Source organism: Ictidomys tridecemlineatus, chromosome 6 (assembly GCF_052094955.1).
Source record: "Ictidomys tridecemlineatus isolate mIctTri1 chromosome 6, mIctTri1.hap1, whole genome shotgun sequence".
Classification (NCBI taxonomy): domain Eukaryota; kingdom Metazoa; phylum Chordata; class Mammalia; order Rodentia; family Sciuridae; genus Ictidomys; species Ictidomys tridecemlineatus.
This window is the reverse complement of record NC_135482.1, coordinates 52,683,576-52,827,754: the sequence shown is the minus strand read 5'-3', so window position 1 is coordinate 52,827,754 and position 144,179 is coordinate 52,683,576. Positions and strand designations below refer to the sequence as shown.

At 34.0% G+C, this 144,179-nt stretch overlaps 1 pseudogene; it reads right to left on the bottom strand.

Annotated features, from left to right (window-relative positions):
* Positions 1-47,994: 47,994 nt before the first annotated feature.
* Positions 47,995-133,611, bottom strand: LOC101965250 (dolichol-phosphate mannosyltransferase subunit 1-like; annotated as a pseudogene).
* Positions 133,612-144,179: the final 10,568 nt, after the last annotated feature.

Here is a 144,179-nt window from a genome sequence, read left to right as displayed (position 1 = left end):
CTGTGTGAAAGTCTGTCTTCCAAGTGATCTAATATGTTAGTGATGCTTTCTATTGAATTTTCAATTTGCCTTATTGATTCCTTTATTTCAAGGATTTCTGATTTTTTTGTTTTTTAGAATCTCTCTTTATTGAAGTGATCTTTCACTTTCTGTATTTTCTCTCTGATTTCACTCTTTATACCATCCTTTTCTTCACAGATATGTTTAAATATATACATTCTAAATTCCTTCTCTGACACTTCTTCCAATGTTGTGTTGATGATGGATTCTGTTATTGGAGTATCTTGGTTTGTTTGGTGCATTTGTTCCCTTTGCTTTTTCATGCTGTTTGTGTGTCTACCCACTTAAATGTATGGATCTCAGGCAGTAGATCTCAGGCAGTATAGTGATCTTCTATAGTGTCCCTGAAGGTATTCACTACCTACCTTGCTGAGAAGCTTTCTGTCTGTGTTCTTGGTATCACACCATAAAGCAGACAGCAGAGCAACCTGTTTTATCCTGCCATTTTGAAAACCCTCTGATTTTTTTAACTTATACTTTAAATATTAAATTTTAATTAGAGTGTGTTCTATATAAATACTTTATTTCTCTCAAGGTCATTTGATACCAGTGTGTTTGAAAGAAAGTGAATCAGACCCCCTTGAGTAGCACATGATTCATCAGAGCAAGCTTGATGCAAAATCAAGACTTTACTTATATCATAAGTAGGCAAAATATACAAGTTCAAAAGGGTTCTTTTAAAGTGAAGGAAAATAATAGAAGAGTAAATTAATTTATAAATTTATAAATGATTATTAGGATATTTTAAATTAATTTTCTTAAAGTTCAAATAGAAACTAGACATTTTTTGAAATGCCTATAGAATTATTTGAAGAATGTTTCACCAATTAATTTTATTGTCCAATTCTAAATTTAATAAAACGTTTTAGAGTAAGGACATGTTTCTGTTATTAAGAAAAATCAAATAAATTTTGAAACATTCATATAAATGGTTTCTGTTAAAAAATAGTCATATACATATTTGACCACTAAAGAGTTTGACATAGGAAAGAAAAGATTGAAAAAAAAGAAAAAAAATAGCACAAGAAGGGAATGAAGTTTGCTTAAAAAAAATCCTATGAGAAATGTTAAAAATATAATTTGCAAATAATTCCACTTACAAGATGCTAACTGAAAATACAGTCTGTGAGTCAAAAAGTTTCTTCAGAGAGTAAGCATCAAACAAAAATAAAAATTCTAAAAATAGGAAAAATGTAAAGTCAAGTGTGAAATAAAACAGCATTCTCCAGGAAGCACTTAAGGGCAAAACCAAAAGATGACAGCCATAGTTTATGAATTAGAAATTATGCATCAGTACACAACTTCACTGTAGAGGAAAACATCATTCTGTCATGGTAGAGGTTACTAATGGTCATTTGATACCAACATATTTGGAAGAAAGTGAATCTGACCCCCTTGTAAAGCACATTATTCTTTATTAGAGCAAGCTTGATGCAAAATCAAGACATTATTTATATCATAATTAGGCAAAATATACAAGTTTAAAAGGGTTCTTTTCAGAGAGAAGGAAAATAATGGAAGAGTAAATTAATTATAAGACAATTGAAATACTAATATTTGAAGATATCCATAGAATTGTGTTCTAAAACCACAGTGTTGCTATTGTTGAATATCTGTCTTCTGTGAAAAATAAATCAAAGCTTGAAATATAGAAAATACATAAACATACACAGAAAATTCCTTGCCCTCAGAGAGATCTCAAGATTCATAATATTTTAGAACATTTCTACATTTACAAGGAAAAAATTCCCTTTCCAAATGATTACTTTACTTTATGGAAGACTGGCATATTCAAAGTCAAAGTTATTCTTGGTTTGCAATAAACCGTTTGTTGAAGTAAAAATAAAAAATGCATATGTGTGTGAGTACATATTAAAATGCAAAATAATATTTCCACATCTTTAAATTTATGTAAGTTGCCAAAAGTTAATTCTTAATAGATAGAAACGAAAAAAAGCTGAATAAAACAGTTGCAATTTCGTTATTTTTCTCACAAACCAGGCCATACTTACCAAATTCATTTTTCTCTTCTATTCCTCTTTTGCTTTTATCAACCTTTTTTAAGTTGATGATTCTTTCCCACAAAGTCATATTCTTTCTATCTACAAGCCAATCTACATGCATGCTTCCATAGAAGACTCATCAACATCAACACCTTTAAAATTTGCCCTGATCCCTTTTACTTTCCTGGCTACTTTCCCAATTATCTTCAATCTTACAGTTGAGAAGCTGGTGAAGCTAAAATTCTCATATGCTTTCTTGAATCAAAACATGTGCTCTTTCTTATACAACATAAGACAGAAATACCTCTATCATATTATTTTGAAATTTTTCATTGTTGTTCATTTGCAATCATCTTCCCAAAATTTTATATTTCTATGTGTATGTGTTTCCTATCAACATCTGGGAAATATTTCATGTACTTTGGAGAACAATGTAAAAGTAAAGAGGAGTCCTATATAAATGATTTGATATATTAAAAGTTTTTATTATACATTATGGTTTAACCCTCTGATTTATAAGTCATAAAATATATGGATATAACAATATAAATTATGGTAGAAACACATTTAGTAATCATCCCTGGCAGATAATGCTCAAAATATATGTTCATAGTCCATCTTCTCCATTATATTACTAATGCCATTGTTACATAGACTACATTTCAGAAAGCTATATTCTGTATTGAAATAAAGGAAGGTTATCTTCATCCACTCGGGCCAGTTCTTTTTGTGTACATTAAAATCAACATTCTAAACAATCTCAATCACTCTTCCCCATGACAGTTCTTCAAGCATTTGAGACAGCTATCAAAAAAGGACTTTATTATTTCTTTGTCAAACAAAACATTTGTTTATACTCAAACTTTTTTGTGTGTGACATAATTTTCAGACATGCAAAACAGGAAAAAATATTATTAGAATGATTTTGATGTTTTTCACTGTAACTTCAATATAAATTTCTCCAAAATCAGCTTTATATGTACAATATGATTGGGGAATACTTTTGCTATTTGTAGATTAGACACATAAAAAATCATCATATATAAATGTCAGATTATGTCTAACTTTCTAGTTCAGTAATTATTGGCCTTTTGAAAAATATAAATGAAGTTAAAATTTCTTAAGGTAAAGAAAAGAAATAAACAGGTGATACCACTCATGAACTCATAATCAAATGCAGAAGCAAGATTATGACACATGCTTAAGTGTAAAATAGACATAGCTCAGGTTAATTTATAGACAAAAATGAAGGAAATGCAAATCAATCAGGGAAGAACAATGAAAAGTGGTGTATCAGCAGATGCTTATATCAGTAATATGAGATTTCTAGGTGAATAAAGAATGAATGGTCTGGGTGCAGTGGCACATGCCTATAATCCTAGCTGCTTGAGGCAGGAGGATCTTGAGTTCAAATCCAGCCTCAGCAAAAGCGAGGCACTAAGCAACTCAGCGAGACCCTATCTCTAAACACACGTGCATGCGTGCACGCGCGCGCGTGTGCACATACACACACACACACACACACACACACACACATATAAAATAGGGCTGGGAATGTGGTTCGGTGGTCAACTGCCTCTGAGTCCAATTGCAGGTAACCCCCCAAAATAAAAAAGAATGAATGAGAATTAAGCATTGTTTAAGGAGAAAATAGGTACCATATGCAAAAAAAAAAGAAAGAAAGAAAGAAAGAAAAGTGTATGACAGATAAAAAAATGTCTACATAAATAATAATGTATAAATAAATGAATGAATGAATAAATAAATAAATAAATGATGTCTCCAGGCAATTTATATGAAAACAGTGTTTCAGTAGGGAGATCAATAAAATAGAGAAAGAGGATTGAGAGGGTGCAGAGGACAGGGCAGAAGGAGGGTGTGGGGAATCATTGAGGTATGTAACCTGTCAAATTATGCTGTGTCCACATATGCACATAGTACAGTGAGTCTCACATATATAATTGTAATATACTAAAATGAATAACAATGATAATAATAATGAGGGAAGATCAGTAGAGTACAGCAAGCAGATCAGGAGGGACAGGGAAGGTACTAGCAAATGAGATTGATCAAATTATGTTATATTAGTATATACATGGGGCATAATGAATCCCAATACTATGTCTAATAGTATGCATCACTAAAAACATGATGTAAAACCAACAATTTTTATAAACATCAAAAAACAGTGCCTAAACAAAGGCAAAGTAATGAAGTGTGGATGAGACATAATAAAAATCTTGGAATTTTACTAGTAAACTATGGGGAGATAGAGATAGGTAAATAAAGAGTTATCATTTTCTGTTTTTTTTAAATTACTCTCACAGGATAAATAGGTTGGCTGGAGGTAACCCACCTGGAGGCAGAGGGAAAAAAATCAAAAGCTTTTGGAAATAAGTCAGGACAATAAGAATAATATCCAGGACAAAAGGAATGGAAATAGGGAAGAAAGCTACTCAAGGATATTCAATATTTAAAATGACAAAATTTTATAAGTAATTGGACTAGAAAAGAGATGGAGAATATGATTGCACATTTTCTCATTTTGTTTTTGTGCCTTTCTTTGAAATGGGATCTACTATAAGATGATGACTAAGTTTACAGGGAAATTATTAATTGGAATTTAGATGTTTCTGATATTCTATACTGATGATAAGACCAGGTATAATGAAACTCTGATTATATGGAGCCAAGCTCAACACACAGGTATAGAATTAAAATATAAATTCAGGAATAGGAACCAGAAGGTTTTGAGAAGGACTTGAAGACATGAGAAAACAAACTCTTTCTCATCAATGAGCTTTCAGATGAAGAGAATGCAGTTTGGGCAGGAATACTGGAAAACACATTTTCAGATAAGCAGAACAAAAGAAGCCTAGAGCAGAGAAGTGGTCAGAGAGCTTTTTTATTATTAATCTAGAAAAGAATAGATGTCATTAAATCCAAAAAAGTGTGTGTTTTGCATGGAAGTTAGAGGCAATAATACTAGAGTCAAATAAAGAAGATAAATAAAATTAAATAATCTCTACTGACCAGGGCAAATACTGAAAGATTAGTAATGAACTGGACAAAAGCAATTTTGGTGGAATAATGTGTCTCCAGATTTTAGGCAGTATTGAGAATTAAAGTAGTAAAATAAGCTCATAATCTTCTTTCAAGAATTGTGCTTTCAACGTTTAAGAAAAACAAGTGATAAGTCAGAGTTGCTCCCAGAGAAAGTTTTAGGACTTCACATCAGGTTGCATCAGCTGAGTAAAGGTGTCTTAGCAGATGGGTTGATCATCAGGTTTTTTTGTTTGTTTGTTTTGTATTGAGAAATAGAATATAGATTGAGTCTCTATTCCAGCTCTAAAGAGATTGGCATACATGTGTATGTATGTTTACATACATGACAATAAATTGACAATAAACCACACCATGAATATGTTATTCTCTCCTCATCCTTCCCCTATTCTGAGTAAAATACCTTCTGTTTGACACCTTGCTTCCACTGAACTCTGTGCTCCTGTCACTTACATGTGCTTAGTGTAGCTATCATTTTTTCAAGATTTTATTTTTTTTTGTAGAATACATCAGACAATAAGCAAAACACAGATAATGATATACTGTACACTTGTGAACATGTCATGGTGTTTTTAAATATTTATTTTTAAGCCATTTTCTTTAGGACACTGTCACATCAAGGCTATTTAGCCAGACCTTTTATTTTTTGATAGAGAAATTTATAAAGTGTGAAATGTGTCTATTTTACTCTTACCCTTTTCTATTTTTTTTAACTATCGAGTCACCCTATTTAATAAACTCACTGTGAAGACAGGTGATAGGTTAATCCTTCCCTATTTTTAAGAAGTCATCAAAATAAGATGGCTTTATATATTTGGGCTATCATTGGTTGAATTCTGTTCTCCAAAACATGTTGAGGCCTTACTTGCCAGTACATTGAATGTGACCTTATTTGGAAAAAAGAATCAGGTTAATATAATTAGTTAATTTAAGACAAGGTCATAAGGGAATAGTGCAGGCCCTTCATTCTATAGTACCAGTGTCCTTATAAGAAATCATATAAATAAAGGGAAGACAGCCTGTAAAGAAAGAAGCAGAGATTGGTGTGATGCATTTATAAGTCAGGAAACATCAAGTATTGTCCACAACTATCAAAAGCTATGGAGAGTGAAGAGAAGATTCTTTCCCACGGATTTGAAGGGAGCACAACCCTGTGGACATTTTAATTTTAGACTCCCAGACTTGAGAACTGTGAGACAATGAATTTCTGTTGTTTTAAGGTACAGCTTTTTGTTCTTCATACTGTAGCCCTAAAAAACTAAAACATCTATTCATTTGAAAGCATTTGCTTCTTGCTATCCACCTTTCAGACAAAGAGCTAAGAGCTAGAAGGGAAATATGCTTAGTTTCTGTCAGCATGAAATTTAGAAGAAACAAGACAAGAAGCCAAATGCATATTATTACAAGTTGTGATAACTACTTTCAAGTTAAAAACTAAGGTATAATGTGTTATAATACAGAAGACCTTGTTTAGATTGAATGATCAAAAAAATATTTTCCTAAAAATATAGAGAGAAAATTGAAAGAGTTATCACCTGAAAAGTGAGGAAGGTAAATTCTGACTGAAGTATTACCAAGTGAGGAAATCTAGAAGGAAGAATATAATAACCTTATCACAAACTTAAGAATGATCAACACGTGTGAATGTTGGCAATGGCCGAATGAGGTGGATTTGTAGAGCTTCCTTCGGGGCTTGTAGATTAAGTAACGTGGGTTCTATTTGCACTCAATGTCAAGACTTACAGTTTGAAGGAGAGACCTATCCATTGCAGATTTTTATGTCATTTTCACGCCTGAATGATAATCAATTGGGAAAGAAGTAAGAAAGAGAGGAAACAAGTCACCTAGTAGGCCACTGTAGCTGTCTAAGAGAGACATTATGGGGATTCTAAAATGGGAATATAGAAAAATGGATTACTTCAAATATGATGTAGAGGTACACTCAAGAGAATAAAACTATATTAATTATATTAGAATTTCACAGTGTATATTATAGTTTGTGATCATGTGGAATCTACCCCTATTTTCTATCAGCACCCATATCTCTTTTGTTTGTTTTATTTCACCCTAACAGTATATGAAACCCGTAGAACATGTTCCATCTTCACCCAAGGCTTGCAATATCCATGTAACCTCCTTTTCTGAGGTCATTTATCCTAACCTATCATTTCTAGGAATAGGATACATGGAGCCCAGCCTCCTGGATTCAATTTCCCTGACGTTTTCATCTCAACAAAGAGGTAAAGCGTGGAAGGACTAGTTGAGATCATTGTTTTGAAGCTGTCTGACCACACAGCTCCTGCCATGTGACCATTGCTAGAGTTCTTCTTTCCTAGGTCTTTCCTGGAATAGCATTGTCTGCTGGATAGATACTTGGTTTCTCATTATTTGCGTGATTTGGGGAGACTAATTTTAATGCATATTTGCTTATGTTAGCCAGTATCAGGTATTGTGGTTTGCACACAAAGAATGTAAGACTCTCATGGTTTTCATTTAAGCATCTCAGTTCTTCCTGAGTTAGGGAAGAACAGGGCAGAAATAGGTTCATGAACAAAAGTGAAGAATGAAATTTTGAATATGTCATTTTGAGGTAACTGTGGGACATTTGAGGGGACATGGAAATTATGTGCCTAGTAGTTAAAAATAGAGCTTTGACTAAAGTTTAAGGAGTGTTATTACATCTAAATCCATGGGAATTGATGATAGCCATTAGAAACAATGAAGAAAAAAGGTGTGAAGAATTAGGACAAATCATGAGTATTCCAACATTCAGAGGAGGGTTAGAATAGAATAAGGAGACAAAATATTAATATGGAAAAGCAGGCACCAGCATAACAGTCTCAAAAAAAACCAGTCATACACTATATCTCACAATATGGAACACAGTTGAAATATTAAGTGAGAGGAGGACAGGAAAGTATGCTCTTCTTGGCAACAGGATTTGATGAATAGAGAAAAGAGTATTTAGAAGCTAAATTGGATATTGTTTAGACACATATTACTTTGGATCAAAACAGTATTCTCTTGTAAAAAGAATATGCCAAGAACAAAAAGACAAGTCTCTCATTCCCACTAAATTTTCCATATGGGCATATGGCATATTTGTTTTCTCTGCACCCTGGCAATGAAGAAATAGAAATTAGATTTAGTCTCAACCAAAATGATGTTTTCACATGAGACTTCAGCCATGAGATTCTAACTAAAACAGCCAGAAATTATTCACCAGGCTATGATGGCATTAAAAGGGCAACCTGGAACAGTTAGTGAGCCAGAGTTAGCAAGAAAATATTAGCTTAGAAAATATTTCCTGTAATGAAATCGTAGCTCTATGAGGCCTCCTGGGTCCCCCTAGTTTACTATTAACATTTTAACGGTTTAGTGGCTTAAGATAACAACACAAATTATATCATATTACAATATGGAGGTCCCAAATCCCAAGTGAAGGTGTCAGGGACTGTGATACTTCTGGAACTGGCGGCAAGAATCTACTCACTTGCCTTTTCCAGCTTCGTGAGGCACCTGCTTTCTGGTTCATGGATGCTTCCTCCATCTTCAAAGTCATCCCACACAGCCTGCCAAATCAGTCTTTCTTTCTCCCAGTTCCCTCCTCCATCTCTCTCATTTCCTCTCTTCTATCTCTCTCTTTCTCTCTTTCTCACCCCTGCTCCCATCATCACATCTCATTATCTGATTTTGATCTTCTCGTTTCTGTCTTTTAAGGACATTGTGATGACATTGGGCCATCTCAGATCATCCAGCATAATCTGTCCATTGTGAGACTCTTAGTGAATCGTACCTGCCAAGTTTTTTTTTTCAATTTAAGATAGCATTCACTGGTTCTTAGGATAACAATGAGGACATATTCATGGATGGAGGAGTACAGTAGCAAGCATGTCTTCCACGGTTTCTGGTTTTCAAATATGCATATCTAGGTTTGTGGAGGTATACTATCACAGAACTCTATTTTCTCTCTTTGAGCTTATATTGAGAAGTGCATATTTCTCTTGCTTAAGAGAAAGATCACTGGTAACACAGAATAGAAGCCAAAGATAAGCAGTCAATGCCGAGAGAGAGAGAGAGAGAGAGAGAGAGAGAGAGAGAGAGAGAGAGAGAGAGAGAGATAACCAAATAATATGGAGTGTTCATTTAAAAATTTCAGGTTGAAGATAATGGATATAAAATGACACCAAACTGACTAGGTTGTTTAATTTTCCTGAAAACATTTAACTGCCTTGGTATAGATGTGGAATAAAACAAAAACTGTGTTCAATCAAGCTATGCTTTAAATAGTCCGGTGAAATATACAGTTCAATTCTGAAGACAATTCTATTTCCAGGTGTAACAAGTTTTTAAGTGAAATTTTTACTGATTCTCCAGAATTTTGAACTCAAGTACGTAGCTAGGGACCACAAGATGCTCATTGTTCCATATTTTCATGACAATTAAGAACACCAGCATTTTCAGCAGTCTGATAAACTAGGTTCTCTGAGGTGCTCTCACTCCCAAGTGAAAGAATCCTGAATATGGTCTCAGTGCCTGGCTAGATATTTATAAATGATTATATTAACAAATGTATGGAAAATTAGAATTAGTTTTTAAATTGTTTTTAAAAACTAGGAAATTAAATTGAAAGATGTTAATGATAAAACTATAATAATACAAAATAACCAGGGATAGGAAAGAAGAGTGAGATAAAACAAACAGAACTTTAACTGGAGCTGGTTGTATATCAGGTTTTGTTTCTGTGTCCTTGAAATAGCAGACTGCCCTCTTGGATGGATACTGGGAAGACAGTCCACTTAACTAAAGGAAAACTCGGGCCCTGTAGCTACACCAGTGTTTTACACTAATGTAAGTTTGCCACTTGCAAGCTTTTTGATCTACAATAGATCACAGTCTCAGTAGTATTCAGCTTAGCAGAAAGATGATGAACAGGTCCAGAAACACTAGCCATCTCCACAGGCCAATGCAACTCCTTTGCCTCATTCTTTCAGCAGTCAATGAGATTCAATTAGTTTGGCAGGTAGGAAAGGAACAGCCATAGTCATAATGGCTTTCTATTTTATACTTGATTTTAATATAACATTTGATAAACCAAAAAGCATATGGAAATCCACTTCTGGGTAGGATGTAGTGGTAAATGGAAAGTTAATATTTTTACTGTGGAAGTTCAAGATAAATACACATCAAATGTCATATTTTATACACACATTAGTAACCTATGAAATTAAATTAATAATGGCACAAAATCAGAAATGGAAGAGACTTACTTTGTTTTTCTAATCTGAGTAGACAAATGCAAGGGTGTCTATTAAATGAAGCCAGGCAATATCATTCCCGAGTCCTCAATCATATGTCATTTCTTAGTTGGTAAAACATGAGAAGGAATAGAATATTGTGGTTGAAAATGAACAAGAACTTGAGATGGTTCTTCAAGAGGAAAAAGCTGGGCAAATATCACACGTACAATGAACATTCATGAGAAAGTACAATAAACTCCAAATGGAGTCACTTTTAAAAATCAAATGCAAATAAAACACGAATGACTCTTTACAAAACATTATCTCAAAATAACCTTCCTAAATAAGTGCAAGACCTTGAAAAAGTCACTTAATTTTTATGAGCTTCTAACCTAACCACAACTCAAATTCTGATTTCTTGGGATTGTAAATTATTTATAAAAGAGCTGTAATTGTACCCTTCCTGTGTTATTCAGATGTTTTTGAAGATTAGAATAAGATTATATATGTAGAAGTGTCTGCTTAATTTGTAAAGCATAATTGACATGTAAGATATATATTTATATATAAGGAAAAATTGGATGGAATAAAGTATATATAAAATATTACAGAAAAAAATTCCAATGAAATTTATTTACCCAGCCTCTGTAGGGCTGGGGATTGAACCCAAGGTCTCATGTATTTCAGGCAAGTGCTCCTTCACTAAGCCACATCCCCAGCCAAAGTGTTACTTTTAATAATACATAATTAAAACAGTAAAAATCATCCTTTATACTGCAATTACTAGTGGCACTATTCTAAGTGTTTTAAAGGACTCATTTTATACAGTAAATCTATGAAGCGGTTCTACTATGATTACTATATCATGTATAAACTTTAGAGGGTAATAAAAGGACTTGATAAGGTTAAATGAATAGCAAGTTGCTAGTCTGAAATTTAGACCCATGTATTCTAACACTAGAATTCTATCATTTCAGTCTACAAAAATGAATAACAAGTGGCTACAAATGTAGAAGGTAATTTTTAATTGTGAAAATATACTATTTTTCTTTCTAAAAACACCACTACAGTATATATCTTAACATATAGAAAATTACATTTACAAAACAACATAAACACTTTGAAATTAAACCATTACATTAAATAAAAGTTGCATAAAATTCATAAAGTTTATGATGATATGCAAATGTTTGACAGAGGCATCATATTAAAACCACAAACTAAAGTTATGAATTGAGAAATTTGGCCAGGCACAGTGGCGCATGACTGTGATCCCAGTGACTCAGGAGGCTGAGGCAGGAGGAAGTTGAGTTCAAAGCCCGCCTCAGCAAAAGTGAGGCACTAAGCAACTCAGTGAGACCCTGTCTCAAATAAAATACAAAATAGATCTGGGGATGTGGCTCAGTGGTTGTGTGCCCCTGAGTTTAATCCCCAATCCCCAGAATCACTTTCCCAAAAGAAATTTGCTGGAAAATTCTGACAAAAAGTTCATAACTAAAATATTTCCACCAAATCCTTCTGTTTCATCATTCTAGACGATTATCAAAATATACTTTTATACAACTTCAAAGTTATTTTTTGCAAATTTGTATCAACTTTTAAATAATCATGCAAATTTCTTATCAAAATTAGCTTAAACACAGTTATATCAGCATGAACGCTACATTTAACTAATAAGTATAGTCATTAGACATTTTCTCTGAGAGCTGTATAATAAATTAACACTTTGAACTTTTTAGTGCAGATATCATGACTTGCCATTCTATAACTGATCTGTTATCAGGAGTTTTCCTGCGTGCTCTGTAGGAATTAGCTGAGACATAAGCCTTCATAGGCTTTATTTTGTTTTTTAACTGACTTGACAGTTGAGGGAGTGATTGATTGTTTACAGTAATAAAGATATTTTCTGGCCAATAGACTTCCTAGGAGAATTAAAATGATCCGATGGCCAAAAGCCATCTCAACACTTAACCAGATCAGATTAACCACTCAACAAATTCATCCATTGTTCTCTTTTTAAACTTCTGAACTGTGTTATAAAAAACCAAATTGCCTTCTATTGAGGTCAATTTGGTATTCACTGTTTGAAAAGATAAGTTGAACAATTTTTAAATGAAATTCAAATTCCAGTCAAAAAATAATATTGTACTTGAGTAAATAGCTAATTGATTTCATAGTGATTTCGTCGGGGCTTAAATTATTACATAATTTTCTCTATCCTATGTAGAAAGAAACTTAAATATCAGAAGATACCAGGCAATTGGAGGCTGGAGTATCAACAACCAATTTTTTTTTTTTTAAGAGAGAGAGATCGAATTTTTAATATTTATTTTCTAGTTTTCGGCGGACACAACATCTTTGTTGGTATGTGGTGCTAAGGATCGAACCCGTACCGCACTCATGCCAGGCGAGCGCACTACTGCTTGAGCCACATCCCCAGTTCCAACAACCAAAATTTTTTATGTCTTTGCTCGGGGCCCATTTTTTTCTTTGGGAACATGAGTTGCCACTGTGGTTATCATTCAGCATTCTGTGTTGATACCTCTGTCACAGAGGCAAGGAGTAGTCCTTTTCCTCTACAGTGTTTGTAGGAAGATGATTTTTTTAAAAAAAAAAGTTACATAAGTTACATAGCTCATTGGCAAATGTAATTCCTTTTTCTTTCATCCAGACACTGGCTCATTTACATTTTGCATTCAGGATTCAAGGAATAAATTGTGAAATATTACAAGAATAAGTCAACAAGAAAGTTATACATACTCTTAGGCACTCTTATCACTCATATGATGTATACACAGATTCAATAAAAAGAGGATGTATAATCCAATTAAATTTGACAGTATATACTCAAATTAATGTGCAACTATACTAGCCTTAAAATGTGTCAATCTTATGTATTTTATTCTTATTAATAAATAACAAAGATAAATTGAGGCTTGTTTTTACATTTTTTCTATAGAATCGATGTAGTATATTTTAAATATTAAAGTGACATTTGTTGAAAACCTGTAATGTAAAAGCTGAATCAATATATGTAAAGTCAAGAGGCAAATCAGATTTTTAGATAGATATTATATATTGTTAGAATAACAAAATATATCCATCTCTGCTTTTCAGTTTATTCTCAACAATTTGTGGGAACATTAAGCAATAGTGATTTGTGGACAATCAATGTAAAGAAATTGATTTTAGTTTGTTTAATGTTTAAAAGTAAGATGTTTTGAAGTAGGGTTAAATTTAAAAGTCATTATTAGAACTTTATATGCAACCACATTTTACTCAAAATTATTTTTTAAGTCTTTTTAAGTGCATTTTACTAACTGTGAATAGGCAAGTGCAATTAAGTGAATTTGGAGCATAGAGGAATTGAATTGTCAAACACAGAATTTGTTTACATGTAAAATACAATTTTATTAGTTTTTACTGAGAATTACAAAATCTTTCACTATGAGTAAATTATTCAAGTCAGATACCCAATTGCCTTTTCGTAGGGTTATGGGTAACATAATATCTTGAACACCCTGATGACAATAATATTTTTTTTCTTGGTAAATGGTGAATGCTTTGAGGTTAGATCTTGTATCAGTTATTTAATTATCGTCCATCAAGTCCAGAGGGTTTTTTTTTTTTTTATGTTAAAGATGCTGCAGCTGGTGCCCTGAAAATTTTATGCCTCCTTTCTGGGTAACCTTCTAGATAGAGTATAGCAGTAGGTAACACTGGAGGAGGACTGGAAGGTGGAAAGAGGTGAGAAGGAAAGGCTCACTTTCTGTTTGGGTGGCTTGACTCTGAAGAAATGACCCCTTACTCTTGGCCCCAGGCTGTAGCTTATTTACTCACAAGAGCTAGCCTCACTGCTCTGCTCAGAGGTCTTCTCAGCTGCCAGGGAGCTTCTCAGCAAGCTCCAGCTGGGTATGGCAGTTGTTAAGGTAGAGCAGAAAGGGGCGTGCCTCTCAGAAGTCTGGGCTCCCTCTCAACAGGGCCTCTTTTTCGGATGACTTGGCCTTTCCCTTGGTTTCTTCAATTCCAGGCCTGGTAGCTACTCTTAGCTGTTATCACTTCCGTGTTACCTCAGGTTTCCCCGTTGTTTTCTCAGGCTTCCAACACTGACTTTCCAGCTCTACATAAACTCTCCAATCTGATTTCTAGTTTGCTACTAAACTGATAGAAAGCACACATTTATTCTTACTTATATTTCTAGAATTTAGAAGCTTGTTTGGTTCATGGAAGGCACTTCAGAGTTGTTGAATAAATGTTTCTTTTTGGTCTTCATAAAATAGACAACATGCTTTTAAAAATAGCTGCAATCTTTTCCTTTCTTCTTTCTTTCTCTCTTTCCCCCTTCTTTCCTTCATTTCCCTTTCTTATTTAAATCCCTAGAGCATTCTGGAAAATAAGTATGTCATCCCATATTTTACAGGGTAATAAACTATATAGTAGAAAATTAAAATAATGTGCCCAAGTATTAATTCATTAAATGTATGAAGGGTCTGCACTGTCTGTACCTAAAGTTCATGTACATGTTAATACATCATACTGTATGTACTAAGCAAATAATAACCAAAATATACAGCAAAATAGCAACTTAAATTCTTCTATCTTCATTACTTTCCAGAATATATATGTCATTTTGTTTTTAAAACTTCCTCAAGTCTTTTTTTTTTTTTTTAGTATTGATTCCTGGACTTGTTGATCAATTTTTGGTGACATTAGTGTTTTTAATATCCACTTGTTATTTAAATATTAAAAACCTGAGTATTCAAACAAACTTGAAATGAGTATGTGCTTCTGTTCATTTGGCTACTAAGGTCACATTACTATTTATTTTAAGACTTAAAACTAAATAAATATTACTTTATTTTACTGCTATTAGCTTATGCATAGTTAAAAGTAGAGACTAGGAAAGAGCTATATTGAGCTTTCTTACTCTCTTATCTACAAATACTGAGCTAAATTCCAATTCTCAAACTATGTCCTACTATATGATTAGTTCCATGGTAAGATGTTTTTTCAATAATTTTTATTTTTAGCCAGGCATGGTGGCACATGCCTGTGATCCCAGCAACTCAGGAAGCTGAGACAGGACAATCATGAGGTCTAAGCCAGCCTCAGCAATGACAACCCACTGAGAAACTCAGTGAGACCCTGTCTCTAAATAAAATATAAAATATGGCTGGTGATATGGCTCAGTGGCTGAGTGTCTCTGAGTTCAATCCCTGGTAACCTCCAAAAATTATTTAAATATGCTTGTTAAGCTCTATAGTAATCAAACCATCTACATATGATCTCAATACTTAATTATATGTTGATAATGTGCTTAATCCTTGATTGCATATAACATTGTACAATTAAGCCCACAGAAGTTTTAAAAAGTAATTATTGTGTACTTACTGTATTTCTGGAACTGGAATCTAGGTACATATTAAAGGAAAACATTGCCTTTATGGAGCTTACAATCTTTTGATCATATTAAACAGTACTGATTTTTAAAATGTAAACAAATATAGGGAGAAATATACAGAGTCTTTTTAAGAAAGAAAGAATATAAGTATTATGAACCAGAACCTCTTTCATGGACAGTTCTTCATTTAGAAAAAAACAGGACCTCTAAAACATTTTCAATAGTCAGCAAAATCAGTCTTATATGGGGCAAATTATAATTTCTACTTGAGAATAAGTAGGTAGCACAACCAGGATATGAACCTTTTATTGGATGGATAGAATAAGAGCCATTAGGTAGATAGAAGAGATACCTAAGCATAATGGTGCTTCCTTAATGCTCATGGGGTTGGAGTCTTAAACATTAAATGTCCAGAAAAATTTTGAAGAGGAATGCCTTAGAATAAACTACGTTTCATCTGATAAGTATTCACATAGGAAGTTATTTATAATTCTGAATTTTCTCTTTTTAAATCTCCCTCTATTCTAAAACACTAGGATCCTCTAATCCTGCTTCTTCCCCTTCTAACTGTGAGTACAGCTGATATGAGCTGCTTGCTCCATTCTGACTTCAGAATATTTCATATCTGCAAAGTGTATTTTAGCCTCCTTTATGCAACATATAAAAATTTTGAGAACATAAACCTAGTAAATTCTGGACATTGTAAAGTGAAGAATTAGTTTAAAATGCATACTTTTTAAAATTCCCTAAAGTCATTCTTTTTCTGAGACTCGGGATTTTTTTCTACAACATTTTGATTTTTTTCTTCTGTCTGCACATCTTTAAAAAGAGACGTATTAGCTCATCCTATATCTATATATTGATTCAAGTTGTACTGGAGCTACAATCTGTACAGCTTTGTTGTAGATTTCTTCCTCTCTGAATTTTTAAAAGTAGAACCTTTGAGTTATAAGAATTCTTTACTTATTTATAGAATTGTTTTGTTTGTGTTTAATGCAACAACCTGGTAGGGCAAATGGGTAGAGATTAGGAAAGAATGATGAACAATATTCATCCAAGATAAGGGATTTCATATCTGTGTCAAATACAAAGAACACACATTAATGGGAAAATACTCCCCTTCCATTTCTAGATTATAACATTGGGCATTTTTGACAGCTGGAGGAAAACGTACATTATTGGAAAATATTATGGCTCCTAAGATTGATGACATTATTGGATTGTACATGACACTTCAATGTTCATGGTGTTGTTTGTTTTGCTTTAGACTTTAACTTGAGAATGAAGTTCTCCTACCACCGTATTCTCATGTTCCAATTTCTTTGTGGTTGGAGTAAGGATGTGGAAGTTAATGCCAGAAAGAGTATATATAAAACTCAGTATGACCAAGAATAATCCTGTAGGAGACTAAAAAATTAAAGCAATCTAATGGTGGATACTGAAAATTAAAATAAAGAAAAAAGTCAAATTCATTCTAAGGCTGCCAATAGCTAAAACTTTGGAGGATTTGCCAAAACTGAAAGTGGCAAAATGAATTCCACTTAAATTTGCGAGCTAGCAAGTAAGAAGTAGGCTTATGAGAATGTGTGTGAAGAAATGATACAATTGTACAGAGAGGGTTGGGAAAGACTCAAGTGACCCCACTGTCTGTGTGTATGTGTGTGTGTATGTATATATATTTGTGTGTGTGTGTGTGTGTGTGTGTGCGCGCGCGCGTAAATCAGCTAGAATAGGGGACAGAGTAAGTTTAAGTGCAAAAAAGAGGAATAAATGTAGAGTTTGGGGCACAGTAAAAGTTTTAAGTTCATAGATGGAAGCACATATTTGTTTCTAGAAAAGAAAGAGACTGATTTGACTGGAGAATATTCAGTCCTAAAATACTATTAGTGAAAATGGTAGCTAATTGACTATAGGTTATTGTTTTATATCAGTTCCCATTATTTTCCTGATAAATCCAGTGTTAGTTAGACCTTTGTTCTCACACAGGAAATCAAAACTAAAATCCAATTTTATTTGACCATTCAATAGTTATGTCTTTTCCTTGAACATTAGGTTGGGCTTTGATAGCAAGTGTGATAAAATATGTCTTTATAAAGTAAGTTTTCCCACAGAATTTAGGAAAGGTGGGTTAAAGATGTAATTCAGTGGTACAGTACTAGTCAAGAAGCACAAAGTCCTGAGTTTAATCACCAATCCCCCCCAACCCTGCCTAAAAAGTAAAAGGTGAAAATAAGAAAGGAAATTTAGATGTTTTGTGGTATGACATTATTTGTATCTTCCCATCAGGAATGAGACATTAATAAACCCCATCATTAGTATTCATAGGACTTTATTCCAAAGTGACTCTGAAACCTCACTGAAAATTCCTATACAAAATAGATTAAAGCATAGAATTTGTTCACTTAATTCCATTCTGCAGAGTTTATTTCTCCAACAGCAGAGTAGAATTAATGTCAAGGACAGAATTTCATAAGACATTGGCACATAAAAATGATTTTAAAAACTGAACACTGCTGCGTCTGTTTATTTAAGCTACAGTGTAGTCTTCAGATACTCAAGATTACTTGATTCTATGAGCATGATCTATCAATTTTGGAATAATGAAGTGTACCAAAGGGCAAATTTATAAAAGACAGCCTACAAAAAGTGAAGATATTATAATAATCCTATTATCTTCTCTCATGTTTAATTTCATTTCACTGAGTTTAACAAGGTGATGGTGAAAGGGTAACTATATTCTTTTGGACAACACCCAGTAGCCGCAATCCCTAGAGTAGGATGTTAGATGTAAAAGTATAGTAATTGCATTGATACAGAGAGTATATTGCCCAAGGCTTCATCACCTTCTCTTATATATTATGGACATCAGTGAAATTAGTAAGAAACTAACCCTTTAACTCTTTCTTTGTATATTATTTTGGGGGACTGTACCTTCCTAACTTATTATACTAAAATTTTCATTCTTTCTTAATATTTCATCTGCCTGTGTTTGGGCTGCTATAACAAAATAACAAACTGGGTGGCTTATCAACAATAGAGATTTATTTCTCAGTTCTTAAGGCTGGTAAGTCCAAGATTCATTGTCTGGTGGGGTCTGCTTTCCAGTTCATAATCACTGTCTTATGGTTTTATCCTCACAGAATGGTAGAAGTGAGGAAGTTCTCCAAAGTGTCTTTAAAAGGGCACTAATTCAGTTCATGAGAGCGCCATCCTCATGATCTAACCAATTTAAAATGGGAGTAGAGTTTCTACAGCAAATTTTAGAGGATATAAATATTCAATATATAGAAATCATGTTTTTAAAATATATTTGGAGTTGTTTATTAGATCCATATCATTACAAGATAGAATGTGAAAATCAGATGAAAGAGTAAATGGAGAGAAAATGTAAGGCAAAGCTAGGATTAAATTTAGTAATCAAAATCCATGCCATATCAATTTTCCACAGATTGAAATTCTAAATATTTTAAAAATCAAGTCAGTCAGAGGAACATAATAGTTTCATCACTGTCTCATATCATTCTCTACTGCAGAGAAATTTTAACTGAATTGCAGATCAATTTCAATGATCAAGAAGCAAAATCAAGAAAAGGATTATTTCATGACTCATGTTTATTTCAAATGTTCCTAGGAATCATGTTTTCTCCTTCATAATGTAGGTAGCTTCATGTTATTAAATCATGTTTCAAATTATTACCTATAAGAAAGACAAAACATCTGATTACATCATCTGTGATTTTGCCTATTTCTTATTTAACACATACAGTACTTGAATAGAAAAAATATCCAACTTAAAATTTTCATATAATAAAACCCTAGTGCATAGAAGGAACTATTTCTCCAGTCAAGAGACCTAACATAATTTTTATCACAAGTTTTAATTTTACAAAAGTATGTGAAATAATACTCTTCAAATATACCTGTGCTAAAAGTTCAAGATCATATAATAATGGTCTGCATCAACATCAATTTCTTAGCACCATTAGTTTGTATAATCCTTACACAGCATGGCATAATACTCATTCTTACCCATGAAATTAGGCCAAGGACAGCTCAAAAAGTTTTGTAAATTATTTATATGGTCCCATTTATACATATACATATACACAAATAGATAAACACATGTAGTAATATATAATATTATATATAGCATACAAACCAATAGACTGATAGTGGAAAAGCTGGGTTAAAGTCTATCTGATCCTAATAGAAAATATTGTATTGCAAAATAACAGAAGGGACCTTACATAACAATGAAAATATACCCGTCCTTCCTGGCATGATTATGAGTAGTAGATTCCCTCACTTTAGAGACCTGCTTCATATGTAATTGCCAAAGGCAAATACTCTATATTTTAGCCAGATTGTTTTTCCATTAAATGCTTGCATTATCAAGGCAACTAGATGATGGGATATGCATCTCTCAATAGAAGCACATCGATGCATGAAAAAAAGTACTCTTGGCATATAAGAATGATTACACTCATAATAAAAAAGACAGCCCTGTGATTGTATTGTCAATAATAATAAGAAGAAATCATTAACACATTCCTTCCCTATGCCAAATAGTGTACATTATGCTACTTAGATAGAGACTCACATTTAGAAAGGAAGAATACTATCTTTTTTTTTAATTAAAGAGCCTTACACCCTCAATTAGTGATAACCAAAAAAAAGAATAAATTATAAATTGAAGATTTTATACATAGTACTGATAGGATATTACCAAGATGAATCATTTTCTGTATATCTTTGACTATTGTTTTAGAGAAAAATTATGAATACATTTGTGATGTCTATTTCAGTGAGTGATACAAAACTACTTGAATTTAGCCAGATATAGTGGCACACGCCTATAATCCCAAAGACTAAGGAGGTTGAGGTAGGAGGATTGGGAGTTCAAAGCCAGCTTCAGCAGCAAACAGGAAAGCACTAAGCAACTCAGTGAGACCCTGTCTCTAAATAAAATATAAAATAGGGCTGAGGATGAGGCTTAGTAGTTGAGTGTCCCTGAGTTCAATGCCTGGTACTCTCCCCCTGCCAAAAAAAAAAAAAAAACCTTGAATTTATAATCCTCAAATTGTGACTACATTGATAAATTCAGAGCGAAATTAATGTCACTGCCACAGTTTGATCAGAGGAAAGCAAAGAAGCCCCTTGCCTTAAATCACCATTTAGATTAAAATATTTTTAATCTCCATCACTATTGATTGATTTTAAGACATTTAAGTCATACAGGATCTATTGAAAGGCTGACATATGTACATTGAAATTCAAAGCTCCCCCAAAGTGAAATTTTTTCTCTCCATTTACTATATTTTACTTTTCTCTTGACCACTTCATACTAAATTACATTTTTTCTTATTATTTCTTTAATATCAAAAAAGTGTAGGGATTTAGAGAGTCTTATACAAGACTCTATTCCTAGCACTGAAAACTGTCTGGCACATAGTAAGTACTTAACATCCAATTGTATTAAATAAATACATATTAGAGAGAGATACACCTTCAAAACTCAGTTTGAAGGTAGCTTTAGAGGTATAAGATGAACAAAACTCTAAATCTTTTCCATGACATTTGGTTGGTAAATATAATAATAACCAGAGTTGTAACACATAGAACAAAAATGTATGAGGAGTCTAGTAACCTCATGACTTATGCATGTAATAAACTTTAATGCAATCCTTTTTTTCTGTTAAAAGTATACATGCATACATTTAATGTGTGTATCATCTGTGTGTACACATAAATGTATACATGAACCCGACCTCAACCAGAGAACTGAAAATGCTCCCACAGAAGTTGACATCAGTTTTCAAATTACAATTATCCTATATAATTAATCTGCCTTTGTCACCACTAAAGCAGCTGTCCTTCAGGAAATTCTCTGTTATAATCTTGCTGTTCTCTTTTTTTCACCCACCGAATTTGAATGTGTTGTTGACTCTCTACACCATCTCCTCCTTCCACTCTTTCGTTAATTCTTGGCAACATTTCTCTGAAGATAACTTCCACATTATACTAGAATTCAAAACTTTTTTGGGCAAAAGCCTCCTATATTCACTGACTTGCTGGAGACAATATATGAATACCCATCTATTCTGCTAACTCAACTAGTCTAGAACAAAATCAACCTTATTCCTCTTTAAACACATATAACTTCTTCTCTTGACAAATCTTTCTGTTTTTCCAGTTTTCAGAGAAACATCTTGGAGTAATACTGAACATTTATTTTTTCCATCTCTATATAAGACCTCAATTCCCATCAAATAGGTCTCCATCACATTTCCTTTTTCTGTGCCTCATTTGACCTTCCTTGCTACCATGTCAAATCGGGAGATCTTTTTCTCAAATGTTAACACTTACATAGTTTGGCAATAGGCATCCCTGTGTAAAATCTCACCACCTTTGAAATTAAAAGATCAGTCCCACTTCCATTTATTATGACCATTCATATAGTACTTCTTCCCTGAGCCTGGTAATCAAGTATTCCCAAAGTCTGACCCAGGCTTTCTGTCTTACACTCCATCACTCCCATACGATACAGAAAATGTCCCAGTAGTACTTTGCACAGGCCATTCTCTTCCCTACTTCTCCATCTTTATACATAACATTTATTTTTTTTTCTTCCTAGCATACCTACTTGAATCCTACCCATCTCTGAAGACCTATTCAAATGTTACTTTTCAATGATGCTCTTATGATTTTCCAAGTCCAACATAACCGTGGTGTTCTCTAAACCCCTTCAGCACCCTGAAACAATTTTCTTACAAAACATTCCACATATGCTTTTGAATAGATTTGACTTGTATGGACCTTGCTTCTACTGAAAGTGTAAGCCATCCAAGGACAATATGGTACACTGCATAAAATAGTTGCCTTCCCACAATATATTGTGCTTCATAAAATATTGACACATATTTGTCAGGTAAATGACATCGGTATAAAATTGACTCACTGAATTTCTCAAAACATAGATCAAAACAGAAGACAAAGGAATTAAAATAGATCTGTGAAGATAAAAAGGAAAAGAAAAGACATCAGACATTGGAGATTATATGAGCCTGAATAAGTCACTTACCCTTTCTCAATGGAGGTTATCTTCACCTAAAGAAAAAGTCAGCCCAGACATCTCTAAGTTTGTTCCCAGCACTAACATTCTATAATTTCACGATTCACTAGAGACTATCATAACTCAGTGCAAGGAGTAGTATGTGCCCCGAGCTCCCAACTGCACTGTCCACTTTTTTATTCAGTCCTCTCCAGCTATGCTCCTGTAGACAGAAAGTCAGAGTGATAAAGTGGTTTAATTCCCCATGCAAATTAGCACAGCTCAGGGCCTAAAAGAAATCATGCAGTGGGCAGGTAAAGAAAATTGGAAAGATGATCCACGACTCTGCAATGTGTTAGTTTGGAGTAAATAATTTTCCCACATATTAAATGTGTAATCTCTATTAATTGAAGTAAAGAAAAATGAGGCATTTCAAGAAGTTATTTTGATATATATTTTTTGATATATAATAAATAGATACATATATTTATTATTATAAATAAATGCATTCTTATTCCATTATTGTGATGTTATTTATTATTGTTTGCTATATGCTGTTGTAATTAATGAACTATAACAGAATTGTTTCCAATTATCACATACACATTTATGTATAACTGGCATATGTCATTTCAAATGGAAACTTTGTTTCATTATATTTAAGGGAAATTTTGGGTTGGTGAGGGTAGATAGTTGTTGTGATTATATTCTAATAAGACCAATTAATCATCAAAGCATAATAGGATTCCTTAGTAATTAGGCTGGAACAAATCCCCAAAGTGCCTGAAGATTCTTAGAAATGTATTTTGAAACATCTATGCTGGAAACATTAAAATATCAAAAACAGAGCTCAATGATTTTCACCACCTGGTTTTACCTTAATTTTTCTACATTTTCCTGTACAGACATGTGTTTAGAATATATTTTTCTAATTCTGGCTTATGTTTTTTCCTGTCATACAAAAGAGTTCCTTTCAACATTTCTTCTGTTGAATAAACCAGATATGTAGATTCAACCTTGACCCTCCCTCTCTCAGTTCATACTTGCCATAGCTTAACTGTATCTTACAATTGCACATTGTATATACATCCTCAATTTTATCTATATCTCTTTCTTCTGCTTTTATTCTAGTGTAGGTTGATATTCCTTTTTCCTGGAGCAGTGTACACCAAGCCCTAATTGACCATGAGTCTATATCACTAAAAACTTCTGAAATGTGTATATTTTATTTCTAAATTATACAAATAACCTTGTACTATTCTGTTTTTGAAAATTAGAAAACAATAAAACAGTGAGCCCAGAAGGACACCTTATAAATATTTCAAGCACTACCTTTCTAACACAGGTGGTATGGGTCTTATCATTTAGAGATTGTATGCTTTCTTTGGGGGACCACTAGCTTGGGTTCCTGAAACTGCCACTGACTTGATTAAAAAGCATTGATCTTATTCTCTAGGAGGTGTAACACTTCTGAAATGTAAGAGTGTTTGAATCTTTCCCCAGTCAAAACATTTCTGTCTTCCTGTTCCCTGAGAATGATTACAAACACCTGAAGATGCTTTACAAAACCTTGTGTGAGATGACTGTTTACTTCTTATGTTTGTCATTTCTGCATGTTCTTCCCCTGCCTCCCTAAAAATATGCAGGTTGACTGGAAAGAGCTGTTTTCTGATTCTCTATGAGGGTACTAAGTCTTTTTCTACGCACAAATACTTCGGATATTCATCAATTTTGCTTAAAACATTTTGTCCCTTTGGAGAAACTTCACCAACTTTATCTTTTTAAATCTTACTCATCTTTGTATTTCATTCATTGGGATTAGATGCTTCTCCAGCAATCTACCTTGGTGCATAAAACTCATCCTTACCTTAATTCATGCCCATATGTTTTAATTGTCAGTTTGTCTTTCACTTTGGCTCACTAATTATTATACTTCACAGTAACAGAAATAGAACAGAGAGCTTAAATACAATTTTTTTAAACCTCATTCTAATATACTTTGATTCCTTGGGCCTAGGATAAAGCCCAGAGAGAGTGCATTTTAAAAGCACACAGATGATTCATATGTAGCTGTTTTCATTAGAAAGGATTATTATTTACTGCTAATTCGTCAACGTCTTTTAGGATGCTGGCACATTGTAGGTGCTTTATAAATATATGTAAATAAATGAGAAATATATGGCCTATAAGAAAAATAACTGATTTATAGTCAGAGGAAACAGTCAAGGTAAAATAAATAAATGAACAAATAAGTAAATAATGGATGCATGGAATTTCAAGGGTTTCTGCAAAAACTCTCAAAATCAATTTGTCTTCTCCCAAAATGCAAGAACACAAGCATACTTTTAGTGGATGGGCTAACCTAAACATATCCAATCTGTAGAGTATCTAGTGGAGAAGTTTCTAGCTGGTATAAGTTGCTATTATATGTATGTTTTGGTAAAAGACAACAGAACTAGTTGTGTTAGAGATGTAACTGGGTAGCAGAGATGAAGAGGTTTCATAGACTATATTAAAGGGTTTAGACTTCATTCTAAAGATGCCATCCTGATCCCAAAGGAATCTGATTTCAATCAGAACACTGACTTTTCATGTAGTGTAACAGATACCAAGTGTTCAGAAGCTGATCACTTTCTGCTGGCTCGGCCTCTACCCCATGCTTGATCTACAGTTGCTCTCCACTCTCACTTAGAAAATGCAAAATCCCTGTTCACTGGCAAATGCCACTAACACTGAGAACCAAAACAAACAAGGAGAAGGAGAAGGAGGAGGAGGAGGAGGAGGAGGAGGAGGAGGAGGAGGAGGAGGAGGAGAAGGAGAAAAGGCCTGTTCCAGCCATGTGGCTGCTACATCTTCCAAAGCTTCATTGCATTCTGTGAAGACTCCATAGCTAATCTCTGAGCTGCATTATCCTGAACCCAAATTCATTTTCCTCCCATCTTTCACAAGGTGCTTATTGTTTACTTGTTCCTTGTTGTTGTTGTTGTTGTTGTGCGTGGGTGGGTGGGAGGGGTTCTTCTTTAGCTCATTATCATATTTGGGATTTGAGAAAAATAATAAATAATACTGTTGTTATCTTCAAACTCATGGACAATTGGGAGACAAACAACATATGAGTAACATAACTAAAGGTCCAAATATTAGCTTTCTTATTTGTAAAAGCAAATTTAGAGACTAGGAGGCTTCAAGTTTTAGGGAAGACAGCTCACCTGCAGAATTAGCCTCATGAACCTGTCACACATTGAACCTGAAAACTGCAGGCATCTCTCCAAGAATCTACTTCCTGAAACTTACAGAGGAACAAAGAAAGCCATAGAGTATATGCTGCTGTGCACGCAGGAGATCCCAGCAGTGGAGGTCAGTAGGAGCTGTGAGAAATACCCTATAGCTCATCCCCAAGCTGAGTGCTCAGTGAAATCAGTCTGTGACCTAGAAAGGAGTAAATGCAATAGTGGGGCAGGGGTACAGACTTGTTATTTTAAGTAATGTCCCTCTCTATGGAGGTCAGAGGAGTAAATGATCTGCCCAAATAAGCCTTAACTCCCAAATAAGCACCCATCACTTCCTTACATTTAGTGTTAATTCTCTTTCCCCAGCAGCTGCCTCAGGTAACATACACTTGTTTTCTCAGACTGATCTTCATGAAACTCATCAGTTGGAATTCATGCTATCAGCACCTCTAATGCCACTTTAAACTTTTTGTTCCATCACCTTCTGGTGAAAACTTGTGCTTTTTTAGGGGCTTTTCCCATGTATTTCTATCACTATCTAATTAGCACTTCTTATTGTTATCTTTATCTTTCATTAACTAAAAAAATTCACACTTTGCTCCAGGTGTGTCTCTCCACACCTACACCAGATACAATGCTATGAACTGAGCAATACATTTCATAATTTCTTTAGCCCACCTATTTATACCAGACCACAGCATGTGCACGTCACAGATGCACCATGAATACACATCATAAATGCACTAATAGTTTAATCTCCAAAACCACTAACTGGGACCTCCTATTCTCTGAAATACTTCCCATGTTGCTCATCCTCATTGGATATTCCACCACATTTATCCACTCTCAATCTTAAAATCCATCCGACCCTCCAGACTTAACTGCCTCTCCTTTTCATTCTATAGGCAACGTTGCACCACTTCAAACACAATCTTAAAAATATCTTTAACTGCTTTTGCCTACTGTTCTCAGGTCACATCCACTGACAAAAATTCCACATAATAGATGAGACTGTCTCTTTCTTCTATAGGTCTAATAAGTGCAATTAAAGTATATCACACAATTGGAGAAAAGTTAGTCCACAGACATGAATTTGTCCAAGCTCTCTATATTGTCTGGTAATGAATAGGATTAGACTTCTCAAGTTAATTTTCTCCTCTGTTATCCCAAATTTGAATAATACTAAGTGAAATCTGTAAAAATCAATCTACACACACACACACACACACACACACACACACACACGTGACAAGAAAAGAGGAATAGTTTTGTTTTGTTTTTTTATTGCCTCTATATTCTTACAATAATTCTTCCAAAGGTGAAGTTGCAGACAAATCCATTGTTGGAGACAGACTCTAGATTTCTCAGATTATTCCAGCTAGAAATTCTGCACTTAGAAAAAGCTCAGATTAATATCTATTTGCAATACTAAAGTTTTTTGTTTGTTTACAAATGACTAGCAAATAGGGGTAAATAATTTCTTTACAAAGTCTAAATATGAATTTTTAAAAATTGGAAAAGATTCCATAGGCCATGACCTATTAATAATTTATGCCATTACATTAGTGGCATTTAAGTTTTACTCTTTCAGTAGAATCTTCTAGATTATATTCTAATAATAGGCTCATACCACTTATGTTATAAAATAGCAATTAACTATATTAATATTTGAGTTACAGATATTTTCCAGACATTTTGGGGGAAAATAGAAATCAAAGATTAGATATACTTCTGAAAATGCAATGCAAAATAGATTACAGATGTGCAGTCAACAAACATTAGTCCAAAATATAATTATCAAAAAGTAGATTAAGATCCAGCCATAATATTTACCTACTCTGTGAACTTGGATAGGTAATTTCAATCTGATTCTCAGTGACTCATTTCAACATACTGGTAAAGATAGCACTCCACGAGGTTATTTTAAGAATTATATGATTTAACATAGAAGAATTATCCTCTTGTAAACTATAAAGTTCTGCATAAAATTTAATTTTATTCGCTGGTGGTGCACTCCTGCAATCGCAATGACTCAGGAGGCTGAGGCAAGAAGATCTCAAGTTTCATGCTAGCCTCATCAATGTAGTGAGACCCTAACTGACTTAGCAAGAGCCTGGCTCAAAATTTTAAAAAAATAAAAAATAAAAAGAGCTGAAGCTACTGTAATCTGTAACTATAAAGAACAAATTTTTTAAAATGGCGAAAAAAGGCAGAGGATGTGGTTTAGTGATTCATTGCCCCTAGGTTCAATCCGCAGTACCATCCCCCAAAATTAATTTCATTTTTTTACCACACAAAAATGTTATAAATAAAATAAATATTCTGTACATACACACACTCACTCTCACACACACATATTTTATATATATTATATATAAAATTCTGGGGAAGATTTCTTTCTCTAGAAATTTCAAATTCTCTCATGAAACAAAAATTGAGAGAAATATATATAAAAAATATATATATCAAAGATTTTGTTATGGTTTGGATATGAGGTGTCCCTCCAAAAGTGCTGTGCTGGTGCAGGAGGCAAATGATGAGATTATAAGAACTAAGAACTGTAACCCAACCAGTGAATTAATCCATTTTATGGTTAATAATTTGAGTGGATTGCTGGGTGGAACTGTAGGCAAGTGGGGCAGGGCTGGAGGAAGTGGGTCATGAAATTGGGGATTATATATTTTTATTATATATTTTTTTCCTTTCTCTTTCCATCCTCTGTCTCTGATTCCAGTCTTTCATAAACTGAACCTTTTTTTCTGCCACACCCTTCCACCATGACGCTCTGCCTCACATCAGGCCTAGAGCAATGGAGTCACCTAACCACAGACTGAATCTCTAAAACCATGAGCCCAAATAAATTTTTTCTGCTTCTAAGTTGTTCTTGTCAGGTATTTTGATTGCAGCGATGAAAAGCTGACTAATACAATTTATTTTAGAAGATTAGATGCAATAAGTTAACAAATATAGCTAAGTGAGTAACGTAAGTTTAACCAAACATAGGCTAGGTTGGAAGTACAATAAAATCCTTAGTTCTTGGGGCTAATATGAAATATTGGTTCTTGTGTGTTTGTCAGAATCTATGAGGAGCTGATTTCGTTTGGTAGGCCTTAATGATTCATTTACTAATATAATATCATACACAAATTTAAGCTTATATAGTTTTGTTTTTTCAAAGAAGCAATGAAAATAGTTAATATTATTGTTACCCGTCTCATTGTATGGATAACATTAGATAATATGTGTAAAAACTACAAGCAATGTTTGACCATTAAATAATCACAAGAGATACAAGCAAAATGGCCAACTAGAGTCTCCTGGTCTCCTTCCTTTCCCACCCAGAAAAAGTACATTTCAACCGAAATAATTAATGTACAACTCCAGAGAACAGCAAAGACACAGCAGAAATCCAAAGAGCACAGAAAACCAGGATGGCAGTACAGGTGGTAAGGGGAGGAAACATCTTGCCTCTGCACCACATCTCCTGAATTACAAGGAACTCAGAAACAAAAGGGACCCCAATTGCTCAATAGCTTCTGTCTTCATCAGGACCCCTGCAATCTTCACTACAGGAGACTTCTGCATTCCTCCTGAGCTCTGACTTTAAGTACAGCTGAGGAGGTTCCCTAAAGTTCACCCCTGAGCTACCTGCTAGGCCCAAGATACTACAGAGCTTCTGCTCCATTATACACCCTTCCAAAATTTTAATTTGTGTCTTGATATATATATATAATAAGAGACTCAAATTTGGTTTCTTAACAATAAGTGATAATTGGGGGGGCACCCATGCATTTCTTCAAAATCATCATATTCAACAATTAGGATAAACATGTCAACTCATATGTTTTGAATATTTCATCAATATTCTAGAAGACATAAAAATACATATTTATTCCTAGAATGAAAAGAAGTGCTGCCTTCTTGTTGGAGACCATTATAACAACATTCCTTCTTCAAATCTAAGTTTAATATGACAATAAAAGATTAAAGAATGCATCATTACAGTCACTAATCAGAAGAACGGGTGCATAACTTTGGTATCTTACAGCACAGTAGATACAAATTAGATGTGAAAACTAAAACACTGCAGAGAGAAACAAAATTCATATACCGTAAGGACTCTGAATATACTCATGGACAATAATTCAAAGACTGACAAAAGGATATAAAGAATGGGCCCTGATACATATATGTTTACTCCATATTTTTCTATCACAGTATACTATTATTTTCACTTATGTAAATAAGTCCATATATACTATTATTTTCACATATATAAATAAGTCCATATATGGTTCTTAATTTTATTCTAAATTTACAGATTATATCTTTGGAAGAGTTTTATATCATATTTGTAATCGGTAAGTTAAAATGATGATGTGATAATGATGGTTATGATCATGGTAGTAACAATGGTTAAAAAGACACCAACATTAATAAAAATAATACCTACTTTTACTAAATGGAAGCTGTTGCCAATAGCCTAAGTTAATATTTACATTTTTATTATTAAAGTCAAGCTTTGCATATTCCAAAAATGCTACACATTAAAACAACCTAGGATAAGCCTCAGTGGTAGAGCACTTGCCAAGCATGCTTGTGGCCCTTGATTTAATTCTCAGCTCACACTTCCCTACCAAAACAACAACAACATTGAAAAACTACTATGGGCCCTTCAGTAGATGGATGGATAAAAAAAAATGTGGCACATATACACAATGGAATATTACTCAGCAACAAAAGAGAATAAAATCATGGCATTTTCAGGTAAACAGATGGAGTTTTTAGAAGATAATGCTAAGTGAAGTTAGCCAATCCCAAAAAACCAAATGCCAAATGTTTTCTCTGATATAAGGAGGCTAATTCATAGTGGGGTAGGGAGGGAGAGCATCAGAGGAAAAGACAAACTCTAGAAGGGGAGAGGGGTGAGTGGGGAAGGGTGGGGGCAGGGAAATAGAAATGATGGTGGAATGTGATGAACATCATTATCCAAAGTAGATGTATGAAGACACAAATTGGCATGAATATATTTTGTACACAACCAGAGATATGAAAAATTGTACTATATATGTGTAATAGGTATTGTAATGTATTTCATTATCATATATTAAAAATCAATAAAAATAAATATTAAATAAAAAAGAAAAACTACTTAGATTTTTTTCTTTTCAATATTGATGTGAATTCAGATCCCTCTCAAAGATTTTACTCAATAATATTATAACTAGCTACAGTTGTTTATTAAAATGATTCTTTCTGCACAAGTGGTTTTAACATAGAGAATGTGTTAAGAACTTTGACTCTAAACTGCCCTGCTTTCAAAATATGATTTTCATGAAGATATCCTCTTTTTGCCAATATAGAAGTTCAAATATAGCATATAAATATTTGTTCAGATAATCTTGGTTCTCTTTCATTATATTATTTAAGGTTACATTGGCTTAAATTAAAATATATGCATCATTGACAAAACTATAGTTCAGATTATGAAAAATACAATTAAAATTCATGTTAAAATTGCAAGGGTACTAAGAATATACTGTGTATGCAAAAAAAATCTAAGTATGAGAAATAAACCATAGAAAATTAGAGGCAGTCAAAATCTGGACTATCAATAGTAAAGCCTAGGGGCTGGGGATGTGGCTCAAGTGGTAGCGCGCTCGCCTGGCTTGCGTGTGGCCTGGGTTCGATCCTCAGCACCACATACAAACAAAGATGTTGTGTCCGCTGAAAACTAAAAAATAAATATTAATAAAACTCTCTCTCTCTCTCTCTCTCTCTCTCTCTCTCTCTCTCTCTAAAAAAATAGCAAAGTGTTGTAGAATATCAAAAAGAAATACAATTATTTGTATATTCTATACAAAGATTTATGAATATAGTAGGAAAATCAGGCCTATTTTCAAACAGTGATAGTTGAATTTTTGAATTTTTTACATTTCAATTTGTTTTGAAATAGACATACAATGTTTGGTTTGAATGCACAGATTTGAAACTCATGAGTAAAATTTTTAAAACTGATCATACATTCTCATCATGTGCTTATCCATGATTGAAAGGGGAAACTAGCAATCACTCTGCAGGGAGCAACTACTGAATTCTATAACACTTTGATGTCATCATCTTCACATAATGTACACTTCACCAAGAAGCATGACGGTAACCAGCCACTTCCAAAACATTAATCCAAGCAAAATTTAATATCATATCAACGTCTCTATCAAGATTTTAGCATAGTGAAAATGAACATTAGTTGCTATAATAATCCAGAGCTACCTCACAATAATGAATTATTTCATGCCTGCCACTTAAGCCATCCTCATCCTCATTAATAAACATTTATAATTTTTCGATAGTATCTACAATAAGAAATGCTTAAAATAAGCAACCACTATTATCTGCCTAGTGTTATTTACATATTATAAGTTTTCAAGTTCCTTACTGACCCTGTTGACTTCCCGGCAGGATGGCAGTGTAAATACAGAGCTCTAATGATAACCTTTTCCATTTTTAATTAAAGTATCCAATCACATGGAAAAATTGTGCATTTTTCCTAAATATATGTGACGGAGACTCAACAGAGGTTGAGCTAAAACAACGGAGTTGGCAGTCATTAGCATATTAATAGAATTGAAACCAAGGAAGTGGATGAGTGAAGAGATATGAATTGGTTCAGAGATGTCAAGTAAGATAAGTGTCCAGTGAATTTTGAAACAACAATATCAGGAGTGACATTGTAAACACAATTTAGTCAAGTGGTGAGGGGAAAGGAGAGAGAAGGAGTGGTAGAGTGGCCAATTATATCTGGAAACGAACTCATTCAGTAGCAGGAACAGGATGCTAGAGGGCTGGAAGGAATTTATTTGTAACCTGCTTGTCTTTGAGGACAAGAAAAACTTGAACATGTTTAAATGCTGATGTAGAGAGAGGGACTTGAAGCTAAATAGAAGATGTGGGGCAGAGCACGGTGGCACAAGCCTGTAATCCCAGTGACTCAGGAGGTGGAGACAGGAGGATCATAAATTCAAAACCAGACTCAGCAAGACTGAGGAGCTAAGCAACTCAGTGAGACCCTGTCTCCAAATAAAATACAAAATAGGGCTGGGGTTGTGGCTCAGTGGTGGAGTGCTCCTGAGTTCAATCTCCGGTACAAAAAGAAAACAAAGATGTGGAGTGTTTGACAGAGGCCCTTGAGGATATATGAAGAGGTATGAATACAGAGCATACTGATAGGAAGGACAAGGTAAGTATGACTACTTTGAGATTATACAACATAACCTTGAAATATTTAATGCAAAAAGTTTTGGAAGTGCTGATGTAGGCTACAAGGAATAAGACAGGTAGAAGAGAGACAAATGAAGAGTGAGAGGACTGTAACTTCAATTTGAAAGCTTTTTGCCCGAGTTCCTCATACCTTCACTCCTAATGCCAGTTCTTCTTCCAGGTCTACTCCCCACATCAGTTTCTCCCCAAGCCTGTCATACCCCAAGTCAGTTTTCCTAGACCTCTTACTCCCAAATTAATGAGAAATCTATGAATCTTCACTCAAAATCTTAAAATTACTGGAAATTCATTAACTGTGCACTGTTAGTCAGCCAACTAACACATGTGTCTTTAGAATAGATTGAGCAAAGGGAGATACAAAACCTATAATATAGAGTACCTTCCTGTTATCTTCATCAGATAAGAGGCATGTCGGCCTAAGGATCCGGAGAACTGCCAGACCACCAATAACTGTCTTGTGATCACCAGGTTGATGTCATCCCTACATTCCTTCCCAAGCCCACTTCTCACCAAGTTTTCTAGAAAAGAACCTGAAGTCCACAAAGCACATCTCACTCTCAAGGTAAGCTTCATTTTTCTTTAAATGTTCATTCCTTGCTTTCCTGGATAGATCTTTGTGCCTCTGTCTGATATGTCTTGAAATTCCCTTCTGTGGCATTTACCTGTCATCGTTATTTGAGTTTCCCCTCTTTGGGACCTCTTAAGAGCCCCACCAATGACAATACTAAGAAAATTGTTAGAAATTTTATAATAGTAGAAGATTATAGAGTATTTCTGTCAGTCCTAAAGCAAACATATAGATGGAAAAAAAATAGTTACAGAGAAAATCTGAGAAACAGAATTAAGGAACGTTACTTAAGAGAAGTTGTTCAAAATCTTTTCTATCACTCTTCCTTTATGGATGCCATCACAAAGAACTCTTGTGTTAGCATTTTGTTAAGTTGGAGAAATCTGATTGCTCTGTTTCTTAGGAAAGAGAGAAAGATAGTATAAAGTCTCTTGATCTAGTAACCCTCTATTCTCATAGCTTTAAGCACCAGCTCTGTGGATGTAGTCTGACAACTTTATCTCCAATCCCAAACTCTCTGCACTTAAGCATCTTATCTTAACATAGTTTCCACGCAGTATTTATTACCTGCAGCATGTCCTATTCTTCCATCGACCTTTTTCTTTTCTATTAAAATCCCCACAATCTATCCAGGTACATAAATCAGAATCTTAGAAGATATCTTTTACCTGTTCCTCCCTTTTACCCGTTCCTCCCTTTTACCCCTCATTTATCCTACCAAGTCCTGAAAATTCTACCCTACATGTACATATGTCGAAACTTCTATTTCTCTCCATTTTTACTGTCATTTCCCTAAATCAAGCCACTATCATTACTCAGCTGGATTCCTATAATTTCTTTGTTCTTTGTTTCCATTGGGCCGGGTTTTATTCTCCATAGAGGAAGCAGCTTCAGGGATCTTTTGATAATGAAAAATCTCTTCATGACCCACTGAACAAACTCCATGAAGGCAATACATTCTTTTCGTATTTATAATGAAGTCTGAGTGACTCAACATGGTCTACATGTTGTGTAGGTTGCTCAGATAGTATATCATATTTTTATTATCCCCTCTACTATTTGCTTTTCACAAAAACTTTTAATTATTGAGAGACAGCAGAGTTTAGGGTTTTTTTATTAATTATTATATGCATGTATTGTCTAACACAGTGACTGGCACATTGTGATAATAATAAACATTGAATGATTCAGTGAGTGGTAGCTTTCTTTTACGATCTTTTCCAAGCAACTAAAAAGCAAAGACAGGTCCAAAGCCTGCTACTGTGTCGTTACATAACCTATTTATTAAAGGGCCTTAAGCATTAGGACAGCTTCAGTCTCTGTTCATTTTCACATGTGCTTGCTGGTACTCTCTGTTTTTTCCTCATAGGCTGGATATGAAGTTAGGTTTAATGAATAAAAGGTGGGGTGATTAATTAGGAAAACATCAGTCAATTTTAGCCATATTTTCTTCTAGGCTCTAAGCTACAACTAATCCAACCAACAACAAAACCACAAACCAATGAGCTCACTAGGTTTCCAGATTGGGTTTCGATTACCATAGGGATTTCCACCTCCAGGATCCACATAGGAGCCATAGAAACTGCAAGATTTCAAGTGACATTAATGACTGTAGAATAGACAAGTCAAACAGGTTTGCGGGGACTTCCCTCACATTCCTGTGCAGGTTCTTCAGTCTGGCTGTGCAGTTTCCCCTAATCAGGTGCTCACACTCCGTGTTTTCTTTCTCTAACTCACAGTGAGTCTTCAGGAAGAGAAAACTCACATTAACCTGCACTCAGAGAGTAGCAAAGGAAAAAGCGGGTCTCCCTTCTCTAAGATTTGAAAATATGTTCTTTTGAGAAATACTGATTTTATCCTAGGGTGTGTTATATTTTATCCCAGTAAAGAATGGGATGCAAACATATACTGCCACCCACCAGTAGGAAATCTTGCTAAATACAGCAAAAGTAAGAAAAAAAAATAAAATGCTTTATGGTGAATGTTTATCTCCTGGTACATGGGATTCAGTTTCTTTCTCTATTTTCTATGTTCCAATACTGGAAGAAGTTATTACATTTTATTTCCTTTATAAGTATCAGTGGTAATTTGGGATGAAGTGTAAATTACAATCTTGATACAGTATTTTCTTAAGAGGTCAACTTAATTGGTATTACATATTGAGCATTTCCCATGTCATGATTTAAAAATATTTTTATTAAATGTTTTATATATGACAGCAGAATATATTACTATCATATTACACATATATAGCACAATTTTTCATATCTCTGGTTGTGTACAAAGTATATTCACAAAGTATATTTGTGTCTTTATACAAGTACTTTGGACAAGGATATCCATCACTTTCAACCATAATTTCTAACCTCATACTCCCTCCTTTCCCCTCCCACCCTTCTGCCCTTCTACAGTTCATCTGTTCCTCCCATGCTCCCTTTCCCTACTCCACTATAAATCAGCCTCCTTATATCAGAGAAAACTAGGCATTTGTTTTGGGGGAGGATTGGCTAACTTAGCATTATCTTTTCCAACTCCATCTATTTACCTGCAAATGCCATGATTTTATTTTCTTTTATTGCTGAGTAATATTTTATTGTGTATATATGCCACATTTTTTTATGCACTCATCTACTAAAGGACATCTAGATTGGTTCCAGAGTTTAGCTATTGTGAGTTATACTACTGTAAACATTAATGTGGCTGTGTCCCTATAATATGCTGTTTTTAAGTCTTTTGAGTACAGACCTAGGAGAGGGATAGCTAGGTCAAATGGCAGTTCCATTCCAAGTTTTCCAAGGAATCTCCATACTGCTTTCCAGATTGGCTACACCAATTTGCAGTCCCACCATCAATGTATGAGTGTACCTTTTTCCCCACATCCTCGCCAACACTTATTGTTGTTTGTTTTCATAATAGCTGCCATTCTGACTGGAGTGAGATGAAATCTTAGAGTAGTTTTGATTTGCATTCCAGTAATTGCTAGCAATGATGAATATTGTTTTCACATATTTGTTAATTAATTGTATAACCTCTTCTGAGAAGTGTTTGTTCATGTCCTTGACCTATTTATTGATTGGGCTATTTGGTTTTTTGGTCTTTAGCTTTTGAGTTCCTAATATACCCTAGAGATTAGTGCTCTGATGTGTGAGGGGTAAAAATTTGCTCCCAAGATGTAGGCCCTATATTCACCTCATAGATTATTTCTTTTGCTAAGAAGAAACTTTTTAGTTTGATTCTATCCCATTTATAGATTCTTGATTTTAATTCTTGTGTCATAGGAGTCTTATTAAGGAAGTTGGGGCCTAATCCCACATGATAAAGATTAGGGCCTACTTTTTCTTCTATTAGATGCAGGGTCTCTGGTTTATTTCCTAGGTCCTTGATCCACTTTGAGTTGAGTTTTGTGCATGGTGAAAGATAGGGATTTAGTTTCATTTTGATGCATATGAATTTCCAGTTTTCCCAGCATCATTTATTGAACAGGCTATTTTTTCTCCAATGTATGTTTTAGAGCCTTTTTCTACTATGAGAAAACTGTATTTATGTGGGTTTGTCTCTGTGTCTTCTATTCTGTACCATTGGTCTACCTTTCTGTTTTGGTGCCAATACCAAGCTGTTTTTGTTATTCTTGCTCTGTAGCATAGTTTAAGGTCTGGTATAGAGATGCCACCTGCTTCACTCTTCCTGCTAAGGATTGCTTTAGCTATTCTGGGTCTCTTATTTTTCCAGATGAATTTCATGACGGCTTTTTCTATTTCTATGAGGAATGTCATTGGGATTTTGATCAGAATTGCATGAAATCTGTATAGTGCTTTTGGTAGTGTGGTCATTTTGGTAATATTAATTCTGCCTATCCAAGAGCAAGGTAGAACTTTCCATCTTCTAGGGTCTTTTTTTATTTCTTTCTTTAGGGTTCTGTAGTTTTCATTGTGTAGATCTTTCACTTCTTTCACTAAGTTGATTCCCAAGTATTTTATTTTATTTTATTTTTGAGGCTATTGTAAATAGGGTAGTTTTCCTCATTTCCTTTTCAGATGATTTGTCACTGATATACAGAAATGCCTTTGATTTATGGGTGTTGATTTTGTATCCTGCTACTTAGCTGAATTCATTTAATAGTTCTAAAAGTTTTCTGGTGGAACTTTTAGGGTCTTCTAGTTATAGAATCATATTGTCAGCAAATAGTGCTCATTTGAGTTCTTCTTTTCCTGTGTATCCCTTTAATTTCTTTCATCTGTGTAATTGCTCTGACAAGTGTTTCATGAACTATGTTAAATACAAGTGGTGAAAGTGGGCATCCCTGTCTTGTTCCAGTTTTTAGAGGGAATGCCTTCAATTTTTCTCCATTTGGAATAATGTTGGCCTGGGGATTAGCATAGATAGCCTTTACCATGTTGATATATGTTTCCTAATGTTATCCTTAATTTTTCTGTGTCTATTGAGATGATCATATGATTCTTATATTCTTATATATTATATTCTTATATTGTTTAAGTTACTAATGTGATGAATTACATTTATTGATTTCCATATGTTAAACCAACCTTGCATCCCTGGGATGAATTCCACTTGATCATGGTGCACAATCTTTTTGATATATTTTTTATTCAATTTGCCATAATTTTATTGAGAAGTTTTGCATCTATGTTCATTGGAGGTATTGGTCTGAAGTTTCCTTTCTTTGATGTGTCTTTGCCTGGATTTGGAATCAGGATGATATTGGCCTCATAGAATGAGTTTGGAAGTGCTGCTTCTTTTTCTATTTCCTGAAATAAATTGGAGAGTATTGGTATTAGCTCTTCTTTAAAGGGCTTGTAGAACTTGGCTGTGTATCCATCTGTTCCTGGGCTTTTCTGGGTTGGTAGGCTTCTGATGGCATCTTCTATTTTATTGCTTGATATTGGTCTGTTTAAATTGTGTATATCATCATGATTCAATTTGGGCAAATCATATGACTTACAAAATTTGTTGATGCCTTCAAAATCTTCTATTTTATTGGAGTAAAATTTTTCAAAATAATTTCTAATTATTCTCTGTATTTCTGTAGTGTCTATTGTGATATTACCTTTTTCATCATATATGTTTTCTCTCTCCTTCTCTTTCTTAGCATAGCTAAGTGTCAATTTTATTTTTTCAAAGAACCAAGTTTTTATTTTGTCAATTTTTTAAATTGTTTCTTTTGTTTCAATTTCATTGCTTTCACCTCTAATTTTAATTATTTCCTGCCTTCTACTGCTACTGGTGTTTATTTGTTCTTATTTTTCTAGAATTTTGAGATGTAAGGTTGTGTTGATTGTTTTCTTCTCCATGCTTTGAACTTTCCTCTTAGTACTACTTTCATAGTGTCCTAGAGATTTAGATATGTTATGTCCATGGACTCATTTACCTCTAATTATTTTTTAATCTCCTCCTTGATGTCTTTTGTAACCCATATTTTATTCAGTAGCATATTGTTTAGTCTCCAGGTGTTGGAGTAATTTTTATTTTTTATTTTGTCATTGATTCCTAATTTCCCCATGGCATGATTTTTAATGCACTTATAAAATTTCTTTGCTGTAATGTATGCCTTATTTAACATATTGTTAGTTATTTCAAGTTGCTTCCAATTTGCTACTATTACAAGTAATTTTGCCATGAGTCTTATTTCACATGAGTCTTTGTCTACCTCTCTGTGGGTTTCCTTAGAATGTATTTCTGAATGCAGAATTACTCTATCCAGGAAAGATGGCGGCGAAGGGAGTGCATCACCCCAGTGCGCCGCATCACTGAGCCAGTGAAAGAAGATAGGAAACGGCTGAAGGATATCTTGTTGGGAATTTCCAGTGAAATTGAGGCGCTACAGAATCTAATAGACAGGTTTCCATCGTGCGAGGTTCGGCAGTGGGAGCTCCATTTCTCCGCACGGAGGATCGCATAGCCTGATTGCTCCGCGGCGGGTTGTCTGCGGCGCGCGCTGGGGATCGGCAGGGAGCCGGAGCGGGAGAACAGCGAGGAGAGGGAGAACAGCGATACGGATTCGGGGGGCCCCTGCCAGTGATACATCGGCAGCGCTTGGTGCGGAGTTCCGGCTTGAGACAGAGGAGAGAAGCGGCGGTTCCAGTCACCAGTCTGACCACGGAGGACGGCGGCCTCCATCTTGGAGAGATGATGTAATCATCCCATTGTTCTGCTGATCTCAGCTCATTCAGCTACGGAACAGGTGAATTCAGGCTGGTATTTGCCTTCGTCTAGCAGACAGATTTCTTACTCAGGATCGGGACTAGGGATCCTGTGGAGAATACTCTTGAAGGCTCGTGCCTGGCAAGGCGTGCGCCGGGCACTGAGCAGCGGGACTTGGGTTCCCGGGACTTGGGTTCCCGGGGCTAACCGGGCCCAGGTCTGAGGAATCTGCGGAGACTGCCTGTGAAGGCTAGCTCCGAGTGGAGCGTGTGCTGAGCTTGGGGCGACTGGGTTCTGACTCCCGGGACAGTTTTGGCCTGGGGCTGGGGAACCCCGGGGGTCGCTCGCTGGGGCCAGCTCCCAGCGGAGAGAGTGTATCCGGATCGGAAAGGCAGGGTTCTTGCTACCTAAGCTGCTTTGGCCCAAGGCTAGGGAACCGGCGGTGACTGCTTCTCGGCCAGGGTCCTGCTGGGTGCTGTGGGGGCAGAGTGGAGCTTCCACCTGCGCCCAGAGCAGGCCAAGTGACCCGCCGGCGTGGTACCATGAAACCCCAAATGCAGCTGGTGCTGAAGAGAGAAGCCGCCCACGCTTAGAATAGGACCAGCGACCCACTGGCAAGACAGGCCAGGTAGCTTGCCAACGTGGTGGACACGTAACACTGAGGCAGTCGCGTCACACTGGTTGGAGTGGGGGTGGAGCAGGGTTGCCGCTCGGGTCCGGAGGGGGCTCAGCGACCCGTTGGAGAGGTAGTCAGGTACCCCCATTGGGAGTGGGGGCTGTGCAGAACTGCAACCCACCGGCCTAGAGGTCTGCCAGCGTGGTAGACACGTCACACCAATTGGAGTGGGAGCACAGCAGAGCCGCCACCCACATCCAGATCAGGACCAACGACCCCAGGGTGTGGTAGTTACCTTACCACAATTGGAGTGGGGTCAGAGCAGAACAGCCACCAGTGCCTGCAGTGGGGGCAGACCTGCGACCAATTAGCATGGTAGACAGACCACCCTAATTAGGGGAGGAGCACAGCCACTACCCGCCCTGCAAGGGAGACTTCCCAACTATACAAGAGCAATATAAATAAATAGGAGGTAAATTTCAAAAACACAACAGTTGCACCAAGCAGGAAGAAACGCGAGCAGTATGAAAAGACAAGGAAAGAAAGGTCCACGAGCAATGCAGGTCAACTCAACTTTAGAAGAGGTAATAGCTGCAACAGACGGAATGTCAGATAAAGAGTACAGGATATATATGCTTCAGATGATCTGGAGTCTCAAGGAAGACATGAGACAGCAAAATCAGACAATGAAAGATCACATTGACAAACAAATCCAGGAAGTAAAAGATCAATTTCACAGGGAGATAGAGGTAATAAAAAACAAACAAATTGAAATCCTGGAAATGCAGGAATCATTAAACCAACTTAAAAACTCAATTGAGAATACTAACAGCAGATTAGATCACTTAGAAGAGAGAACATCAGACAATGAAGACAAAGTATTTCAACTGGAAAAGAACATAGACAGCTCAGCAAGTCTGCTAAGAAACCATGAGCAGAACATCCAAGAATTATGGGACAATATCAAAAGACCAAATTTAAGAGTCATTGGGATACAGGAAGGCACAGAGCTCCAAACTAAAGGAATAAACAGACTATTCAGTGAGATTATACAAGAAAACTTCCCAGACTTGAAGAATGAGACAGAATCACAAATCCTAGAAGCCTACAGGACGCCGAATGTGCAAAATCATAAGAGATCCACACCTAGACACATTATAATGAAGATGTCCAACATACAGAATAAGGAGAGAATTTTAAAAGCTGCAAGAGAAAGAAAGCAGATTACATTTAGGGGCAAACCAATCAGGATAACAGCTGATCTCTCAACACAGACCCTGAAAGCTAGAAGATCCTGGAATAACATATTTCAAACACTGAAAGAAAATGGGTTCCAACCAAGAATCGTGTATCCGGCGAAATTAAGCTTCAGGATAGAAGATGAAATTAAAACCTTCCATGATAAACAAAAGTTAAAAGAATTCGCAGCTAGAAAACCATCTCTTCAAAAAATCCTTGGCAAAACATTACAGGAAGAGGAAATGGAAAATAACACTGAAAACCAACAATGGGAGATAGGACAGTAAAGGGGGAAAAATAGTCAAAGAGGATAACAAATCAGGTTTAGAAACATCAATAAACAAATATGGCTAGAAGAACAAATCATATCTCAATAATAACCCTAAATGTTAATGGCTTAAATTCACCAATTAAGAGACACAGGCTGGTAGAATGGATCACAAAAGAAGACCCAACAATATGCTGCCTACAGGAGACGCATCTGATAGAAAAAGATATTCATAGACTGAAGGTGAAAGGTTGGGAAAAATCATACCACTCATATGGAATGCGGAAACAAGCAGGAGTGTCCATACTCATATCTAATAAAATAGATTTCAAACCAAAGTTAATCAAAAGGGATAAAGAAGGACACTTCATACTGCTCAAGGGAACCATACACCAACAAGACATAACAATCATAAATATATATGCCCCAAATAATGGTGCGGCTGTGTTTATCAAGCAAACTCTCCTCAAGTTCAAGAGTCTAATAGACCACCATACAATAATCATGGGAGACTTCAACACACCTCTCTCACCACTGGACAGATCTTACAAACAAAAGTTAAATAAAGAAACTATAGAACTCAATAACACAATTAACAACCTAGACCTAATTGACATATATAGACTATACCACCCCAAATCAAGTAGTTACACTTTTTTCTCAGCAGCACATGGAACCTTCTCAAAAATAGACCATATATTATGTCACAGGGCAACTCTTAGACAATATAAAGGGGTAGAGATAATACCATGCATCTTATCTGATCATAATGGAATAAAACTGAAAATCAACGATAAAAGAATGAAGGAAAAATCAAGCATCACTTGGAGAATGAACAATAGGTTGCTGAATGATCAATGGGTTTTAGAAGACATCAAGGAGGAAATTAAAAAATTCCTAGAGTTAAATGAAAACACAGACACAACATATCGGAATCTATGGGACACATTGAAAGCAGTTCTAAGAGGAAAATTCATTGCTTGGAGTTCATTCCTCAAAAAAAGAAAAAACCAACAAATAAATGATCTCATACTTCATCTCAAAATCCTAGAAAAAGAAGAGCAAAACAACAGCAAAAGAAGTAGAAGGCAAGAAATAATTAAAATCAGAGCTGAAATAAATGAAATTGAAACAAAAGAAACAATTGAAAAAATTGACAGGACTAAAAGTTGGTTCTTTGAAAAAATAAATAAAATTGACAGACCCTTAGCCATGCTAACGAAGAGAAGAAGAGAGAGAACTCAAATTACTAACATACGGGATGAAAAAGGTAATATCACAACAGACACTTCAGAAATACAGAAGATAATCAGAAATTATTTTGAATCCTTATACTCCAATAAAATAGAAGATAGTGAAGGCATAGATAAATTCCTTAAGTCTTATGACCTGCCCAGATTGAGTCAGGAGGATATAGACAACCTAAACAGACCAATAACAATAGAGGAAATAGAAGAAACCATCAAAAGATTACCAACTAAGAAAAGCCCAGGACCGGATGGGTATACAGCAGAGTTTTACAAAACCTTTAAAGAGGAACTAACACCAATACTTTTCAAGCTATTTCAGGAAATAGAAAAAGAGGGAGAACTTCCAAATTCATTCTACGAGGCCAACATCACCCTGATTCCGAAACCAGACAAAGACACTTCAAAGAAAGAAAACTACAGACCAATATCTCTAATGAACCTTGACGCAAAAATCCTCAATAAAATTCTGGCGAATCGGATTCAAATACATATCAAAAAAATTATACATCATGATCAAGTAGGATTCATCCCTGGGATGCAAGGCTGGTTCAATATACGGAAATCAATAAATGTTATTCACCACATCAATAGACTTAAAAATAAGAACCATATGATCATCTCGATAGATGCAGAAAAAGCATTCGACAAAGTACAGCATCCCTTTATGTTCAAAACTCTAGAAAAATTAGGGATAACTGGAACATACCTCAACATTGTAAAAGCAATCTACGATAAGCCACAGGCCAGCATCATTCTGAATGGAGAAAAATTGAAGGCATTCCCTCTAAGATCTGGTACAAGACAGGGATGCCCTCTCTCACCACTTCTGTTCAACATAGTCCTCGAAACACTGGCCAGAGCAATTAGACAGACAAAAGAAATTAAAGGCATAAAAATAGGAAAAGAAGAACTTAAATTATCACTATTTGCAGATGATATGATCCTATACCTAGCAGACCCAAAAGGGTCTACAAAGAAGCTATTAGAGCTAATAAATGAATTCAGCAAAGTGGCAGGATATAAGATCAACACGCATAAATCAAAGGCATTCCTGTATATCAGTGACAAATCCTCTGAAACGGAAATGAGGACAACTACTCCATTCACAATATCCCCCCAAAAAATAAAATACTTGGGAATCAACCTAACAAAAGAGGTGAAAGATTTATATAATGAAAATTATAGAACCCTAAAGAAAGATATAGAAGAAGACCTTAGAAGATGGAAAAATATACCCTGCTCATGGATAGGTAGAACTAACATCATCAAAATGGCGATATTACCAAAAGTTCTCTATAAGTTCAATGCAATGCCAATCAAAATCCCAATGGAATTTCTTGTAGAAATAGATAAAAGAATCATGAAATTCATATGGAATAATAAAAGACCCAGAATAGCAAAAACAATGCTAAGCAGGAAGAGTGAATCAGGCGGTATAGCGATACCAGACTTCAAACTATACTACAGAGCAATAGTAACAAAAACAGCATGGTACTGGTACCAAAACAGGCGGGTGGACCAATGGTACAGAATAGAGGACACAGAAACCAATCCACAAAACTACAACTATCTTATATTTGATAAAGGGGCTAAAAGCATGCAATGGAGGAAGGATAGCATCTTCAACAAATGGTGCTGGGAAAACTGGAAATCCATTTGCATCAAAATGAATCTGAACCCCTATCTCTCACCATGCACAAAAGTTAACTCAAAATGGATTAAGGAGCTTGATATTAAATCAGAGACATGGCATCTGATAGAAGAAAAAGTTGGTTATGATCTACATACTGTGGGATCGGGCCCCAAATTCCTCAATAGGACACCCATAGCGCAAGAGTTAACAACTAGAATCAACAAATGGGACTTACTCAAACTAAAAAGTTTTTTCTCAGCAAAAGAAACAATAAGAGAGATAAACAGGGAGCCTACATCCTGGGAACAAATCTTTAATCCACACACTTCAGATAGAGCCCTAATAACCAGAATATACAAAGAACTCAAAAAATTAGACAATAAGATAACAAATAACCCAATCAATAAATGGGCCAAGGACCTGAACAGACAGTTCTCAGAGGAGGACATACAATCAATCAATAAGTACATGAAAAAATGCTCACCATCGCTAGCAGTTAGAGAAATGCAAATCAAAACTACCCTAAGATACCACCTCACTCCAGTAAGATTGGCAGCCATTAGGAAGTCAAACAACAATAAGTGCTGGAGAGGATGCGGGGAAAAGGGCACTCTTGTTCATTGCTGGTGGGACTGCAAATTGGTGCAGCCAATTTGGAAAGCAGTATGGAGATTTCTTGGAAAGCTGGGAATGGAACCACCATTTGACCCAGCTATTCCCCTTCTCGGTCTATTCCCTAAAGACCTAATAAGAGCATGTTACAGAGACACTGCTACAACGATGTTCATAGCAGCACAATTCACTATAGCAAGATTATGGAATCAGCCTAGATGCCCTTCAATAGATGAATGGATAAAAAAAATGTGGCATTTATACACAATGGAGTATTACTCTGCATTAAGGAACGACAAAATCATAGAATTTGGAGGGAAATGGATGGCATTAGAGCAGATTATGCTAAGTGAAGCTAGTCAATCGTTAAAAAACAAATACCAAATGACCCCTTTGATATAAGGGGAGTAAACAAGGACAGGGTAAGGACGAAGAGCTTGAGAAGAAGATTTACATTAAACAGGGATGAGAAAAGGGGAGGGGAGGGGAGGGGAGGGGAGGGGGGATAGTAGAGAATAGGACAGACAGCAGAATACATCAGACACTAGAAAGGCAATATGTCAATCAATGGAAGGGTAACTGATGTGAAACAGCAATCTGTATACGGGGTAAAGTTGGGAGTTCATAACCCACTTGAATCAAACTGTGAAAGATGATGTATTAAGAACTGTGTAATGTTTTGAACGACCAACAATAAAAAAAAAAAAAAAAAAAAGAATTACTCTATCCATGACCTTAAAAATACATTATCAATTTAAAGACCAACAAAGAGTGTACATGAGGACTATAATTCATGTAATTACTTTCATGACAATTTTTGCCATTTACTTACCATTAATTTATGTTTATGCTTTTAATACTTTAATATACATATCCTTAAACCTTCTTTTTCTATTAGAATGTTAAAACTTTTTATTAACACATTTCTTAATTAAAGATACTAATAACTTTTGGTTTTGTTTTTTTATAATTTTTCATTCATTTTAGATATGGGGTATAGAATGTTTTGCACTTATGTATATAGAATATTATGGCAGGGGCCTTTTCTTTCATTTCTCTTTAAAATTTAGACGGATGTATTAATTTCTTTGTGATTTTTTTCTATTTGTTAAACATATTGAAACTTATTACATACATATTTATAACTGTTTTTACAATTTCATGTTTTTGTCTACAACTGTTTAATACATCTGAATTTTGTTGTTGTTGTTTTGTGTGTAACATAATGATGGTATTTTCAGAAATACAGGATGTTTCACAGAGATAGAATCAATAAAATATATAGAGACCAAAAGATAGAGAAACAGAAGCAGCGAGAAAGACAGTGGTGGAGAAACAGAAGGACTGACACAGAGGGAGAGATACGGGGAATTTATTCTAAGGAACTGGTTTGAGGAATCGTGGAGGCTGCCAAGTCTGAAATTTGTAGAAGTGACTGGAGATTCAGGAAAGCACCAATGTTGTTATCTTGAGTCTGAAATCTACAAGGCAGGTCAGCAAACTAGAAACTCAGCAAAGTTTCTATGTTGTGATATTGAGACAGAACTGATTCTGGTGTGGGAAACCAGTCTTTGTTTCCTAAAGCCTTCAAATGATTATTAAATAGTCATCGGTTTTACTTAAAGTCAACAGATTGGCAGTGTTAATTACATCCACAAATCAAATGTCTTTACAGTCACAGAGAGGCTAGTGTTTGACCAAATAACTGGACTCTAAACTCTAGCCAACTGATAAATGTGTCTATATTGAGGTAATTTCATATTTCTCAGCTATTTCCATATACTCTCTTATAATCTTTTTTGTGTTACTTATTATGTAATTCCTTTGTGTTCTAGTATTTATTTCATATCTTTGTTCTATTCCACTTATATGTTGGTATTCTGTAACATGGATATAATTATTACTTGTTCATTCTTTGTAACCCATTTGAGTACCTGAAAAGTCAAGATCCTGTGATTATTCACTTGTTAGTAAAAAAGTGACTTAATTACCTTCAGTGTTTCCCATTTTACTTAGAATAAATCCAAAGTCATTTCAATGAACCATAATGCCCTGAAAGATTGTGACCCTCCACTGTCATTTTTTTTTTTTATACAAGGGATTGAACCCAGGGGCACTTAACAACTGATTCACATCACCAGTACTTTTTATTTTTTTAAACTTTTATAATGATTTAAAATGAAATATAAAATGAGAGTTTCTCCAGAAAAAAAAAAGATTTTCATGAAAATTTTCTTACCTCATGGTTTATGCTTTAAGAGTACATTTTACAAAAATCAGTAACCAGGCTTTTTTTATGTTTACATTGAAATGACATGGTAAGCATAAAGGAACAACTTTCTTTTATGTAGTAGCAAAAAGAGTCAACAATCCTTTCAAGAAAGAAACTATTTCATTTCCTCCCAGCTTGGATTCACCATAAACACAATCCACAAATGATATTGGAACCTCACCAATAGTATAATTCATCTGTCTTGCCCAAACAATCATCATCATCTGGAAGACATAGCCCTTAAAAACACATTTTTCTATTAAATTCTATAGAACTTCCTTTCAATATAATCTGACTATTTTTCTTTAAAATCCCAGCCATATACACCACCATTTCCTTTGTAGCAAGTTCCAGAGACAATATCAAAATTACTCTCTTTTTGCTTCCTAGTGAATTCAGGAATACATTTTGGATGGTGTGAGAGATCAGCATCCATAATAACTATATGGTTTCCTGTGGCATGTTCCATTCCATGAATATAGGCAGTTCCTAGTCCCAATTTTTTCTCCTGCGGTCTTAGAAGCTTTTCAGAATAACTGATAGCCACGTTTAGTCTCCAATTCCCTGTGATTTTTAATGCTGACATCACCCTTCCTCCATGAACTTAATCTTAACTTCACACTTGGATGACTTCATCTCATTCTCTACTGTTCCAATAACAAATTATGTTCCTAAAAAAAAGGTGAAGTTTTCCTCCTCCTTAACAGTTTTCCAATTACGTAGTCTTGTAAACTTTTTGCTTCATATCTGGCCCCTGATTTCATTGTTTAGCATTTTCCTCTGGCTGGAAACTAGTGAGCATGTCTTGTCCCCTTCTGAATTTGGCTTTGTACAAGCAGGTCACCGCAGACTGCCAAATCTCTAACAAAGTCTTCCTAGAATTCAAGCAGGACGGATTTCTTTTCTTTTTGACAACATGCAAAGGTCTGGCATGTGTGAAGCACTGGGTTCGATTCCCAGCACCACATATAAATAAATAAAATAAAGGTCTATCAACAAAATTTTGACTGGTCCATAGATCTTTTCCAACGGCTCAGCGACATCCTTTGTTCCATCTGGCTTCCGTTATCTATGATTATAATTTCATAGTTGATTCCACTCTCAGAGAAACTCTTCACCAGCAGCCACACGATGAATGGCAGGTTCTCGCACTCGTTGTAGGTGGGTAAGAGCACTGAGTACTTGTCCTGGTGTCAGGAGCGCCCCTCTGGCTCCTGCAGAGAGCTGGCAGGACTCCGACGTGACTCCCCCTTTTTATTTTTTATACAGGGTCTTGCTAAGTTTCTTAGGGCCTTGCTAAGTTGCTGGGATTGGCTTTGAATTTATGATTCTCCTGCTTCAGCTTCCAAAGTCACTGGGATTTTGGTGCGCCACCTAAATTGTCTTTCTGACTTCAAAAGCTAATTCACTGTGGTCCACCCACAATGTGACCCATGCCATGCACACTTCCACTTCACTCTTTCACTTTTTTCTTTCCTTCCCTAATTATCCTCATGACTGGCTCTAATTTCATTCCAGTCTTGACACAAATGCACTTTCATTACATAAGATCTTCCTGGCCACCTTCCAATAAAAACATTATTGTCTTCTGCCAGAGAGTTTCCTGTTAGCTCCCATCCCCACTTTCACCTTCACACTTTTCTCTATATAACCAAAGCTGGGTATTTCCAAACTATATTTCTCATACTACATTGCCAGCTAGATTCCCGACTATGTCTTCCACAAGGATACATTAACGCCCCTTTAGAAGGTGGGAAGAAGGCAAAACCATTCTTCTTGTGATGGCACCTCCAGTGGCAGTAGGCTCAGCAACATCAATGCTGACTGCTCATTAACAGCAGACAGACTCAAATAGCCTGCAGCTCTGTGATTTCAGCAATGTTGGTGACAGAAGCTTCAGAGCACTAGCATGCAGTGGCTGGCAGTTCCAGCAATTACAGAAGCAATGCAATGATGCTGTTTTCCAGCATCTTCTTTAATGAGTGTGGATTACTGTTTCTCTTTCAAGGACAAGGGCAGGTGCCTTTCTAAAGTAGCCTTCTCTTCCCATTTTGTATCTTCATTCCATGGCAATAGTAGTTGTTCCTTCTTCTCTATTGAATATGCCTTGCTTCCTTTTGTACTCTAGCCCAGTACTGGGGGGTGCATCCTGATCCCAGACTAAGATATTTATTCTTCACACTTTGGGTCTTGCAGATTTTCCCCAAACTTTGCATGTATTTCCTCTCTATTTGAAATATCAGAGGAGTAATTTATATTTTCCTGGCTAATATTAATCTCATATACTTCCTTTGTTTCTTTGTTCAAAAGAGGATGGCTAACTGACTTTCAAATGTATTCTTAGTACAATAGCCCCACCCCCATCCATGGTTTTGCTTTCTGCAATTTCAGTTGTTCACCATCAGCATCAATCTAAAAGTTCAACTAGAATATTGCAGAAAACAAAAATCCCTACATTTTAAAATGTGTTTTTTTTTTCTGGATGAAACATGATGAAACTTTAAGCCATTTCTGTTTTACCTTGACCAGAATATGAATCAACCCTTGGTCTAACATATCACAGTCTGTATGCTACCAAACCATTAGTCACATGGTGGTTTTCTTGATTACCCAATAAACTGTCAAGATATCACACTGCTTGTGCTCAAATAACACTCATTTTACTTTGTGGCATCATAACACAGGAGTAGTGATTATGGCGATTCACATTCACCAAAAAGAAGCTGTCAGGAGCATGCTATCATTTAGAACTGGAATATCCTCCAAAAGTCCATACATTGATGACTTGGTTGCCAATGCAGCAGTTTCAGAGGCCCATCTTTGGGGAAGTGACTGGATCATGACAGCTCTGTCTCATTAGTGTATTAATCCATTCATAGCTGAATGGACTACTGGGAGGCTGTGGAAAATGTAGTTAAGTGGGGCATGCCCTGGAAAGGTGTACCTTGTCCCCAGCCCCTTCACTTTCTCTATCATTTTCTATCTCACCTCCTTTCCTCTCTCTTCCCTGCCTTCCTTTCTGACTGACATGAGCCAAACAGTTTGCTTCCACCATGATGTTCTGTTCATCTTAAGCCCAGAGCACTGGAGGCAGACAACTATGAATTGAAATCTCTGAAACTGTGAGCCAAATTAAATCTTTTATCCTCTAAGTTATTTTTTTCTCAGGTATTTATTGTAGCAACAAAAGATGAGTAACATAGGTGTTTAAGTGTGAAGGTGGGAATAAAAAGAATATTTTGAGAGAAACAGATCAAAATTATGTAAGTTTATTGTAATCATTCTATTTATTATTAGTTGTTAATCTTTAACTCTGCCTAATTTATAGACTAAACTTCATCATAAGTGCATATGTACGAGAAAATCAGTATCTATGGAGTTTGATACTATCCTTGGTTTCAGGCATCCACCGGGGGTTTTGGACCATATCTCTCATGGAAGAGTGGAGAAAGCTATAAGAAAAGCTCCTGATTTCTAGCTGGAGACACGACCACTTAAGTACAAAGTATATTTCAAAGGCTGTTTTGTTTCATAGGCTGTTTATTCATGACAAATAGAATATAGTTGAAAATAATGTGCACAGCTTGCCCATCAACTTATCAAGGGGTATTCCATCTTCTTTTCTTTCTAGGAACTGGGAAATGGAAATGAGTGGCATCTTCTAGAAAATGGTAGAATTTCCTCACTATTCTAGATCTCCCCATTCTGGAATACTTAGTTTTAGAAAAATAAAATTTACCTTAATCAAGTCACTGAATTTTGTAGGTCCCTATTATGATACATAGAAAATGACATTAGCAATAAGATGATACTTAAATAACACCTTATATTAAATAACATCACAGTGGCAGTTATTTTGTGTTTAGATATTACAGTTTGTAAAATTAGTGATTTTTGTTATAACATAAAAAATTCCAAAATCTAGACCATGATCATCAATACCTTAAATGAGCAGGTTAACCAAACTAATGCAGATCTTTACTGAAACATCCATCTTGCAAGAAATCTGTTCTTGTAAACTGAATGAAAATGCAAAATCCTATTCACTAAAACTTCCTTAACCTATAATTCATATCAATACCAGAGATGATATTGCCAAATGCATGTGGTTCATTTGTTAATCATTTTCATCACCAAGATTAATAACTTTGCCTCGTTTTTTCTTTTTGTGACATGTACATCTTCAGATATGTTAATACATTCAGTCTTGCTAAAAATCTAGGTATTTGGGTATCCACTTTCTTAATAAGATATTTCTACATATTTTTATCTATTTACAATATATGCTTGTTGTTTTCAGTTTAACTCCTAGAGAGAAATTTTAATTCTCTTCTTTTGTAGTCTCTTCTCTTATAGTCTAATTAACAGGTATGCCAGTTTTCACTGTGGGTTTTATGGAAGTTCTTGGTCTGTACCTATCCTATATCAGCTATTGAAATATTAAAATGTGGTAATGGCATGCTTGTAGTAAGCATTTATGTTGGCTTCCTAGATGGTTCTGAGCCTTCTAAAATGCAGGAAATAATGATAATTTCATTCAGTTTTGATGTCCACTTTCAATGACTCTTTTTAAGCATTAAATTAAGTAAGCATGTACCTCTCTCCTGCTGATGCCAATGAAGAAATGAAACTTCATTGATGAAGTGAAATTGGAAGAGGGCAGGACACTCAGAATGACAAAAGTAGAGATTATTATACCTTTTCCCCAGCAAACTGACAATTTAAAGGACAAAAATTATAAAAAAAAAAAACAGAAACAAAAATTTCAGTCTATAGTAATCATCCTATGAATAAACAGCAAATAGGAAAACATTGATTCAAGAAAATATGCTTAATTTCAGTAGGAATAGGAAGAATCTCTGGCATTTTGAGCCACAACTCACTCCCTCCTCTATTTTAGAGAAAACACTCAGGAAATTCTATTGCAGGCAATCATGAAAAATGGAGGTAGCCTGTTCCCTAAGCTTCAACACTTGGGCCATGCTTTTACTCTGAGAACAGACAACCAGTATTTCTCATCTCTCTCATCCTATATCTTAGAAGTTGTTTTCCAGGTAGATAATATCACTAGGGCCTGGCTCTCCCCTCATATATGGTGGGCCCTAAATTTCTACCCCAGCTTATTCATAGAGTAGAAGATCTACTCTAGAAAGGACAAGATCAGAAAACCAAGGCCTGCCACCTCTACCATGACCACTAACAGACTCATAAAAGGTGTATCAACATCCCCAGTTTTAGTGTGAGAGTCTAAGGTGTATCAACCTCCTCAGTTTTAGAGTAAGAGTCTAAGGATTCTTCCCAAAGAAAAGGCAAACCATTTAAATGAAAAGTTCCACAGCTCTTTCTTATGGAAATGACATTTTTTAAGGGAAATTAGAGAAAACCTTGCATGGATGTTGCTAGAAGAAAACAAAGAAGGATTGCAGCTCCATGGTACAAAAACATCACAAAGCAGCTGGAAGCTAATAGGATAAAATAAGAGAAAAGATAGGAAAGAAGATCACACTTAAGATTGCAGTTAGCTCTTGGGGTTGAAAAGTCTGTGTACAAATGCTAGGCTAGAAGCTCTTAGGAACAACCAAGGCACGATATGGGTATATTCAAAAGTATTCTTCAAGCCTAAAACAAATTGGTAAGCAAAGGGTGGAACACTCACAGGGAGAATGGGGTCAGAAAGGTCTTCTGACCAAACACTAGCTGAACAATAGGCTACTCTGACATAGGGGACTCTTGTAAATTCAGGCTTAACATTGAAATCACACCCATCTCTTACACTCTTAAGACTAATTGCACACCAAAAGAGGCATCAGAGAGGGAAGCTCCAATTTCTTTGTTCTTGGTTAAAAGTAGTCCAAAAGTAAGTGAATTCCTTAAATTGTGATAGTGGTTTCATAACTAAACTGGTATCCAACTATAAAGTGTAAAAATCTGAAAATTAAACGTCGTAAACACAACCTGTGATCAATAAGTGCTTATGCTGAAATATGACTAAATTTTATATAACCAAGATAAAAAAATAAAATCAAAGGAAAAGAAGGGTAAATAGTACGGTACATCAGATGCTGCACAAGCCGCAAAGAAAAAGCAGAATTCACAAGATTAGTTCATCTCAATTTCTAAAAAAAAATAAATATATGACCAAGAAAAAAGCAATACTTAGAAGAGGGGATCTGTTTTCAAAGCTAATGGTAATTCTTATTAATAATAATGGCTAGGAATCACTATTACTGTTTAAGTACTAATAAAGACCATACTTGCATATTTATTTTTCTTTCACTTCTTCACTGCTATAAAAATAATTATACAAAACAATTTGTATATATGTATGTTTCTGTGTATATAGCACATAGAAACTTCATCATTAACTACTGGTTATTAACTAATAAATGACTAGCTGGTGATATACTAGTTAGAAATATGAAGTTGCTACTAGTATATTACCTAAAAAAATCCATTTTAACAAAATATATAAGACATTTAAACATAGAATTATAACCCAAATACTAGAACAACTATGAGCATTAGAAATAACCTTTGAAGAGTATCAGTGGGTAGAATTAGTAGAGGCATCAAAATGGCTACTATAAATATGTTTAAATAACTAAGGAATCTATGCACTAAGAATAAAGGAAAGATGATGGTAAGATCTCATTGAATAAAGACCACAATTAAAATGTCAGAATTCGTTAAAAGGACATTCTGGAGTTGAAAAATACAGTAACTGAAATGGAAAATACACTCAACAATGCATAGGAGGTGGTCAGAGAAAAGAACCAGGGAATCTGAAGATAAATCAATAAAGACAGTGAATCCAAAGAAGAAAGAAAACAGGTAATTAAAAAATACACAAATCCTCAGGGAAATATGGAACACATTAAATCCACTAACCAGAGCGTAATGAAGAAGGGAAAGAACAGAAAAAAATAAGATAACTAATTGAGACTGAAACTTTCAAATTTTAATTAAAAGCTATCTAAATATTCAAGGAGCTCAAAAATTTCAGGAAAAGTAAACATACGCACACACACACACAAAATCCACACCAAAACATATATAGTCAAAATTTTGACAGATGAAAAACAACCTGGGAGCAGTTAAAGAGAAAAATGATCCATCGTATATAAGGGAAAACACTTAAGATTAACTATTAACTTCTCACTGGAAAGAATGGAAACTGGGCAGTGAAAAGATATATTCAAAGTGCTGGAATATTAAAATAAACAAGGATCTTATACTGAGCAACTTAGCAACATAAATTAAGGTAAAATAAAATCAACCCAAGGTGGTAAAATTTGAGAACATTTATTAATTAAAAAAAAATCTTTCTTGTAAGAAATGCCAAAGGAAGTTATTTAAGTTGAAAGTAAGTGATATCACACCTGGTTACTTTTACCAGCTCTCTTTGTGATTTTGTGTGGTTTAAGCCATTGTGTGGTGTCACTTGCTTGTCAAGAAAAGAAAGAAAAATAAATATGCAAATATGTTCTTTTATTGACTGCTATAAAAAAATCGTATGAAATAATATGCCTCTAAGGCAGAACAATACCACATAGAAGTAATATATTTGACAGTATATCACAAAGGAGATAGAGGGGAGCAAAGCTATGTTGGTATCAAGAAGATAATGGGTGATAACTCACATTCATAGAAAGAAATGAGGAAAAGTAGAGAATTATTAAAAAGGCAAGTATAACCATCTCTACAATTACATGCTCTCTTAATGTCTCATCTATATAAGACATGAATATATAAAGTCATTAATTATCACAAAGTATATTGAGGGTTTTAACATATAAAGATATAATATATATAACAATAAAAGCAAAATAAGACAAAGAAAGAAGGTACATATGAGTAAAAGTTGTTTAATTTAATTGACTCCAAGTTAGTATTAAACTGAAAGAGAATTCGATAAAATTTAAGTCATATACTATAAGGCACAGAGTAAGTACTAAAACATAATTTGAACATATAATAAAAAATACTAAAATGCAAATGTAACATTAGAAAATGTCCACTAAGTTTAAAAAAAGAAAATAAATTAATAATAGAAGGACAAAATAATATATTATTTATAGAAAACAAAAATAAAGTGATAAATCTATATCTAACTGTAGTAATATTAAGTTTTAATAACTTAAATCCACTCAAAGGCAGAAATTTTTATAAATTAATTAAAACATAATGCAATAAGAAGAGACATATATGCAAAGATGCAAATAGCTTAAAAACCAAAAGATAGAAAAAGGTGTACCATGGAAGAGCTGGAGGTTCTATACTCTCAGACAAAAAAGACTTTCAAATTTAAAATATACTTCTGGAGATAACATCTTATAAAGATAACATAGTCAGTCCACCCATAAGTGGAATAAGATGGTGGGAGCCGGGTCATTATGAAAACCTGAATTTACCCCCACCCCATAGCTTGCCTTCTGCCCTTCCACCATGGGATGACGTAGCACATTGCCAAATGCCAATCCATAAATCTCTGACTTCTAAAGCTCAAGAACCATGAACCAATAAATTTCTGTTTATCATAAATTTCCCAATCTTTGGTTTCCTGTTATACACCAGAAAGTGGACTAAGACATGGTTGCTAACACAATAATGGTGAAAACCTGAAAGCTTTCCTCTTGAGACTGGAAATTAAAATAAGGATGCCTTCTTCTGCCACTTCTATTCAACATTGTACTAGAGACTCTAGAAATGGAACTATGAAAAAATAATTTAGAGTGCATACAAATTGGAAGGGAAAAAATTAGAACTATTTCTATTCAAAGATGAGGTGATATTTTATGTTATAAAATCTAATCACTAAACCAAATTAACCAGTTAAACAGTGCTGCAGGATACAAAATTGATTTATTAAAATAAGTTCAATATCTATACAATAGCAAAGAACATTTCAAAATTGACACTAAAAAAGCAATTTCATATACAATATCATTTTCTAAATTAAATGCATAGGTATAAACTTAATAGTTGAAACACTAAATAATCTAGATGTAGGAAAAGAAATGACATTTTCAAGGATAAGAAAATTTAGTAGAGACAGTGATACTACCCAAATTGATTCACAGGTTAAACACAATTGTTATGAAAATCTCAGCTGGCTTTAAAACAATAAATTATCAAGCTGATTTTAAAATTTATATGTCAATGCAAGAGACCCAGAAGAGTTAAAACAGTCTTTAAAAACAAGCACAAAGGCCAGACGTAGTGGCACAAGCCTGTAATCCCAGCAGCTCAGAACACGGAGGCAGGAGGATCTTGAGTTCAAAGCTAGCCTCAGCAAAAGTGAGGTGCTAAGCAACTCAGTGAGACCCTGTCTCTAAATAAAATACAAAATAGGTGTGGGGATATGGCTCAATGGTCAAGTGTCCCTGAGTTCAATCCCCCGTACCAAAAAAAAAAAAAAAAATCACAAAGACTAGTAGGAGGTCCTTCCATCACTAGATGAATACCCTTCAAGGGAATTGTAGGACCCTGGTGTGTTCCTGTCATGCTGTGACATCCTCATCTGAGACCCAAACCATTGGGACTGATTGATCCTGGACTTAAACCTTCAGAAATATGAACTAAGTATACCTTCACTCTTTATAAAAAGTTTAATTGCCTCCAATATTTTATTGCAGTAGTACAAAGGTAATACAATTGTAGGACTGTCTAAATATGCCAAGAAACACTGAGTTTTACTCTAAAATGTGAATTTTATGGCATGTAAATTTTTTTAAAAAAATTATTAGAAATTGGGCTAAGTTTTACTGAGATAACGATAGGCCAAATTATTTTGATTTCACTCTAAAGCTCATTTGTCTAAATGAATGACAAAGACAGAGTCAATATGTATAAATTCTGTGTCATTTTTTGAAATCATCATGAGTTACTCAAAATAGATTTTTTGTGCCCCTAAATTTTTTCTTTACCAGATATAGTTTTTGTACCCAGTTTTCCAAAAGATCTTAATGAAGTCCAAACAAATTACATACAAGATATTTTATTTTAATGCCTACTAAGCTTTCCTCTACATATTTCTTTTAATTGTGATAATTAAAATGTATTGTTTCTCTTGAACTATCTGTTATTTATATACATCTAATATAGCCCATTTTTGATGAATCCAAACTAAAAATCTTCTTCTCAGAAAAGGCAACAATAACTTGAAGAGAGCCTACAGAATGGGAGAAAATCTTTACCACATGCACCTCAAATAGAGCAGTAAACTCCAGGATATTCTCAAGAACTCAAAAAACTCAACACTAACAAAATAAATAACCTAATCAATAAATGGGCTGAAGAACTGACCAATACCTCACAGACGAAGCACAACAGATCAACAAACATATAAAATAGAGTTCATCATCTCTAGCAGTTAGAGAAACACAAATCAAAACTACCCTAAGGTTGCATCTCACTCCAGTCAGAATGGCAATTATCAAGAATACAAGCAACAAGTGTTGATGAGGATGTGGGGGAAAAGTTACACTCATCTGTTCCTGGTGGGACTACAAATTGCTACAACCACTATGGGAAGCAGTATGAGGATTTCTCAGAAAACTTGGAATTGAATAACCATAAATTTTACTTTTACCCTGACCACAAGTAACAAATAAATGAAGAATGGTGAATTTATTGGAAATGTATGCCTCTAGTCAACAAACAAGACATGTCACATTTAAATCCTTCAACTGTTTAATGGCTTCATATTATAGCATCCAATTCTTCATCTCTGATTTTATCTGTTCATTTTAAAATTCATTCATTCATTCATTCATTCATCCATATATTCATTTATTTTTCCAGGGTCTGGGTGTTGAATTTAGTGACTCACCCATCCTAGGCAAGGTCTGGGCTATTCTTGCAGCACGTCTGATTTTAGAACAAACATAATCATTAAACTTCACATGGTTATTACTAGGACTGCAAGACTGACATACAATCAGATATGCTAGCTGTAGTCCCTCAAGTCAGGGATCACTACACTTAAGTACCATTAAAATCTCTGCACAATTAAGAGAATGTTGATCATTATAGATTACAAAAAATAAAGTCTAAATTAGAAACAAATATAAAACCTCTTAAAACTCCTCAGCTCTAGTTAATATTAGCCTGAATTTTTCAATTATTATTGAAAAATTAATTTGACTCATGCTTTAATTTTCATTTGTTGCTTTTAACCTATCTTAGACTACAATATATTGCAGCTTTGGAACTCCAATACTTAGTGCCTTTATGGAAGGCACTAAGACATCAAGTCCCCTTCTACTCTCCATGAATTTGAAATGTTGAACTAAATCATAGATGATTCCTTATTTGAAAGGAGGAGTTAATATTTTGTGTGTATTCACAAATTCTTCATGTACAGTGAAGATATGAATTTGCAAAAAATATTTTGTGGCACTTAAATGCATAATATTTATGTAATATAAAAGGAATCTGCAAGTGAAAATATTATAAAATCTGAGTTTATTTAATGATTAGATTTTGTTGGCCAGATAGTTGACATTAGATATTGCCCAGAAAATCTAATATGGATGAACTATCATAATAGAGTGAAAGAACAATTATTTGCTTTATTGGTCCTTTTATTTTATTGGTCCTTTTACTCATTTTACAACTTTATGCATCATATGGTTCTTCATTCCTGACTTTATATTTGACAGAATTTCATTTTTATTTATAAGGTTCATATCTTATTTTGTTTTTGAAAAATTAATTTTATAATGTATATTTGAGGTTTACAATATGATGTTACAGGACACACATAGACCATAAAATGGTTACCATGATGAAGTACATTAACATACTTATCATTCCACATAGTTACATTTTTCTGTATAAGAAGAACTGGTTTACATAACAAAAATCTCATCTGCAATACAATTTTCAAACTAGCTAAATACATTCAAAGAATAATTTCATGTTATTTCATTATATAGCCAAGACTATGCCAATAAGAATAGTGAAAAATTTTAACATTTTGTTTCTGAAGCAACTTTGTCAAATCATTGGATCATGTAACCCAATGGAAATATAGAACAGAAAATTATAATATTAAAAAACAAAATACATACCTTATTAAGAAATGGTTCCTAGGACTCCTCAGTAATTCAAGACACTGATCAGTATTTAGGTGTTAAATCCTATAATTGATTGTAAACACCTATATGCTTTTCTGTATTAATAGTTTTTGCAAATGTTTCCTTGGACCAATTACATTAATGTTCTAAACTCAAATGCCAAATAACTGTACACATTTGAAATATTAATAAATTATTGTCTATTAATTTTTAAACAGTATCTGCATAATATGTTGATTTTCCCATCTGCTTACATAAAAATGTGAGGATGATCAGACATTGCAAAATAATTTTAGAACTATAAAGATTTAATAACTGAAACCATGTGAAAACACAAAATTTTCACATGAGCCAAAGCTCTAAAAAAAAAGACAAAAATTGCAATAAAATGAATCTTAAACTCTTTGGGAAAGGAATGGATTATTCTATTTTTTTGTGGGCTCTTGGGAGGAAGAACAATGTAATACATTAAATTATATATGCACATTAATCATTAAATGTGAACTATCCCTTAATTTAGTCTTTACCAAAAGTATGCATTTAGGAACAAAGCAGAGAATTTTAAATCATGAACTCATGACACCACCTATTCTAGAAATTTCTCTAAACATAACAATAAAATTTTAATCCAAATTTCCTCAATATTTACTTTTTCTCAGATTAGAGAAAATTTTTCAGAACAGCTGTACCAAAAAACTTATAAATTAATTACATGTTGTATTTTTAAAATTTATCTGCAAAACAAGTTTAAAAAGAAAAGTTAAAAAAATGTTATAATAATAAAAGAAAAATGGTAGGTGAAAATCCCTGTATATAAAAAGTGCTTATAAATCAGTTTTTATTTTTACTTGTTTTTTAATTATAAATCAGCATCCTTAAAAGCAGAGAAAACAATCAGCATTTTTTGGGGGGGGGTTATGCTAACTTCACTTAGCATAAAATTTTGAAATTTACATTTATTTTTAATGGATACATAAAAACAAAGTTTTAATATATTAATAAGTTACCATGTGATGTTCTGATATGAACATGCGTATCTGTAGTGTTTAAATCAGGTTAAGCAAATATATTGCCTTAAACGTTTATTATATCTTTATGGAGAAAAACATTCAAAATCCTTTCTTCTAGCTTTTGAAAATGTTCAGTACATTACAGTTGTCTGTAGTCTACCTACAGTTCAATAGCGCAGCAGACCTTATTTCTCCTACCTCTTACTTAGACCCACAGATCAACTCATCCCATTCCTCCTCCTGACTCTTCCCCCAGCTGCTGATAACCAGCATTGCACTCTTAACTTCTATGAGCACAACATTTCTATATTTCACACAAGTTAGATTATGTTGGCACCTGTCTTTCTCTGCCTGGCTGGCTTACTTAATATAAGGATCTTCATTCTAGCTATGTTGTTGTGAATGATGGAATTTCAATCTTTCTATAGGCTAAACAGTATTCTATTGTGTGTATACCACATTTGCATTATTTATTGGTCAATGGACATTTACATTATTTCTATTTCTTAGCTATTGTGAATATGCTGCAATACACATGAATATGCAGATGTCTCTTTAACATACTGATTTCATTCTCTTTGAGCATATACCCAGGAATTCTATTTTTAAAGGAATCTCCATACTTTTTTCTCAAGTAGTTATGCTAATGTATAATGAACAGTGTACAAGGATTCCTTTTTCTCTACATCCTTCTTAGCACTTCTTACCTTTGGACTTTTTGATGTAATGTAGCCCATTCTTACTGAGATGAGATGATATCTACTTCTGGTTTTCATTTGCTTTTTCCTGATAATCAGTGATGACTACCATTTTTTAATATACCCATTGACCATTTGTATGTGTTCTTTTGAGAAATGTCTATTTAGAGCTAATGTGGTATTGTAGATGACAATTTACTGGTGCCTATTGTATGTTTTCAGAATAAACATCTATTATTTTTTAAATAGACTAAAATTTCAATCTTAAATAGTGTCTTGTTTAAATTCAGTTATAAACATAAAAAAGGTAGTGAGTGATAGACAAATAGTGTTTCCTGTTATGTGTTTTATTGATTTTTGTTTCATTTGTTTCCAGAGGAAAACAATATATTTAAAAGAAATCCTTAGTTTTGCATTAATGTATCCTTCTATTTAGTGTAAAACATTGAATTACCTATTTAAATGAAAATAGTTTATGTAATCTGAGTAATATTCTATAGTGCACATGTTTCTTTTTTAAAAATTTCAAAACCTTTTATCAGTTACACAGAAATTGTCCATATGCTACATTAAACATCAATTCATATAACACTGAAAATCCTTAATTGGTTTCTCAGTCAAAGTAATCACACAATGGAATCCAGGTCCTTCTTATAATCAAATAATGTATTTCCATTAAAATAATGATTTTTAGGTGTGATGTACCTATAGCAATAATTAATGTTGATAACATAGTAAAACCTTTTAAAAGAATCTGTGCTCCAAATCTGTCTTGTCGCGTATTTACCTTGCTTTATTTATTCTGTACTTCAGAGTCTTTCTGCTGACCTCTTGATACTAGGCCTTTGAATTACGATGACTAATTGTAAGGGATATGCTCAAGTACTGAGGGGGATTGTGGAAAATTCTCCTGACCAGATGCTTCATACACATAATTAATCAAGCGGCAGCTGACATTGATCCAAAAGCATACGCCAGCAGAGATGAAGTCATTAACAGATCAAGTGTCATCTTAGATGTTAGAGAGAATTTTTACCTTCATAGGAGACTCCAAAGTACTCTCCATGTGCAGAAACTCTGAACAAAATGCCTTATGCATGACAATGGGCTTGTTATTTGCATAGGCCTTGATGAAATCTATACTGACAGACTTGACAGATATTAGGGATCAAGTGCACCTGTGAAAGGTACAAGGTTAACATGACAGCTGAGTTGAGAAAACACATCTGACAAATGGGAGAGCAGAGTTCAGAACCAATCATTATCTTGCAGAAGACCACAGTTGCTATGATATCCTAGAGAAATAGCTTAATTTTTCCAGAAATAGATTTTTAAGCATCTTAAGTCAAACATTCTTTACACTATGTGCCAACTTAAAAGTCAATATTATCTTTTTTTGTTTTTGTTTGTTTGTTTTTGTTTTAGTTTGGGTTTGTTTTAAAAAAAAAATCAAAATGATTGAGGTTTTAGTAAAATAAAGCACAGACAGCAAGGGTTTAAAAACTAAAACATTCTTTTCAAATCTATGCCATAATATATGATTGTGCTTACTTCAGAAAAAGTTAAATGGCATGGCCTAGTGGAACAAAGTGGCAATATATTGTGAAGTGTCCTTGGATCTGTGTGGGTAAAGTTAATAGCCACCCCTCCTCAATTTTATATAATGTAGGATGATAATTTCGTTTTGGAAAATAATAGGCAGTGGACAAATACATAGAGAAATAATTTCCACTTCAGCAACCTGCAGAGGAACCATGCAGCTAAACTTCACAGCACAAAACTCAGGCTTGAAGAACTGATATTCAAAAGTGCAGTAATTCGATGTTTAAATATGTTAGCCCTACACTGTCCCTTCATATTCTTTGTAAGCATTGCATAATGTTTGGTCTCCTGTGGGTCGGCCCAAGACAGTGGCTTTCATTGGGACAGGTCATAAATACTGTCCTGCTGCTCTATGCTTTACTGGGGTTGAGGGTAATTGTGTGAAGCTTAAAAATATATTGGTAGCATGACCCCAAACCCCTATGAGCACAACATGAAAAAAAGTCATGAACATAGAAAGTTTTCATTTTATTTGAGGGTCACAAAGGACATAAAAGAACAACACAAAACCTCCTGGCATCGAACATGATCTAAAAACGATTTTACAGAACTGTATGTGACTGCGAGGAAGGAAGAAAATTATCTTTCTGCCTCTTCTGGGCAGATGATTAGCAGATATGAAAAAAAAATTCCTTGTTTTCATTTACTCTAAAATATCTTGGAACTAAAAGGTGGGAAGACATTAATCAAGTGGGTTGAGATGCTCTCCTTTCTCCAAGTGACTCAATCATATATTAAACTTTCAAATGGAAGTTAAGTAGTACTAGCATCTTGAGAAAAATTGTTTTCATGGAGAAAAAATAAACAGGAACAGTTAAAACGTACTTTGACTTCATCCTGAAGAGAGCGTGTCAACTGTAGGACTAGAATGAAGTATCGGCCTTCTCCCAACCCATAGTCCATGAGCACAAGGCTTCGAGTCTCACTTTTAAATCTTCAAGTACAACCTCACCATTACCAACATTGAATCACAGAAGTGGTTACATTTTGAACTTTGCCTAATAGCGAGGCTTAAACTTCCTAAAAGCATTGTGTGCTGTGTTTAGAGGGGGGAAAAAAAAGATCACATATCAAAGCAAAGTTTAATTCTAAAACGGTATTTACTGATACCTTTCATTTCCTAGCAATGGTCTATCCTTATGAAATACATTATGTGTTTTAAGACATCTTTGATTAACCCTCCAGGGAATCTATAAATGCTCAAAAAGGCAACAAAAGCTGGGAGAAGAACAAATCAACACTTATAATTTTGAGCCATTTAACAAAATGGAGAGAAAAGTGACTTAAAATTTAAAAATTATTGAATTGTGATAGACTTCATTTCATTTGTGTGTGTGTGTGTGTGTATATATATATAACTTTCTATATATTACATATATGTAATTTTTGCTGATAATTAATGTGATAAATGTTCTCTTGTGCTAAAACCCAAGAAAGCTGATTTTATAATAAATAATTTTATTATAGCACTTTGTTTGAGGATATACTCTCAATAGGAAAACTTATTAGTAATTCTTGAGAGAACCTACTGATGGTTAAAAAATGCAGGGGGGGGGCAAGAAATTGGTTCCCAGTCTATTATAGAAAAGAGAATAGAAACCAGAAAACAACTACTAAAACTATGAATAAGATGGTCTGACTTGCAAACAGCCATGAACCAGGGCAAAGAGACTGATCTGCAGAGAATCATGATGGTGTGATATTCTAAAGCTCATGTCTAAGATTATTTTACAGATCGGTACTCTCTAACTTAGGCTTAGTAAACACTGTTTTAAGTAGAAGAATATTAAATACAAATGATTAAAATTTTCTAAATCGAAACCTAAAACATTATGTGATCTAAATCTCAAAAATGTACATCACTAATCTCAAAATCCTGAATGAATACGAAGATGAACTCTGTTAGCAATTGGGTTTAAGTTCTCCTCAGCACTATTACTTCTTCAGTGATACGTATTGCTGTTTATTCATGTGCTTGGCATATTAAGTTAATGAGATAGTGATCTAGATGAAGAAATATGAAAATCTGAGAGGGTACTATTACACTGATTTTTGGAATATTTATGCTTGTTTGTTTTTTGTTTTTTGAACCCAGGGGTGCTTAACCACTGAGCTCCACTCAACCCTTTTTATTTTATTTTTTTTTTTATTTTGAGGCAGAGACTTTCTAAGTTGCTTAGGCCCATACTTAGTTTGAAATACCAAATGTATTATCTTGCTTTACTAGTACATATTCTAGTAATGATTTATTTAAATAATTAGCACTTAGTACAACCATCAATGTGAGTAAGGTCATGGCATATTATTGAATCATGATTTAAAGTGGACTTTTAATTTCTTATACTATATAATGATCATGCTGAAGAAGAAACAAGACGTGGACAGACTTTCAGGATCATATCTTGGCTCCATCACATATTAGCAAGTTTCTAACTGTTTGTAATAATCTCTTCATCTGTTAGTAGGAACAATAATAAGAAGAACATCATGGTGTAGATGTGGAAATCAAATGAGTCACATAGGTTCAGAATCTGTCTGGCATTCAATTAGTGCTCAATACTAATGATTATTAACTTTTAATTAATGTTGCAATAATGCCAGCTTTACAAGTAATTTTTTTGGTTGTTTAAGACATTACAAAGCTCTTGACATATCATATTTCATACTTTAGATTCATGTGGGTTATGGACTCCCATTTTTACCTCAAATACAGATTGCAGAATCACATCGGTTACACATCCACATTTTTACATAATGCCATATTAGTAACTGTTGTATTCTGCTACCTTTCCTATCCTCTACTATCCCCCCTCCCCTCCCCTCCCATCTTCTCTCTCTACCCCATCTGCTGTAATTTAATTCTCTCCCTTGTTTTTTTTCCCTTTCCCCTCACAACCTCTTATATGTAATTTTGTATAACAATTAGGGTCTCCTTCCATTTCCATGCAATTTCCCTTTTCTCTCCCTTTCCCTCCCACCTCATGTCTCTGTTTAATGTTAATCTTTTCCTCTTGCTCTTCCTCCCTGCTCTGTTCTTAGTTGCTCTCATTATATCAAAGAAGACATTTGGCATCTGTTTTTTTAGGGATTGGCTAGCTTCACTTAGCATAATCTGCTCTAATGCCATCCATTTCCCTGCAAATTCCATGATTTTGTCATTTTTTAGTGCTGTGTAATACTCCATGGTGTATAAATGCCACATTTTTTTATCCATTCATCTATTGAAGGGCATTTGGGTTGGTTCCACAGTCTAGCTATTGTGAATTGTGCTGCTATGAACATCGATGTGGCAGTATGTATGTAGTATGCTCTTTTAAGGTCTTCAGGGAATAGTCTGAGAAAGGCAATAGCTGGGTCAAATGGTGGTTCCATTCCTAGCTTTCCAAGGAATCTCCATACTGCTTTCCAAATTGGCTGCATCAATTTGCAGTCCCACCAGCAATGTACAAGAGTACCCTTTTCCCCACATCCTCACCAGCACTTGTTGTTGTTTGACTTCATAATGGCTGCCAATCTTACTGGAGTGAGATGGTATCTTAGGGTGGTTTTGATTTGCATTTCTCTGACTGCTAGAGATGGTGAGCATTTTTTCATGTACTTGTTGATTGATTGTATGTACTCCTCTGAGAAGTGTCTGTTCAAGTCTTTGGCCCATTTTTTGATTGGGTTATTTGTTATATTATTGTTTAATTTTTTGAGTTCTTTGTATACTCTGGATATTAGGGCTCTATCTGAAGTGTGAGGAGTAAAAATTTGTTTCCAGGATGTAGGCTCCCTATTTACCTCTCTTATTATTTCTCTTGCTGAGAAAAAACTTTTTAGTTTGATTAAGTCCCATTTGTTGATTCTAGTTATTAACTCTTGTGCTATGGGTGTCCTATTAAGGAATTTGGAGCCCGGCCCCACAATAAGTAGATGGGAGCCAACTTTTTCTTCTATCCGGCACAGAGTCTCTGATTTGATATCAAGCTCTTTGATCCATTTTGAGTTAACTTTTGTGCATGGCGAGAGAAAGGGATTCAGTTTCATTTTGTTGCATATGGATTTCCAGTTTTCCCAGCACCATTTGTTGAAGATGCTATCCTTCCTCCATTGCATGCTTTTAGCCCCTTTATCAAATATAAGAAAGTTGTAGTACAAACAAGTAATTTTTGAACTATTAATTTATTTTTTTATAACTTTCACCAACTTAAGAATACATATTTATTTACTACTAAAAAGTAAAATACATATGAATTTTACTACTACATACATTTAAAACTCTGTGATAGGTAACCTGAACTCACACTTCCTAACAAAAAATTGCCCATTTTTTTCCTCTAACAAAATTCCATCTAACATGCACACTAAGATGTTCTCTGTTGACGTCATGTGCTTTTTTGTAAATATTCAAAAGGAAAGAAAACCAGGTCCAGTGTTCTGCTTTTTTTTTTTTTAAAAAATATTTAGGAAAGTACTACTTTATAGTAGTAAATGTGTTCATTACACTTTAAAAATTTTTTTTCTTCGAGTTTGATTTCCCTAAATAAATAATTGTTTGGTTGACTTAGCCACATATCAATGAGATTTGAGTAAGAAGAACAAACCAGGAAGAAAAAGAAACTTTCCTCAAACGTACTTCTTTAAAAGCAATAAAATCCTGATTTCATAGTTAAATATTTTTAATATTTTAATATTTTCCCAAAATAGGGTATTAGATGTTTCCCTCATAACAGCAATGATGATAGAGGCAAAAATGAAGAAAATAAATAAATTCACCAAATATTGTTATGAAATATTTATACAGTGATGGGTAAATTATGCAAATAACCTCTATTCTTTTAAATATTCTGTGTCTTATAAATGTCTGTTATCCCAACATCTTGAGAGACTGAGGCAGGAGGATCCCAAGTTCAAAGCCAGCCTCAGCAACAGTGAGGCACTAAGCAACTCAGTGAGACCCTGTCTCTAAACAAAATACAAAAAAGGACTGAGGATATGGATCACTAATTGAGTGCCCCTGAGTTCAATCCCCATGACTCCCTCCAACTCCTGCTCCCCCGAAAAAAAGATATGAAGATGAAACTGTGTTCTAAATATTTAATTTTAAACTGAAGTAAAGTAGTTACCAATATACTTCAGGACAGTGTCAAGTTTCAAACCCAAATCTAACTTCAGTGAAATGCAAGAAAAAACATAACATAAAAATAAGTGACTGTTTAGCAACATGTTTTTTGAAAGTCTTTCTAATTTATCTTACTGGGGTTTTAATTTAAGTACTTTACTTCTTATTACTAAAATATAAATGACAATATAATGGAAGAATATACCAATCTTTAGATTTTTTTGTTTTGTTTTGTTTGGTGGCAAAGATAGTAACTATCTGGAACTAGCTTAGGCCAAGAGAGAAATTAATTGGAAGTCTTATTGGAAGGAACTTAAGGACAGAAGGATTGTACCTCCCATCTTGCTCTATTTTATGTGTCTCTGATCCTCTGCTACTCCACATTTGTCTTTTCTCTAAAAGTAGCACCCTTGATTACATTCCACAGAGTCAGTCACCAGAGGAAAACTGAGAACCTCCTTTTGAGATTCAAAATTCAATCACCTCTGCAAAATTCTCCAATTGGCTTCCAACCAGTGTCACTGCTGTTTACCCGTGAGGAGTCCTTGCTTCCCTGAATGCTGAAGTGTAACAGCAGAGAAGCACGCCAAGGCAAGGGTAGAGTGGAAAGTGGAAGGCTTTATGAAAGGACAGCAGAAAAGACTTCTCTCCAGGGGAAGAAGGGGACCCAAAGGTAGAACCCATGGAAGGGGGAGGTCTTCTTTTAATCTTCCCACATTCTTGTCCTTTATTTCCCTTTATCCTGCAGTGATAGGAAATGCAGGTGGGAAGGCCGAAAGGTGGGAGAGAGGTGGACTGAAGGAGTAATCTTGGCAGGAAGGGCCTGGGGTGGTTTGATTAGCACCTCCTGGGAGGTACTTCATTAACTGTTCCTTAGGATGGGTTCTGGGCCTTGGGGACATTAACATTTCAATTCCCGCAGGTGTTGTTCTGGTTTCCTGGACGCCTTTCTCCATAATGGTCTCCATTTCCTTTATCATACTCCACATTAGAGTTCCCAACTACACTAACTACCTATCTTTAAATGTGGCTTCACCAGTTTGGGTCACATTCCCTGTATTCTACCCAATTCCAGTAGCTAGAAGTAGGGTTTTGTAACGATGACATTTTCCAGTTGACAAGGTATGGATGATCATCTCTCAGAAGAAACTGTGTACTACTGACTCAAGCAACTCAATTTTACAGGTCCAAAATATTATTTCTGAATATGAAGTTAAATAATATATATATAAACCTCTTAGCATGCCTGAGATGGGGAGGAAATTTTAAGTTAATTCCTCCTGTACAGGTTCTATAACTTGAAAGTTATACAGAAGTCAGCCAGAGCATCCATATCTTTCAAAGAACACTATGGCTGTAGCAGTAGGTGTATGTAGGTTAGAAAAGATAGAATGATGATATGAGAGTTCACATGCTTAGAAACAGTTTGAATTCATGGCTAGTTTTATATGGCTGTGAGATTTGAATAGCACATTCTCTCCATGCTATTATCTGAGCTTATTTCACATTTTTTGTTTGTTTGTTTTGTACAAGTTCCCCAATGCATATGTCAATAAAATTTTGTTAGAAAGGATATGCGGGGCAAAAAGGAAGTCTTTCCAAAATATGTTTTCTTAAAAGCAATGGAACCAGACTACAGACTAAATAGTTTATTTTTTAAACATATATGTTCATATAAATATTATTATGTTCTGATCAAAATGACTGTGAGTTGCATTTATCTTGGTGGCAATTAAAGAGAAGAAAATTGTTTTTAAGGGGATTATTGACCCACGCTATTCAGAACAGGGGTATGGTACCTTTAAGTGACACTGCCACAATAATCTTAGGGATCCAGTTTTTGCAGTGTCTATATTCTTCATGTTTCTGCAGTGTCAGCTTTATCCTCAGGCTCCATATAATGATGGGCTTGTCTACTATAACTAAGTCCTTTGTTCCCAAACTTTCTCCTTACATATCAAAATGGGCACAGCAATTCTAAATTTATGGATTGATGTAAATTTATGCAGTGGAAGATTTTCTTCCTATGGTTTCAATGGAAGAAGAAACAGCATTTCCTAAAACTTCTAGTATTCTTTCATTGCACTGATTTATTTTGATATTTTATAATAGTACTTAATATGAATAAGACACAATTATTGAACACTATTATGAGTTTGTTAGAGAGAATTACAGTTGATCAAATCTGTACCTTAAAGCAGCTTAACAATTTTCCCCAAAATGTTTTGAACTAATTTATTCAATTGAGGGATCAAACCCAGCATGTACAGGCACTTACATTCAGAGTTTCTTACATTCATATACAGATTTGCAAATTCAACTGTGATTTCTTTTCTTTTTCTTTCTTACCCTTAGGGATCAAATTTTGTCTTCTTCCTTCCAACAGGGATACTTTCGTTTATATCACAATGCCCCTGAGGTTTCTTAAAATTGTATACATGGAAAAAGACTTAAGTGAAAAGCAATGTCATAGAAATATTGTGGACTTTAAAACCAGTTTGCACAAGAAAACATGATGTTTTCAGAGGAAAAAAAAGACATTTTTGTTTTTTTTTTTTAGCAAAAAATAAACTGAAATAAAATCAAGGAATAAAGACAATGATTTTAGTATGTAGGTCCTTTAGCCTTTGTTAGCCCATGTTGCCCTCTATCAAATGTGTATTTTTGACTCATGTTATAGCAGAGTAACAATTGCTCATCAATTGTCCATATTTTCTGTATATTTTCAGCCTCCCTTGAAGTTGGGTAGGAATCATGAGATTACTTCTGCCTAATAGACTATAAACAGAAATGGTTTGTCACTTCTACGCTGAAGCTATTAGAGCAAAGTGTTTCCAGCAAGACTCTAGTTCTCATCACTATGACCTTGAACTATTCCTGAGGTGGCAGTTCCTCCAGAGGTTGCTCTATTGGACCTTAGAGTCATAGAATGAAGCAGGGAGGCATGTATTTCCTTGTAATGTACTTGTCATGAGGGAGAAATAAAATTGGATTTTGTTCAACCACTATTATTTGGTAGTCCAATTGTACTTCTGCACACTGCAGCCCATCTTTACTGATGTACCCACCAAAGCACTTGCTTGCAAAAAAGAGTGATGATAAAAAATTAACAAAAACCTTTCTCTTTGCCACTCAGAAATTATATTTTATAAGTTATTTCCCTGGATGCTCATATATTTGCACTTTATTTCAATGCATAGAGGATGGTGACAAAATAAAAAGTCTTAGATAATCGATTATTTAATTATTTGTATGCTCCACAAATATTTCAGGACATGTAATGGATCAAATTATCAAATTATTTAACAGTATTCAAGATCCATGACCATGCTCAGAGGTCAGGTGCTGCTACATTTAATGTGTATTTAATAACTTCTGGTTAACAATATATTCTCATTAAGAAAATATGATTTTAATATGATTTTAATGGAAAATTTTGTTGTACATGATGACAGTATCAAATGAAATCTCTTATATCAAGGGACCTGTTACCCATAGAGAAATAACATAAAACATTCAGTGCACATTTATTTTTAATAGCTTAGGTAATTGATTCAACTCATAAAAATATATTTGGTATGCTATCAAACTATAAAATGTGTTTTTTTTATTACATAGACCCAGGAAAAATGTGTTTTTGTAATGGATCAAATTATAAAATGGCAAGGCAAATGTTCTTTGTTCACAGGTGAAATGTCTGGATAATTCCAAGTCAGATTGTACCTGAGAGAAACAGCATACAGAATAAAGCAAATGGGATATCTAGGTTCAATTTACAACCACACACTTACATAGCTGAGGTGATTGAATGAATCAATTCCTGTGAGCTTTGGCTTAGTCACCTGTAGAGTCAGCACACAATTTATTTTGACAAGTAACAAATTTCTGAGAATGAACTGTGCTTAATAATAATCATTCCAAGAAAAAAGCAAATTATCCCAAATAGAGATATGTGGTTCTCCTTATTCATGTATAAAATTAAAATTTCTTTTTTTTTAAGTGAATGCCATAAAGAAGTACTGCACAGAAAATAAATGGGATGATGCATTTAAAAGAAGTAATCTGGTGAAACATGGGTCTTCAACTTTAGAGAGCCTTTTATCAGAAACACCCAGAGTGTAAAATGTTGATGACTTTATCTCTTGGACCCTGACATCATTCCTGGCACAGAGTAATCTAGAATGTAAAATAGCCACTTTTCTGACAAATAATATTTAGGTCTCAGGGACTCATTTCTTCATGTCTTACTCTGTAGAACCAGAGGGCAACTGCTTCTCTGGATTGTGAAGATTTGTAGGCTGCACCATTCCCAGGGTAGGGTACAGAACTTTAGAGTAAGAGTTCAGGGAGAATTAAGCTGTAAAAGTGCTTACAGAAAGATAAAGATGCATAATTGCCTTTATGATTGCTTGAATGTAATAGATAACTTTTATTAAATCTGAATATCTCCTAGTAGAGTTACATGACCATTTTTTCACTTCTTTTCATGTTGTTTTTCCTGGATGCAGAGGTATTTATAAGAAAATATATTATTTGAGAAAGTTGAATGGAGCATCTGAGGATATTTTACATTATTTTATGATTTTTATGAACAGTAATCAATTCTTAAATATTTTAAATATCGTATTTTATTTTTAGTCTTAATTATTATCAAGTTAACAGGGATCATGTGCATATCTTGATTATAACAACAAAGTGAATTTATAAATAACTATAAAAATATATGCAATTAATCCATAAAAATTTGTGAATTGCGATATTATTAATATATAACATCTACACTGTGAAATTGGCCTATTTTTAGCAAAACAAAAACTGTATAGGCTGGGGTTGTAGCACAGTGGTAGAGTACTTGCTTAGCATGTGTGAGGCATTGGGTTTTATCCGTAGAACCTCATAAGAATAAATAAATAAATAAATAAATAAATAAATAAATAAATAAATAAATGTAAATTAGGTAAAGTCAGAAGAAAGCAACATCTTTGGTAGAGTAAAAAGCACTAGGAATTTGTTCCTAAACTAGAGAATTATCCTGCTATAATATGTCTGATGTAACTATTTTGGAATTCTGGAATCTATTGAAGACTTGCAACTTCCAGGAAAAGTTGTAGTTAACTTAAGTCCATTTTAGTTCTTATCATGATAACAACTAGCCTACAAGCATTCCTGGGACAGCTTGCAGCACCCACATGGGCAATCTGTGGAAGCCCATATGTGCAATGAGAATTCTGATTTCTAAATATTGGGGATGAATGATCATTGCTTCTTCTGATTGCATAGGTGCAGACACAGAGGTGGACAGCCATTGTTGCAAGAGTATTCCCCTATGGATGAAGTGTTTTGGGGAGGATTTAAAGTGTCAGCAATACTCTCTTTCACTTTTCTCTTCTTTCCCTTTTGGGATAGAGATATTTAGGGATGAATATTTTCAAAAGCAACTACATACAGCAGAGAATTTAGAAAGTCACCACCTATGCTCAGGGAAAGGCATAGACTCAGAAAGGCCTGAGAAAACCCTAAGTTTGACGTTCAGACTGACCTATGGAATACAACATTGTATAACTTTTTTTGTTGTTACTGTTTTTTAAATAAAAACAGTACAAAATAAACAAAAAACCCCACAAATTCTGAGAAGGAATAAAAGATCTCAGGTTGTAATTAAATCCTATAAGATTAAAATGTCTAGCTTTAAAGGAAAAAAAATCACAAAAAATACAAATAATAATAATAAAATAGGAAAATATGGTTCATCCAAAGGAAACAAAAAAAATGAGTCAGCAGAAATTGTCCCCTAGAAAAAACAAATGGTAAAGTTTATAGACAATGGCTTAAAACAACTTTCCTAAAGATCTTCAGAGCTAAAATAAGTCACAAATATGAATAAAATGGAAATATCATTAAAAAGAACCAAATAAATTTTGGAGCTGAAAAATATACTAACTGAAATGAAAAATAAACTGGAAGACTCAAAATCAGATTTGATGAGGTAGATGAAAGAAGAAAGAACCAGTGAACTTGAAGATGAAAAAATCAAAATTATTGAGTCAAAGGAATAAAAAGCAAAAAGATAGAAGAAAAGTAAAAAGACCTTTAAGAGCTTATGAAAAACTATCAAGAAATGCAATATATGTATGTAGAATACCCAGAAAGAAAAAAAAAAGAGAAGAGTGATTCTTTAAAGAAATAATTACCCCAAACTTCCCAAACTTGATGAAAGGCATACATATAAATCATTAAGAAGCTCAAGGAACTCCATTCAAGAAGACACAGAGTCTCAATCCAGGGTACATTATAACGAGACTATAGCAAATCAAAGAAACCAAGAAATTTTTAAAAATATAGATTTGTCATATACAAGAAATCCCCAATAAGATTATGAGTTGACTTTTCATCAGAAAGATTAGAATCCAGAAGACAGTGGGTTGTTATATTCCAAGTACTGAAGCAGAGACTGAGGGACAGATATCAACCAAAAATTCTTTATGCAATAAAATTTTCATCTAAAAATGAGGAAGAAATTAAGGAATTCCAAGATAATAAAATATGAAGGAAATTATTAGCACTAGACTATCCTGCAAGCAAAGAAAAAAAAAATGCTGAAGAGAGTCCTTAAAGTCAAAAAGAAATTACACCAGAAAGCAAATTCTGTATGAAGTAGCTAAGGTCTCTTTATAAGAGATCTCATCCATGTCTTTGAACACCACATGTACCAATATATATTCATAACTAAAAGATGATGGAAAAGGAACATATAGGAATAGAGATCTTTTCACGTTATTGATGTTAAAATAATATTAATTTTATTAATTCAAGTTAATTTGTTGTACCTTTTATATTTTCTTTCTCTTTTTCTTTACTTTTTTTTTTTTTTTTTGATGGTGATAATCGGGATTGAATCCAGGGCACTCTAAAACTGAGGTACATCCCCAGCTCCTGCCTCCATATTTGAGAATTTGAGACCAGGTCTCACTAAGCTACCAAGGCTGGACTCAAACTTGAAATCCTTCCATCTCAGTCTCCCCCATCACTGAAATTACATATGTGCACCACTGTGTCCAGCAACCTTAGGATTTTCAATGCAATCTCAATAGTAACCAAAGAAAGAGTATTATGTAAAATACACAAAAAGAAATTAGAAAAACATTAAAATGTCTCACTACAAAAATCAAATATATCTAATTACAAGTGGTGCATTCCTGTAATCCCAGGAGCTTGGGAGGCACAAGTATTGCAAATTCAAAATCATCCTCAGCAATTTATGAGGCCCTAAGCAATTTAGCAAGACCATTTCTCAAAAAAAAAAAAGAACAAAAACGGGCTAGGGATGTGTCTCAGTGGTTAAGCACTTCTGAGTTCTATCCCTGGTACTAAAATAAAAAAATGAGAGGCAAAATATAAGCTACAAACCATATAGAAAATGCAAAGCAAGGTAACAAAAGTTCCTTATTGTCAGAAATTACTTTAATGAATGAAACTCTTCAATTGAAAGAGATAAATTGTTTTGTAAATCCACTATCCAACCGTATGCTATCTATAAGACTCACAATAGATCTTATGACAATTGAATGGAAAAGAGTGGAAAAGATATTACATGCAAATAGATAACATAAAAGAGCACCTTGGCTATCCCGATATCAGGTAAGATAACCCTTAAACTAAAACAATCACATGTCAAAAGAAAATAATCTTAGAAAATGAGTATAAAGTATTACAGAAGAGGAAACTGAGGTCTATAGATTTAAAGCTGAAAGGCTAAGGAAAATGTTTTGTCCCAGTAAGTAATTTTTCTTTTTTACTCAGCTTACCATGTGCCCAAATCTTCCTCTTACTAGTAGCCATTATGTATGCTATGGTTTGCATATGATCTGTTCCCTCCAAAAATCATGTGGAGTTTTTATCCCCATTGTGAGGTATTAAAAGAGCATAAATTTAATTCCACTATGGTAATTCAAGGGCAATCCTTTGGGAGGTGATTAGGATAAAATCATCAAGTTGGAGCCTCTATGATGAAATACTGTTGGCTTTATGAGAAGAATCTGAGAGACCAGAAGAGGTACTTAAGCATGCTCCCTTTCTCTACTCAAGTGATTCTATGCATCATTGCATCATGCATCATTGCCTGCATCATCTAAGGACCCTGCCAGATGTTGCACTTTGGCCTGAATCAAAACTGTAAAATAGTATGAACTTTCTTTATAACTTACCCAGTCTTTAGTACTGTATTATTAGCAAAATATATTAATACATTAGATGAGAGTGGAGAGTATCTGGAAGCTAATCTTAGCAAGCAAAATCTATTAACAAAGAAAATTTACACAGGAGAAGGGAAAGAATAAATGCCAAAGCTGAACACAAATCTGAGACTGAGCTTATTGGACTGCAACTGTCTTTAGACCAGCCAGGTGTTTTTGGTTATGTGTAGAAAACTCCTCAACTGCAAATAAAAAGAGAACATCATAACTCAAGAACAAAGGAAAGCCAAACAAATGTGCATCATCCAGGATCAAAAGAATGACCTTCTGTGTGGTGAGCCGTTCCTGCGGACTGTGGTCGCCATTACATGATGGCGCTGGCTCCGCTGTGGTCTGTGAAGGACAACTCCATATCAAAGAGAGTTGGCGTGTTGTCAGCTCCTTATCAGAGAAAGTTGGCGTGTCGTTTTCTAGCACCCTGTGAGAAGGGTCCACGTGGCAGCTTCGCATTGGGGTTCGCGGTGCTTTATTAAGGCTGGGAGGGGCATCCGAGGATTATTAGAAGAATTATTAGAAGAATATCAAGGGCCTGAATAAACTGCTGAAATAAGATTCCTGAGTCGCGTCTTCCTTGCGGGCAAGGGGGGTCGCGACACTTCTGCACAAGGCTACAGGAGCCAGAAGTGTCCTAGTAATTCTGAAGTGCTTGGCACAGTTCTACCTTTAAAAGAATACTTCTCTTTTCAAAGTAACAAATCTCCAGATAATCTTCTTGGATTCATGGATTAGATTGTCTGGAGTCAAATTCAGGTCCCAAGAAAACTAGTTGTGTGAACTTGGCAAGTTGCAAAATGGTATGTAACTCAGTGTCCTCATACATAAAATGGAGAAAACCTCATTAAGATTATTACGTGATAATATAATATATAATTTTCAAAATTTAACTTTGAACATACCAAACAATAGGTCATTGATGAATATTATTTATTATTATTATTAGTAGTAGTATCATTAGCATAATCATCCTTGTTGAAGTATGGAGAGGTTAGGTGTGTCAAGAAGGTTTTGATTGGTAGCTTTTCACCTTGAGCAAATTTCCTAACTTTCCTTATTGTTATGTTAAATGGAGCTGTTATCCATTTTTTTATAATTGTTGTACAATAAGTATAATGGTATTTGTAACCTCTTGGCAGAAAGTGGGTGCTCAATAGATATTAGTAAATCTTTTTTAAAAAAATAATAAGTTTAATTATAAATTTTGGTTTTGTCATTATAAAGATATGTATGTCTAGGAAGAAAATGGATTTAAGGGTTTGTAAGATTATTTAAAACTTTCAAATATTTAAACTATTCAATATGTATTACCTTATCCTAAGCCTACTAATATTGGATTGTTAGGTTGGGATGTGCTGGAATGATTGTGATAATTTCAAGGTTGTATTTAAATGTTAGTGTAAAAACAAAGATATTTAACTAGACCAGTATTTCTTAATATTTACTGCAAATTAAATCCAGGAAAGAGCTTAAAGAAATCTGGACTTTATCTCTCTAGTCTGTAGATTTTGATTATATTGGTTCAGTATGTACTCTAGGATTTAGTATTTCTGTTTTAACTCCATAGGTGTTTGAAATTTAAGTTTATGATTTAGGAAGCTAGACATTAGTAATTTTCAAACATTAACATTTGCCAGGGTCCCATGGAAGCCTTATTATAAAGCATATTGCTGAGCCACAGCTGAGGAAATTTCTTTTATTCACTAGGTATGAGGTGGGGTTCATAGATCTAACAAATTTCTAGGTACACTGAGGTTCTTGGTCCAGGGACCAAACTTTGAAGACAATAGGACTAGGGCAATAATTCTGGAACTTTTGAAAGTGGTAGAATGTTTTTAAAAACTCATAATTATGAATGATATTTGACATCCTCAACCTCCCTGAAAGTGTGTATGTCTATATGTGTCCTTGTGTGATTATTTGTGTGCATGTGTATATAGATATGTGTTATATGTGTGTGTTTATGTATGCATATATGTACATATATAAACACATGTGCTAATAATGTTACATACAATTTCACAGACTTCACAAATTCATTGAAATTCAACCATTAAACTTTCAGGAGTTTGGATATTTAAATAATTGTAATGGTATTTGCAACCTCTTGGTAGAAAATAGGTGTTAAATAAACGTTAGGAAAAAATTTTAAAAAACCATAATTTTAAATTGCCTTTGTCATTATAAAAACATGTTTTGAATAATTTGATCAAAATAATTTCTGACATTATCTTCTATCCCATTAGCGCAAATATCCAGGATTAAGGTGGTATATGCTACAATCCCAGACACTCCTCTAGAGGCGAAGGCAAGAAGATTGCAAGTTCAGTCTCTGAAACTTAGAGAGACCCTGTCTTGAAATAGAAAATAAAAGGGATGGGGATATAGTTTAGTGATAGAGTGCCCCTGGGTTCAATACACAGAACTACAAAAAACAATCTAATATTATAATTATCCTTCTAGAAATAATTTGGTTTTATGTAAGTTAAAAATTGAAACATTAGACTACCATTGACAAAATGACAGAAAAATAAGCAAATTGTTCAAATACACAAATTATGATTTAAGTAATGAAGTAAAAAATTAACATTGTTGTCAAGTAATTCGTATTTTTCACATTTATGTCTCTTGTAGCATATAAAATAGTCTTACTGTTATTGTTTAGAGTTTGGATATCTGGTGTCCCCCCCAAAGCTGCTCTATATGTATAATAAGAACTGTGATGCATTCTGCTGTCATATATTTAAAAATAAAAGCAATTTTAAAAAATAAAGAACATTTAGAGGTGAAATGATTACATTATGAGAGTTGTAGCCTAATTGGTGGATTAATACACTGATATGGATTAACTGGATGGTAATTATAGGCAGGTAGGATTTGGCTAGAGAAGATAGATCACTGGTGTGGAAGGGCCTTTGGAGTTTATATTTTCTCCCTGGTGAGTAGAACTTTCTTCTTCCGGATTACCATGCCTAGAACCACTTTTCTCCTCTGTTCCCTTCTGCTATGATGTTCTGCCTCAACTTGGGCCAAGAGTTATGGAGTGCACTGATCATGGACTGAACCTCTAAAACCATGGATGCCAAATAAACTTTTCCTCTTCTAAAACTCTTCTTGTCAAGTCTTTTAGTCACAGTGACAAAAAAGAAAAGCTGACAAAAAAGCTGACTAAAACATTTAGATAAGTAATTTTATAACTGTCATTAATAAAAATTAAGCATTTATAGCTATTCTTATAATTCCATTTTAGTTTTAAATTAATTTTTAATTAATAATACTGAGATTCTTGATGATAGAGAACAGTGAACTGAACAAACATTGTTCCATCAAAGAACTTAATTTATGAATGTTTTCTGGCATGAAGAAGTCTTTGCATTTTCAAACTCTTTTCAGTATGTTTTCTAACTTGTACCATTAGCCTATATTATCTTAAGAAAATATTTTAAAGCACTCAACTCTTACTATATATTTTGGTGTTGGTGGTAAATAAATGTTGAGCAATTAGCAACAGATGATAACTGCTGAGTAGAAAAGGCACACATGATATAGGAACATATTATAAATGCTTACAATACAATTTGATCTCCAGGACTCTATAAATGCTATGTTGAATTCCGTGCTGAGAAAATTCCTTTTATTTTATAAACTTTAAGCTCATGGTTATAGAAATAAATGGCATAATGAAGACAATATGGCAATAGATTCCAAGGTAATTTGATCGATATAAAAGTCTCTTAGTAGTAAGGTTTAGTATGTCCAGCAAAATGTAATTGCATAGTTGAAGAAACGCACCTGCTGATGCAGTGTTAATTAGATCGTCATGTTCTGCGTGTCACTGCTAGCTTCGCTTCATAGACCTACAGAAATTGCTACTTTTGAGCTTGATGGATTATTCTCTGTTCATTTAGCTTTTAATTTCTTTCTTACAGTGCCTAGTTCCAGCATTACAAATACCTGCTAGCTGCTATCCTTATGTTTCTTTTTTTTCTCTCAAACTTTACAAGTAAAAAAGGCACTCACTTCTTGTCAGCTTCATGTATTGTTTTAGTTGAACTCAACAGAGTCATTGGAAAGCAACCTGAAGATCATAATAAGCATTGTCAGAAATGCCAATACTAGATTAAGGTCTTTGTTTTTAATTTAATTATTGCTGTTCACCTACCTTTATATAAAACAGATGCCCAATTTATTTTCTGAACCCAGAAAAATAAGTAGGATAAGGTAGAGGGCTTTTGTGAATTTAACACATTTATTTAACTGTTAGCAGTTTTATTTTAATTTTTATTTATTGGATTATATAAATGAGTGGATAGATGAATGAATGTTGTTAAGGACAAAGTCTTAATTTTCTTAATTAAAGAATGGAAGAAGATATTTCACTCTCCTCTTTTGTCTTAGAGGACTACTACCTTAGAAAACATAATTTTGAGTACTTCTCTGCTCTTTCCAATGTATATAAATTCTTTTGAAGACCTTTGTGAATTTTAAGACTCAATTCTTAAAAGCCATGTTTTTGAAATGTAAACCAGGAAGACAGCAATTCTATCTGCTGCTTTCTATAAGAGACCAATAGCTTAAATTCAATGAACACTTGCTCTGGCCATAAAGATTGAAAAGTTTGATTCTCCTCCAGATTTAGGCAATTAGCTAGCACAAATGGTCATCCCAACTACCAGATAAATGAAAAAGAAACGTTGTGTGACAAATGGTGCTACCAAGCCTTTTTTCTTGAGAACTATTTATTGTTCACCTTGAAAACAAGTATGCAATGGATTGTACCTGTGTCACTACATAAAGGATAGGATTGTTCTAGTCTCTGCAATCACTTGGTAGATTAACTGGCATTTTTGTTGCCAAGTAAGTGATAAAAGTCCATGATACCAAAATAAAAGTGAAAACAATAAAATAAACATGAAGAGAAAATGGAAGTTTTCCATTTGGGCCATGAGTTATCTTCAACCCTCTTTCAAGCATCTCTACTTGACTGTTTCATGTCTTAGTGAATCCAGATTCTTTTGTGGCTTTTTTACATCCTTCATGTTTCTGCCTTTGTGCTTTAGTACAGCCTCTCTTCTCAGATGGTTTTCTCCCCCAGCTGCTACTAAAATACAATTATTACTAAAGTAACATTAATCTTATTTATATTTTCCTTACAAAGCGTATATCTCTGCCTGTATTTGCCTATCTGCGCACATGCTTTGTGTTTTCTGTGATGCTGTAATCCTTGTAGGCAGAATCTGTGATTTGCTTACTTTATCTCCTTTAGAAAAGCAAAAGATAGAGAATAGAATAATTACTATAAAATGATGATTAGATACATAAAATATATGTAGTCTCAACTGATATCATTCCACATTTTTCTACTTCAAGATATAGGGAAAACATAATGTTGCAATTGTTTTTAAGTCAGATAGCATATTTGGATATGTCTATCACTTCTTTTCACAGTTATAGATGACCTTGCAAATTTTCTTCTACTGTGCCTCAAAACTGTATAGTAGGCAGTAACTAGTTTTCTTTTATGTCTAGCATCTTGTTTCATATTTATTATGATCCATGATAGACTTATTACAATAGACAAAATGGTAATTCTGTTTTTAAAAAAGTATACATTGTAAACACCATATTTATTATATCAAAACAAATAAAAAATTAAAAACTATAGTTTGGTCTACATCACAGTGGAAATGGGTAGAGGGGCTAAATCATCATGCTTTATTGAATTGATTGAATTACAATTTCTGTTTTGCTATTAAATACACTCTTGTCTGTGAACATAAACCAGAAAAGTCAATGTTTAGGATAAAATATAGATATAGTGAAACTCCAAAAAGCTTCTTAAAGTTTAGAGTCCTCTAAATTGAAAGAGCATTTCAAGAACTTGAGTGAGAGAATTTCTAAAAATAATGTATAAAAGTGAGAGCTTTGGAAATATTTATCTCAAGAAAGCAGAATTTAAACTGACACCACTACTACAAAATGCTACAAACTTTAAAAAACTCTCTTTATTGTCAATAGGCACGGAGACAGAAAGGATAAATTGAATGTCTTAATAGCAAAATGGGAAACTATATTTCACTAAAAAATTTAAACATTTTAAAACCACATTTTGTGGCTAAAAAGTATTTTTATTTTCAAAAGAGCATGGAAAGATTTCTAAGAAAAAATTGTAACCTAAGTACCAAAACAAATATTTGATTCTCCACTCCAACCACATCAAGTTATCACCCTCCAAAGGAAATGTCTTACTAAATTTCAAAATAGGAGAAAATCTGCATTACCTACTAGTTATGGAAATTAACAAAGATATAAAAATTTTAAGTTTAATATTAACAGACTAAATTAAACCTGAAACTCTTGGGTTTTATTCTTTGGTGTTTGTTGTTGTTGTTGTTGTTTGTTTTGTTTTGGTTTGGTTTGCTTTGCTTTGCTTTGCTTTACTTTTGGTACTAGGGACTGAACTCAGGGGCACTCAACCACTAAGCCACATCCCCAACCCTATTTGGTATTTTATTTAGAGACAGGGTCTCACTGAGTCATTTAGCACCTCGCAGTTGCTGAGGCTGGCTTTGAACTTGTGATCCTCCTGCCTCACCTCCAGAGCTGCTGGGATTATAGGCAGGCACTAGTGCACCCACCTTTGGTTTTATTCTTTTTGTGATAATTTAATTCTGAAGGTCCTGGAAATACAAGTATGCTGTATGCTGTTGGGAACAAGGACAAGAGACAGAATTGGGCTACACTGAAAGCCACCTGAGCTTTTGAAAAGTCCTGTGATTTGAGGATGATGCTGGAGTAGAGCACAGTGACTGTCAGGATTGGAAGCTCCTAATGCTCAAGTCAGTTTGACTTGTAACCAACATAGTTCTGACCCAGCCAGTTGTAATACAGAGAGCAAAAGCATGAAAGAAAGACTCCAGGGAGACCAGGGTTGCAAAGTATAACCAACCAAGTACCTGAGGTCTCCATTGACAAGAGGATTGAAATTTCTCTCCAGTAATATTAGAGAAGAAATTATAATGACAGGCTTAATAATAGAAATAATACAAACCATCCTTATTGCCATTTGACAAAATTATCTACCTAGGGGTCAAAAAAAGGTTTATAAACAGTGTAAATGAGTTGAGTTCAGTAAAAAGATCACAGAATAAAAAATACAAAAACATATATTTTATATTAGTAAACAATAATAAATTTGGTGATTTAATGGAAAAAAAAAACCTCCCCAAATGGATAGAATCTACAAAAAGAACTCAATAAAATGATCGTGTTGAACAAATAAAAGACATGAATAGAAGTATAATATTTTGTGAAGTGGCAAGTGGCTATAACATGGGATAATACCAAATTATATACACAGACTTTGAAAATAATGTTTTCCATTTATTACTAAACTAAACATGAAATAAAAGTATCAATTATCTGAGAGGTACAAAAAATAGAAACTAATAAATAAAATATGTAAGACTCCATAATGTTATGGAGCACGCATCTTCATCAGCATTACTGAGCACTAAGATGCATGTGAAACCCAAAGCCACACCCTCCAATTATGGTGGGTGATGTGCGCTTCCCATATGCAGTGAAAAACTATTCTCTCTCAATGTTACCATCTAGGGGTGCTGGATTTTTTGTCTTGGTTCAGCCTAGAATAAAGAAAAGGACACAGAGACAGCAAGAAAGCATCAGTTTTACTGCAAAAACAAGAGAGTCAAACTTCTTCAAAGAGAAGGGCCCCAGAGTTGGGAATCTGGTAGGGATGTTTGGGCTTGTTCTTTTTATGGTCTCTGGATCTTTTTCCTTTCCTTATCTTCTCCCCTGTCCACACTCTCCTTGATGATATTGATTGGTGACCCTGTATCCATGTGGTCTATTTTAGTTTTTCTATCAGATCACCTACTTAGGAGCAGGAGTATGGAAGTGTCTGTCTGATTGTCAATTTTCATCTTGAATGGTGAGGATGCCTTTCATCAACACATGATGTAGGAACTCAAAGCATTAAATCCATATATAGCACCATTCTGAAAACTGGACACCCACCTTTATATTTCATCTGTACACACTGTTTTAGGTGCAAGTAGACAGTTTCCAAGAGAGCTGCCACCCCCATAAACTTTTCTAATGAGTAAAAAAAAGTGTAACATAGACTATCTTTAAATCTACCTCACTTTAAAAGATTAACTCAAAATTGGAATTTAACATTGACCAAGGGGTAGAGTCAAATTTATCTCAGCTGAGTTTCTATTAAGAAAGAAGAAAAAAAATATTTAATAAAAGTGTATTCTTCACTTTAGGCAACTCATAACATTTATAATAAGATATTCAATGTTAATATCATATCAAAAATAATTAAATTTAACTTCCTCTGAAGAACTAAAGAAATTAAAAGAATTCTGGCATGGGAACCAAAAAATTTCATCCAGAATATGTCAATTTCCAATCAGGTAACCTCAGATAAGTTTTTAATTTTTTTCCCCAGGATTGAACCCAGGGGGGCACTGCACTACTGAGCTACGTCCTCAGCCTTTTTTAAAACTTTGTATTTTGAGACAGGGTCTCTCTAACTAGTTTAAGTCCTCGCTAAGTTGCTGATGATAGCTTTGAACTCAGGATTCTCTGTCCCAGCCTCCAGAGCTGCTGGGATCACAGGTGTGCACCACACCACCTGGCATCTTTTAATATTTTTGAAACTTGATTTACATATTTGCAAAGTAAGAATATAATCAACATCCCTGTATATTATTTAGACTTTAAAGATATAATTATGTATTTTGATGTACTTTATAAGTTATAATGGTTTATATAAACCTGAATTTTAATTATTAATTAAACATCATTTATATTGGCATATCAGATTTTGTTACCAATGAAGAAACAAGTTGGCAACAGAAAGGCAATGAGGAATAGCTATTCCAAAAGTGTATACAGGCAGTAGAAAAGGCATAGAATTTTTTTTTTCTTTGGACCACTGTAATTACACTGATTTTGGCATTAAGATGTTTGATCTTTCAAGCATGTTTAGTGATGGATTTTGTTGTTGTTACCATTGTTTGTCATTGATTTCAGTAAATACACAAATGGACAAAGAACAAAAATACCTTGTACCCTTCTGTCCATAAAAAGAGGCTTAATAGATTAATATTACCCTGATTTAAAAGAACATTTTCAGTATAGTGGAAGAGAAAATGACATACTTATCTCATGCTTATGGAACCACAAAACGTACAAGTTAAACATGCAGAATCACAAAGATATGGATTCATGTCCTAACTGTGCTGTACACTGTCTTTTTAACCTTGGGCAATATTATTTTATATTTATGGGGTCAAGAATTTTTTTCAGAGTTAGCCCAGATCCTCATGCATTCTATACAAGCACTATACTACTAGCCACATTCCTAGCCCATGAATCTTTTACATATATTGCTCCCAAACCTTTCTTTATTCCTTATTTGAAATGAAGAAACAGGTACATTCATATGATGGAATAGACAACTTGAATAGGAGATATTTTAGTATATGATTTGTCAAAAAATGTGCTTCTTATAAGATTCTATATGCATTTACAGCACATTGGGAGAAAAGAAAGAAAAATTTGAAGTTAAACGCTTGAAGCATAGGTTTTCCAGTTCTTTTATAATAAATAAACTTATCTATTAAAGAGAAATAAATTCTAACCAGTAACAGAATAAAACCTAGTAGCATGATCAAATCAAATACAAAAAAACTATCACTTAGTATATGCATCAGTTTTCTTTTCGTTCTCTAAATAATGGGAATATACATTCACTTTTCATAATATCTACACAAAATCTAATCATACTGTCTGCTTTCGGTTTTTTAAAGCATCATTAAGTAAAGAACTGAGATAAGAACCATTTAATGTTACTCTAACCCTGATACTTGAAACTATTAAAAAGCGACAGTGAAAAAAAGAAGTGGACAGAGTGGCCCATTTGAACTTGTCAGCAACAAAAGCAATTTAAAATCATTATCAAAGTAATGCCCCAGTTGAAATCATTTTCATGCGGCGCAACTCTATTTGATTCCTTAAGAGCAATTCTTAGCATTCCAATTGTTTTCTGCGTCAAATTGTTTTCTATCAAGCTAAGAGAAGATCTTGATTGGAATAATCAAGATTATCAATCAAATTCAATGCATGGTTTTAGAACTATGGAATTTGTTTTTTCTTCTCATTTTAGCACATGATTGAAGTTTTGATTTTTTAAAATGTTCCTTTCTTTATTTTTCTCTTCATTATCTGTCAGTATATTATGTAAAACTAGGCTTTTATTAAGTCCTTCCTTTTTTATAAAGATTTATGTCAAGCTTAATGTGAATATTTTGTAATGCAAAGGGAAATAATTTACATAAAAAGAGAAAGTAGATTTCAAAAAGAAGACATATATGCATGCTTCCTTTTTACTTTAACTTAAAAAGTTCCCAATGAAAAATTTTTATTACCTAATATCTTGACTCAAACAAAATTCCAACTTTTAAAAAATATTTTATTTACAGCATGTTCTTTTCCCCATCAATGTTTGACAGTATCTGATGGTTTAGTTGGGACAAAAACAAATAATTATACAATCAATGATTAGGAAAACTCCTGGACAAGATATTTGCATGTTCACATTTTAATACTCACTCTATTTTTTAAACAAAAATCATCAAATAATATCATTTAAAAATAGGGGTATAAGAAATATGGTAGACTAAAAGAAATTAGAGACTTTACTGTCATAACATCCTCAGTAGGATCCAAAAATTCTCAAGAATGAATTTTAACTAGATGAAAATTAAACACTGAGCAAAAGATGCCTTCTGAGTTATTTTAGAAATGTTAATTAACAATTGACACTGAAAAATAAAATTCATGATTTATAAATATAAAATCATATCTTTAAATAAAAATATCAGTTGAAATCTTTACTGTGTAAAGTGGAACAGGGTCTATATTTGTCAAGAACAGAATAAAGAAACTCAATATTTGTGCATAATATTAGATTACTTTTATATTTTAAATGTGATAAAAATATTTAGCTATAGAATATTACTTCCAAGTCATCATAGGAAAGAAAGAAAAATATATGAATCATTAAAAATTATCAAAACACAGGAAAAGGGGAAAGGAATAAAGGAAATCATACTAATTAGAAAGTGCAAAATATATTTAAGGAATCAATCAAAATTTATTAGCATAAAATTAATATAAGTGCATTAATCTTCCTCATAAGAATAATCTTAAATTAAAGAAAAAATAGTAAAATAAACAAGAAAAAAACTGGAACAGAAACAAATATAGATATTCTCTCCATAAAGTAGCATATAAAACTACATTGAAAATTTAAATTAATTATTTAATAAAAATTATGCAATGTAAAATGTAACAGTCAAAATAAATTTCTATGGCAAAAATACTATCAGAGAGTTATTGGCCATAGTAAAATAGGATGATCTATTCAAAGTGCTAGAGAAAGAAGAAAAAAGAAACTGCCAAACTGGAATATTTTACCCAGCAATATTGTACTTCAGAAACAAACAAGATATGACATCTTTCACTGGCATGCATAAACCAAGCCACTTTATAAGAAATTATTTTAGAAATACCACATCTAGAAGATAAAAGATGATTACTTTCATCATGAAAATGCACAAATGTATTAACTCAGTGGTAGAGAACATACACAAATGAATGAGAAAAAAAATAAAACTTTAATACTATAGAAAACCCCCAATAATAATAATAATAATAATAATAATAATGAAATACAAAACAGAAAAAATTAATACAGTGTTAGAAGTAGGTTCTTACCTATTAATAAAAACCTTGAATGTAAACAGATTCAATTTCCCATTTAAAAGATATAGTTTGGGAGAATGGATCAAGAACAAAGACCCAGATCTGCCCACTTTGGCCTGTGTGGGACCCAGGCTCACAGTAGCCTCGGATCCATCCCACCACTACCAAAACAAGCCAGAGACCAACCTCTGGCACAGGACCTCACCTTCCCAGCAGCAGACTACCACAGGAGGTCAGGCCTGGGCCAGATATGCCCTCATTGACTTGCCCAGGACCCAGGTCCACAGTAGGATCGAATTTGTCTGCCCCCCCCCCCCCCCCCGCATGGGAGCACAAGCCTAACCTACCTCCATCTTGGGACACTGCATTCATCCTCATAGCCTTCCCGACATAGTAGCTGCTACCTTTTTGACAATAGACAGGGCCTAGAAGCAGCTGTATCTCAGAACAGGCATCCCAAAGAGAGTGTAAGCCCCACCCTTCAACCCCATCTCTGTAAGACATTTCACCCATTTTGGGGCACAACATACCTTGCCTATTGCCCCAATATCTTCAGTTGCAGTAACATACATTGAGGGACACCAGCAGGGTCTGGAAGCCCAACATCAAGGTGAGGTATGGACAATCTGCATGGGTACCACAAGAATATAGGGTAGAAATTGTAACATCTCAGATCCACACTGCAAGAGAGGAAGACACATAGACAACATGAAAAGACAGGGAAGGAAAGTGCCCCCAAACAAACCAGGATACTATAATAACAGAACAGCAAAGCTGATGAACTGTCAGAGAAGGAATTCAGAAGGTTCTAATTAAAATGATCTGTGAATTAAAGAATGACCTAAATGAGCAAATACAGGAAAAAATTGATCACTCCAACAATGAGATAAGAGAGTAAATACAGGTAGCAAAAGATTATTTCAAGAAAGAGATAGAGACTCTGAAAAACAAAAACAAGTCAGAAACCCTTGAAATGAAGGATATAATAAACCAAGTAAAAATCTCAATAGAAAGCATAATCAACAGACTAAATCACTTGGAAGAAAAAACATCAGACAATGAAGACAAAGTATACAATCTGGAAAATAAAGTTGATCACACAGTGAAGACAGTAAGAAACCATGAACAGACATCCAAGAATTATGAGACAGCATTAAAAGACCAAATATAAGAGTTATTGGGATAGAGGAAGGCACAGAGTTTCAAACTGAAGAAATGCACAATCTCTTTAATGAGATAATAGCAGAAAATTTCCCAAGTATAAAGAATGAATTGGAAAACCAATACAAGAGGCTTACAGGACACAGAATGTACAAAATTACAACAGATCTACACCAAGGCACATTATAATGAAAATGCCTAGCATATGGAAATAAGGATAGAATCTTAAAAGCCTCAAGAGACAGGAATCAGATCACATATAGGGGGAGAACAATTTGTATCTCAGCAGATTTTTCAACCCAAACCCTCAATCCAGGAGATCATGGAACAACATATACCAAGCTCTGAAAGAAAATAGATGCCAACCAAGAATCTTATATCCAGCAAAACTAAGCGTTAGATTTGATGATAAATAAAAGCCTTCCATGATAAACAAAAGTTAAAAAAGAATTTACAACTAGAAAGCCTGCATTACAGAACATCCTCAGCAAAATATTCCATGAAGAAGAAATAAAAAACAAGGATAAAAGTCAGTAGAGGGAGGTATTACACTAAAGGAAAACCTAATCAGAGGAGTCACATTACCAAGTCACATTAAATACCAAAAATAAACAAAAATGGCTGGGAATACAAATCATGTCTCAATAATAACCCTGAATGTTAATGGTCTAAACTCACCAATCAAAAGACATAGACTAGCAGATTGGATTAAAAAAAAAAAAAAAGACCCAACAGTATGCTGCCTCCAAGAAACTCATCTCATAGAAAAAGACATCCACAGACTGAAGGTGAAAGGTTGGGAAAAATCATACCACTCACATGGAACGTGGAAGCAAGTAGGGGTTTCATCTTCATATCAAAGAAAGTATACTTCAAGCTAAAGTTAATCAAAAGGGATAAAGAAGGACACCATATACTGCTCAAGAGAACCATACACCAACAAGAGTTGACAATTATAAATATATATGCCCAAACAATGAAGCATCTCTGTTTATCAAACTCTCATCAAGTTCAAGAGTCAAATAGACCAAAACACAATAATTTTTGGTAACTTTAACACACCTGTTTCACCACTGGATATTCTTCCAAACAAAAGCTGAACAAAGAAACTATAGAACTTAGTAATACAATCAATAACTTAAATATAATATATATATATATATATATATATATATATATATATATATATATATATGAACAGAACAGGCATCCCAAAGAGAGTATAAGCCCCACCCTTTCAGCCCTATCTCTGTAAGACATTGCATCCATCTTGGGGCATATATATATATATATATATATATATATATATATATATATATGATGCAAAAATTCTCAATTAAATTCTGATAAATCAAATACAAAAACATATCAAAAAGACATGCCCCTCCATCAAGTGTGATTCATCCCAGGGAAGGAAGGTTGGTTCAAAATGCGCAATGAATAAATGTAATTAACCACATCAATAGACTTAAAGATAAGAATCATATGATCATCTCAATAGACACAGAAAAAGTATTTGATAAAATACAGTACCCCTTAATGTTCAAAACTCTAGAAAAATAGGGATAACAGGAGCATATCTGAAAATCGTAAAGGCTATCTATGCTAAGCCTAAGGCCATCATCATTCTAAATGGGGAAAAATTGAAGGCATTCTCTCTAAAAACTGGAATAAATGTTGCCATCTTTCACCACTTCTATTTAACATAGTTCTTAAAACACTGGCCAGAGCAATTAGATAGATGAAAGAAATTAAAGGGATATACATAGGAAAAGAAGAACTCAAATTAGCACTATTTGCTGATGATATGACTCTACACTTAGAAGACTCAAAAAGTTACACCAGAAAACTTCTAGAACTAATAAATAAATTCAGAAAAGTAGCAGGATATAAAATCAACACCCATAAATAAAATGCATTTCTATGTATCAGTGACAAATCCTCTGAAAGGTAAAGGAGGAAAACTACCCCATTTACAATAGCCTCAAATAAAATAAAATAAAATATTTGGGAATCAACAAAAGAGGAAAAAGATCTATATAATGAAAACTACAGAACCCTAAAAAAGAAATCAAAGAAGACCTTAGAAGATGAAAAGTTCTACTTTGCTCTTGGATAGGCAGAATTAATATTATCAAAATGACCATACTAGCAAAAGTACTATACAGATTTCATGCAATTCTGATCAAAATCCCAATGACATTCCTCACAGAAATAGAAAAAGCAGTCATGAAATTCATCTGGAAAAAATAAAATAAGAGACCCAGAACAGCTAAAGTAATCCTTAGCAGGAAGTGTGAAGCAGGTGGCATCACTATACCAGAACTTAAACTATACAACAGAGCAAGAGTAACAAAAACAGCTTGGTATTGGCACCAAAACAGATGGGTAGACCAATGGTACAGAATAGAGGACACAAAGACTAACCGACAAAACTACAATTAACTTATATTAGACAAAGGCACCAAAAACAGACATTGGAGAAAAGATAGCCTCTTCAAGAAATAGTGCTGTTAAAACTGGAAATTCATATGCAACAAAATGAAATTAAACCCCTCTCACCATGCACAAAACTCAACTCAGTGGATCAAGGACCTAGGAATAAAACCAGAGACTCTGCATCTAATAGAAAAAAAAGTAGGCCCTAATCTTCATCATGTCGGATTAGGCCCTACTTCCTTATAAGACTGTTTTGGCACCAGAATTAAAATCAAGAATCAATAAATGAGGTGGACTCAAACTAAAAAGTTTCTTCTCAGCAGAAGAAACAATCTGTGAGGTGAATAGCAAGCCTACATCTTGGGAGAAAATTTTTACCTCTCACACATCTGATACAGCACTAATCTTTAGGGAATATAAAGAACTCAAAAAGCTAAACACCCAAATAAATAAATAACCCAATCTATAAATGGGCCAAGGGCCTGAATAGACACTTCTCAGAAGATGATATACAATCAATCAACAAATATATGAAAAAATGTTCATTATCACTAGCAATTAGAAAAAAGCAAAACAAAACTACTCTAAAATGCATCTCACTCCAATCAGAATGACAGCTATTATGAATACAAAAAAAAATCTATACCTTTATCTATAACTCAACTGAGTTGCTAGAACTTAATACCCATTATGACAGAAATAAAAATGTGTTTTTAATGTATACGCAATTAAATTATCAGTTATATCCCACTTTTCAGTTATGTTCCAATGTGTGTGTGTGTGTGTGTGTGTGTGTGTGTGTGTGTGTGTTTCGGCATATTGAAGGAGCTGCCCTTTCAATTGTAATGGTTAATTTCCATGGGATATTACATATATAAAGATACCAGGTGGAAAAAAAATGCAAGTTGAGGTGGTGTACATCTTTTATTCTGCTGACTAATGATGTATAATGTATAATATATAATACAAAATATATAATGTCTTTGGCCAGTATGGTATATGCATTCATTCTTGCATATACTGAAATAACATAAGTCTTGGCACATACTCTAGGTGACAAGTCTTGCATTCCTATTTTTCTTCTATTGACTCCAGATTTCATAAGCTATAGCAGTCCTCTATCAACCATTCACAGACTAAGTCAGTGTTTCAGATTTCACTTTTATCTCTGTACCTGAACAATAAAGCATCCTTTAGAACCGTTCCCTTGAACTTTTCTCCCCAGGGTTTCTGCTCTACTATTCATGTGCTTTGTTGGATAGGATGCTCTGTAGCATGCTACAGATCCTTGTCATAACACTCCAGAAAGTAAGATGCAGACTTCTCTAGTGTACTAAGATCACGCAAAATTCAGGAGTTCTTATGACCATCTCACTCTGATGAGTCCAGCAAGGGGGTGTAGGACATGAAGTTTTCTATTCCTCTTTCTTTTCCTACTCATTTTTCATCTTTCTACTGGTTTACTTGATCTTCCTTAGAAAGTTGGCTTTTACATTACAGTATCATTCTATTTGATGTATTGTCTATTAAACAACTTTTCTATCCTTCAGGACTACTTTACTGTATTTTTTCTTTTTAAGTTTGTATTTTTTTTCTTACCTACTTATTTTTCTTAAATGTTTTCTCTCAAATAGATCATTGATTCAGTTGTTGTTACACATTGAAAGACAGATTGACAATAAAAGTCCATTATTCAATGTTTTTAGAAACTATTCTAGTGTATATTCAAATCAGGAAGAGTGGGATGGTTAACGCCTTCCCTCTATCTTTGTTCTTTTTCTCAAGATCACTTTGGTTGTTTGGGTTCTTTTGAAATCCCACATGAATTTGAGAATTATTTTTCTAATTTCTACAAAACATGCCATTTGATGGGGATGGAGTGTGCCATTTGGGTAGTCTGGACATTTTAATAATATTAATTATTTCAATCCACAAACAGGATATTATTCTATTTATGAGTGTTTGCACTAATTTCTTTCATCAGTGTTTTATATTTTCAATGTACAATTGTTTCATCTATTTGGTTAAGTTTATTCCTTTATAATTATTTCTTTGTGATGTCACCATGTGTGAGATTGTTTTCTTTGTTTTCAAGTAGTTTCTTCTTAGTGTGTACAACACAACTTTTTATATATTTGTCTTGCTTCCTATAACTTTGCTAAATTCATTTATTACTTCTTAATGTTCCTTTGAGAAGCAATGTTTTCTGAAGACCATTTTTTCCCAAGTCTTCAATTGCCCATGGTTGAAGTCTAATCGGGAAGTGGGTTCAGAAAAACCTGGCTAGAGTTTAGCCCAATTGAAAATTCTTGTTCTTATGAAAGCCAAGCATTCCCTCTGCTAAATAGCTTTGTGGGATTAGAATGATGGCATTTGCCTACAGCACAGTCTTCCTAAGCTGGGATCTGACTGAAGTCTCCAGGTACTTTCTTTCCCTACACCCCTGCTTATGTTTGGAGATGGGTCCTGGTACCTGGACTATTCTAGACTAGAAAATCCTTCTGGCTTTCTGTGTTTTCTCAAGCCTACCAGAATTTCCAATCATTTGCTGGAAGTTCTTTACCTGGAAATTTTTGGTTTTATTGTGAAGAAAACAGCAAGATTGTTTCTGTCCTTCCCAGCATTTATCATAATTCATTTCAGTATAAGCAGTGTGCTTTCCAGACTTAGAATTCTGTTGATATATATAATAATTATTATATATTATATATGCACATATGTATGTTCTCTATTACATATAATTTATATGTGTGTGTGTGTGTGTGTGTGTGTGTAAAACCACTCTGTTTTATCATGCCCTGGGTGACCTGTGCTTGATTTAGCCTTAATTCTCAGAGAAGTATAACTATTTGAGTTAGATTTTGAGATTAATTTTCTAGCTACTCTAAAATTTGCTCTATATCTGCACTTTGTGCTTATTGCCCTGTATTTAGCCTCTCAAATTCACTTTTATAATTGTCCTGTGTATTTTCAAAATCAACAGTGATATCTAAGACTTTTTCTTCACTCTATGCAATGCTCTTCTCACAAGGTAATAGCTATTGCCTTCAGATAAATTGGCTTTGTAATTATAGTCTAACATGACTTTAGTGCAGATATATTTTGGATATCTATTCTTAGAATCATGGATACATGCCACATATAATGAATGTGTATTCCACAGACAAAGCAACAGCTCTCACAATCCAGCTATGTGACAAACAATGGCTCAAGCAAGTTTAAATTTTTCCCAAAACTCAATTTACTTTCCAACCTTTTGATATCTGCCTGATAACAGAAAACAACTCACTCTTTTCATGCATATGCAAAATAACTTAAATATTATTCCATGTTTAACAAATAAGGTGAAAATAAAAAATTAATTATAATCCTTCAGAACTCATTTGTTTCAAGTCAGTGCCACTGATGGCTAAATCACGTACAATTTAGATATGAAGAATTTTCGCATTGACTGCCTTATGTGAGATTTATTATCTCCAGTGAGGTAGTATTATCCCTGTCTTAGAGATACAAAAATTGAAATAGAAGTTGAACGATGTTCAATCATTGAATTGGTTGGGTAGCATGTAGGCTTTGGCTAAATTAGATGCATTTCTTTCCTTCAGAGTCTAATTATAATAATTTAGATGATTGACATTTGATCCTACTGCTTCTGGAAACGAGGAGGATTTTGGATCCAAGATTCAGGAAATTTGAATTCTAGAGTTTTGAGTAAGTTTTCCTGTGTTTTCATTCCTGTTTTCAGATAAATAAGCAGAACAAGACAATATCTTAATACACTTCCACGTCAAAATCCTAAGTCTACTTGAGCAAAAGCATCAGTAAGTACACTGAGAGTGGGAGGACATTCTATGCTTTATGTTTCATCTAAAAGCCCTTGCAGATTGGATTCTAAGGGAGATGAACATAAATGAAAGAATAATGTTTAAAAAGTGATCAAAGAAAGTAAATGCCAATGGCAAACATATACTTACATATAAATTTGTGAATAGAGGGAAACTGTGAGAGTTAAATGGAAAAGAGTCTGAAAGAAGACAAATAGATTATTTTAAATTGTTTTTAGGCCAGGGAAGATGAGAGCCACATGGGTGCTTTTATTGATAGAGGAAGATTTTTCAGTTCTAGGGAAGAGGAGATTCCTAAACCTGAAAAAAAAAGGGGGGGGGATTCAGTTTGATTAGAACAGGAAGAAAGTCAGGGAGGAAATGGAGGATAATCTCAGCAATGGCAAAAAAAAAAAAACATGAGTTAAAATCAAGAAGCTTGAGAAAAATAGGCAAATTGATAAAAGCAGTTAGCAGTATTTTAAGAAAGTGATAGGCAGCAACTCCCAAAACCATGCATCATGAATAAAGAAGACCTGGATGGCAAATATATTTTTTTTAAAACAAGACCTTTAACGATAATGGATTCCTAAGTAGAGCAACGAATGGCTGTGTAAAACACATACACAATGTTTTCACATTTATTATTTGGTAATAATAACTTGGTTATTATTACCAAGTCATACAAGTGTTTCCTCATAGTTGTTTGTTAAGAGCTACAAACAACTCAAAGGAAAACAAATCTTCAACAAAGAGCAATGCTATATAGTTTTCATATTATATAAAAGCAAAAGTTATCTAATAGTGTTTATAGTCTCTTGATTCATTTCTGTCAAGGGCATGAACAGGACAATTGCTATAAGAGGGACATGAAACTATTATCCCAAGGGAAAAAAAAAAAGAATATCCAAGGTACGTATTCAGTTGTATACTGTATTCTCTGATGAAGATTTACCATAAAAGCCTAAAGCTTACAATACTGATGGTGCTGAAATGCTTTCTTTATTGAAAAAAAAATGTAATGCAACAACTTACTTTGTTCTCAACATCCCAGGCCTGCAATTCCTGGGAAGAGGTCAACAGAGGATGGTAATCTGATCTGGGCCTAAGAGAATCCTTTGTGGTTACTGTGTCACTATTTCCGATGACCTGTTATTCTCCATATCCATGCAAAATGTATAAATGTATACATACACTAAACAAGCTTTGTTTTCACTGAAAATGAACAGATTTACATTCTCAGAGAAACATAGAGCAGAAACATAAAGCTTCAGTCTTAAAATGACTTCCCCACGTAGATGAACATATTTATGAGCATATTTTGGAGAAAATAAGAAGAGGAGATGCATAAACCTGAAATGTGAAGCACTGAGAAGACAATGATTATTAAAGCTGTTTTCAAAAGATATTTTGCAGAGCCTTAGAATGTCCCAGAGATGCCTGGGGGTCAGCACATAGAAAGAACAGAGGAGCATAGAAAGAATTCTAAACTACCTCTCATCTTTAACCCAAGCAACCATGCTTTAAAAGCTTATATATCAAGCTTCTATTAAAGATTTCGCTGAAAAAAAAAAACTCATACAGTCAAAAGTTTAAAAATTCCTTTATTATAACAATGTATTTTTTCCCAACACTTTGTTCTGGAAAACTACAAACAGAAATAAAAAATGAAATAATTTTATAGTGATCATCACATTCCCCCATCATTTCTAACCCCATGCCCCCTCCATTCCCCTCCAACCTCTCTAGATATGAAAAATTGTGCTCTATATGTGTAATAAGAATTGTAATGCATTCGGAAACCATATATAAATTTAAAAATAAAATAAATAAAATTAAAAATAAAAACAAACAAAAACTTTTACAGTGAATATCCATATATGTTCTACATAAATTCTACAGTTAAGTTTTTACTTACTACACATATTTAGCATTTAAATATCCATCCTTTTATTGTTCCATTAAGCCAAGCTTTGTTTTATTTAATTTCTTTTTTTTATTTCAAAGATGTAACAACAGAACATTTTTCCCTAAATGCAACATATATATTTTTATCTAGAGTTCATTATGTCATTATAGATTTTTTCTTTTTAATTTGAATTTTCATGCAATAAAATACACAAATTTTCCATGCATATATCCTTTATTTTATTATAAAATACTCAAATATAAAGAAAAACAGAAAATATTTACAATGAACATCTATATACTTCCACCTATACTCTGCAATTAACATTATCCTGTGTATATTTATCACATATCAATTTATCTATCCAAGCTTATTAGTTCTAGTATTTGTTTTGTTCCATCCTCAGGATTTTTATATTTGAATAATTGTGTTATCTTTAGAAGTTGTTTTACTTCCTTAATATTGTTTGAACAATATATTAGTGTGCTTTGCTTTGAATTTACTTGCCAGTTTACACTGGATAAGGCTCCAATTTAATGTTAAATAGAGGTGGTAAGATTGGGCATCCTTGCTATAAAAAGCATGTTCAGAATAGCAATTATTTAGAGATAAAAAGTTAAGAGTGATTGTCTGTGGCTAGGGAAATGGGAGGGGAAAGGCCTGAAGGAGAGAAAATGGGGAATGACAAATAACCATGGTTACAGAGATGTTGCTTTTTAAATTTTTTATGTGATAAAATGTTCTAAAATTAATTTTGGTGATGGTTGTACAACTCTGTGGACATAGTAATAACCATTGGATTGCACATTTTAAATGGCTGAATTGTATGATAAGTGAATAAATTGTCTGATAAGTGAATGATATCTCAACAGTTTTGTCTTTGTTTAGTTGTTCTTCTCTCCAGCACAGAAAAATTATAAGTCTTCTTGGTACCAGAGCTCCCTATGGAAGATGCAGCCACTTTTTTGAGTGTGAATGTATAACTTCATAGACAAAATAACGACAAGGTATGATAATTTCCATTAAGTAAACGTATAGAGGATAAATATATAAAGAATACATATAACAATCAGAAGACATCTTTTTGAAAACATGACACTTATATCTGAGAGTGAAAGGAAGGGAAGAATTTCAAAATGAGAGAAAAAAAAAGGTTGCTAGTGTAAGCACAAGACTGTGCAAAGATTCTGTAGCAGAAGTCTTCCCTATATTTCAGAAATAAAAACCAGTGAGAACTGAATGAGCAAGGGAGAAGGGGGCCTCAGCTAACTCCATGACAAAAGTAACAAAGACTATGGTAATTATGACTTCTAACTTTTACTAAGGAGCATGCATTGGGTTTTGAGTAGAACTGGGCAGTTAAAAGCAAGATATAGGCATGATTCAAGTTAGGTTTACTGGAACTCTTCTTTTTGTGCAGAGAATGAATTCCTTCCTCAGCACCACATAAAAATAAATAAGTAAAATAGCTACATGTGTCCATCTACAGCTAAAGAAAATATATTAAAAGAAAGAACAAATTCCTTCATTTATTCATTTGGGTATTTACAAATATACATTATATAGCAGGCATTTTCTTAGGCAACATAGCAGTCATGAACAAAACCGACAAGGGCTTTCATAGAACTTACATTCTAATGTAAAAGGGAGATGCTACAAATAACCAAAGATAAGAAAACAGCTGTGATAATGAACGAGGGGAAGGGGCATGGTTGCTCATGTAATTGGTGGTAAGAGAAAGCCCTCCTAAGAGTAGTAGATATTTGATCAAAAAGGATCCAGCTATGAAAATAAAGAGAGGAAGAGCAGCCAAGTCATAAGACAAGGCAAACACAAATGATAAGGCAGAGACAAGTGGGGAGTGCTCTAGAAACACTGAGGTCTCCATCAAACAACTAATGTGTACATATGGTAAACAAAAGAAGTCCATACCTATATTCATAGCTGCATAACAGGCAATGCCTCAACTGGGAGACAACCCAACAGTCCATCAACACTATATGAAAATATTATACAGCAATGACAAAGATAATTACAAACAACCATGTTAAGAAGAATAAAATAAATCAGTCCTATAATAAAAAATATTTAAAAATTAGAATATAAAATATGGCTATATTATTATCATTACACTTACTAGTAGAGGTAGTGCCATAATTATCATTATGGGTTTTAAACTTATTGTCTATTGGATTTTGAATGTCATCTCAGTATCTCTAAGCATCAACCCTCAAGCTTGCACTGACTAAAGAGCAAATTTTTGACTGATTATTGACATTTATTACCAACCAACACATCTGTCAGAAAAAAATGACCTTTACTTTTCCAAATTACCTAGAATATTACTGTGAAGGTCTGATGATGGGCAAAGGGAATATTAAAAAATAATTCAAAACACTTCAAGGAGAACTTGTCATACATGCAGGAATTCTGATATTGTGAGACAATCATGCATATCAAAGAACTCCTGAAAAGAGTGTAGGATGGGAAAAGTTTGGACTTCCAAAGTAATGGAAAGCATGAGAAGTCCTTTGATTTATTTCCTTGCATTCTAATCATATCTTCAAGATTAACTCATTTATATTGTTTTAATATTTGTATATTACATTTTATAAGATTAAAGTTACAAAAGACTTTCAGGTATTGTTGTCATATTACTGCATGCAAAAGAATATTTTCTAGCCAATAATAACACATGTGAAAAGACAAGGTAAACTCACATTAGTGTCTAACATTGCAGTCCCCAAATCTTGATGATAATCAAATCATCTGAGAAAGTTGTTATACTATGCTTTACTGGGGAAAATCTCTGTGTGATAAAGGTGAAGACCTGATTTCAACATTATGATACTGATTGTCACACTTACATTGTTCTTTTCCAACAGCCTAGGACACTTGGAGAAAGAGTCTTGATATTGAAGATGATTACTCCACATAATGTATTTTTTCTCCTCTTTTAAGGAATAGAGACATCAGATCGTACTATGAGTATTGTTTTGAGTTGACTATTGCATGAAATCTGCTGAAGACACCAATGTTGCTTTTTCTTATTGATAAATGGAAATATTCTTTTATCCTGAACTATACCCTAGGATATTTTAAAAACCACATCCATCTATTTCTAGGAGAAATGACATGAAAATTTCAACTATTTCTTATATCAAACATGCTACAGAAAATATTGATCTAGGCAAAAGAAATATTGACACAGAATATTATGAAATATGCATTTTACTCTATATAGTATTCACAACATAATTCATTTTTTCCAATTTTTTTCATTTAATCTACTGGTCATAAATCAATGAATTTTATTATAGGAGAATTTTCTGGTAGCTTAAAATACTTTCATCATCTAAGAATTTGTAAGGATTATAATATTCCAAACAAATTAAGCAGCAGTGAGACTTTTTCATTTCCTGAATGACATCCAGAATACTCTTTAGTAGCAGAATCCCATGCTCTTTTGGTAGTTAATGTAGAGTTTGTGTTATTACTGGGTATGACCCAGTATTTAAGAAACTCTCTTTATTAAGAAAAATCTGTCCCACTCATTTGATTTACAGAGTAAAAAGGAAGAGAAAAATATCTGATAAAAAGGAATAGAATATAAGATAAGCCAAAAATACATTTTAAAAAGTACATTTTTTAGACAGCTGAATACAATTGTATGCTATGTTATGCCTCAAGCTCTTTTCATTCATGATGTGAAAATGTCAGAAATATATATTTATTACAAAAGACACTATTCCTCCATATTCAATCCAAAATGAACAATTTGTTCATCTACACAATTAAAAGTAAAAAAAAAAAACTAGAAAGTTTCATTTCTAGAAGTGCTGACCTTATTTGCATAGAGATCTCAATTAAAAAAAAATGCTGTTTTCAATAACTACCCATCCAAGCAGAAGAATTCTGCTATTATAATTGGAACAATCACACAGGAGAAAAAAAATTCTGCTGATAAAAGCTAAAACTATTTAGCATGATGATAGATGTCTTTATATTTACTTCTAATTATCTTGAATAGTCTTCTAAATTTTTCATAATTTATCTAAAAAGGTAAAAATAAAGGTTTTACAAGATATCAAAAATATCATAGCCTATTATACTTGAATTTAATCAATTATATTAACAATGTTAATTTTTAAATTTTTTGTTCACCCATTAATTGTTTGATTTTTATTTGAAACAACCATAAAATAGCATTGAAAATACAACAGATGGATATATTGCTTCACAATTTATAATGAATTACTTATATATTACCTGCTTTATCCTCCAAAAAATTAATTATGAGGTATTATTTCCATTTTAAAGATAAGGTAAAAGTCATCCAGCTAGTATGTGTAGCTCATGGTTTCTTTCTCATTAAGTAGCAGAGAAATGTCATATTACTAGTTACTTTATTACTGTGCTTACGTGTTTTTATATTTCAGTGCCAATACATAATATGAAAATGTAGATAGAAAATACTTAAAATTTTAAGAAAATATTGATAATAATGTGTTTGATTTAAAATAAATTTTACTTGTGGAAATATTAGATATACAGCACAGGGCTGTTGTCACCTTTTCTTGTTGTATCCAGCAAGAACAACTTACAGGAGAAAAAGTTTATTTGAATCATGGTTCCGGAGGTTTAGTCCATGCCAGGTCAAGTTCATCCGAGCCCAGGTAAGGCAGCACATCTGGTGAAAGGTCATGATGCAGGAGCACTGCTCCATTTGTGGCAGCCTAGAAGCAGAGAGGAGAAGGAGGGAGGGAGCCACAGGGAAGAAGAACCCTCCCAGTCAGGTGCTCAGTGACCTACTTCTTCCAACCACGTCCTGGAAACATCCCAAAGTAAAATAACTTTACAGATGTTCTTTTTGAGATTTCTACCATGACTAAGAGAAGACAATATTTTCAATAACAGAACAAATGAAACGGCATAAAAATTCATATGTGCTTATGTAAATATATATACACATATATTAAATTCTATGTTTATGTAGTATTTAGCACAGATATTTAAAATCAAAACATAAAGTGTATATTTGACTATGATTATGTATTGTTCCATGTTTAAGTAAGTAGGTCTGCTAAAACATTTTGATTCTAGATCATTCAGAATTAAAATATGGTCTTTTTGCATAAGATGAAGTGCACTTAGTACTCAAAGCCATGTTCCCAAATCTAAGCTAGTTAGAGAGCAGAAAAAATAAATATATATCTAACCACATGTAAAAGACTTCCTGCTTATGTAGACAAGTGTGTGTATATAAAATAGCCTTAAGGAAAAAATTCAGGCTTGAGAAAAGAGCTTATTGAAACCCTAACTGATATATGTAATATTAGACAAACTTTTAAGTGTTATTAAATTAACACATATGCAAATTTAGATATTTTCATTTTCTTTGTTGAAAGCTAAGGTCTGTTGGAAATTGTGGCAAAATGTGATATTAAATGTCTATGAAAAATTTTCAATAAAATAATGCTTCCAACTTGGTGTAGTGGCATCAGCCTATAATCCCAGAGACATAGGAGGCTTCAGCAGGAGAATCGCTAGTTCAAAGCTAGCCTGATCAACTTAGCGAGGTCCTGAGCAACTTAGTGAGACTCTGTCTCAAAATTAGAAAAAAGTAGCAGGGAATGTGGTTCAGTGGGTTCAACCTCTAGTATCGAAATAATAATAATAATAATAATAATAATAATAATAATAATAATAATGATGATGATGATGCCAACAACAAAACTGAGAAACCTCATATGTAAGAAAACTCAAGTGTTCATGCAAGTAACTCATCAACTCTACACCTAAACAAACACATGATGAAAAGAGATTGTTCAGATCTTGGAGATTTAAACTTTTCATGGAATTCCAACATCCTCCTTCTTTTTTCCTAAGGGAGTTTTCAATTCTGTTTCCATCTTTCATCAAATAATTGTGCCTGTGTTTCAAAGCGCCAGTGCTTCAGAGAATTTGTGTTCATAGGTACTTGAATATAAGAATAACTCTGAATTGAGTCCTATTAAAACATTTTATTCCAGAGGGCCAATATAATAGCCTTCTGTCATCATTCATCTGAGAATAATTTCATGCCTCAGAAAAGCACTTAACCTTCTTGCTATAATAAGACCCATGACAATGATCCATTGGTATCATAAGGGGCTCTTTTTACTATACCCCAAAATGAATTGTATTAATTCTTTTACTGCATCATATCAACATAGCAACTGGCATCTATCTCCCCATTACATCTTCAGGAAAGCAATTATTTTTCCTTACTTCTGTATATTCAGTGCCATCTAATTTTTTGCAAATAAATTAGTTTGAGGCTCAATAAATTTTGAATGATTGAATGGATGAAAATTTTGTTAAATTACTTCAATGTGGTAGTTATTGAGTACCCAAAGAGATATGGTCCTATAATATAAATTTAAATATTGAAGAAACAAGAAAGAAATAAACTAGTGTTCTTAATCTCAATGAACTTCCTGCATATCAATAAGATATTACCAATAAATTAAATAGAAAAAAACTATGTAAATAATGTATACAATCCTCTTATAAAAGTTCAATACTTGTAATGCTTACAATATATTTAATATGTATTAGGAAATATGATAAGTCATGTATGTACATTAATCTGATAAATTCTCATAATAGCAAGATTTAGATAATATTACTGTATCCCATTTTACATAGAAGAAAAGTTAGATGCACAGAAGGTACTTGGATACGTTCACACTGCTATTAAATGCTAGAGTTGAGATTCAGTCTAGTTCCAAAGTCTGAAATTTTAATCATTATTCCACATTTCTCTAACAATAAAGAAAGAGTGATCCACCCACCAAAATTAAAATGCAAATTAAACAGGACTGTGTTATCACATTTCAATTCAATGCACTGAGTGTGTAAAGACTGACAGAAGTAGTCCTTGTACTGAGACGGGGAATATAAATTGGAGGGCAATTGGCAACATCTACCAGATGTACTCTCATATGGTGCACAGAGACACACACACAAGAGAGTTCAACATAGAACTGTTTGTAAAAGTATAATATTGAAAATAGCTACATCCAAAAGAAAAAAATGGTTATGGTTACAAACATGCTAGTATCTACATGCTAGTATCTACATGTGTAACTATTAAAATAGATCAAAGTAGACATGCATATATTGACACAGCAAGTTATCCTTGATATGATTTCATCTGGAAAAAAAACAGCAAATTTCTGAAAAGAATATATATTTTAATGTTTATGTTAATGACATATAATAATGTATTAAATATGCATAGACATTTCTTAATTTCCTTTTGAAATATTAACAATGGTCAGGTCTATAAATTGGGATGCTGAGGGGAGATAGACGTGAGGCAGTTTCACTTTTGAAATTTTACTTTCCCATCCTAGATTTTTACCTTCTCATCCTAGTATATATTACTTTAATATTAAAAACAACAATGATATGATATAAACCCCTTAACCTTGTTTTGTAGACATTAAAGTCATTCTTATGAAGATCAGCACACACTGTCAACATAAAGAGAGTATCCACATGGGCTTGTGCAACCCAATTCCAAGCTATCCATCTCTGGCAGAGTGCTTATATTCAGAAAAAAGGAGTCTGGTATCTGGTGTCTATTCTCACCCCACTCATATTTGTGACAGAATTTCTCCTAGCAAACAAACTCTGATGGTATCAGTCTTACAAAGAACTCCTAGGGGCTTTTCTTCTTGTTACTTGGCGTGGCAATTTTACAAAACCACAGCATAGTATAAGTTTCTGAAATTGCTCTTAGCTTCCAGAGAGCAGGAGCTCAGGTGGCATTCTCCTTCCTTGTCTCCTACTTCTGTGCATTAGCGAAGTGCTCTGCTTTCCCGGAGGACAGTTACGGATCCACCATCTCTTTCTTGGGAACTTAAATTGATTGACCACATATCATCAGACTTCCAATCTGTCCCACGTTTCACCAGTCTTATCAGTAGAATTTAGTGTCCACAGGAGGACACAAATGATAAAGTATTTACTATCCAAGCAAAAGGGTTTGTTTGTTTGTTTGTTTTTTTCCTTTTCTTTTACCAAGCTGAACCTCAAGCTTTCTACACTATTAAGTTATTTCCTCCAACAAAAAAATGTTAGAAGTCATGGGCCACATAAAAGGAAATGTTTTCACAACTTAAGTTGTGATATGTGTGTGTTTGTGTGTGGGGGGTGTGTGTGTGTGTGTGTGTGTGTGTGTGTGTAAAGTTTGGTAACAACAAAAACAGTAAATACTAAAGGGAAACACTGCCTGTGTATAACAGCAAGAGAGCAAAAACAGGCAGGCACTGAAATTATAGAAGTTCATGATTTATAGATGCATGTGCTCATGTGTTTCTTAAAGAAATTGAAGTTGAACCATCACTAAATGATTAAAAAAAAAGCATGGCAACATACAGATTGCATATTCTGAAACAATATTTTAGAAGGAAAGGGACCCCTATTAATAATTGTTATAGAGCAACAGACATGAAACTGGAACTTTCACAAAAAGAAAAGAACACAAAGTCATCCTGTCAAAGGATAATGGGCTAGTAGAATGATTCTGGCTTTACTTTGAACTGACTTGAGATTGAGTTTCAACTCTCCAGCTATAGAATAAAATGCTTATATAAGCCTCAATGTCCTCATTTAACAAATTGACTTAATAAAGTCACCTTGAAATTATAGGAAAATAATAGGGAGATAATATCTTTAAAGCACATAGTTCATCTCAGGTATTCAAATAACATCTTATTTCCATATTGTTAGCCCTGTACAAAGAATAAAGTTCTTCCTGCTACCTACATCTCGGTTTTTAAAATGCTTAATCTCAACAAGTTAGATTATCACTGGATTCTTCAACAACAGTGCTTTGAGCCAAAAAAAATGAAGGAAAATATTCAAAATACTCAAAAATAATCAAAATACTCAAAAAATTAAATGAGCGAAGAAAGGTATTTTCAAGTATAAAAGGCTCAGATAAACTATTAACAAAGTGTAAAAACTTTTCCCTTGAGAACTTCATGAGGTATCTAATAGAGAGCAAATGTTAAGTAAACAACGATGACACAGACATTGGTGAAAAGACTTGTGATGAGCATTTAACATTCATTATTGTAAAACTATGATTAAATGCTATTAAAAAGACCTGAGCATAGTGGCACAGGCCTGTAATCCTAGTGACTCAGGAGGTTGAAGCAGGAGGATTGCAAGTTCTAGATTAGCATCAGCAAATTAGAGAGACTCTCAGCAATTTAGCAAGACCCTGTCTCAAAATAAAAAATAAAATGGATAGGGAGATGTAGCTCAGTGGTAGAGGGCTCCTTGATTCAATCCCAAGTACCACAAGAAAAAAAATTATATTTAAAAGAGAAAGCACAGTGTATCATAGCTAATATCCACAAAGAATGGATTATGTTGATGGTGATACTATTAGGATTGCTTTTCCAAGACTATTGTGATTATTAAGTATCATAATTTAAATGAAGATTAAAAGTATATTATAAATTTACTTCCTCTAAATACTTGAAAATGAAAATTCTTAGTTTGCAAGAAATAAAAACATTTCTAATAAAGAAGAGTCAAAGTAAAAAATTATTTCATGAAGAATTTGAATTAGAGGAAACAATATGGGATTTTTGAGGTATTTTACCTATTATATACATGATTTATAATCATGCTATACATTTAATATGCAATGAATCATGTTTATGATTTATTTTGAATAAAAAAATAGTTATATACAATATCTATGTTTATTCATTCTAGCTTTTCCACCAAAGATATATAGAAGCAAAGACCACCCAAGTATCATTGAGTAATCTTAGAGTGCAGACTGTGAAATACTAGTACAAAGACAGCAGTCTTGAAATACTACTAAGTAAATAAAATAATTTCTTCATGTGGAAATACCTCCTTCTAAGTCTAGGTCAGGATATGCACCCAATGTGAGCTTGATACATTGTGCCACATCAAATTGCAAGAAAGTTATAAAAACTAAGTTCATGTAAAAACATTTGAAGAGTCAATCTGAAGAAGCTCCTTCTTCCCCAAAATAGAAACAATTAATCTTCCTTCACATAGGCAATGCAATTGCAATTAAAGAAATTGAAGGACAGCAAGATGGTTGAATAGAGGTACTCACCTGCTCTTACAAAAAGAAGAATCAAACCAACAATGGGCACATTGCTGCATATTGAGACGAGTATTTATGTGGAAATCAACAGGAGAAAAATGGAAAACTCATAAGATCCAGATATCTTGGACAAAAGCATATTAAGAAAAACAAAATATCCCAGAATTTGTTGCCTGGGTTCCATACCCAGGGGAGGGGAGTCTGATGGGGTTTAGATGACAGAGACCCAGCAAATATTAGCATGAACCCTGGCACATCTAGCTATTAGAAAGTTAGAACTTTTACAGGCTTGCAGCTACTCTAGATTAGTAATCTGAAATCTGCACAGTATACTGGCTTTGGAAAAGAAATTTGCATCATCCCCCAGTTAACCCCCATAGTGCCATAGGCAGGAACTATCTTGGAAAGTGACCAATTGCCTGAATTTGGATTTCTCTGAGGGTCAGAAGTCCCTGCCTATTCCCAGTCCTGGAACCCCATAGACATTTCACTGCAGTGACCTCAAACTTTGCTCAGTAGAGTGACCCTGAAGTAAACCCACTGAGTGTCTTACACTTTAAGGAATACAAATTCCAATATGGAGGAGTGATGCCCTCAGGAACTGAAGGATGAGGAGGCTACCTTCCCAAAACCAGAGAAATGGCCAGTCTCACAAGGTATTCTGCTGGTTCCAGGACTACAGTAAAATATCCATATGTTCTACCACCACCACCACTCTCTCCAGTGAGACATGCAGACACTTCTTACTAACAAGGCTAGAAGAACAACTGTGGTTCCATGGCTCACCCCATCCCCAAGGGCATGCTGGGATGATCTTCAGCAATGCCGTGACCCAAGTTATTCTCCTGCCCCCAAAGCACACAACCTAAAATGGTCCTGAGACCATTTTCTGGTGCTAGTCATAGCGTGTTTTCACTCCCAGAAGCAGCACAATGACTGAGAAGTTTTCCTTGGATCTAGCAATGACATTCCTGCTCTATCCCTAGAAGGCAAAAAAAAAAAAAAAAAAAAACCCTAGAGGAAGAAAAGTCCCTGAAAGTTGCCCGTTCCCTATAAAAGTATGGCCAGGGGAACCTGAGGTCCAACTCCTGGGTGGGCACATCCATAGTACTGGCAAAGTGGAAAACCACAACGCTTGATGCCACCACACATACATGGTTCCCTACATCAGTTGACCCCATACCTTGTCTGATCCTGAACCTCTGATATAACTGCACGTGACTGCCATAGAAAAGATACTGAGATTCCTGCCCTCACCTCTCCCAGTAAACCACCTGAGCTTATACCACTATCTAGTCATGAAAAAAAAAAAATTGATTCCGGTCCCTTACCATTACTGTACAGTCAGTGCCAGAGACGCTTACAGGAAACAGATGTAACATCAAAAGTGCCTATGGAAACTTCCTCCATCCTCTGATAGGAGGCCATAACTCCCATTGTAGGAATAGCCCCGCAGGGTGAACACCACACAATCTGGTGTTTATTCCATGCCTGAATTTCTAGAGTCCCCACTCCTGCATGACTAGGACAGACAGTGGGTCTCTCCTACTCAGTTATTGTACAAAATGTGCTCAAACTCACAGCCAAAGAAGCTATACTTATTGTGCCCAGCTAGAAATAACCTCAACATTACATAAGAAACTGATATACCAAAACACATTTTCAGGAAAAAGTTGCTTAATAAAAAGTCATAGAGATAGATATATTCATCCTACCATATGAGCAAATATTAAAATATAAATATAATAAATTTGAAAAAAACAAGGTATATGACACCTCATAAAGATCCTACTAGCTAGAGTCCAAAGATGTCAAAAATAGATGAAATTTCTGAAAAGGAATTCAAAAGAATTCTTTCACAATAATTATCTGTAAAAATGTTAATGAGATTCAAAAGAATACAGATAAATAGTTAATTGAAATTAGAAAGGCAATGCAGGGTATGGATAAGAAATTCAGCAAACAGCGATTGGGAAAAACAACAAACAGAAATCTTGAATATAGAAAGTTCAATAAGTTAGATGAAATAATTCAGTTGAAAACCTCAACAATAGACTAGGACAAGTGAAAAATGAAAAGAATAATGTGTTTGATGACAGGTCTTTCAAAATATTACATTCAGAAAAAACAAAATGAAAAAAGAAAGAAGAAAGAGTGAAGAGAGAATTCTCTTTGGGACAACATTAAACAATCAAATTTCCACATTATCAGTATATCCTAAGGAGAATAAATAAAGATTAAGGGCATAGAAAGCCTATTCAATGAAATAACAATAGAAAGTTTTCCTAAGATTTTAGATAAGACATGAACATCCACATATAGGGAGCTTATAGAACCCAAAATAGTAATGACCAGAAAAGATTCTCACTATGGCAATATTATTCTTTGTGGTTTGATGGTTTACTGTATTGATTAATATTTTATAATATCTTAGGAAAACTTTCTATTATTATTTCATTGAATAGGTTTTCAATGCCCTTAATCTTTTTTTATTCTCCTTAAGATATACTGATAATGTGGAAGTTTGATTATTTAATGTTCCACTCCCAATTTTCCAAGATCTCCATACTGCTTTCCATATTGGCTGCACCAATTTGTACTCCCACAACCAGTGTATGAGTGTACTTTTTTGACCCAGCTGTCCCTCTCCTCGGTCTATATCCAAAGGACATAAAAACAGCATACTATAGGGACACAGCCACACCTTACAAAAGATTCTTAAGGGAGTTCTACACCCAGAAGTTGATGAAAGATAACTTCTATGAATGGCAAAATATGAAAATACAAATACCTCTAGAAGAAGAGATACACAAAAGAAAAAATAGGAAAGAACTAAAAATTATTAATACAGTAAACCATCAAACCACAAAGAATAAGAACAGAGGAAATGAACAAAGAATACTTAAAACAACTAAGAGAAAACATATAACAGACAAAAGTTCATAACTTTCAAAAATAGCTCTGAATAGAAATGGACTAATTTCTTCAATTAAAATATAGACTGTCTAATGAATGGAAATGGACTAATTTCCTCAATTAAAATATAGACTATCTAAATAGATTTTAAAACAAGATCCTGTATTATGTTGCCTACAAGAAACTCAGCACACAATTAAAGACACAGACTGAAATCAAAAGCATAGAAAAAGATATTTATAAGCAAATAGTATCTATCCTAAAGTGAGCAGGAGAGGGTAAACTTAAATTATGAGACAAAGAAGGTCACTATACAATAAACAAGGGATTGATTCCTAAAGGTATAACAATTGCAAATCTACATGCACCTAATGTCAAAGCACCTAATTTATAAAACAAATGCTATTAGACTAAAAGGACAGATAGGCTTCAAGAAAAAATAATAGTTGGGAATTTCAATGCCCCCTCACCAACAGATACATTATTGAGATAAAAAAGTAACAAAGAAACATCAAAGTTTCAGCATAATATAGATGGAGTTAAAATTACAAAACAGTCCATCCAACAGTGCAGAATACACATTCTCTTCATCAGCAAATACAACTTCCTTCAGAATAGACAACACATGAGATCAACAAACAAGACTTAACATAAAAAAACTGGAATTATAAATTTTATATTTTATGATAAAAACTGGAAATCAACAAGTTAAACTTCAAAAATTATGCAAATACATGGAAATTGAAAAACATAGTTTTGAAAAAAGATAGGAACACTGAGAAAGTAAGAAAGGAAAATGAAAAATGTCTTTAAGCAAATGAAAATAAAAATATAACTTACCAAAATATGTGACATTGAAAAAGAAAAAGAGGTAAGCTCATAGGAATGAATGCCTACATCAAAAAGAGAAAAAATTAAATAAACAAGTTATTGATGTATCCCAAGGTCTTAGAAAAGCAAAAACAATTTATATCCAAATTAGAAGAAGAAAAGAAACAATAAAAATCAGAGCAGAAATAAATGAAGTAAGAATCTAAATAGGTTCATTGAAACAAGGAGTTGGCTCTTTGAAAAGATAAACAAAACTGACAGAACACTGATGAAAGAAATTGAAGAAGACAGAAAAAAATATGAAAGACTTATGATATTTGTGGATTGGAAGAATTAATACTGTTAAAATGTCCACACTATCTAAGGTGATCTAGAGAGTTAATACAGTCCCCATAATGCAATGACATTCCTCATAGAATTAGAAAAAAAAACAATGCTAAAATTCATATGGAAGAAAATAGGATCCCAAATAACCAAAGTACTTCTGATCAAAAAGAACACAAATGGAGGTGATATTGGAGATAGAGGATTCCTGAGGTAAGATCTTACCAGAGATTGTATTGTGTTCTCAGTTCTTGTGTATTTATATGAGAAGATTTCATGCAAGATCAGAGACTTGGTAAAAGTACATCAAAGTTTATTAGAGGAGAAGGATGTGGGGGAAGCACCCTCAAGGGAGAAAGCAGGTCCACAGAGAGGAGAGTAACTACTCACTTCTTTGTGCCTGCCTTTTATTGGGTTAGGAGGGGACTGTTAAAAGGTCCTGCCCAAGTATCACCTCTGAGCTCTGGATTGGCAGATTTACCTAAGGGCAATTCTTTATTATTCTGGCCTAATGACTAACCAGAACTAGTTTTATAAAATTTATGGTCAGTGGGCTCCAGTCTTAACAACGGTGCTTTCCTAGGTCTGGGAATCTTTGTTCTGTGTTGTGTGTATAGGGTCTTATTAAAAATACTTAGTATAGGCCCCCTAAACAAACACTTTCTTGCTCTTGGGTTCATATCCCCCAGATTTATCTATCTTCTTCATGTTGTAAGAGGAACAGTTTATAGGTGTGATATATGACAAGAGTCCTGAAATAACAATTTTGTCAGATCTTGTGGCACCACTAGGCAGGGCTGTTGACTAACTGAAATGTTTTATACAAAGTATTTTCTTAAAAACCCTGGCCCACTCACTATACATGTTTAATTGCTACCTAACAATGGCATCACAATACCCAATATAAAGACACACTGCAGAGCCATAGCAATAATAACAACATGGTGTTTGCATTTAAAAACAAAACAAAACTTGTAGACAAAGAGAACAGAATAGAGAACCCAGAAATAAACCCATGTATGGATAGCAAATCGATTCTCAAAAAGATGCCAGAAACACACATTGGAGAAAAGACAGCCTCTTCAACAATGCTGGGAAAACAGGATATACACATGCAGAAGATTACAACTAGATACCTGTCATTCAACCTAAAAATAACTCAAAATGAATCAAAGACTTCAGTGTAAGACCCCAAACTCTGAAACTACTAGAAGAAAAACTTAAAGACATTGGTACAGTCAACAAGTTTCTGGACAGGTCTCTAAAAATATTGACTCATGGGATTACATCAAGCTAAAATGCTTCTGGACAACAAAGGACAAAAATCAACAGAGTGAAAATACAAGTTACAGAGTGGGAGAAAAATCTTTGCCAGCTCTTCATCTGTCAGAGGATTGACATTCAGAATATATAAAGAACTCAAAAACAGCAACAACAAAAAACTGGGAATCCAAGTAAAAACTGTGAAAATGATCTAAATAGATACTTCTCAAAAGAGGAAATACAAAAGACCAATATATGAAAATTATCAATATTATTTACCACAGAGAAATATGAATCAAAACCACAATGAGGTTCTAGCTCACCTCAGTTAGAATGGTCATTAAATTATAATAACAATAATAATAATAACAAATTCTGGAAAGGGTATGGATAAAAGGATTTTTTTGCTTTAAAAATTTCTTATTTGTTTTAATTAGTTATATATGATAATAGAATGCATTTATGCACTTTGATGATCATTCATAAATGGGGTATAATTTCTCATTTTTCTGATTGTTCATGTTTTTGAATCACATCGGTCATGTAGTCATACATGTACATAAGGTAATAATTTCTGTATTATTTTACTATACTTTCTATCTCCACACCCCCTCCCCTTCCTCACTCCCCTCTACCTAAAGTAACTTTATTCTTCCCTAGTACCCCCCATTTACTGTGAATTAACATCAACAAATGGACTAAAGAACTGAACAGACACTTCACAGAAGAAAAAATACAATAGATCAGCAAATATATGAAAAAAATGTTCAACATATCTAGCAATTAGATAAATGGAGAGCAAAACTACTCTAAGACTTCGTCTTACACCAGTCAGAATGGCAATTATCAAGAATACAGACAACAGTAAATGTTGGCAATGATATAGGGAAAAGGTATACTCGTACATGGCTGGTGGGACTGCAAATTGTTGCAACAACTATGGAAGGAGGTATGGAGATTCTTCAGATAATTTGGAATGGAACCACAATTTGACCTAGCTATCCCATTCCTAGGCTTATATTCAAAGGACTTAAAATGAGCATACTAAAGTGACATGGTCATGTCAATGTTTATGGCAGCTCCATTCATAATAGCTAAACTATGGAACCAACCTAGATGCCCTTCAACAGATGAATGGATCAAAAAACTACATTATATATATTCCATAAACTATTACTCAGCTTTAAAGAGGAATGAAATTATGGCATTTGCTGTTAAATAGATGGAACTGGAGAATATCATGCTAAGCAAAATAAGTCAATCCCAAAAAACCAAAGGCCAAATGTTTTCTCTCAAAAAGGAACTCTTATACAGTGTTGGTGGGAAGGTAAACAAATATAGCCATTATGGAAAACTATGTACACTTCTAAAAAACAAAACAAAACAAAAAAACCCAGAACTTCCATATGATCCAGTTACACCACTTTTGGGTACATATCCGGAGGAAATGAAATAACCATGTATTAGAGATGCCTGCATACAATATTTTCTGGGGCACTATTCATAATAGCCAAGATGTGGAATCCCTGTCGATGCTCATCAACAGATGAATGGATAAATAAATGGAGTATTATTGGTGAATGAATAAGTGATGAAACTCAGTCTCATTTGCAGCAAGGTGAATTGAACTGAAAGATAGGATGTTAAGTGAAATAAGCCAGACAACAGACAGAGAAATATCACACATGCAATCTAATATTCTCATATGTGGGAAGGTGGGGGAAAAAAAAACTAAGTTGACCTGAAAGTAAAATAGCATTACTAAGATCTGGGAAGAGTGCAGGAGAAAAGGAATAAAACAGAGTAAAAGGGGTGGTTATTATGATCAGTCTCCCAAACTGCTAAGATTATGGGTCTCAGCCAACGCACCCAGTTTGGGAGATAATAGTTTTAATATTGAAGTAAATTAAAATACAAAAATAAAAAAAGAAATTAAAAGATATGCTTGAATCTACAATCCTTTAAAATTAATTCAAGGAAGATAGAAGATGATAAGAAAATAATGCATTATCTTGAATGTGAATGAAGAAAAATCAAGGGTTTTTTTGCTTTTCTTATGTTAACTGGAATATTAGGGAACCAAATAATAAACTGTTGAAATAACATAATTCTATATTTCAATCTCTAGAAACTCATATTCTTCAACAGACAAATTATAAGAGTAATAACAACAAACGGGAATGAAAGGAAGGGAGGGGAATAGGAAAGACAGTGGAATAAATCTGACATAACTTTTCTATGTACAGATATGAATATACCATAGTGAATCTCACCATTTTATACATCCACAAGAAATTAATTTAAAAAATTCTGTGGGCAAATGGCAGTAAGATCAACAAAGGGAAGGGGGCAGTGGGTGGGAAGATGGAAGGGGAAAGAGTGATACTGTGGTCTGAATTAGAACAAGATATATTCCATGCTTGAATAATTAGGTCAAAATGGGTTCTACGGTCATGTGTAACTAACAAGAACCAATAAAAACTTGAAAAGAAGAAAGGTAGTAATAATGATAAAAGAAGAATGAACAAAAAGAAAAGAGGAAGGAAGGAAGATTGGTTGAAGGCATAAAAGAAATAGCAATGCTTTTTAAATGGGCACAAAAATTATTGTGTCCTAGATGCACACTTGGGAGATAAAGATATGCAGAAATAGGAGTGATTAGTATGCACATTGAATAGTGGTTTCTTTGGGGGATAAAAGGGTTATAATTGAGATGGAGCCTATGGGAAGGTTTCTAGGATGAGACTGCTAAATTCTATTTTGTTAGCATGTGTGGTGGTTACCTGGTTACAATAATCTACATAATACTATACACAATTGTGATGATATTTTGTGGTATCTGTGTTTTATCTTCTAATAACAAGGAAGAAAATGCCTGTTTTGTTTCCACTGTCAGAAATTCTGATTTCATTTATGGGGCAGAGATGGAGCACTGGAAAGTTTGTTAAATCTCCATAGGTTATTTTAATAAAAAATGGATTTGTTTCTTTATTTCTACAATGTGTTAGAAAAAATTACAAGATCTTTGAACTTGTGATATTACAGTCTACACCACATCAAAGTATCTTTTATGCCATATTAAGACATTCAAATATATTTTAGAGGTATCTTAGGGAGGAAGGAGATTTACTGATTGTATTTGTTTTGAAGAACAACTATTTTCATGTCAGTCATTCTTTCTACATCAAAAAATTAATACCTAGCATTTTCTCAGAGATATCTCCAGTTTTTTCAGTCCCATGAAGCTAAAACAAATTCCATTTTTTCTTTTTTTATATTTTCAAATATACATATGCTTAAATTTAATATTTGTGAAAGTATTAAATACCCTCTGTAACCTGATATAATTTAAATTTTATTGATAATTTTATCTTTGTTACTCTAAATCCTTTCTTAAGTAAACTTCCTCCCACAATGACCCTCTGTCAATTTCTTCGAAGTTTTCTAGACTCCCTTCCTTGTATTGTAAATCTTCACTCTTAACTAAAATGTTTTTCTCCTTCATTGTGCTGGAAACATAAAATTTTCAATATTCTGTTACCTAGAGTTTCCCAGTTTGTTTATTTTGTAAATAATCTAGGCCCCCTGATTCTCTTTTTTTCTCACAGTTCTCATTCTTATTTATTGGCCTTTCTCTTGTTTATTTAGAATTTCCTCCAGAGGATGGTTTAGGAAAGAAAAATTAATTGGCATTCAAATCAATCTATTCCATGCTTATTACAATTTCTAGCTAAAAGGTCTGCAAGAATACAGAGTAGATCAAAATCCCTGCATTTGTGTCCATAAATAACAAATCCCTCTTGGTTTAAACTAACAATGATATTCCATCATTGTGGGAGCCTTGAGTTTTAGTTTTCTTAATGCATGCAAGAGTTTCGCATTGCTCTAATCAAGTCTTCAAAGAATTGGTAGCTATTAAAGATGCTGTAAAACCCAGGGAATTTTAATTTGGTAACCTGCTCCAAAACAACCTATTTCCAGTCATTATACAAAGTTCTGAGTTAGTTCACCAGTCAACACCAAAAAAAAAAAAAAAAAGATTCTGTGCTTTAAGCTACATATTCTTATTAATACATGTATTATCTTTTTATTTAATTTACAATAAATTTATGACCCAAAATAATCTACTTAAACATTGAATGTCCTATTTCATTTTGCCTTTTTTTTCCTAAAACTGTTATTAGGTGCAACAAAATCAAGAACTATGCTACATGAAATTTATTTTAGGATGTTACAGACCAAAGAGTAATATAGCCTTCAGGTGTCCTAACTACCACAGAGGCCAGCCACATGCCAGCTGACACTGCAGCAGAATTCAAGTACATAAGAGAGCATTTCTTTTAACTTTTCATCATTTTTAAATGGCACTGTGTTGCTGCTACCAACACAGAAATAAAAAAAAAAAAAACAGAAGAAAAAAAAAACTGTTTTGAATTTCTTAATATTTAGCTCTGTGCTTCACACTTTAGTCTTGAATCTTTCTTAGAAGCCTAATACTTCCAGATAGAATAGTTTAACCAAAGACATCTTTCTAAGCAAACTACTAAACATGTTAGCTGAAATATACTTTTTACTCTTGACTGCTAATGAGTAAATCCACAGATACAGTCAAAATTCAAGAAATACTAAAAAGTAGTGAAAACTATGTGAATGCTATATGTGGAGAAAATAGTCAAACAAAGATCCCCTGAGATTAAGAAAAAGCAGACTTCATGGAGCTCAGAAACAGCTAAAAAAAAAAACCTTTAGCCAGAGAAAGAGGAAATACCTAGGCATAAAAGACTTGGGACCAAAACTGCAGACAGCACTTTGAGATGGAAAACAGGAGGTCCTAGAAAGAAAGGGTTGCCTCCCTAGAGAAGTGTTTAAAAGAAAAAAACACATATGTGAAAAAAAATATATAGAATTTTATTAATTCTACACAGGTTTTGTTTAAAGGATAATGTGAAATGCTTTCAGTATCTTCCAAATAAATATCATAACTTTGGTTCAACTCAGCAAAAGAAAATTCAAAATGAAATTATAATACCTTTTAGATATGCTGTATTTAGCAATTTCATAATTTCACTTACTAATGTAATAGTGATCTTTATTAATAGCTTTAAGTACACTATTATTAAAATCACATTCTTTAAATGAAACTATATAGAGAGCCTGATGTTAAATAAGCCATCATTTGATCTATTTCAGTATATTGTATTAATATCATAGTAATCGCATGTCCAGTAACATGTCTTTTCTATTTCTATGAACTACTCATTTATCTAGGCCACTATGATCTCTCCCAAGAGTATGGTCAAGGGAAATAATACAAAATTGAAAATTATAATAAGCCAATTTATCTAATCAATAAATATAATAGAGGTCAAAAGTTGAACCTTCTGGGTATTTGGTTTTAATTTGTTAAATTTGTAAACTTCATTGCCAAATATATTTATTTGTTAGAATCATCCCAAAATGCAAACAAGTATTCCTTTTTCTATCATTCATTGAAATTAATCATCCAGCAAAAAATCTGTTCATCATTGATGGTTTAGAGAGAAGGTATTCAATATCTAACCCTTATGCAAATAATTCTGTTTCAATGAAAGATATATAAAACAAAACAATGAATTTTATTTATTCTATTGTTTTGCAAAAGCATGTTTTATATATCCTTCCAGTCTATACTTATCCACTATATTAAAATAATCCCCTAAACATCTAGGAAAAACAAGTAAATTTCAAGAGCTCTATAGAATATTTTAGAATAAATAAAAATGGCTTTATTTATATACCAATCAATTTGTGCAAAATTTATGTGCCTATATTTTTGCAATCTCTCAAAATATCTATTTCATAATCATATTTTTACAAACTTTGCGAATAATATCCTTATAGCATGATGTATACATCACATAGTTAGCTCAAAAAAAAATCAAAATCCATATAGTTATGTTTAAAATGGTTCCAAAAATTAAACCACAGACTCTCAAAAGGATCGTTAGAAGTCTTAAAAGAAAAAAAATCCAGTATCTGAAGAAATATCTCCATTTTCATTGAAGCATATTAATTTTTAAAAGTCTGACTTTAAAGACATTCTGTAATCATAAGGGTCCCATTAAATATACAGCAGGTGTTCAGAGATTTGGCTATTTAAGATTTAAAGTGCAGTAAGTACCTAAACCAAATAAGCCATGGGAGTTGACTCACTCCCGGACCATATGAGAGTTTCCTCTGTGATCAGATTTGCCTTCTGGAGCAAAATTCACCCTCAACCAAATGTTTTCAACTGTACAAGCTTTGGATAAAACTCTTCCAAAGTTTATAGTCCTCAACAGCTTGAGCTACAGTTCTGAAAGCTCTTGAAACCTGCTGATAAGTCATATCCAACTTCTGACCACTAAAATGATTATCTGACTGTTGCTTATTGTGAGATGACCAGCTGATTCTTTCTGTGTATGGTTTTCAAAGCAATCTCCCTACTGATTTCCATATTGTCTTCCCTATGCTGAAATTAAAGGGGATTCTTCCACCCAGATGCAACACAGCACCGGCAATGCAGAAAAATGTCCCTATTTTCTTTCTTCAGTAGGTCACATCTTTCTCCCTGCCTATTTATTATTCTTTGGCCACATCCCTAAGGGACCAGACACTTGTTGCTCTGACCTCTGAGGGTGTAATTCTTGTAATCGGGACCTTTAATTATCTCACTAACTGATGAATATATACCTTCAGTTCATCCAAATATACCCTCAGATAATTGACCATATCAACTCTCTTTCTGTTTTTTTCACCCCACTAGATTCCAATACAGGAATGTAGTTTGGGAAACTATACCTCCATTGTTAGCATGCATCTAAATTAAATCCATCATAAATTCCATAATGAAAATATCCAACCAATAAACAATAGTAATAAAAATTACAGTTTTTTTAAACCATGTTGAATTAAAGCAAATGAATAGTTTAAAATACTACATAAATAGATGTTGGGATCTGTCTTTCAGAAATATGGCAAATATTCCATGAATTATACAAAACTCAACTTTTAACCAAATAGATGTAAAAGTTAATATGAGCCTTGCAAATTAATGCACAATACCACACTTATATATTTAACTTTAATAGTTAACTGTAGGGCTGGGGATGTGGCTCAAGCGGTAGCGCGCTCGCCTGGCATGTGTGCGGCCCGGGTTCGATCCTCAACACCACATACCAACAAAGATGTTGTGTCCGCCGAGAACTAAAAAATAAATAAAAATAAATAAATAAATAAATAAAAATAGTTAACTGTAGAGGAATATTTTGTAAAAATCTAATTTTCATAAGTTTTTAAAATTTCTCTATAGTCATGTATATTATAAAACCATAGAAGAGAAGATTTTAAACATTTAAAGTATTGAAAATATAACAAAAGTCAAACCATGAGACACTGGTATGCTGCATTATGAATGATCTTCTAATCTATCATTATGCTCTACAGCCTCTCTGTTCTGTTATTTTTATACCCATTTCAAAATTATAACTCCAAGAATGCAATTTTGTTTTGGAAAGAGAAGGTCAATTGTCGATACAATTATTCCTAAGATTTATAATAGACTATTTTAGAGCTTAGTAAAGATTCAGGTATATCACTCAGAATTGGGTGTCAGTGAGATAGATTTTAAATGTCACAGTATTTCAAAGAACTACAGGCTATAGTCAATTTGGTTATAAGCTAAATTTTAAAGTCATAAAAGAAGAGTAGTACACTTTAATCTGCACACGAAAAATGACTGAAAAACATTAGAAATGGAGTAAGGCATTACTCCATTTTGATCTGAACAAATGTATCTGTCTTTGCTCAGATGGACAATTACGAGTTGAAAAAAATATTTAATATACTATACTCACTAAAAAATTTATATATGTACATATGGTAGGTAAATATTCCTTGTCTCAAAATATATAACCAGGAAAAAAGTAACAATGATCCACAAAAATAATCCAAAACACAAGAAAAAAAGTCCTATTCTGAAAATTCTGAGAGATAAAAGATTGCTCAAAGTATTTATTGCAGAAAACAAAACAACGTTTTGTTTATATTTGGTTCAAAAGAATAAAGAAATAGATCAAATGTAGAAGAAAGTTTTAATGAGATAGAATTGAAAAACTAGCCTCTACCTCAGAGCAAAGCCTGTCCAAGGAAGGGATATCACCTTTGTACTTGGAAAAACCCACAGAGCACTCCTAGCCACAATCCCACCCTGCTAAGTTGTTTATCTACAAATAACAGGAGAGATCTGCTGCACCAGGTGTCCCTGATTCAGTCAGGCTAGGTGGGGATCCATAGCAGCCCCCTAGCAGCCACCAATCAGCAGGAGACAGGGAAATACCTGGGATACCAGATGACCCTTACCAGTAGTTTATGGTGTTGGGAAACCATGTAGTTCAGCACATACACCCTCTTGGCTTAAACCAATCAGTTCAAATGAATACCCCTTTGTACTGACCAATTACCCCTACCCAACTTGCTCCCGCCAGTGAATGTGCTAATCATATTTTAGGGTTGTTATTTTATTTTCCCGTGGTGTGTGATGATTTGCTAAGAGACACTGTGATGTATATGAAGTCCCTGCTTTCTCCAAAGAATGTATTAAACTGCTGCAAAACCTGGGCTCAGGGCCTCTCAGCATCACCAGGTGTTGTGTGTACCCGCGCTGAGGACTGAGCTAGCTCGCAATAAGCAATAAATAACTCTTTGCTGCTTACATCGATCTTGGGTCTCAGGTGGTCTTTGGGAGTCCCGAATTCAAGCATAACAGAACCAGAAAAAGAAATGAAAAGCAAGCTAAAATGAAGACACAGAGAAAATATTTCTGCCTAATAGAAATGCAAAATAGCATGAAATACGTGGAGATGATTATTAAAATATTTGTTTGTACACGTAAGGAAAAGAAATGATGATACAATGTATGTTTAAAATACCTGGAATGGCCAGAATACAAAAATAGAAGGAAAGAAAATAAATGATTGCCATAAAGTACAAAAGAGCCACTATCAACTGTAGCCAAAAAAAAAAATACATCATATAATTTCCTGACCCCTCCTCCTTTCACTCTTTCCTTTCTTTTTGAATTAATTAAATGATGGCAAAATTTGGTAAACCTAGTTGTACCCAGAAGTGAAACCAGAAAATAAGAAACAACAATTAAGATATAACAGAATGAAAATTTTCTAATATGTAAACATTAACTTTATAAAATGGAAAAAGTTACAATATTTCAAGTAAAAGATCCTAGAAAAACCAGTATGTCCTAGAAAGTTAAAAAGAAGGAAGAGGAGGAGAAAGAGGGAAAAGAAAAAATACAGAAATCCTGAAAAGTATTTTTGCTTAGGCTACTTTTTTATAATTGAGGGTATAAATGAGTCAATACATTTGAAAGAGAAGGATTAAATATAACTCTAACTTTTGAAGATTAAATTCTCTCCCTAGTGTGCTGTCTGAATACAATGAACCAAGGTGGTCAGTTCCTGTCAGGAGATGGGAGAATGGCTTGGGGGAAAACTGAACAATTTATATATAGAAAAGTTTTATGCATATTTCCATTTTGACGTCCACATTTAAGATGGTCCTCTGCATTAGATGATTTCTAAATAGCCAGTTAGAAGGTATGATGCTAGAGATAATACTATTTGTGATATTAAAAAATTAGATGTTTAAGTTAATATTCTTTTTAACTAGAAATGTGAGAAACCTATCTGAAGAAAATTTTACATTTGTGAAACATTCAAAAGTACACATAAAATAGGCATTTTCTTTTCTCAGATAGAATGCTGAATATTATAAACATACCCACTCTTTCTAATTTAGTTCATAAGCATAATGTAATTCAAGCTAAATTACCAATGAGCTAATTATGGAGCCAGACACATTGACACTGAAGTTTATATGAAGGAGAAAAAAAAAAAAAAACACGGAAAAACAGAGAATAAAATACCCAAGAAAATTTAGAGTTGGAATTAATCTCATGAGAAATTATAACTTACCAGTAAAGCCTCTGTAATTAAAACAATGTGAGACCCACCCATACCGGCCTCTACAGGGCCCAGGCACACTACACGCCTGGTCCACCCCTCCCCTGGCGGGGCACAGACCCCACCAGAGCTTAGCCTTTGGCGAAAAACAGCCCCTTCTGGCCAGCAAACTATCATGGGAGGTGGAGCCCAGCAGCCCAGATACACTCACACCAGCCTCTGCAGGCAAGCAGGGTGCACAGCTGGACCAGTCCACTGCTTTCCCAGTGTGGCAGACACTCACCAGAGCCTAGCTTCTGGTGCAAGGCTGCCCCCTCTGATCAGCAGACTCCAGTGGGAGCTGAGATCCAGCCCAAACCGCCCACATCTCAGTAGGCACAGTTCACCCCTCCCCTGGCAGAACAGACACCGCCAGAGCCTAGCCTTTGGCACAAGACTGCCCTGTCTAATCAGCAGACTTTCGTGGGAGGTCAAAACCTGTACGCCAATAAAATAGAAAATATTGAAGGCATCAACAAATTTCTGGAGTCATATAATTTGCCCAAATTGGATCAGGATGATATACACAATTTAAACAGATCAATCTTAAGTGACAAAATAGCAGACGTCATCAAAAGTCTACCAATCAAGAGAAGCACAGAACTGGACAGATACACAGCTGAGTTCTAAAAGACCTTTAAAGAAAAACTAATACCAATATTCTCCGATTTATTTCAGGAAATAGAAAAAGAGGTAGCACTTCCAAACTCATTCTATGAGGCCAGTATCACTCTGATTCCCAAACCAAGCAAAGACACATCAAAACAAGAAAACTTCAGACCAATATCTCTAATGAACATAGATACAAAAATTTTCAATAAAATTCTGGCAAATCAAATTCAAAAACACATCAAAAGATCCTGCACCACAATCAAGTAGGTTTCATTCCAGGGATGCAAGTTTGGTTCAACATACGGAAATCAATAAATGTAATTCATCACATCAATAGACTTAAAGACAAGAATCATATGATCATCTAAATAGACACATAAAACGCATTTGGCAAAATACAGCACCCCTTTATGTTCAAAGCAGTAGAAAAACATGGGATAATAGGAACATATCTCAACATAATAAAGGCTATCTATGCTAAGCCCCAGGCCAACACCATTCTAAATGAAGAAAAATTGAAAGAATTCCCTCTAAAAACTGGAACAAGACAGGGATGCCCTTCTTCAGCACTTCTATTTAACATAGTTCCTGAAACACTGGCCAGAAAAATTAGACAGATGAAAGAAATTAAATGGGATATACATAGGAAAAGAAGAACTCAAATCAGCACTATTTGCTGATGATATGATTCTATACTTGGAAGATCCTAAAAGTTCCACCAGAAAACTTCTACAACTAATAAATGAATTCAGCAATTTAGCAGGATATAAAATCAATACCCATAAATCAAAGGCATTTCTGTATATCAGTGACAAAACCTCAGAAAGGGAAATGAGGAAAACTACCCCATTCTCAATAGCCTCAAATAAAATAAAATACTTGGGAATCAACTTAATGAAAGAAGTGAAAGATCTACACAATGAAAACTACAGAACCCTAAAGAAAGAAATCAAAGAAGACCTTAGAAAATGGAAAGTTCTACCTTGATCTTGGATAGGCAGAATTAATATTATCAAAATGACCATACTATCAAAAGCACTATACAGAGTTCATGCAATTCTAATCAAAATCCCAATGACATTACTCGTAGAAATAGAAAAAGCAGTTGTGAAATTCATCTGGAAAAAAAAAAGAGACCCAGAATAGCTAAAGCAATCTTTAGCAGGAAGAGTGATGCAGGTGGCATCACTATACCAGAACTTAAACTATGCTACAGAGCAAGAGTAACAAAAACAGCTTGGTATTGGCACCAAAACAGACTGGTAGACCAATGGTACAGAATAGAAGACACATGGACAAACACACAAAAATACAGTTTTCTCATAGTAGAAAAAGGCTCTAAAACATACATTGGAGAAAAGATAGCCTGTTCAATAAATGGTGCTGGGAAAACTGGAAATTTATATGCAACAAGATGAAACTAAACCCCTATCTCTCACCATGCACAAAACTCAACTCAAAGTGGATCAAGGACCTAGGAAATAAACCAGAGACCTGCATCTAATAGAAGAAAAAGTAGGCCCTAATCTTTATCATGTGGGATTAGGCCCCAACTTCCTTAATAAGACTCCTGTGGCATAAGAATTCAAATCAAGAATCTATAAATGGGATGGACTCAAACTAATAAGTTTCTTCTCAGCAAAAAAAAGAAAAGAAAAAAGAAAAAAATCTGGGAGGTGAATAGAGAGCCTACATCTTGGGAGAAAATCTTTACCCCTCATATATCAAATAGAGCACTAAATACTAGGGTACATAAAGAACACAAAAAACTAGATACCAAAAAAAAAAAAAAAAAAAAAAAACAACAAATAACCCAATCAACAAATGGGCCAACAACCTGAAGAGACACTTCTCAGAAGATGATGTACAATCAATCAACAAACACATGAAAAAAATATTCATCATTGCTAGCAATTAGAGAAATGCAAATCAAAAACACTCTAAAATTTCATCTCACTCCAGTCAGAATGACAGCTATTATGCATACAAACAACAATAAATGTTGGTAAGGATGTAGGGAAAAAGGTACACTCATACACTGCTGGTGGGACTGCAAATTAATTGGTGCAGCCAATATGAAAATAGTATGTGATTTCTTAGAAAATTGGGAATGGAACTACCATTTGACCCAGCAATCCCTCTCCTTAGTCTATACCCAAAGGACTTAAAAATAGCATACTACAGGGACACAGCCACATCAATGTTTATAGCAGCACAATTCACAATAGCTAAACTGTGGAACCAACCTAGATGCCCTTCAATAGATGAATGGATAAAAAAAATACGCATAAATACACAATGGAATATTACTCAGCAATAAAAGAGAATAAAATCATGGCATTTGCAGGTAAATGGATTTACTTAGAGAAGATAATGCTAAGTGAACTTAAGTAATCCCCAAAAACCAAATGTTGAATGTTTTCTTTGATATAAGGAAGCTGATTTATACTGGGATAGAGAGGGAGAGCATGAGAGGAATAAACAAACTCTAGATAGGGCAGAGGGGTGGGAGGGGAAGAGAAGGAGCATAGGGTAATTAATGATGGTTGAATGTGATGATTATTATTATATAAAGTACATAAATGAGGACATGAATTAGTGTGAGTGTACTATGTATACAACCAGAGATATGAATAATTGAGCTCTATATATGTTGTTATGCATTCCACTGTTATATATAAATAAATAAAATAAAACAATGTTACACTGGCATATGAGTAGATAAATAGACCAATGGGACCATGAACAAGTCCTAAAGTGAACCCAAAACATAAAACTTCAGCACAGGTTGAATTTGCCATCTCAAATCATGAACAGAAGTATTTTAGTAAATGTTCTGGGGACAAATGGATAGGCATTCAGAAAAAAAAAAGATAAAATTAAATCCATATCTGACTCTACACATAACAATGACTTCAGATCAATCAGAAATCTAAAACAGAGCTGGGGATGTGGCTCAAGCAGTAGCGTGCTCGCCTGGCATGTGTGCAGCCCGGGTTCCATCCTCAGCACCACATACAAACGAAGATGTTGTGTCCACCGAAAACTAAAAAATAAATATTGAAAAATTCTCTCTCTCTCTCTGACTCTCTATTTAGAAAAAAAAAGGAATCTAAAACAAATAATACTAGAAGAAAATGGATAAATTTCTTCTTCAGTTTGTAAAGGGTTTTAGACACATAATTCAAAATCCAGAGGAAAAAAATAAGTAAAGCATAATAAACTTGAATACATAAAAATAAAAAAATAAAGTCTGAAGAGCAAAAGAGCACCATGAATAAAATCACATGACAACTGAAAAACTTGCAAGAAATATTTGCAATACATATTATAGATAAAGAGCTAATATCAGTAACATATAAAAAATTAATAAAAATTAAGGAGGTAAATTACCAACGACTTAATACACAATTTACAAAATTAGTGTAAAATTTATCTTAACCCTAAGAAATAAAGTGTATTAAATTATACTCATAATTTAAACTAAAACTAAATTGAGAATCTGAATTTCAATTCAAAAACTGGCCAAAAAAAAAGTCTGAAAATACAATCTGTTGTTGATGCTTTGGGGGTAAAACATGCACTCATATATATAGCTGTTGAGAATCAATAGACATCTTAATTAACTTAAGAATGCATATGGACAAGTGTATTCATGGCACCATTGTATGTAGTAACCTAGTAAACACAATAGTGTGTGTTCATAGTAAATGGTTGAATAAATCATAGAAACTATACATGATGGAGAATTGGGCAGCTACAAAATGAGATTAAAAGATGATCTCTGAACCAATATTAAATTGTTTATAAGTTCTATTATTACACAAAGACTGCAAACAGCAAAAGTGTTCAATATAAGTAATAAATATAATAAAATGTGCATGCATCTGCTCACTTAGGCAAATAGAAGCACAGGAATGATAAACCTAAAATTAATGGAGCTGGTTATCTACGAAGGTGAGCATGGAACTGGGTGGAAAAATTGGAAAATGAAGCAGTGGAGAATGCAGCAGGATAGTGACATTCATTTCCATGTTCTTCTGAGTCTCATGACCATCTTAATGTTTTACACACTCAAAAATATGGGTGGAGTTGGAAAATATTATGCTAAGTGAAGTAAGCCAATCCCAAAAAACTAAAGGCCAAATGTTTTCTCTGGTTAGTGGATGCTGATCTATGATGGAGGGGGGACATGGGAAGAATGGAGGATCTTTGGATTGGGCAAAGGGGAGGGTGAGGAGAGGTTTGAGAGTAGGAAAGATGGTGGAATGAGAGGGAGATCATTATCCTAGGTACATGTATGATTGCATAAATGGTGTGTCTACACCGTGTACAATCAGAGAATTGAAATGTTACCTTCTATTTGTGTACAATGAATTGAAATGCATTCTGCTGTCCTGTACAACTAAGTAGAACAATAAAAAAATATATAAAAATTTCATCAAACTAATAAAAAAGAAACAGAGTCAGTGAGGATGGGGTAGGGAGGCCAAAATCAAATAAAAACAAACAAATGTTCTTGAGTGTACTACAAATGAATGGCTGACAGAAAGGACAGGGGAAGTATTAAGGCAAGTTGGAATGCAGTATTTTGACCTTGCTTTCCAAGCCTAAGTGTAGGAGAAAAAAGAACTGTAAATAAATATTGTACTCTAATTAGGTTGATTACAAATATATGGATCAATAACTCTAAAGCAATTTTATACATATTCTAGGTTTGAACCAATAAGTTAATATGTAGTACACAATGAGAGACAGGTTCTCTCTATTGTGGAAGAGCTATAAATAATGAAAAGTGAAGGCTTGGAATGCACCCTGTTGCCTTAGAAATGCATTGTTAGTATCATTAGTATGAGATTATAGTTTATATTTGACTAGTGTAGACACACACATACAAACATACACATGTGAATTCTGTGTTGCACACTCCTTCATCAGGAGAAAACCATCCCTGTGTGACAGGGATGATATATTCCCCCAAATGAATAGTAAAACAAAAGAGAACATTTAGGACATAGAAATCCTACCCAGGTGTAAAACTAGGAAGATAAGAACTGTTTGTGAGATTACTGGTCCATCCAGTCCAGATAGAAAAAGAAGGATAGAAGCATCCAAGAAGAATATCTCTAAGAGAAAAAAATGAACATGTTGAATTATCTGGTTAATAGGTCATCTACATCTCTAGCAAAGAGATTGTGGGCAAATTATTACTGGATAAATAGAGGGTAAGAGAAGATGAACAATAAGGACATTATTAACTTTAACAAAAATTGAAAAATTTTTCTGGAAAGGATGAGTAATCATAGTGTTTCACATCATGTTTTTCAACAACATACTGGACAAGATGATCATGGAACACATTTTTTAAAGAATAAAATGAGTAACTGGGCTCAGTGGCGCATACCTGTATCCCAGCAGCTCCAGAGGCTGAGATGGGAGGATCAAATCGCTGAGTTCAAAGCCAGCCTCAGCAACAGTGAGGCACTAAGCAACTCGGTGAGATCCTGTCTCTAAAAAAAATACAAAATAGGGTGGGCGAGTGGCTCAGTGGTCAAATGCCCCTGAGTTCAATCCCTTGTATATACCTCTTGACAGGAGAATTACAGGAGAGTTTGAAATAAACAAAGGACAGGAGAGTTTGAAGTAAACATGTTGTGATGAAGAAAGGTGCCTAAGCTAGAAAATGTGTGAAATAGATAAGGATAAAAGGTAAACATGTTTTGAGGTATTTTAGCACAAAACAAGTGTGATTTTCTAAGATAAGCAAAGATGTAAACAAGATGTGATGTAATAGAGACGATCTGTTAAGATAGGATAAGAAATAGAAATTATGGAATAAACATGTTTTTGGTTTAAAGTATTGTAAACAACTATAGTATTTAAAGGCCAGGAAGGCTGAGCTCTTTGGCCAGTTCAGACTCACTATGTGTGGGTCAACATCGAGCGAACTGAGTCCCACCAGCCTCTGTTCCTGTGCCTCGTGTGATGTGATGTGATGGAGTGAATAAACCTAGCATTCGAAAAGGCATCTCGCGTGTGGCGGCTTCTTCTTTCAAGACACGGATCGTCGGCCGGGAGAGGTTACCTGGGGCAGGGGCAGCCGTGACTTCAGGACCACCCGGGAGCGGTCGGAGGACCTCGCCGCCGTCCTTTGCTCGTGTCACCTCTGCAAAAAAAAAAAAAAAACTGGATCTTACACTGTGTATCTAACTAAATTATTATTTGAAAATCAGGACACAAAAATATTTTCATGCATTCACGACCTCAGAGAATTGGTCTTATAAAGATTCCTGTTGAAGATACTTTGGGAAGAAATCCTCAGATAATACAGGAAACAAATCTAAAAGATGTGAGAAAAGATAAGTGAAAGTTATCAATAAGCACTGTTTTTTAATTAAGGTTAATTATCATAAAAAAGAGCATATTAAAAAAAAGAGCCAGCAGAATAAAACATCAGATCTCTTTCATGGATTGGTTTGAATCCATAAAATAATTAGGAAAAATATATTTTATAATGAAAAATAAAACCTTCAAAAAAAACCAGACAATACACAGAAATATTTCTTAAATCACAAAACACTATATAAATCAGTATTTTAAATTATCTGAAACTGAGAAGGCCAACATTAAGGATAAAATATGCCTGTCATGAAACAATATTCTTTTTGGCACACTGGTTAATAGGACATTACAGAGTGGCTGAGACTACCCATAGTAAAGGCATGTTGAGTGAATTTCTAAAGAATAACTGCATAACTTTAAAATTAAAAAAGGTTTTGCCTGTGTAGACTGGTGTGGAGGAAGATAAAGTTTCAGTGCTAACAGCTCAATTTGTTTCTGTTCCACCTTAGAGCTGCAAAGGCCCCAGCATACTCTTTTCTGATCCCAAAGAAAGATCTTGAAGGACTCAGTGGAGAGAGTTTGGACATTTTATTACTCATGAGCTCCTTGGTGGCAGCAGGCCAGGACAAAATGGAGGGCCGCACTGAGCTTAGAAGCAGGGGAAAATATATACAGGACAGATTGCATGCTAACTGCTCATCTGGGTTTCTTCAGATAGTTTATATGAGTACATGACTTTACTTTGCAACCAAGGTCTTTCTGTTTTGATCCCCACCTAAGACTGGAGACAAAGGAAATGGCTAGTTTACCTCCTCCTCCCACCCACTCCCAACACATTATTGGGAGTCTGTCTTAGTTCACCTTCAGAAACAAGACTTCTAGGCATTGGCTCATGTTTATCCCAACAGTGTTCTTGAGTCAGAGCTTTTTTTGACTCACATATGTATGAGGAACTGTGCCTGTCTCAGAACTCAGAACTCCCTGGCATGTCACGTTCTGGTATATTATGGATACCGCTGGTTATTTCCCTCACATGTTGAAGTTTGAACATTAGAGAAGGACAAAGCAATCATATAGAGCAGGGCTTATTTTAAAAGGGGTAACATAGACTTCTCCCAGGAAGGAGAAGGGGGACATAGCTGGTATCCTGGTATCCCCTGAAGCAAGGTGTTCTGCCCTTTTGATATGCTCTAGGCTTCCTTTGTTCTCCTGCCCTCTTCTCCTTATCTTTCTTCTTCCTGTGTATGTGACTAGGCATTTGACTAGGCCTAGGAAATGCTCAGTGAGATGGCCCAAGGGTGGGAAACAGGTGGGCTGAAGGGGGAAGGGCAGAATGGCGCAACCCAGGACACGTTAATTAATAATCTTATAGCTCCCTTAGGGAGGGGCAACTCCTGGGACAGGTTACCTTAGCAACAGATTGGAGCAGGGGCAGATTCTTGATAAGGGTGGAGGAAGGTCTTTGAAGGAATGAATATTTCAATCCCTCAGGGACAGTCTCCAACTCCCCGGACACACTCAAATTTGGCCTCCTTGATCTGACCAGTATAGATTTACCTATCTATACTGACTACCTGTCTAATTCTGGCTTCATTACTTCAAGCTTGAATTTTTCCCATACAAATAATCATGAAGAAAACACAGACACAAAGTATCATGAGGTTATCACGTCTTTGTAAGAACAACTTCATGAGTCATAAAAGTGAGTCTATGCTGTTATTGCTAGAATGGTATTTTTTTAAAAAAAGAGAGATGATCTGTGTGTATCTTCATAAAAATCTCTCCTCTTCTCCCAGGAACTCTTTTAAGAATGGTTTCCTTAATTAGATTTTCTTCATGTGAAACAATTTCCCTATCAGCCCTGGCATGAATTTCCCCTAGTTTTGGGAAGCTGTTCAAGTTTCAACAATCAAAGGGTAAGATTAAATAGAGATTTTAACAATTGAATAAAAAGCAAAAACACAGAAACAGCATGGTATATCTATCTATAAGGCAATGTTGGCCCTCATAGAATAGGTATTATACAAAGTTCTAGCAAAATGTTAAAAACTAAACACATATATTCATTTGGTGTTCAATTGGCATTAAAAATATGATCAAGGGTATTTATTCATTTATTTTTGGCTTAAAAAAAAAAGCAGACAGGTTCTCCCTTCATGGTTTGAGGAGTGCCAACAAGGAAGCCTGACCTTGAGTTCAGACCGCAGCTGTTGGGCCTCCCTCCACCATCAGCCTTTATCAAAACCCACTGCAGACCACCTCTGTGCAGAGTACAATGCTGTTAGCATTAACACCACACAGGCCAGATGGTTCTAGCTTGTGCCTGACACAAACATTTCCCCAGGTGAACTGAAATAAATCCTTTGCCCATTCTCTTCAAAGGACTATTTCACCGCCTCTTCAATGAAAATTTTGGAAATGATATCAGTGTTTTTTCCTCAAATAACTTATTAGTTTTTGTAGTATCACAAATACGTATCCTTAAACCATATCCTATCTTTGATGGTTTAATGTTTTTCTCCTCCAAAATTTATATTGAAATTTGGTTGCCAATGAGGCAGTTTTGGGAAGTGCAATCTTTGGGAGGAGATTGTGCCAAAGGACTTCACCCTCGTGAGGAAAATTAATCATATTATAAAACCAAGTTCCTCACCTCCAGAGGACACAGTATGCAAGGCACCATATTGGAAGAAGAAAATGTCCTCACCAGACAAGAAACTTACCAGTGGCTTGACCTGAAACTTCCTAAACTCTAGAACTTTAAGCTAGTAAGTTATATTTATAAATCACCCAGAATCAGGTATTCTGTTGCAGCAATACAAAATGAACTAACACAGTGACAATTTCTATATGTGTTTTTAAATGTCTCAAACACATTTTAAAATCAATAGATTTGAAATTCAACTCATGAATTTTTCCAAATCTGGTAATACTGTAACCAAGTGGTTTGTGATGAAATGTCATTCTTTTACTCTTAACCTCACATGGAGTTGATGTTCAAGTGTTGATACACTTGCCTTCTACACATCTCAAGAGTCCACCTATTTCTGTCCAACTTGACTGCCAACTCTCGAATCTGAACAGTCCTTACCTTTAACACTACCTCAGTAACCTCTGTGACTCATTTTTCATCCCAGCTGCCTTCTCTTAAGCTAGTTATTTCCACATAGGTAGGTTATCTTTTCAATAGGTAAATCTAAACACACCAGTTTTCCCCTTGTACCCACTTAGAATGTGTCAATGCAATTTACTATTCTTAACAAGAAGAGGTAAATTTGGAACACGCCCTACACATTGTAGCTGGGGCTTACCTCTCATGCTTCACAGTATCCCATAATAACCTCATTATTTTTTAAGCTGTGGTAACCACTTATTCTTTGTATTTGCTGTTCTTTCTGCTTATAACTTTCATATTTACTTTTTTCCACTTTGCAAAATTAATTCAACTAAAATATCACTCCATCATGGAAGCCTTTTTATGTATACCCTTGATCACAGACCATGTCAGGTCCATCTGATTTACGTGGCACCACTTCATATGCTTCTTCTTGATACAAGTATCCAAACTAGTTTTATATATATTTTATAATTGTGTAATTAATCTATCATTTTCATAAGTATAAATACTATAAAGGAAAATAGAACATGTCTATTTTCTTCATCATTGTATCTTCAGCACTTGGTTTAATGCCTAAAAAATTAGTTGTTACTCAAAAAACACTTGCTTAATAAAAAGTAAATAGTGAATGCCTACTATGTGTCATTAACTCTATTAGCTTAATGAAGGATACAAAGAAAAATCATATGGTCTTTCCTTGATTATTTTTTTCTTCTAATCCTACAGTCTTAGAGTCCAGTTAACTCCATATTTAAAAATAAACAAACAAACAAACAAACTTTGCTCTTCAATTCAACACTCTTAATCTCTCTTTCCTGTTTTATTTTTTCTCAGTAGCTTTCTTTTTCTAATATATTTATTAAATCATCTTATGTGGATCGTTCATTGCTCGTCTCCTCACACCAGAAATTGAGTACAAGGACAGCAGAAATTATGGTCTATTTTGTTGACTGCAGACTCAGTTTAACATTCAGTTAAAGTATTTAGAAATTGGCACTTTCTTAGTACATGTTGTGCTGCTGAAACAGTTCCTAGGGTTTATAGGGATTCAACAACATTAAATGAAAGAATGAACTAATATTTCCAAAAATAATTAATCATGAAGTGTTTTATTCAAAAGATATCTCTTAGTAGAACTGACACTTTCACCATGGTTTATCATAATACATAGCTCCTAACACTGGCTCCAAATCATGGTAGATTTTGTCCTGCATGGAGCATTAGCCAAATGTGGATACATTAATGTTTGCCACCATGTGGGGTAGAGGATGCTATTGGTATGTAGTGGGTAGAAGCCAGCATCCTGAACATATAGGACACTCCTCACAACTAAGAATCATGAGACCCACAATGTCAACAGTTCGGAGGATGAGAAATTCTGAGTTATATTCTCTGTGGCACATATCCCTATTCTCTCCATCAACTTGCATCACATATTTCTCTACTGTCAAATTCTTTTTTCATCTCTGCCCCTTCTTTTTTCTCTTGTTTGTTCTTCAGATTTTCCATATGGTTTTGATTAGAGTTATGAAAAAAAGATTCAAGTTTTTTTATAGAAGTTGCTGAATTTCAGTTTAGCAAATGTCTTATATTTTTTCTCATGTACAGCTAGAAATACTGATGTAAGCTGGTCCTACCTATGACTGGATGCTTGAAATAAGCAGGGTTACTTACCTTCTTTTCCATTCAATTTTCAATTCAAAATCAGATGTCACTACATATTTCAATAGCTTCTATTTATTTTGGCACCATAGGACAGAGAGTTACCTTACAGATATATTCCATAATAGTTGCTTGTCTGAAGTATTCACTTGAAGCACTAAATTTAAGGTCCCTTCTGATTTCAAATAACCTATTTTCTTTCGAACACTACTTTACCAAGGGTGATGCATAGTCACCCTATATATTTATTGTTTCTATAATTCCTGAAGAACTTCTATTAATTCATATTATGTAGAAAATAAAATGTTAGTTGAATTTACTCACACCCTATGAATAAAATACAAATTAAGTACTAGATAATTTATATATAGGGAAAATATTAAAAATGTGCCTTTACGACATAATTATTTGAGACTTTCCTATTCAGCACAGTATATTTAAGATCTATTTTTTGATTGTCACATAAAAGGTATTCAATTAATGCTTCAGTTGAAAACAAATGCTTTTGAGTTATATGAGTGAATTTCTTAACTTCAATACGACTATAAACTTTATTTCTTCTTAATTTTCTGATCAGTTAACAGTAGCTAGTTGGACCAATATTTTGAGAAAGATTCTGAGTCTATATAGAGGCTTTCTCAGAAAAAAAGTTGGAATAATAAATGATACCTATCATGAGTATAAAAATGACAAATGAATATATGCATATGGCAATTCTGATTTAATTCAGATTAACTATGGATCTGAGTCTACTGATTCTGTATAGAGTCTTCATTCTCTTTTGCAATATTAAGACAAATATTATATTACATATAAATTGGTGGGATTTTACATAATATTGGGTCATTTATTCATACTAGAGCAGTCTCAGTTTCTGTTCCTGTATGTGCAAAGGGAGTCAGGTTGAGTCATTATTAGAATTGTGTGTGTATGCATGCATACATTAGGATGCAGTATAAATGGGTCAAGGATGATTTTTTATTTCTCTTCAGTCATTTGGGTTTCTTGATACTAACTGTTTAGAATCAATGCTTTCATTTTATTCCAAAAGAGATAAAAAATAATTGTGATGAAGTTACCTAAAAAAGGTGAGTTGTTAATTCCTAAAGTGCTGTGGTTTTGACTAGTTTTAAGCTATCATTAATGAAAATTGGTTAATTTATTTTCTACTGCTGGAAAGCAAATAAGCATCAACTCACTGTCTTAAACAACACCCATTAGCTGTCTCACAGTTTCTGTAGGCGAGAAGTCCAGATGGAGTGAATTCTCTGCTCAGTGTCCAACAAAACTGAGTCGAAGGTGTTGGCTGGGACTAGGGTCTCATCTGATTTTCAAGGTTCTATTTGAATCTTGGTTCCTGGGAAATCCAGGGTTAAAAAACTGACCACCAGAGCAGACCCAGCCAAGAGACTGAAGACAGAAGCAGACATGTCCCGTATTGCACAGAATGCAATTTACTAGGGATTTACTGACAGAAGTGAGGTCAAGGGTGGCAGCAGAACAGTCAGTGGATCCTGGCAACTTGATCAGGACGAGGGGCTTTTATAGTGGTCAGGACAATCATGATTTCATTTAAGCTGGATTGTACCTGGTTCATCTTAAGCCAATATCAAGATGTCAGGCACATTTCTAGTTCTAAGGGCACCAGAGTCCAGTTTGTAAATCTTCATACACCACCCTCCATTGTGTTTATTTGTAGTATGCTCAGAAACTCTACGGGTAAAACAGGACAGTTGTTCAAGTGCAATCTTAGTAGTTACAAGTCAGGATGGAGGAGGTCAGGTTAAGCTGGATCCCTACAGTGGTTGTTGGAAGAATTCATTTCCTTTCAACTGTGAAACTCATGGAGGCTTACTTCTTTAAGGCCAGCAGGAGAGAAAGTTTCTGACTTCCAGACCCTCTTTTGGATACCTCATCTGATTGAGTCAGGACCACCTAACAGATTATTCCTTGATTATATAAAAATTAACTAGTTTGAGGCCCTAATTAAATCTGCTTATACCCCTTCACCTTGACATAAAACTAATCATGGGAGTTAGGCTCTCACCCTGAGGCTACCCTCAAAAAGGAGGAGGCCATATAGGACATGTGCTACAGGGAGCAAAGGTCTTGGGAACATCATAAAATTCTGTCAACCACAAGTTATGTAAGAGCAGAAGTTAAAGGACCTCTTTTCACACACTCTGTGCCTTAAAAGACAAAGAGAAACAAAGTGAAGAAAGATGTTTCTGTTACCCAATTTAATGAAACTCTTGTGTATTAGCTAACTTTCTAATGCACAATAGCTGATATAAACAACATGTATCAGAAAAGGTTTATTTATATTTATTTATTTGTTCTAATCAGTTATACATGACAGCAGAATGTTCTTCAATTCATTGTAACCAAATGAAGCACAATTTTTCACTTCTCTAGTTGCACATGAAGTAGGGTCACACCATTTGTGCAATCATACATGTACTTTGGGTAATGATGTCCATCTCATTCCATGATCTTTCTTAACCCTTTGCCCTGCCTCCCCACCTTTGCCCAATCCAAAGTTTCTCTGCTCATCCCATGCCCCCCCATCCCATTATGGAATAGCATCCACTTATCCAAGAAAACATTCAGCCCTTGGTTTTGGGGACTGGTTTTCTTCGCTTAGCATGATATTCTCCAACTCCATCCATTTACCTGCAAATGTCATAATCTTATTCTCTTTTATTGCAGAGTAATACTCTATTTTGTATATATACTACAGTTTCTTTATCCATTAATTTATTGAAGGGCATCTAGGTTGGTTCCACAGTTTGAATACTGTGAATTGTGCTCCTCATAAACATTGATGTGGTTTTTTTTGACTCACAGTTTTAGAAACTCCAGTCCATGATCAGCTACTTTGAGGACTGTAACAAGTACATCATGGGAGACTGTGTGGTGTAGCAAAACTGTTCACCTCATGACCAGGTAAGAGAGAGAGAGAGAGAGAGAGAGAGAGAGAGAATGAATATTTCCATAGCCTCCTTCAAGGGCATATCTCCAGTGACCTAAAGACTTCTTATTAGACCCCACATTTTAAAGCTTCTACCTCCTCCCAATAGTGCTACTTTAGGGACCAAGCCATGAATTCATAGGTATTTGGAAAAATCTCAAGATTCAAATTTTAGCATCGTAGGTATCTATGACACACAGCAGAGCTTAGGTGGCCACAAGAGGAGAAATAGTCCAAGAGGCTGGGTCACATAACTAAAAGCACACATGGCAAGACAGCTTTCTTGGAATAAGCTACAGTATTATCATGTGTGGGGTCCTCTGAGGTTGGACAAGAGGGAAAAATCTGAGTGAACCTAGTTTAAAGAACACATGAAATAATATATGGGAAATTAACAATTTACCAAAGAGGTTTTGTTGGTGATTGAGGGAAATGTCATCCAAGTTTTAGAAGTTATGACACTGTAGATTTTAAAATAGATTTGACTTCCTTTTTACCTTTAAGCTAGCTATTTATAACAGCTTAATATTTAATTAAGTAATTAACTATGTTAATGTGATTTCTGTGATTTTCATGATCTTTCTAATTAGCCACAAACACAAAAACACACAGTCACAGCAAACAAATAGCCAAGACTAGGAAAAAAGCAAAATGCTAAAAACTTACTTCTTCTATAATGCTCAAGTCTACTTCTCTGAGATACTGTAGTAGGTAGAAGTTGTAAGAGTCTCTGTGTTTTAAACAAAAGAAAATAACTTAGAGCCTGAGTACTACAATAAAACTGTCCTTCTGTTTACTAAGAAAGAAATTGTTTAGTAAATATCCCCCTGGCAGAAACTTTGAACAAAAGTGATGTTTTCACTTTCAGCTTCACCAGATCTCATGGTAAACTGTCTTGAGCTCTCTTCTGCTTAAGATTACATTCACTTCTGTGTTGTTATGTAGTATAACTTAGATAACCGTTACTTCCAACCAGCCTTTCAGTTGCAAGACTGAACTCTCTTCTCATCTAAATAAAACATTTCTATTCTTCCTATAACCATTCTCCTCCCATATAAATGGGAATACTTTTCAGAAAATATACTCTTAAAATATCTGATATGGGAGTTGTGTTTTTAGCAAAATTGTGACATCAAACTCATGAGAGAGCATTTTATGAACAGAATTAAATATTGAAGTTATCAGTAAAAAGCACACATGATTGCCTCTAATAAAAAAGCTGAAACTAGACATGTCTGCTGTCTGTTTTCTTGTGATGAGATTCTAAAGCCAAACAATCACCAGATAATCCTTTCCCTTACAAAGACCTTCAAAATCATAGGAAATTCTGACAAGTTGAAATTGCTTTTGGGGGTAGACAGGGGTTAGGGGGGGGACTTTGAAGCAAGAGCTTGAATTGTCTAAAATATATAAGAACCTGTTTCTTAATGCAGAAATCATGTTCCTCACTGTTTCCTTGCAAAAAACACTAAAGTGCCAATATTTCCAAAAATGGTCCATTGCACTCCCGTATGATTTTATGTATTTCAAAGTACTATAAATACATTCTGTTACTTGGGCTTCACTACAGACTTGTCCAGTTTAATGAGAAAAGAGAATTAGGAAAGGGAAATAGAGTTCCATTCTACACATAAAGAAGGTAAAACAAAAAGAAGGCAAATTATCTTCACATTGCTTAGATATTTTCTAAGTGGTATTTAATCATATTTCAATATATGATGTAGCCTCATATTTATTTATATTTAAAGATAAAAATGCAATTAATTGAAAGGAAATCAAAAGATACATACAACCATAGAAAGAATGAGAACATTGATGCTTGGAAACTTATACTTCATTTCTAGATTTGTCACGTTGTAAAAGATCCTTGGATTTTCCAGCTCTAAAATGCATATATTAGCTCTTAGGATTCTGATATTTCAATTTTTGTTTATTCACAGATATAGCATTCCCATATTCAGGTGTCACTCACACTTTAATAACTTAATGATCAACTTCAACACCATCCAAGAAGGTATCTTAGGGAAATGATTTAAACTCTCACCATAAACAATAAGAAAAAACACAAGGAGCAATAGTTTTCTGGTACTGTACTATAGCAGTGAAGCATTGAATTCCCTGAGAGAAAAGAAACTACAAAAGGCTCTAGCTTATTATCTGAAAACTAGGAGGGGGAGTCCAAAAAGAAGCTAAGGATATCACTAAGTTGAGAAGATAATTTAACCTTCAGAGAGGTCAAAGTGGTGGGAATTTACAGAGCAGAAAACTGCCCATTCATTCTCAATGCTGGGGATGATAAAGGCATAAATTTCTGGTTTCAAAATTTTTCTGTTTTGTTCTGATGGAGATGTGGGTATGATTACTTTATGTAAAACTTTTTCCATGGGCCACAAATGACTGATCATATTCAAACACATGATAGATTTCCATTGGCATATCCACATATTGATCAAATAGGGAAACATTCTTTGATAAGAAAGTAATGAGAAAGCACTACCTATTTGGTATTTAATTATAAAAGTAGATTTACCACTTAGACAATTATATCAAAGATTTAGAGAGATCAAAAACAAATGCATGTAGTTAATCTCATTAATATACATTTTTACATGTTTTAACATTTTTAAGATTCTGCACATAACACCAATAAAGAGATGAAATATGCACAATTGAAGAATAAATATTAAAAATATATATTATTGTCCAAAATTTAATATAAGGTTAACTGATTTTTAAGCCTAAGCTTATCTTTGATCTTTCATTTGTATCATATAGTTCATAATTTTAATTTAGTCAATGTAGCTAACATTTATTTATTTAAGAAATTGATTTTAATATTTATTGAAATATTTATTTTATGCTAGGCACTGTTTACTAGAAAGAATAAAAACAAAATTTCCTTTTCTCATACATTATATGTTTTAAAGGAAAACAAATAAATAAACTATTGAGCAAGATAAGTGCCTATGAGGAAAATAATAAAGCTGATAATATGTCAATTATTGGTTTGACAGGAAGATAAAATGTAATTTTATAGAGTGGTTACTTGAAAAAAAAATGGGACTTTTTAGACAGGAGCATGCCTGGGTGCTTTTTCAAAAAGCCAAAAGACTAGGAGAGAGACAAGTAAGGGATGAGTTCAAAGAAATAAGTGAGAGGAAAGATCATGTAAGCCCTTTTAGGTCAAAGTGAAAAGCTTTAGATTTTACTCTTAAATGAATTTGAAAGACACTTATGGATTTTGATCAATGAAGAAACATAATCAAAATTGTATTTTAAAAGGTCACTCCCGGATGCTGGATTGAGTGCAGATTCAAGGAGGACAAAGGTATAGACAAGGAGTGCCATAGGAAAGAATTACCAAAATCTAAGTGAAAGTAATAAAGGCCTCTTCAAGGAGGGTAGTCACACAGGTGGTGAGAGGTGTTTGGCTTATGGGGTATTGTTTTAAATTAGAGTGAATAGCATCATCTGAAATTTTAGACACAAAGTTAAAATTAAGAGAGATTTTAATTTCCTCCGGATTTGGTGCCTGAACATCTAGGAGGGTAGAGTTGCCAACAACAAAAATGAGGAAAATTGCACAAGAAGCCAGTTTGGTGAGGATTGTCAAAATCTCAGTTTTAACTTACTGACTTTGACATGCCAGTTAATATGAGTAGAGATTTAATTAAATAATGTGCTTGTAATCCATCTTTTTTTAATAAACAGAGAAGTACCCTGAAATTATAACTTGAAAAAACAGTAATATTTAATTATTGTCTCTATGAAGCATACATGAGTATGGGCTGTGGTAGTTGTAAGATAAATTGCAGATTATACTGTACCTATCTGATGATTATTATTGTTTTTTTTCCCTTCTTCCTTATTTAAGAAAGTGCATTAATATATAAAGTTGGAAGACTACAAAAATAAATGATTAATTTATGCATAACACCTAAGTCAATTCCAAACTGCAGTACTTTACCTATTACTAGAAAAAGATTTCATGTGATACTTTTAAAAATTACCACAAAATAAGAAGTGAAATGAGGAAGTAAAATCTCATCAGTGGCACTTTAGAAATGTAAGGACTTTTAGAAATTTTAGTGCCCAAACCCCACACCCCCCAAAAAAACCCCTCAAGTTCAATATCATAGACTCTTTCTTTTCTTCCCAAGACCTATTTATAAATCATGCAAGGTGTGGTCAGAATTACATCTGAATAGTTGATATCTAATTGTCCTCACAATCATTCTTTCATTAATGATTTGTGAAAAGGTATCTGCTCATCCTGTAGTTAAACTCTCTCCACGGAGGCTCCTGTGTCCCTTATATAAGTGAACTTCTTCACTGTGACTTGGTGAATAATTCCAAACTATGTCTATTCTCAACACTTTGTTTAACACAGGCGTAGGCTGACAGTATGAAATAATAGCAGGCACAGATACCATATGTTTGTATGTTTCTCACATGTGAATACACACACACACACACACACACACACACACAGAGACATGGTTTTAAAATTATGATTTCTACTTTTGTCTCTGTTTTGTGCCAAAACTCAATTGCTTAACTGAAAGGAATATGAGAAGGCATGCTAAATGATTCCAACTATCAGTGCAAATTTTACAGGGGTTACTTATTGGTGTTTGAGAAGACTTTGATATTGCAAATGTAACTATTAATTATAATGTTACTAGAATATTTGTTATCACTTTAAAATTAACCTTTATATCCTCAGGAGATTTGTATTTATGAGAGTCACTTGGTGTCTCATATAGAAACTAATTAGTCAACGAATGATAAATACAGAGAGAACACAAATTAGTTCTTTGTTTACTGCTGCTCGGTGGTACCATATAATTTGTATTTTAATTAAATGTTTTATATTGCAAATAGAAAAATATTTGATTCCAAGATAGATAATAGCAGCAATTTCAAGTGTTCCAATAAATAGGTTGACAAGAGCCCTACAGTTATTGTTTAGGCAATAACAATGCAGGAAAAAAAAGAGGTAGAAAAATAGCTTATAATCTACAATATTATCAAAAGAACTTTCTCTCTTCCATGGCCATTGTTTGAATTTCTAACTAAGACCCTAGTTTCACAAAAGCCAGTAGATATTTTAGAATACAGAAAACAAGAACATCTAGAAGTGGTGAATAGGTTATTAGTTTTTTATTGTGTTAAAACATTTTCTTCTACAACATCTAGTAAAAAGCAGTGTTTTTCCAATATTTGGAGAACAATGTTTATGAAGACATCCTAATTATCTGTCAGTTAACCATAGGGAGTGACAAGTATCACTATGCCATGCCATCAATCTTTTTCATTTAATACAGGATTAAAGAGGCAGAAATAGGGGCATTGAATTTTTAGTTTCCTTTATTCTGCTTGAACAAAGGCTCTGAATGTGTGTTTTTTGTTTGTTTGTTTGGTTGGTTGGTTGGTTTACTGGTTTAATGCTCACCCATGAGCTATTAATGGTGCTACTGAACCAAAGCATAACAAAAATGGAATCTTTTGATTTTCTCCCAACAGTGAGGATAGATGTAAACTCCATTTTCTAAACACTCAGATTTTTCCCTTCATTTGAAGACTTTCTGTTTCCTTCCAAAAAATTATAATGTATTCTTCTCCATGTTCTCTTCTTATCCTATTTTTGACCATGTTTTTTTGTACAGTTTCATGATAGTATTGTTATGAGCCAGGCTATATGGACAATGACCAAACAGATTCCATATCATGTAAGAATGCTTCTCCCTTAGGAAATCCTCGCCTCTGTACCCATTAATAGTTACCTCGAATAGCATACTTGGCAACACAAAATAGCAATTCTTACACAATGTAAAATTCTTCTCTTTGGTTTCCTTTCTTGGGGGGCATTGTACCTTGTCAGAGATTGATTGTCTAGACATTAGTAACCATTCTCTAACTTGTGCTGAACTAGGGTCATTTTGACACACTTCCCTTCTGCTTGCTTGCTGTTATGTCAACCTGGAAAGTCCCGTGGGAAATGCCAAAGTACCCATTGCATTGTCTTGCTAACTGCCCAGTTCAGCTTCTGTACCTGCTTGCTTGAAGTTTCATCAACCCAGATGTGATTTTTGTCTTTTAATATCCTAAAATGCTCAGGCTCAGGCTGTTCCT